The 117,500-nt window shown below is 38.4% G+C and overlaps 7 protein-coding genes and 1 long non-coding RNA gene across 9 annotated transcripts in view; 2 read left to right on the plus strand and 6 right to left on the minus strand.

The window, feature by feature from the left end:
• slc2a6 (solute carrier family 2 member 6) overlaps positions 1 to 11,923 on the plus strand; it is a 21,230-nt gene extending 9,307 nt beyond the window's left edge. Inside the window, exons 7-9 of the mRNA XM_062049350.1 lie at positions 5,994 to 6,169; positions 6,239 to 6,495; positions 11,285 to 11,923. Of these exons, the coding sequence (XP_061905334.1) occupies positions 5,994 to 6,169; positions 6,239 to 6,495; positions 11,285 to 11,589 (738 nt within the window). The 3' untranslated portion in view covers positions 11,590 to 11,923. The remainder of the gene's footprint in view (positions 1 to 5,993; positions 6,170 to 6,238; positions 6,496 to 11,284) is intronic.
• Positions 11,924 to 28,094: 16,171 nt separating this feature from the next.
• On the minus strand, positions 28,095 to 49,266 carry crb3a (crumbs homolog 3a). Its single transcript, XM_062049853.1, has 5 exons — positions 48,753 to 49,266; positions 48,603 to 48,671; positions 48,368 to 48,522; positions 36,071 to 36,117; positions 28,095 to 29,594 (listed from the first exon to the last, which is right to left on the minus strand). Exons 3-5 carry the CDS (start codon positions 48,450 to 48,452, stop codon positions 29,385 to 29,387), a joined length of 342 nt encoding a protein of 113 aa, XP_061905837.1. The 5' UTR covers positions 48,453 to 48,522; positions 48,603 to 48,671; positions 48,753 to 49,266; the 3' UTR covers positions 28,095 to 29,384.
• Positions 49,267 to 51,354: 2,088 nt separating this feature from the next.
• Positions 51,355 to 55,718, minus strand: LOC133652361 (uncharacterized). The gene is made up of 3 exons (XM_062051030.1): positions 55,711 to 55,718; positions 53,941 to 55,492; positions 51,355 to 51,832 (listed from the first exon to the last, which is right to left on the minus strand). The coding sequence occupies exons 1-2, from the start codon at positions 55,716 to 55,718 to the stop codon at positions 54,481 to 54,483; spliced, it is 1,020 nt and encodes a 339-aa protein (XP_061907014.1). The 3' UTR covers positions 51,355 to 51,832; positions 53,941 to 54,480.
• Positions 55,492 to 67,245, minus strand: trim35-12 (tripartite motif containing 35-12). 2 transcript variants are annotated; one of them, XM_062049855.1, is made up of 7 exons: positions 66,156 to 67,245; positions 65,941 to 66,036; positions 60,685 to 60,915; positions 60,587 to 60,609; positions 60,400 to 60,518; positions 57,301 to 57,684; positions 55,492 to 57,204 (listed from the first exon to the last, which is right to left on the minus strand). In XM_062049855.1, exons 1-7 carry the CDS (start codon positions 66,681 to 66,683, stop codon positions 57,125 to 57,127), a joined length of 1,461 nt encoding a protein of 486 aa, XP_061905839.1. In that variant the 5' UTR covers positions 66,684 to 67,245; the 3' UTR covers positions 55,492 to 57,124. The 2 variants fall into 2 exon arrangements, with proteins under 2 accessions (XP_061905839.1, XP_061905838.1); XM_062049854.1 differs by having other exon boundaries at positions 55,492 to 57,684.
• LOC133651755 (uncharacterized) lies at positions 60,945 to 64,902 on the plus strand. The gene is made up of 3 exons (XR_009826488.1): positions 60,945 to 60,985; positions 64,727 to 64,779; positions 64,838 to 64,902. It is a non-coding gene; the product is annotated as an uncharacterized LOC133651755 (long non-coding RNA).
• Positions 67,246 to 68,996: 1,751 nt separating the features above from the next.
• gipc1 (GIPC PDZ domain containing family, member 1) lies at positions 68,997 to 87,574 on the minus strand. Its single transcript, XM_062049856.1, has 7 exons — positions 87,175 to 87,574; positions 84,208 to 84,728; positions 83,956 to 84,141; positions 79,087 to 79,267; positions 78,900 to 79,012; positions 78,740 to 78,821; positions 68,997 to 71,568 (listed from the first exon to the last, which is right to left on the minus strand). The coding sequence occupies exons 2-7, from the start codon at positions 84,511 to 84,513 to the stop codon at positions 71,417 to 71,419; spliced, it is 1,020 nt and encodes a 339-aa protein (XP_061905840.1). The 5' UTR covers positions 84,514 to 84,728; positions 87,175 to 87,574; the 3' UTR covers positions 68,997 to 71,416.
• Positions 87,575 to 93,276: 5,702 nt separating this feature from the next.
• On the minus strand, positions 93,277 to 109,431 carry LOC133651407 (serine/threonine-protein kinase pim-2-like). The gene is made up of 8 exons (XM_062049352.1): positions 109,287 to 109,431; positions 104,364 to 105,119; positions 99,138 to 99,232; positions 99,001 to 99,048; positions 98,697 to 98,921; positions 93,720 to 93,897; positions 93,485 to 93,658; positions 93,277 to 93,417 (listed from the first exon to the last, which is right to left on the minus strand). Exons 1-8 carry the CDS (start codon positions 109,339 to 109,341, stop codon positions 93,326 to 93,328), a joined length of 1,623 nt encoding a protein of 540 aa, XP_061905336.1. The 5' UTR covers positions 109,342 to 109,431; the 3' UTR covers positions 93,277 to 93,325.
• A 6,214-nt stretch (positions 109,432 to 115,645) lies between these two features.
• LOC133651757 (serine/threonine-protein kinase pim-2-like) overlaps positions 115,646 to 117,500 on the minus strand; it is a 14,988-nt gene continuing 13,133 nt past the window's right edge. The window contains exons 8-9 of the mRNA XM_062049857.1: positions 116,461 to 116,634; positions 115,646 to 116,400 (exon numbers count right to left, since the gene is read on the minus strand). Coding sequence (XP_061905841.1) covers positions 116,309 to 116,400; positions 116,461 to 116,634 — 266 coding nt within the window. The 3' untranslated portion in view covers positions 115,646 to 116,308. The remainder of the gene's footprint in view (positions 116,401 to 116,460; positions 116,635 to 117,500) is intronic.

Genomic DNA, 117,500 nt, shown 5'->3' on the forward strand with positions numbered 1-117,500 from the left:
TTAAAATTCAAAATTCAACCGAAAAAAAGAAGAGAAAAACTAGCTAATTCGAATCTTTTTTGAAAAAAATAAAAAAAATAATTTATGGAACATCATTAGTAATTTTTCCTGATCAAGATTAATTTTAGAATTTTGATGACATGTTTTAAATAGGTTAAAATCCAATCTACACTTTGTTAGAATATATAACAAATTGGACCAAGCTATATTTGTAACAAAGACAAATCATTATTTCTTCTACATTTTCCAGAACAAAATTTTTAAAAGAAATTCAAAAGACTTTGAAATAAGATTTAAATTTGATTCTACAGATTTTCCAGAATAATTTTTTTGAATTTTAATCATAATAAGTTTGAAGAAATATTACACAAATATTCTTCGTCGAAAAAACAGAAGCTAAAAGGAAGAATTAAATTAAAATGTAATTATTATTCTTTACAATAAAAACAATAAATTTACCTGAACATTGATTTAAATTGTCAGGAAAGAAGAGGAAGGAATTTAAAAGGTAAAAAGGTATACGTGTTTAAAAATCCTAAAATAATTTTTAAGGTTGTATTTTTTCTCCAAAATTGTCTTTCTGAAAGTTATAAGAAGCAAAGTAAAACATTAATGAATTTATTTAAACAAGTGAAGACCAAGTCTTTAAAATATTTTCTTGGATTTTCAAATTCTATTTGAGTTTTGTCTCTCTTAGAATTAAAAATGTCAGGCAAAGCGAGACCAGCTTGCTAGTAAATAAATACAATTTAAAAAATAGAGGCAGCTCACTGGTAAGTGCTGCTATTTGAGCTATTTTTAGAACAGGCCAGTGGGCTACTCATCTGGTCCTTACGGGCTACCTGGTGCCCGCGGGCACCGCGTTGGTGACCCCTGATCTAAACGGTATTTGCCATCATGATGTGCAGTGCTGTTTTTAAATGACCGTAAGTCTTGAACTAAACAAAGTATTTCAATGGTTATGTAAATGGTAAATGGGTTATACTTGTATAACACTTTTCTACCTTCAAGGTACTCAAAGCACTTTGACACTATTTCCACATTCACACACACATACACAATGAAGACATCTATAGTTATATTTTGATAAACAATCAAATTAATATTTCAGCACATACAGAATATTGACATTAGGGATGTCTGATAATGGCTTTTTGCCGATATCCGATATTCCGATATTGTCCAACTCTTAATTACCGATATCAACCGATACCGATATATACAGTCGTGGAATTAACACATTATTTTGCCTAATTTGGACAACCAGGTATGGTGAAGATAAGGTCCTTTTAAAAAAATAAATAAAATAAGATAAATAAATTAAAAACATTTTCTGGAATAAAAAAGAAAGTACAACAATATAAAAACAGTTACATAGAAACTAGTAATTAATGAAAATGAGTAAAATTAACTGTTAAAGGTTAGTACTATTAGTGTGCTTACGGACTGTATCCCTTGCAGACTGTATTGATATATATTGATATATAATGTAGGAAGCAGAATATTAATAACAGAAAGAAACAACCCTTTTGTGTGAATGAGTGTAAATGGGGGAGGGAGGTTTTTTGGCTTGGTGCACTAATTGTAAGTGTATCTTGTGTTTTTTATGTTGATTTAATTAAAAAAATAAAAAAAAAATAAAAAAAACGATACCGATGATAAAAAAAACTATACCGATAATTTCCGATATTACATTTTAAAGCATTTATCGGCCGATAATATCGGCAGACCGATATTATCGGACATCTCTAGTTGACATCTATAGTTGTATTTTGATAAACAGTCATAAATGAATCTTTCAGCACATACACAATGTTGACATCTATAGTTATATTTTGATAAACAATCAAATTAATCTTTCAGCACATACACAATGTTGACATTTATAGTTAATTTTTTACAAATTAATCTTTTAGCACATACACAATGTTGACATCTATAGTTATATTTTGATAAACAATCATAAATGAATCTTTAGGCACATACACAATGTTGACATCTATAGTTATATTTTGATTAACATTCAAATGAATATTTCAGCAATACACAACATCTATAGTTATTATTTGGTAAACAATCGTAAATTAATCTTTCAGCACATACACAATGTTGACATCTATAGTTATATTTTAATTAAAAATCTAATGAATATTTCAGCACATACACAATGTTGACATCTATAGTTATATTTTGATAAACAATCATAAATTAATCTTTCGGCACATACACAATGTTGACATCTATAGTTATATTTTGATTAACAATCAAATGAATATTTCAGCACATACACAATGTTGACATCTACAGTTATATTTTGATTAAAAATCAAATTAATATTTCAGCACATACACAATGTTGACATTTATAGTTATATTTTGATTAACAATCAAATTAATATTTCAGCACGTACACAATGTTGACATCTATAGTTATATTTTGATAAACAGTCATAAATGAATATTTCAGCACGTACACAATGTTTACATCTATAGTTATATTTTGATAAAGACGCGACTAGTAAACGGCACGTGCTAAAGCAACAAACATGGCATCTTAGACGCAAAGTTAAATCATGAAATACAACCTTACCTGAGCAAAAACGATACATATTTATCCAGGAGAGTCTTGATACCAATGACCTTGACCCAGTCACACATCAAGAAGTTGTAGACCTCCGTGCTTTTCCATCTGGAGCACAATAGTTCCATATGTCTGGGAACGCGACCAACAGATAATCCTTGATATCAAATCTTTTTTTGATAACGTTTAGGGATAAAATGTCGTTTTTTTTGCTGGTACCTGCTTTTTGAAGGAAGATTCAAGTCTTTTTTTGTACTCCGATAGTTCGCCATCTTAGCTTGGTCGACCACCACTGGTTTTCACTTCCTGGAAGAAGTCCCGTGTGGGAATACCAACAATTCACGTTTGTCCCCCGCAGCTCAGTATCAGCCTGCAGAGACATCTCCCATGTTTTGTCCCCCGCAGCTCAGTATCAGCCTGCAGAGACATCTCGCATGTTTTGTCCCCCGCAGCTCAGTATCAGCCTGCAGAGACATCTCGCATGTTTTGTCCCCCGCAGCTCAGTATCAGCCTGCAGAGACATCTCCCATGTTTTGTCCCCCGCAGCTCAGTATCAGCCTGCAGAGACATCTCGCATGTTTTGTCCCCCGCAGCTCAGTATCAGCCTGCAGAGACATCTCGCATGTTTTGTCCCCCGCAGCTCAGTATCAGCCTGCAGAGACATCTCGCATGTTTTGTCCCCCGCAGCTCAGTATCAGCCTGCAGAGACATCTCCCATGTTTTGTCCCCCGTAGCTCAGTATCAGCCTGCAGAGACATCTCGCATGTTTTGTCCCCCGCAGCTCAGTATCAGCCTGCAGAGACATCTCGCATGTTTTGTCCCCCGCAGCTCAGTATCAGCCTGCAGAGACATCTCCCATGTTTTGTCCCCCGCAGCTCAGTATCAGCCTGCAGAGACATCTCGCATGTTTTGTCCCCCGCAGCTCAGTATCAGCCTGCAGAGACATCTCGCATGTTTTGTCCCCCGCAGCTCAGTATCAGCCTGCAGAGACATCTCGCATGTTTTGTCCCCCGCAGCTCAGTATCAGCCTGCAGAGACATCTCCCATGTTTTGTCCCCCGCAGCTCAGTATCAGCCTGCAGAGACATCTCGCATGTTTTGTCCCCCGCAGCTCAGTATCAGCCTGCAGAGACATCTCGCATGTTTTGTCCCCCGCAGCTCAGTATCAGCCTGCAGAGACATCTCCCATGTTTTGTCCCCCGCAGCTCAGTATCAGCCTGCAGAGACATCTCGCATGTTTTGTCCCCCGCAGCTCAGTATCAGCCTGCAGAGACATCTCGCATGTTTTGTCCCCCGCAGCTCAGTATCAGCCTGCAGAGACATCTCGCATGTTTTGTCCCCCGCAGCTCAGTATCAGCCTGCAGAGACATCTCGCATGTTTTGTCCCCCGCAGCTCAGTATCAGCCTGCAGAGACATCTCCCATGTTTTGTCCCCCGCAGCTCAGTATCAGCCTGCAGAGACATCTCGCATGTTTTGTCCCCCGCAGCTCAGTATCAGCCTGCAGAGACATCTCCCATGTTTTGTCCCCCGCAGCTCAGTATCAGCCTGCAGAGACATCTCGCATGTTTTGTCCCCCGCAGCTCAGTATCAGCCTGCAGAGACATCTCGCATGTTTTGTCCCCCGCAGCTCAGTATCAGCCTGCAGAGACATCTCGCATGTTTTGTCCCCCGCAGCTCAGTATCAGCCTGCAGAGACATCTCCCATGTTTTGTCCCCCGCAGCTCAGTATCAGCCTGCAGAGACATCTCGCATGTTTTGTCCCCCGCAGCTCAGTATCAGCCTGCAGAGACATCTCGCATGTTTTGTCCCCCGCAGCTCAGTATCAGCCTGCAGAGACATCTCGCATGTTTTGTCCCCCGCAGCTCAGTATCAGCCTGCAGAGACATCTCGCATGTTTTGTCCCCCGCAGCTCAGTATCAGCCTGCAGAGACATCTCGCATGTTTTGTCCCCCGCAGCTCAGTATCAGCCTGCAGAGACATCTCCCATGTTTTGTCCCCCGTAGCTCAGTATCAGCCTGCAGAGACATCTCGCATGTTTTGTCCCCCGCAGCTCAGTATCAGCCTGCAGAGACATCTCGCATGTTTTGTCCCCCGCAGCTCAGTATCAGCCTGCAGAGACATCTCCCATGTTTTGTCCCCCGCAGCTCAGTATCAGCCTGCAGAGACATCTCGCATGTTTTGTCCCCCGCAGCTCAGTATCAGCCTGCAGAGACATCTCGCATGTTTTGTCCCCCGCAGCTCAGTATCAGCCTGCAGAGACATCTCGCATGTTTTGTCCCCCGCAGCTCAGTATCAGCCTGCAGAGACATCTCCCATGTTTTGTCCCCCGCAGCTCAGTATCAGCCTGCAGAGACATCTCGCATGTTTTGTCCCCCGCAGCTCAGTATCAGCCTGCAGAGACATCTCGCATGTTTTGTCCCCCGCAGCTCAGTATCAGCCTGCAGAGACATCTCCCATGTTTTGTCCCCCGCAGCTCAGTATCAGCCTGCAGAGACATCTCGCATGTTTTGTCCCCCGCAGCTCAGTATCAGCCTGCAGAGACATCTCGCATGTTTTGTCCCCCGCAGCTCAGTATCAGCCTGCAGAGACATCTCGCATGTTTTGTCCCCCGCAGCTCAGTATCAGCCTGCAGAGACATCTCGCATGTTTTGTCCCCCGCAGCTCAGTATCAGCCTGCAGAGACATCTCCCATGTTTTGTCCCCCGCAGCTCAGTATCAGCCTGCAGAGACATCTCGCATGTTTTGTCCCCCGCAGCTCAGTATCAGCCTGCAGAGACATCTCCCATGTTTTGTCCCCCGCAGCTCAGTATCAGCCTGCAGAGACATCTCGCATGTTTTGTCCCCCGCAGCTCAGTATCAGCCTGCAGAGACATCTCGCATGTTTTGTCCCCCGCAGCTCAGTATCAGCCTGCAGAGACATCTCGCATGTTTTGTCCCCCGCAGCTCAGTATCAGCCTGCAGAGACATCTCCCATGTTTTGTCCCCCGCAGCTCAGTATCAGCCTGCAGAGACATCTCGCATGTTTTGTCCCCCGCAGCTCAGTATCAGCCTGCAGAGACATCTCGCATGTTTTGTCCCCCGCAGCTCAGTATCAGCCTGCAGAGACATCTCGCATGTTTTGTCCCCCGCAGCTCAGTATCAGCCTGCAGAGACATCTCGCATGTTTTGTCCCCCGCAGCTCAGTATCAGCCTGCAGAGACATCTCCCATGTTTTGTCCCCCGCAGCTCAGTATCAGCCTGCAGAGACATCTCGCATGTTTTGTCCCCCGCAGCTCAGTATCAGCCTGCAGAGACATCTCCCATGTTTTGTCCCCCGCAGCTCAGTATCAGCCTGCAGAGACATCTCGCATGTTTTGTCCCCCGCAGCTCAGTATCAGCCTGCAGAGACATCTCGCATGTTTTGTCCCCCGCAGCTCAGTATCAGCCTGCAGAGACATCTCGCATGGTCCCAGCTGGCCAAGCCCGTCTACTACTGGCCAATCATCATCTCCGTGGTGATGCGTTTGCTGCAGCAGCTCACCGGCATCAGTCCCATTCTGGTCTACTTGCAGCCCATCTTTGCTCAGAGCAACGTCTCGCTGGATCCTGGGTACGAAATGCTGGTACGCACCTTTAAGGATCATCTGTGAGAGTATTTCAAAGCATCTGCGTCTCTCAGGTTTGACGCTGTAATCGTGGGCTTGGTTCGCCTCCTTTCCGTTACCGTGGCGGCGGTTTTGATGGACAAGGCCGGGCGTAAAGTTCTCCTGTACACCTCAAGCTTCCTGATGTTCTTGTCCAGCCTGACCCTCACCATGATTTCCTTCAACGCGCCTCACCTACCTGACCCCGGACCCTCCAACCTCTCTCTGAGTGCTTTACACACCACAGCTGCAGGCCCCATTCCACTTATCAGCGTTATGGTATTCATTTTTGGTGAGTCATAAAAGCTGGCTGAAATCATTCACATCAATGAAAAAATTCTAAATTTTAAAAAACAAAGTAAAAAAAGAAATCACCAGACTAAATAGTCCAAATATAACGAGAGTAAAGTTGTAAAGTTCAGTCGTCACCCGCTTCAAATCTCGCAGCTTCACCCCATTGCAGGTTTTTCTTTCAATTTAAAGCATATACATGTTTTTTTTATTCATTTATTACTGTAACAAACAAAGTTAGTTATAAAATGTAACTATTATATCCAAATGATTATTGTGTGAAGGCTGCAAACATTCACACGTTTTCTACATCAAAATTCATCTATTTATTCTTCTTCTTCAGATTTTGGCGCCCTCTACCTTCCACATTTTTCACCCCATTCAAAGCGTTCCAACTTCAAACTGTTCAGCCTATCCAGGAATCGCAGGATTTCCCTTGAAAAATTCCAAAAATTCCCAGATTTCCCAGAATTCCCGGTTCTCCGGGACATTTTTCCCATTCGAAATGAATTGGCCATTTTTCAAACTTCCACCATTTGCACATTTTTCAACCTATTCAAACCATTCAACACATTTCACCATCCTGGAAATTCAAACTACCCTTTTTCCAAGTTCAAAAAAATTCCAGTTATCCTGAAATTCCAGGAATTCCGTAATACCATTTCTCAATTCAACATGTCAACATTTCTTGACCGATTTAAACAATTATAATACCAACCAATTCAGCTCATTCAGGACATTCATGCTCTTAATCTTTTTTTTAAAAAAAAGCCCGCTTTTCCCAAAATTCCCAAATTTCCAGGAAATTCTCATTGAAATGAATGGGACATTTTTCCAAATTGCACAATTCCCACATTTTTTCAACCGATTCAAAGCGTTCCAACTTCAAACTGTTCAGCCTATTCAGGAATCTTAGGATTTCCCTTGACAAATTCCAAAAATTCCCAGATTTCCCAGGTTTCCCAGAATTCCCGGTTCTCCGGGACATTTTTCCCATTTCCATTCCACCAGCCTGGAACTACCATTTTTCCAAGTTAAAAAAAATTCCAGGATTTTCCAGAATTCCTGGTTTTCCAGAGCCCTATTTCCACCCTTTTTTCTGGCGACTACTTCTTCCACATTTTTCAATTATTCCACCATTAAATCATTCCTCTTAATTAGGACAAAAAAACAAAGTTGTTTTTCGAACTGGAAAAATTCCCAGTTATCCTGAAATTCCAGGAATTCCGTAATACCATCTCTCAATTCAACATGTTACTACGTCAACATTTCTTGACCGATTTAAACAATTGTAATACCAACCAATTCAGCTCATTCAGGACATTCATGCTCTTAATCTTTTTCCAAAAAAAGCCCGCTTTTCCCAAAATTCCCAAATTTCCAGGAAATTACCATTAAAATGAATGGGACATTTTTCCAAGTTAAACAATTCCCACATTTTTTCAACCAATTCAAAGCGTTCCAACTTCAAACTGTTCAGCCTATTCAGGAATCACAGGATTTCCCTTGACAAATCCCAAAAATTCCCAGATTTCCCAGAATTCCCGGTTCTCCGGGACATTTTTCCCATTCAAAATGAATTGGCCATTTTTCAAACTTCCACCATTTGCACATTTGTCAACCTATTCAAACCATTCAACACATTCCACCTTCCTGGAACTACACTTTTTCCAAGTTCAAAAAAATTCCAGGATTTTCCAGAATTCCTGGTTGTCCAAAGCCCTATTTCCACCCTTTTTTCTGGCGACTACTCCTTCCACATTTTTCAACCGTTCCACTATTAAATCATTCCTCTTAATTAGGACAAAAGAAACTAAGTTGTTTTTTGAACTGGAAAAATTCCCAGTTATCCCGAAATTCCAGGAATTCCGTATTACCATTTCTCAATTCAACATGTTACTACGTCAACATTTCTTGACCGATTTAAACAATTCTAATAACAACCAATTCAGCTCATTCAGGACATTCATGCTCTTAATCTTTTTCCAAAAAAAGCCCGCTTTTCCCAAAATTCCCAAATTTCCAGGAAATTCCCATTGAAATGAATGGGACATTTTTCCAAGTTGCACAATTCCCACATTTTTTCAACCAATTCAAAGCGTTCCAACTTCAAACTGTTCATCCTATTCAGGAACCGTAGGATTTCCCTTGACAAATTCCAAAAATTCCCAGATTTCCCAGAATTCCCGGTTCTCCGGGACATTTTTCCCATTCAAAATGAATTGGCCATTTTTCAAACTTCCACCATTTCCACATTTTTCAACCTATTCAAACCATTCCACCAGCCTGGAACTACCATTTTTCCAAGTTCCAAAAAATTCCAGGATTTTTTCAGAATTCCTGGTTTTCCAAAGCCCTATTTCCACCCTTTTTTCTGGCGACTACTTCTTCCACATTTTCAATTATTCCACCATTAAATCATTCCTCTTAATTAGGACAAAAAAACAAAGTTGTTTTTCGAACTGGAAAAATTCCCAGTTATCCTGAAATTCCAGGAATTCCGTAATACCATCTCTCAATTCAACATGTTACTACGTCAACATTTCTTGACCGATTTAAACAATTCTAATACCAACCAATTCAGCTCATTCAGGACATTCATGCTCTTAATCTTTTTCCAAAAAAAGCCCGCTTTTCCCAAAATTCCCAAATTTCCAGGAAATTACCATTGAAATGAATGGGACATTTTTCCAAGTTGCACAATTCCCACATTTTTTCAACCAATTCAAAGCGTTCCAACTTCAAACTGTTCAGCCTATTCAGGAATCACAGGATTTCCCTTGACAAATTCCAAAAATTCCCAGATTTCCCAGAATTCCCGGTTCTCCGGGACATTTTTCCCATTCAAAATGAATTGGCCATTTTTCAAACTTCCACCATTTCCGCATTTTTCAACCTATTCAAACCATTCCACCATCCTGTAACTACAATTTTTCCAAGTTCAAAAAAATTCCAGGATTTTCTAGAATTCCTGGTTTTCCAGAGCCCTATTTCCACCCTTTTTTCTGGCGACTACTTCTTCCACATTTTTCAATTATTCCACCATTAAATCATTCCTCTTAATTAGGACAAAAAAACAAAGTTGTTTTTCGAACTGGAAACAATCCCAGTTATCCTGAAATTCCAGGAATTCCGTAATACCATCTCTCAATTCAACATGTTACTACGTCAACATTTCTTGACCGATTTAAACAATTCTAATAACAACCAATTCAGCTCATTCAGGACATTCATGCTCTTAATCTTTTTCCAAAAAAAGCCCGCTTTTCCCAAAATTCCCAAATTTCCAGGAAATTACCATTAAAATGAATGGGACATTTTTCCAAGTTAAACAATTCCCACATTTTTTCAACCAATTCAAAGCGTTCCAACTTCAAACTGTTCAGCCTATTCAGGAATCACAGGATTTCCCTTGACAAATCCCAAAAATTCCCAGATTTCCCAGAATTCCCGGTTCTCCGGGACATTTTTCCCATTCAAAATGAATTGGCCATTTTTCAAACTTCCACCATTTGCACATTTGTCAACCTATTCAAACCATTCAACACATTCCACCTTCCTGGAACTACACTTTTTCCAAGTTCAAAAAAATTCCAGGATTTTCCAGAATTCCTGGTTGTCCAAAGCCCTATTTTCACCCTGTTTTCTGGCGACTACTCCTTCCACATTTTTCAACCATTCCACTGTTAAATAATTTCTCTTAATTAGGACAAAAAAACAAAGTGGTTTTTTGAACTGGAAAAATTCCCAGTTATCCTGAAATTCCAGGAATTCCATATTACCATTTCTCAATTCAACGTGTTACTACGTCAACATTTCTTGACTGATTTAAACAATTCTAATACCAACCAATTCAGCTCATTCAGGACATTCATCCTCATAATTTTTTTCAAAAAAAGCCCACTATTCCCAAATTTCCAGGAAATTCCCATTGAAATGAATGGGACATTTTTCCAAGTTGCACAATTCCCAAATTTCTTCAACCGATTCAAAGCGTTCCAACTTCAAACTGTTCAGCCTATTCAGGAATCGTAGGATTTCCCTTGACAAATTCCAAAAATTCCCAGATTTCCCGGTTCTCTGGGACGTTTTTCCCATTCAAAATGAATTGGCCATTTTTCAAACTTCCACCATTTCCACATTTTTCAACCTATTCAAACCATTCCACACATTCCACCTTCCTGGAACTACACTTTTTCCAAGTTCAAAAAAATTCCAGGATGTTCCAGAATTCCTGGTTTTCCAAAGCCCTTTTAATCGACGTTGTTCTATACCAAATCCTTTCAGCAAAAATATGGCAATATCGCAAAATGATCAAGTATGACACATAGAATGGATCTGCTATCCCCGTTTAAATAAAAAAAATCATTTCAGTAGGCCTTTAAAAGAAATGATGAGATTGAAGTTGTGTGGCCAAAAGAAAGAAGTACAATATAGAGTGACAGTGAAAGAAATGATCTTAAAAAGGAATGAAAATGTGGTAACTTTATGAGTTACAACAAGAAAAAGACTTAGTAAAATGAATGGTAATAATAAGTAATGAACAATAAATTATAGTGAATAATATACATAATGATTTACTTGATAGTATTATGCTGCATATTATACATTGTAAGAAAAAGTCATAATAAAATCCTATTATATTTTTACAAAAACACATTTTTAAAATTCTGAGAATATTGTCAAACATTGTTAGAAAAAAAGTGGAAATAGTGTGTATCTTTAATACATGCAAAAACATTTAATTTGATGTGTTGTATACTAAATGTTTCATTGTCTTTGTCTCCTAGGATACGCCATGGGTTGGGGGCCCATCACCTGGCTGCTGATGTCAGAGGTGTTACCTCTCGTGGTCAGGGGCGTGGCCTCGGGCCTGTGCGTGGCGGTCAGCTGGTTGACGGCCTTTGCCCTCACCGAGGCCTTCACACACCTGGTGGACAGGTACGGCCTGTACGTGCCATACCTTTTCTTCACCGTGGTGTGCGTCCTGTGCCTGCTCTTCACCGCCGTCTGCGTCCCGGAGACTCGCGGCCGCTCACTGGAGGAAATAGAGAACTATTTCAGGACACGGAGGTTTACTATTGAGTGTGAATAATCCAATGGGGGGCAACATCCGTTTCCTACCGCTTGTCCCTCTCGGGGACAAGAAGAATAAATATGCAACTGCGTGTCCGTGTGTCGGTCCTGTGATTGACAGCTGATCTGTCCAAGGTGTCAGCTGTCCCTGTGGCCATCAACAGCTTGAATTGAAATGTACGACTCCATAATGCAAATATGATTCATACGTGGGGATGATGTTTGATAAGAAATTATCGAATCCTCTTATCGAACCGATTCCTTATCGATTCTCTTATCGAATCCAGATAGGTTGTTGTAAATGGAAAAAAACACAATATTTGGTTTAACAAAAGCTCACTTTTATTTTATAAGAAAAATTAAAAATTAAATAAATAAATAAATATTGACTGTTACCCCCCTAAAAAAAAAAAAAAATATTGAATGTTGTTACCCAAAGTATATTAAGTGGGATTTTTCAGAAAAACAAATATATACAGTAACACAAAAACAACCTGTCTCTGTGATCACTATAGGTGTATAAATAATAATATAGTGTGAAATAAAATCAGTCCCTTGGGCACAAAACTGAAAATAATACAGCTCTCCAAAAAGTGCACTTCTACTGCTATTGGAACATACCAACTACACACACTATGACACTAAGAACACCACAGTCATCAATCAACAATTCTTCTTCCAAAAAATTATTTCGATGGTGGAAATACACGACTGGCAGCCATTTTAAGTCCTCAAAACATCAGTGCACAAAAATCGTTTTTCAATAAACATCTTAGTACCAAATGTAACCACTTTCCACCTTATATTGAGTTACATAAACAAGTTAAACAGTTTACTTACAGACTTATCTTGTCCAAGGCTTGTAAGAGCTAACACAACTTTTCTACTTCTCAATTGTCTCATGAACTGAACTGACGTCGCCAACCCGGAAGTGCCCAAACTGATGACGCGTAGTATTTTCATATCGCCACAAGGTGTCAGTAAGAGTCTACAATCAAATGGGCATAACATTGCCGTCCCACAGGAAATGCCCCTGTGGGACGGCAATGGAAAGAACCAACTCGATAACGGGAACCGGTTCTCAAAAAGGGATTTGAGTCCATGGAATCGGTTCTTTTCTTATCGAACAACCGGGAGAACCAGTTTCGAACATCATCCCTATTCATACGTGTGGAAAATATTTTGAAAAGATGCACACTCGGTCTCAAACCATGTTCAATGGAATTCAGTGTACTGGACATTAAAAAAAAAAAAACCTGATAGAAATGGGTTATTAGAAGTAAAATACATGAATGTTGAAATGTGCAAACTTAACTGCAAAGAAATTGGCTGAAAATGTTAGCATGCTATTGTGAGCATGGAACATTAGCATTAGTGGCCTGCAAAATGTGTAAAAAAAATAAAAGTTAGCATCTTAACAGTTAGCATGTGTCAAGAACCAAGTTATATGACTCTGAGGTGTACGCCTGCAAAATTAGCAAAACAAAGTTAGCATCTTAACAGTTAGCATGTGTCAAGAACCACGTTATATGACTCTGAGGTGTACGCCTGCAAAATTTGCACACAAAAAAGTTAGCATCTTAACAGTTAGCATGTGTCAAGAACCAAGTTATATGACTCTGAGGTGTACGCCTGCAAAATTTGCACACAAAAAAGTTAGCATCTTAACAGTTAGCATGTGCCAAGAACCAAGTTATATGACTCTGAGGTGTACACCTGCAAAATTTGCAAAAAAATAAAAGTTAGCATCTTAACAGTTAGCATGTGTCAAGAACCAAGTTATATGACTCTGAGGTGTACGCCTGCAAAATTTGCAAAAAAAAAAGTTAGCATCTTAACAGTTAGCATGTGTCAAGAACCACGTTATATGACTCTGAGGTGTACGCCTGCAAAATTTGCACACAAAAAAGTTAGCATCTTAACAGTTAGCATGTGCCAAGAACCAAGTTATAGGACTCTGAGGTGTACGCCTGCAAAATTAGCAAAACAAAGTTAGCATCTTAACAGTTAGCATGTGTCAAGAACCACGTTATATGACTCTGAGGTGTACGCCTGCAAAATTTGCAAAAAAATAAAAGTTAGCATCCCAACAGTTAGCATGTGTCAAGAACCACGTTATATGACTGAGGTGTACGCCTGCAAAATTTGCAAAAAAATAAAAGTTAGCATCTTAACAGTTAGCATGTGTCAAGAACCAAGTTATATGACTGAGGTGTACGCCTGCAAAATTTGCAAAAAAAAAGTTAGCATATTAACAGTTAGCATGTGTCAAGAACCAAGTTATATGACTCTGAGGTGTACGCCTGCAAGATTTGCAAAAAATAAGTTAGCATCTTAACAGTTAGCATGTGTCAAGAACCACGTTATATGACTCTGAGGTGTACGCCTGCAAAATTTCCAAAAAAAAAGTTAGCATCTTAACAGTTAGCATGTGTCAAGAACCAAGTTATATGACTGAGGTGTACGCCTGCAAAATTTGCAAAAAAAAAGTTAGCATCTTAACAGTTAGCATGTGCCAAGAACCAAGTTATATGACTCTGAGGTGTACACCTGCAAAATTAGCAAAACAAAGTTAGCATCTTAACAGTTAGCATGTGTCAAGAACCACGTTATATGACTCTGAGGTGTACGCCTGCAAAATTTGCACACAAAAAAGTTAGCATCTTAACAGTTAGCATGTGCCAAGAACCAAGTTATATGACTCTGAGGTGTACGCCTGCAAAATTAGCAAAACAAAGTTAGCATCTTAACAGTTAGCATGTGTCAAGAACCACGTTATATGACTCTGAGGTGTACGCCTGCAAAATTTGCACACAAAAAAGTTAGCATCTTAACAGTTAGTATGTGCCAAGAACCACGTTATATGACTCTGAGGTGTACGCCTGCAAAATTTGCAAAAAAATAAAAGTTAGCATCTTAACAGTTAGCATGTGTCAAGAACCACGTTATATGACTCTGAGGTGTACGCCTGCAAAATTTGCAAAAAAAAGTTAGCATCTTAACAGTTAGCATGTGTCAAGAACCACGTTATATGACTGAGGTGTACGCCTGCAAAATTTGCAAAAAAAAGATAGCATCTTAACAGTTAGCATGTGTCAAGAACCAAGTTATATGACTCTGAGGTGTACGCCTGCAAAATTTGCAAAAAAAAGTTAGCACCTTAACAGTTAGCAAGTGTCAAGAACCACGTTATATGACTCTGAGGTGTACACCTGCAAAAATTAGCAAAACAAAGTTAGCATCTTAACAGTTAGCATGTGTCAAGAACCACGTTATATGACTCTGAGGTGTACGCCTGCAAAATTTGCACACAAAAAAGTTAGCATCTTAACAGTTAGCATGTGCCAAGAACCAAGTTATATGACTCTGAAGTGTACGCCTGCAAAATTAGCCAAACAAAGTTAGCATCTTAACAGTTAGCATGTGTCAAGAACCACGTTATATGACTCCGAGGTGTACGCCTGCAAAATTTGCACACAAAAAAGTTAGCATCTTAACAGTTAGCATGTGCCAAGAACCACGTTATATGACTCTGAGGTGTACGCCTGCAAAATTTGCACACAAAAAAGTTAGCATCTTAACAGTTAGCATGTGCCAAGAACCAAGTTATATGACTCTGAGGTGTACGCCTGCAAAATTAGCAAAACAAAGTTAGCATCTTAACAGTTAGCATGTGTCAAGAACCACGTTATATGACTCTGAGGTGTACGCCTGCAAAATTTGCACACAAAAAAGTTAGCATCTTAACAGTTAGCATGTGTCAAGAACCAAGTTATATGACTCTGAGGTGTACGCCTGCAAAATTTGCACACAAAAAAGTTAGCATCTTAACAGTTAGCATGTGCCAAGAACCAAGTTATATGACTCTGAGGTGTACACCTGCAAAATTTGCAAAAAAATAAAAGTTAGCATCTTAACAGTTAGCATGTGTCAAGAACCAAGTTATATGACTCTGAGGTGTACGCCTGCAAAATTTGCAAAAAAAAAAGTTAGCATCTTAACAGTTAGCATGTGTCAAGAACCACGTTATATGACTCTGAGGTGTACGCCTGCAAAATTTGCACACAAAAAAGTTAGCATCTTAACAGTTAGCATGTGCCAAGAACCAAGTTATAGGACTCTGAGGTGTACGCCTGCAAAATTAGCAAAACAAAGTTAGCATCTTAACAGTTAGCATGTGTCAAGAACCACGTTATATGACTCTGAGGTGTACGCCTGCAAAATTTGCAAAAAAATAAAAGTTAGCATCCCAACAGTTAGCATGTGTCAAGAACCACGTTATATGACTGAGGTGTACGCCTGCAAAATTTGCAAAAAAATAAAAGTTAGCATCTTAACAGTTAGCATGTGTCAAGAACCAAGTTATATGACTGAGGTGTACGCCTGCAAAATTTGCAAAAAAAAAGTTAGCATATTAACAGTTAGCATGTGTCAAGAACCAAGTTATATGACTCTGAGGTGTACGCCTGCAAGATTTGCAAAAAATAAGTTAGCATCTTAACAGTTAGCATGTGTCAAGAACCACGTTATATGACTCTGAGGTGTACGCCTGCAAAATTTCCAAAAAAAAAGTTAGCATCTTAACAGTTAGCATGTGTCAAGAACCAAGTTATATGACTGAGGTGTACGCCTGCAAAATTTGCAAAAAAAAAGTTAGCATCTTAACAGTTAGCATGTGCCAAGAACCAAGTTATATGACTCTGAGGTGTACACCTGCAAAATTAGCAAAACAAAGTTAGCATCTTAACAGTTAGCATGTGTCAAGAACCACGTTATATGACTCTGAGGTGTACGCCTGCAAAATTTGCACACAAAAAAGTTAGCATCTTAACAGTTAGCATGTGCCAAGAACCAAGTTATATGACTCTGAGGTGTACGCCTGCAAAATTAGCAAAACAAAGTTAGCATCTTAACAGTTAGCATGTGTCAAGAACCACGTTATATGACTCTGAGGTGTACGCCTGCAAAATTTGCACACAAAAAAGTTAGCATCTTAACAGTTAGTATGTGCCAAGAACCACGTTATATGACTCTGAGGTGTACGCCTGCAAAATTTGCAAAAAAATAAAAGTTAGCATCTTAACAGTTAGCATGTGTCAAGAACCACGTTATATGACTCTGAGGTGTACGCCTGCAAAATTTGCAAAAAAAAGTTAGCATCTTAACAGTTAGCATGTGTCAAGAACCACGTTATATGACTGAGGTGTACGCCTGCAAAATTTGCAAAAAAAAAGATAGCATCTTAACAGTTAGCATGTGTCAAGAACCAAGTTATATGACTCTGAGGTGTACGCCTGCAAAATTTGCAAAAAAAAGTTAGCACCTTAACAGTTAGCAAGTGTCAAGAACCACGTTATATGACTCTGAGGTGTACACCTGCAAAAATTAGCAAAACAAAGTTAGCATCTTAACAGTTAGCATGTGTCAAGAACCACGTTATATGACTCTGAGGTGTACGCCTGCAAAATTTGCACACAAAAAAGTTAGCATCTTAACAGTTAGCATGTGCCAAGAACCAAGTTATATGACTCTGAAGTGTACGCCTGCAAAATTAGCCAAACAAAGTTAGCATCTTAACAGTTAGCATGTGTCAAGAACCACGTTATATGACTCTGAGGTGTACGCCTGCAAAATTTGCACACAAAAAAGTTAGCATCTTAACAGTTAGCATGTGTCAAGAACCACGTTATATGACTCTGAGGTGTACGCCTGCAAAATTTGCAAAAAAAAGTTAGCATCTTAACAGTTAGCATGTGTCAAGAACCAAGTTATATGACTCAGGTGTACGCCTGCAAAATTTGCACAAAAAAAAGTTAGCATCTTAACAGTTAGCATGTGTCAAGAACCAAGTTATATGACTCTGAGGTATACGCCTGCAAAATTTGCACCAAAAAAAAGTTAGCATCTTAACAGTTAGCATGTGTCAAGAACCACGTTATATGACTCTGAGGTGTACGCCTGCAAAATTTGCACACAAAAAAGTTAGCATCTTAACAGTTAGCATGTGCCAAGAACCAAGTTATATGACTCTGAGGTGTACGCCTGCAAAATTAGCAAAACAAAGTTAGCATCTTAACAGTTAGCATGTGTCAAGAACCACGTTATATGACTCTGAGGTGTACGCCTGCAAAATTTGCACACAAAAAAGTTAGCATCTTAACAGTTAGTATGTGCCAAGAACCACGTTATATGACTCTGAGGTGTACGCCTGCAAAATTTGCAAAAAAATAAAAGTTAGCATCTTAACAGTTAGCATGTGTCAAGAACCACGTTATATGACTCTGAGGTGTACGCCTGCAAAATTTGCAAAAAAAAGTTAGCATCTTAACAGTTAGCATGTGTCAAGAACCACGTTATATGACTGAGGTGTACGCCTGCAAAATTTGCAAAAAAAAAGATAGCATCTTAACAGTTAGCATGTGTCAAGAACCAAGTTATATGACTCTGAGGTGTACGCCTGCAAAATTTGCAAAAAAAAGTTAGCACCTTAACAGTTAGCAAGTGTCAAGAACCACGTTATATGACTCTGAGGTGTACACCTGCAAAAATTAGCAAAACAAAGTTAGCATCTTAACAGTTAGCATGTGTCAAGAACCACGTTATATGACTCTGAGGTGTACGCCTGCAAAATTTGCACACAAAAAAGTTAGCATCTTAACAGTTAGCATGTGCCAAGAACCAAGTTATATGACTCTGAAGTGTACGCCTGCAAAATTAGCCAAACAAAGTTAGCATCTTAACAGTTAGCATGTGTCAAGAACCACGTTATATGACTCTGAGGTGTACGCCTGCAAAATTTGCACACAAAAAAGTTAGCATCTTAACAGTTAGCATGTGCCAAGAACCAAGTTATATGACTCTGAGGTGTACACCTGCAAAATTTGCAAAAAAATAAAAGTTAGCATCTTAACAGTTAGCATGTGTCAAGAACCAAGTTATATGACTCTGAGGTGTACGCCTGCAAAATTTGCAAAAAAAAGTTAGCATCTTAACAGTTAGCATGTGTCAAGAACCACGTTATATGACTGAGGTGTACGCCTGCAAAATTTGCAAAAAAAAAGTTAGCATCTTAACAGTTAGCATGTGTCAAGAACCAAGTTATATGACTCAGGTGTACGCCTGCAAAATTTGCACAAAAAAAAGTTAGCATCTTAACAGTTAGCATGTGTCAAGAACCAAGTTATATGACTCTGAGGTGTACGCCTGCAAAATTTGCAAAAAAAAGTTAGCATCTTAACAGTTAGCATGTGTCAAGAACCAAGTTATATGACTCAGGTGTACGCCTGCAAAATTTGCACAAAAAAAAGTTAGCATCTTAACAGTTAGCATGTGTCAAGAACCAAGTTATATGACTCTGAGGTATACGCCTGCAAAATTTGCACCAAAAAAAAGTTAGCATCTTAACAGTTAGCATGTGTCAAGAACCACGTTATATGACTCTGAGGTATACGCCTGCAAAATTTGCACCAAAAAAAAGTTAGCATCTTAAGAGTTAGCATGTGTCAAGAACCACGTTATATGACTCTGAGGTGTACGCCTGCAAAATTTGCACCAAAAAAAAGTTAGCATCTTAAGAGTTAGCATGTGTCAAGAACCACGTTATATGACTCTGAGGTGTACGCCTGCAAAATTTGCACACAAAAAAGTTAGCATCTTAACAGTTAGCATGTGCCAAGAACCACGTTATATGACTCTGAGGTGTACGCCTGCAAAATTTGCACACAAAAAAGTTAGCATCTTAACAGTTAGTATGTGCCAAGAACCACGTTATATGACTCTGAGGTGTACGCCTGCAAAATTTGCAAAAAAATAAAAGTTAGCATCTTAACAGTTAGCATGTGTCAAGAACCACGTTATATGACTCTGAGGTGTACGCCTGCAAAATTTGCAAAAAAAAGTTAGCATCTTAACAGTTAGCATGTGTCAAGAACCACGTTATATGACTGAGGTGTACGCCTGCAAAATTTGCAAAAAAAAAGATAGCATCTTAACAGTTAGCATGTGTCAAGAACCAAGTTATATGACTCTGAGGTGTACGCCTGCAAAATTTGCAAAAAAAAGTTAGCACCTTAACAGTTAGCAAGTGTCAAGAACCACGTTATATGACTCTGAGGTGTACACCTGCAAAAATTAGCAAAACAAAGTTAGCATCTTAACAGTTAGCATGTGTCAAGAACCACGTTATATGACTCTGAGGTGTACGCCTGCAAAATTTGCACACAAAAAAGTTAGCATCTTAACAGTTAGCATGTGCCAAGAACCAAGTTATATGACTCTGAAGTGTACGCCTGCAAAATTAGCCAAACAAAGTTAGCATCTTAACAGTTAGCATGTGTCAAGAACCACGTTATATGACTCTGAGGTGTACGCCTGCAAAATTTGCACACAAAAAAGTTAGCATCTTAACAGTTAGCATGTGCCAAGAACCAAGTTATATGACTCTGAGGTGTACACCTGCAAAATTTGCAAAAAAATAAAAGTTAGCATCTTAACAGTTAGCATGTGTCAAGAACCAAGTTATATGACTCTGAGGTGTACGCCTGCAAAATTTGCAAAAAAAAGTTAGCATCTTAACAGTTAGCATGTGTCAAGAACCACGTTATATGACTGAGGTGTACGCCTGCAAAATTTGCAAAAAAAAAGTTAGCATCTTAACAGTTAGCATGTGTCAAGAACCAAGTTATATGACTCAGGTGTACGCCTGCAAAATTTGCACAAAAAAAAGTTAGCATCTTAACAGTTAGCATGTGTCAAGAACCAAGTTATATGACTCTGAGGTGTACGCCTGCAAAATTTGCAAAAAAAAGTTAGCATCTTAACAGTTAGCATGTGTCAAGAACCAAGTTATATGACTCAGGTGTACGCCTGCAAAATTTGCACAAAAAAAAGTTAGCATCTTAACAGTTAGCATGTGTCAAGAACCAAGTTATATGACTCTGAGGTATACGCCTGCAAAATTTGCACCAAAAAAAAGTTAGCATCTTAACAGTTAGCATGTGTCAAGAACCACGTTATATGACTCTGAGGTATACGCCTGCAAAATTTGCACCAAAAAAAAGTTAGCATCTTAAGAGTTAGCATGTGTCAAGAACCACGTTATATGACTCTGAGGTGTACGCCTGCAAAATTTGCACCAAAAAAAAGTTAGCATCTTAAGAGTTAGCATGTGTCAAGAACCACGTTATATGACTCTGAGGTGTACGCCTGCAAAATTTGCACACAAAAAAGTTAGCATCTTAACAGTTAGCATGTGCCAAGAACCACGTTATATGACTCTGAGGTGTACGCCTGCAAAATTTGCACACAAAAAAGTTAGCATCTTAACAGTTAGCATGTGCCAAGAACCAAGTTATATGACTCTGAGGTGTACGCCTGCAAAATTAGCAAAACAAAGTTAGCATCTTAACAGTTAGCATGTGTCAAGAACCACGTTATATGACTCTGAGGTGTACGCCTGCAAAATTTGCACACAAAAAAGTTAGCATCTTAACAGTTAGCATGTGCCAAGAACCAAGTTATATGACTCTGAGGTGTACGCCTGCAAAATTAGCAAAACAAAGTTAGCATCTTAACAGTTAGCATGTGTCAAGAACCACGTTATATGACTCTGAGGTGTACGCCTGCAAAATTTGCACACAAAAAAGTTAGCATCTTAACAGTTAGTATGTGCCAAGAACCACGTTATATGACTCTGAGGTGTACGCCTGCAAAATTTGCAAAAAAATAAAAGTTAGCATCTTAACAGTTAGCATGTGTCAAGAACCACGTTATATGACTCTGAGGTGTACGCCTGCAAAATTTGCAAAAAAAAGTTAGCATCTTAACAGTTAGCATGTGTCAAGAACCACGTTATATGACTGAGGTGTACGCCTGCAAAATTTGCAAAAAAAAGATAGCATCTTAACAGTTAGCATGTGTCAAGAACCAAGTTATATGACTCTGAGGTGTACGCCTGCAAAATTTGCAAAAAAAAGTTAGCACCTTAACAGTTAGCAAGTGTCAAGAACCACGTTATATGACTCTGAGGTGTACACCTGCAAAAATTAGCAAAACAAAGTTAGCATCTTAACAGTTAGCATGTGTCAAGAACCACGTTATATGACTCTGAGGTGTACGCCTGCAAAATTTGCACACAAAAAAGTTAGCATCTTAACAGTTAGCATGTGCCAAGAACCAAGTTATATGACTCTGAAGTGTACGCCTGCAAAATTAGCCAAACAAAGTTAGCATCTTAACAGTTAGCATGTGTCAAGAACCACGTTATATGACTCCGAGGTGTACGCCTGCAAAATTTGCACACAAAAAAGTTAGCATCTTAACAGTTAGCATGTGCCAAGAACCACGTTATATGACTCTGAGGTGTACGCCTGCAAAATTTGCACACAAAAAAGTTAGCATCTTAACAGTTAGCATGTGCCAAGAACCAAGTTATATGACTCTGAGGTGTACGCCTGCAAAATTAGCAAAACAAAGTTAGCATCTTAACAGTTAGCATGTGTCAAGAACCACGTTATATGACTCTGAGGTGTACGCCTGCAAAATTTGCACACAAAAAAGTTAGCATCTTAACAGTTAGCATGTGTCAAGAACCAAGTTATATGACTCTGAGGTGTACGCCTGCAAAATTTGCACACAAAAAAGTTAGCATCTTAACAGTTAGCATGTGCCAAGAACCAAGTTATATGACTCTGAGGTGTACACCTGCAAAATTTGCAAAAAAATAAAAGTTAGCATCTTAACAGTTAGCATGTGTCAAGAACCAAGTTATATGACTCTGAGGTGTACGCCTGCAAAATTTGCAAAAAAAAAAGTTAGCATCTTAACAGTTAGCATGTGTCAAGAACCACGTTATATGACTCTGAGGTGTACGCCTGCAAAATTTGCACACAAAAAAGTTAGCATCTTAACAGTTAGCATGTGCCAAGAACCAAGTTATAGGACTCTGAGGTGTACGCCTGCAAAATTAGCAAAACAAAGTTAGCATCTTAACAGTTAGCATGTGTCAAGAACCACGTTATATGACTCTGAGGTGTACGCCTGCAAAATTTGCAAAAAAATAAAAGTTAGCATCCCAACAGTTAGCATGTGTCAAGAACCACGTTATATGACTGAGGTGTACGCCTGCAAAATTTGCAAAAAAATAAAAGTTAGCATCTTAACAGTTAGCATGTGTCAAGAACCAAGTTATATGACTGAGGTGTACGCCTGCAAAATTTGCAAAAAAAAAGTTAGCATATTAACAGTTAGCATGTGTCAAGAACCAAGTTATATGACTCTGAGGTGTACGCCTGCAAGATTTGCAAAAAATAAGTTAGCATCTTAACAGTTAGCATGTGTCAAGAACCACGTTATATGACTCTGAGGTGTACGCCTGCAAAATTTCCAAAAAAAAAGTTAGCATCTTAACAGTTAGCATGTGTCAAGAACCAAGTTATATGACTGAGGTGTACGCCTGCAAAATTTGCAAAAAAAAAGTTAGCATCTTAACAGTTAGCATGTGCCAAGAACCAAGTTATATGACTCTGAGGTGTACACCTGCAAAATTAGCAAAACAAAGTTAGCATCTTAACAGTTAGCATGTGTCAAGAACCACGTTATATGACTCTGAGGTGTACGCCTGCAAAATTTGCACACAAAAAAGTTAGCATCTTAACAGTTAGCATGTGCCAAGAACCAAGTTATATGACTCTGAGGTGTACGCCTGCAAAATTAGCAAAACAAAGTTAGCATCTTAACAGTTAGCATGTGTCAAGAACCACGTTATATGACTCTGAGGTGTACGCCTGCAAAATTTGCACACAAAAAAGTTAGCATCTTAACAGTTAGTATGTGCCAAGAACCACGTTATATGACTCTGAGGTGTACGCCTGCAAAATTTGCAAAAAAATAAAAGTTAGCATCTTAACAGTTAGCATGTGTCAAGAACCACGTTATATGACTCTGAGGTGTACGCCTGCAAAATTTGCAAAAAAAAGTTAGCATCTTAACAGTTAGCATGTGTCAAGAACCACGTTATATGACTGAGGTGTACGCCTGCAAAATTTGCAAAAAAAAAGATAGCATCTTAACAGTTAGCATGTGTCAAGAACCAAGTTATATGACTCTGAGGTGTACGCCTGCAAAATTTGCAAAAAAAAGTTAGCACCTTAACAGTTAGCAAGTGTCAAGAACCACGTTATATGACTCTGAGGTGTACACCTGCAAAAATTAGCAAAACAAAGTTAGCATCTTAACAGTTAGCATGTGTCAAGAACCACGTTATATGACTCTGAGGTGTACGCCTGCAAAATTTGCACACAAAAAAGTTAGCATCTTAACAGTTAGCATGTGCCAAGAACCAAGTTATATGACTCTGAAGTGTACGCCTGCAAAATTAGCCAAACAAAGTTAGCATCTTAACAGTTAGCATGTGTCAAGAACCACGTTATATGACTCTGAGGTGTACGCCTGCAAAATTTGCACACAAAAAAGTTAGCATCTTAACAGTTAGCATGTGTCAAGAACCACGTTATATGACTCTGAGGTGTACGCCTGCAAAATTTGCAAAAAAAAGTTAGCATCTTAACAGTTAGCATGTGTCAAGAACCAAGTTATATGACTCAGGTGTACGCCTGCAAAATTTGCACAAAAAAAAGTTAGCATCTTAACAGTTAGCATGTGTCAAGAACCAAGTTATATGACTCTGAGGTATACGCCTGCAAAATTTGCACCAAAAAAAAGTTAGCATCTTAACAGTTAGCATGTGTCAAGAACCACGTTATATGACTCTGAGGTGTACGCCTGCAAAATTTGCACACAAAAAAGTTAGCATCTTAACAGTTAGCATGTGCCAAGAACCAAGTTATATGACTCTGAGGTGTACGCCTGCAAAATTAGCAAAACAAAGTTAGCATCTTAACAGTTAGCATGTGTCAAGAACCACGTTATATGACTCTGAGGTGTACGCCTGCAAAATTTGCACACAAAAAAGTTAGCATCTTAACAGTTAGTATGTGCCAAGAACCACGTTATATGACTCTGAGGTGTACGCCTGCAAAATTTGCAAAAAAATAAAAGTTAGCATCTTAACAGTTAGCATGTGTCAAGAACCACGTTATATGACTCTGAGGTGTACGCCTGCAAAATTTGCAAAAAAAAGTTAGCATCTTAACAGTTAGCATGTGTCAAGAACCACGTTATATGACTGAGGTGTACGCCTGCAAAATTTGCAAAAAAAAAGATAGCATCTTAACAGTTAGCATGTGTCAAGAACCAAGTTATATGACTCTGAGGTGTACGCCTGCAAAATTTGCAAAAAAAAGTTAGCACCTTAACAGTTAGCAAGTGTCAAGAACCACGTTATATGACTCTGAGGTGTACACCTGCAAAAATTAGCAAAACAAAGTTAGCATCTTAACAGTTAGCATGTGTCAAGAACCACGTTATATGACTCTGAGGTGTACGCCTGCAAAATTTGCACACAAAAAAGTTAGCATCTTAACAGTTAGCATGTGCCAAGAACCAAGTTATATGACTCTGAAGTGTACGCCTGCAAAATTAGCCAAACAAAGTTAGCATCTTAACAGTTAGCATGTGTCAAGAACCACGTTATATGACTCTGAGGTGTACGCCTGCAAAATTTGCACACAAAAAAGTTAGCATCTTAACAGTTAGCATGTGCCAAGAACCAAGTTATATGACTCTGAGGTGTACACCTGCAAAATTTGCAAAAAAATAAAAGTTAGCATCTTAACAGTTAGCATGTGTCAAGAACCAAGTTATATGACTCTGAGGTGTACGCCTGCAAAATTTGCAAAAAAAAGTTAGCATCTTAACAGTTAGCATGTGTCAAGAACCACGTTATATGACTGAGGTGTACGCCTGCAAAATTTGCAAAAAAAAAGTTAGCATCTTAACAGTTAGCATGTGTCAAGAACCAAGTTATATGACTCAGGTGTACGCCTGCAAAATTTGCACAAAAAAAAGTTAGCATCTTAACAGTTAGCATGTGTCAAGAACCAAGTTATATGACTCTGAGGTGTACGCCTGCAAAATTTGCAAAAAAAAGTTAGCATCTTAACAGTTAGCATGTGTCAAGAACCAAGTTATATGACTCAGGTGTACGCCTGCAAAATTTGCACAAAAAAAAGTTAGCATCTTAACAGTTAGCATGTGTCAAGAACCAAGTTATATGACTCTGAGGTATACGCCTGCAAAATTTGCACCAAAAAAAAGTTAGCATCTTAACAGTTAGCATGTGTCAAGAACCACGTTATATGACTCTGAGGTATACGCCTGCAAAATTTGCACCAAAAAAAAGTTAGCATCTTAAGAGTTAGCATGTGTCAAGAACCACGTTATATGACTCTGAGGTGTACGCCTGCAAAATTTGCACCAAAAAAAAGTTAGCATCTTAAGAGTTAGCATGTGTCAAGAACCACGTTATATGACTCTGAGGTGTACGCCTGCAAAATTTGCACACAAAAAAGTTAGCATCTTAACAGTTAGCATGTGCCAAGAACCACGTTATATGACTCTGAGGTGTACGCCTGCAAAATTTGCACACAAAAAAGTTAGCATCTTAACAGTTAGTATGTGCCAAGAACCACGTTATATGACTCTGAGGTGTACGCCTGCAAAATTTGCAAAAAAATAAAAGTTAGCATCTTAACAGTTAGCATGTGTCAAGAACCACGTTATATGACTCTGAGGTGTACGCCTGCAAAATTTGCAAAAAAAAGTTAGCATCTTAACAGTTAGCATGTGTCAAGAACCACGTTATATGACTGAGGTGTACGCCTGCAAAATTTGCAAAAAAAAAGATAGCATCTTAACAGTTAGCATGTGTCAAGAACCAAGTTATATGACTCTGAGGTGTACGCCTGCAAAATTTGCAAAAAAAAGTTAGCACCTTAACAGTTAGCAAGTGTCAAGAACCACGTTATATGACTCTGAGGTGTACACCTGCAAAAATTAGCAAAACAAAGTTAGCATCTTAACAGTTAGCATGTGTCAAGAACCACGTTATATGACTCTGAGGTGTACGCCTGCAAAATTTGCACACAAAAAAGTTAGCATCTTAACAGTTAGCATGTGCCAAGAACCAAGTTATATGACTCTGAAGTGTACGCCTGCAAAATTAGCCAAACAAAGTTAGCATCTTAACAGTTAGCATGTGTCAAGAACCACGTTATATGACTCTGAGGTGTACGCCTGCAAAATTTGCACACAAAAAAGTTAGCATCTTAACAGTTAGCATGTGCCAAGAACCAAGTTATATGACTCTGAGGTGTACACCTGCAAAATTTGCAAAAAAATAAAAGTTAGCATCTTAACAGTTAGCATGTGTCAAGAACCAAGTTATATGACTCTGAGGTGTACGCCTGCAAAATTTGCAAAAAAAAGTTAGCATCTTAACAGTTAGCATGTGTCAAGAACCACGTTATATGACTGAGGTGTACGCCTGCAAAATTTGCAAAAAAAAAGTTAGCATCTTAACAGTTAGCATGTGTCAAGAACCAAGTTATATGACTCAGGTGTACGCCTGCAAAATTTGCACAAAAAAAAGTTAGCATCTTAACAGTTAGCATGTGTCAAGAACCAAGTTATATGACTCTGAGGTGTACGCCTGCAAAATTTGCAAAAAAAAGTTAGCATCTTAACAGTTAGCATGTGTCAAGAACCAAGTTATATGACTCAGGTGTACGCCTGCAAAATTTGCACAAAAAAAAGTTAGCATCTTAACAGTTAGCATGTGTCAAGAACCAAGTTATATGACTCTGAGGTATACGCCTGCAAAATTTGCACCAAAAAAAAGTTAGCATCTTAACAGTTAGCATGTGTCAAGAACCACGTTATATGACTCTGAGGTATACGCCTGCAAAATTTGCACCAAAAAAAAGTTAGCATCTTAAGAGTTAGCATGTGTCAAGAACCACGTTATATGACTCTGAGGTGTACGCCTGCAAAATTTGCACCAAAAAAAAGTTAGCATCTTAAGAGTTAGCATGTGTCAAGAACCACGTTATATGACTCTGAGGTGTACGCCTGCAAAATTTGCACACAAAAAAGTTAGCATCTTAACAGTTAGCATGTGCCAAGAACCACGTTATATGACTCTGAGGTGTACGCCTGCAAAATTTGCACACAAAAAAGTTAGCATCTTAACAGTTAGCATGTGCCAAGAACCAAGTTATATGACTCTGAGGTGTACGCCTGCAAAATTAGCAAAACAAAGTTAGCATCTTAACAGTTAGCATGTGTCAAGAACCACGTTATATGACTCTGAGGTGTACGCCTGCAAAATTTGCACACAAAAAAGTTAGCATCTTAACAGTTAGCATGTGCCAAGAACCAAGTTATATGACTCTGAGGTGTACGCCTGCAAAATTTGCACAAAAAAAAGTTAGCATCTTAACAGTTAGCATGTGTCAAGAACCATGTTATATGACTCTGAGGTGTACGCCTGCAAAATTAGCAAAACAAATAAAAGTTAGCATCTTAAAAGTTAGCATGTGTTTGACTTCAATTATCAATCAGTTCCTGTAGAAATAAAGCAGGTTTATTGCATAAATTAACATACAAAAAAACATTCTGATTTGATGTAACTTGTTCAATTGTTGAGATGAAAAGTGTCAATTAAATCACAAAAAGGTGTGAGAGTAAATGTAGACCTTTCAGGTCAAATAGTGGGATTGAAGTATAAAATTAGTGAAGTTGTGTAAATGGTCAATAAAAAGAGAATACAACAATTTCATATTTTAACCTTCACACATTTTCAATGTCTGGACTACAGGCAGGCCAGTCTAGTACCTGCACTCTTTTACTATGAAGCCACGCTGTCGTAACACCTGGCTTGGCATCGTCTTGCTGAAATAAGCAGGGGCGTCCATGATAACAACATATGTTGCTCCAAAAGCTGTATGTACCTTTCAGCATTAATGGTGCCTTCACAGATGTGTAAGTTACCCATGTCTTGACCACTAATACACCCCCATACCATCACACATGCTGCCTTTTACACTTTCACCCTAGAACAATCCGGATGGTTCTTTTCCTCTTTGGTCCACAGTTTCCAAAGACAATTTGAAATGTGACCACAGAACACTTTTCCACTTTGCATGAGTCCATCTTAGATGAGCTCGGGCCCAGCGAAGCCGGCGGTGTTTCTGGGTGTTGTTGATAAATGGCTTCGGCTTTGCATAGTAGAGTTTTAACTTGCACTTACAGATGTAGCGACCGACTGCAGTTACTGACAGTGGGTTTATGAAGTGTTCCTGAGCCCATGTGGTGATATCCTTTACACACTGATGTGGCTTTTTGATGTAGTAGCGCCTGAGGGATCCAAGGTCACGGGCATTCAATGTTGGTTTTTGGCCTTGCCGCTTACGTGCGGTGATTTCTCCAGATTCTTGATGATATTACGGAGCGTAGATGGTGAAATCCCTAAATTCCTTGTGTTTGATGAGCATTCCTCAACGTTCTCAGTCTTTTTTGCCACTTGTGCCAGCTTTTTTGAAACATGTTGCAGGCATCAAATTCCAAATGAGCTAATATTTGCAAAAAATAACAAAGTTTTCCAGTTTGAACATGAAATATTTTGTCTTTGCAGTCTATTCAATTGTATATAAGTTTGTTGTAGTCTCTTTTTATGTAGCATTTCCACAAGGTGACAACTTTGCTAGTTTTGTGCGACATAACTTCCAACACAACCCGACCAAAGCAGGTGAAATTGATATAAAATACTGAAAGTGTTCACAGAATGTGCTGGAGGATGCCAGTAAACGCGTCTCCTTTTTGATGCCGTTCTCGGGGGTGGGGGGTCAAAGGTCAATGTCAAATGAGTCTCTCCTCTTTGGGCAACTTCAGCACGTCCGTGGCGGCCGAGCTTCGAGTGCCGCTTTGTTCCTCGGCGCTGGGTCTGTACGTGCCCTCCGTCTGGCGCTTCTTCTTCACCACGCACAGCAGCCACGCCACCACCGCCATGACCACGGCCAGCAGGCCCAGCGTGACCGTGGGGGCCACGATGGCGGCCATGTCGGGGCCCTGAAGTCAGACAATCAGTTTCAATTGTAAATTATGGATGGAATTTTTAAAAAAACGTCGTACCTTGTCTAAGCAGCAGGTGGTGCTATAAACACGTAAACACACTCAACCAATCCCAATCCTCAACAGTCAAAGGTGGAAAGTGACTTTATACATAAAAAATGTTTTATAATTATTTTTCACACTGGTAATACTTTTGAATATAGCATTTATTACATGTTTTTTACTTTCAAATATATTAGTATTTGAACTTTTGTCAGATTCAAATACTATTGTTACACATCTTTCTTTTGCAGATTTAAGTCGTTTTTTTACAGATTCAGACTACCGTATTTCCTTGAATAGCCGCAGGGGCGCCAATTAATTTAAAACCTCTTCTCACTCCTGCGCTTACCAAAAGCATGCGGGATGGGCAAGCATGCGCTAATTATTTTAAAACCTCTTCTCACTCTGGCGCTTACCTTATCTTGAAAAGCACATTTAATAAAAAAAAAACGTTTTTATGGTCTTACCTTTACTTATAAATGATGTCCATGTGCAGCTGCTTCTGATCAAAGGCAGTCTTCCTTATCTTTCTTCAGTTCTAAAAGTCTCTGGAGATATTCCTTTAATTATTACCTCCTGCTTCGATTGAAAGTCCAGTTTAGAAAACTGTTTTATTTTAGATATGTAATCCTCCATGGTAAAAGTGCAAGCAAACGATGGCGGCTCATGCATGCTGCTTGTTGTCTTCTTCTGCAGCACCGGTCTTCTGCAGTACTGGTAGTCGCAAGAAGGATCACTAGCGCCCTCTACCACCAAGAGGCGGGAGTCATTTAATGACTCATATTTGACCCGGCGGAAGTGCCAAGCATGCGCTAATTATTTTGGGAAACGAGTTTGACCCGGCTGTAATTCTAGGCAGGCGAATACTATATTCCCGGCGGCAATTCAAGGAAATACGGTATATATATATATATATATATATATATATATATATATATATATATATATATATATATATATATATATATATATATATATATATATATATATATATATATATATATATATATATATATAAAATTCCCAAAGTGATTCACTAAATTTAGGCCACAAGTCTGAATCTGAAAAAAATGATGTGTATTTTGAAAAAAATTTTAAAAAAAATAAAATGAAACTGTAAAAAAAAAATAAAAAAAATTTAAATTAAAAACAGGCTCTAATCTCAAACAAAAGTGAAAAAAAAGTAACAAACTTGACTTTTCACTTTCAAAGATTTTGTTTTTATAGTACAAAACTTAAGACCCTAATTGAGCGTTAAATTATTATAGTAGTAGCACCAAATATGACAAACTGAAAAAAATTCCAGAGTGAATCACAAAATTTAGGCCAGAAGTCTAAATCTGAAAAAAATATCATGTGTATTTTGAAAAAAAAAAGTGCAACTGAACAAATAATAAAATTTGAATCTGGAAAAAAAACAAAAAAAATAAAAAACAGGCTCAAATCTCAAACAAAAGTTTTTAAAAAAGTAACAAACATGTATTCAAATACTTCCCAGAGTGAAATTATAAATATATTTAACCTGTAAAAATGATGTTTACATTTATTTTTATTTATGTATTTTTCAAAATTAAACATCAAAACTTGGCTTTTCACTTTCAAAGTTTTTGTTTTTATAGTACAAAACTTTAGGCCCTAATTGAGCGTTAAATTATAATAGCAGTAGCACCAAATATGACAAACTGAAAAAATTCCCAGAGAGAATTGCAAAATTTAGGCCAGAAGTCTAAACCTGAAATAAATTATGTGTATTTAAAAAAAAAAAAATTAAACTGTAAAAAAAAAAAAAATTTGAATCTAAAAAAAACAAAAGAGGCTCAAATCTCAAACAAAAGTTATTAAAAAAGTAACAAACATGTATTCAAATACTTCCCAGAGTGAAATTATAAATATATTTAACCTGTAAAAAAAAATGTTTACACTTATTTTTATTTATAATGGTGTATTTTTCAAAATTAAATATCAAAACTTAACTTTTCACTTTCAAAGTTTTAGTTTTTATATTACAAAACTTTCGGCCCTAATTGAGCGTTAAATTATAATAGCAGTAGCACCAAATATGACAAACTGAAAAAAATAAGCTGTAAAAAAATTCCCAGAGTGAATCGCAAAATTTAGGCCAGAAGTCTGAATCTGACAAAAATGATGTGTATTTAAAAAAAAAAGAAAAAAAAAGTGTAAATGTAAAAAAAATAAGATTTGAATCTGAGAGGAAAAAAACAAAAACAGGCTCAAATCTCAAACAAAAGTTAAAAAAAAGTAACAATTATGTATTCAAATACTTCCCAGAGTGAAAATATAAATATATTTAACCTGTAAAAAAATGTTTACACATTTCATTTTTATTTATAATACACTGATGTATTTTTCAAAATTAAATATCAAAACTTAACTTTTCACTTTCAAAGTTTTAGTTTTTATAGTACAGAACTTTAGGCCCTAATTGAGCGTTAAATTATAATAGCAGTAGCACCAAATATGACAAACTGAAAAAAATTTACTGTAAAAAATTCCCAGAGTGAATCGCAAAATTTAGGCCAGAAGTCTGAATCTGACAAAAATGATGTGTATTTTGAAAAAACAAAAAGTAAAACTGTAAAAAAAAATAAGATTTGAATCTGGAAAAAAAACAAAACAGGCTCAAATCTCTAACAAAAGTTTTTAAAAAAGTAACAAACATGTATTCAAATACTTCCCAGAGTGAAATTATAAATATATTTAACCTGTAAAAATTATGTTTACACTTAATATTACTGATGTATTTCTCAAAATTTGACTTTGCACTTTCAAACATTTGGTTTTTAATAGTACAAAACTTTAGGCCCTAATTGAGCGTTAAATTATAATAGCAGTAGCACCAAATATGACAAACTGAAAAAAATAAACTGAAAAAAATTCCCAGAGTAAATCGCTAAATTTAGGCCAGAAGTCTAAATCTGAAAAAAATTGTGTATTTAAAAAAAAAAAAAAAAAAAAAGTGAATCTGTAAAAGAAATAAGATTTGAATCTGAGGGGGGAAAAAACAGGCTCAAATCTCAAACAAAAGTAAAAAAAAGTAACAATTATGTATTCAAATCATTCCCAGAGTGAAAATATAAATATATTTAAACTGTAAAAAAAATGTTTACACATTTATTGTTATTTATAATACACTGGTGTATTTTTCAAAATTAAATATCAAAACTTAACTTTTCACTTTCAAAGTTTTAGTTTTTATAGTACAAAACTTTCGGCCCTAATTGAGCGTTAAATTATAATAGCAGTAGCACCAAATATGACAAACTGAAAAAAATAAGCTGTAAAAAAATTCCCAGAGTGAATCGCAAAATTTAGGCCATAAGTCTGAATCTGACAAAAATGATGTGTATTTTGAAAAAAAAAAAGTAAAACTGTAAAAAAAAAAAAAGATTTGAATCTAGAAAAAAACAAAACAGGCTCAAATCTCAAACAAAAGTTTTTTAAAAACTAACAAACATGTATTCAAATACTTTCCAGAGTGAAATTATAAATATATTTAACCTGTAAAAATTATGTTTACACTTAATATTACTGATGTATTTTTCAAAATTTGACTTTTCACTTTCAAACATTTGGTTTTTTATAGTACAAAACTTTAGGCCCTAATTGAGCGTTAAATTATAATAGCAGTAGCACCAAATATGACAAACTGAAAAAAATAAACTGTAAAAAATTCCCAGTGAATCGCAAAATTTAGGCCAGAAGTCTGAATCCGAAAAAAATTATGTGTATTTAAAAAAAAAATAAAAAAAAGTGAAACTGTAAAAAAAATAAGATTTGAATCTGAGGGGAAAAAAACAAAAAACAGGCTCAAATCTCAAACAAAAGTAAAAAAAAAGTAACAATTATGTATTCAAATCATTCCCAGAGTGAAAATATAAATATATTTAACCTGTAAAAAAATGTTTACACTTATTTCTATTTATAATACACTGGTGTATTTTTCAAAATTAAACATCAAAACTTGACTTTTCACTTTCAAAGTTTTAGTTTTTATAGTACAAAACTTTAGGCCCTAATTGAGCGTTAAATTATAATAGCAGTAGCACCAAATATGACAAACTGAAAAAAATAAGCTGTAAAAAAATTCCCAGAGTGAATCGCTAAATTTAGGCCAGAAGTCTGAATCTGACAAAAATGATGTGAATTTTGAAAAAAGAAAAAGAAAAACTGTAAAAAAAAATAAGATTTGAATCTAGAAAAAAAAAAAAACAGGCTCAAATCTCAAACAAAAGTTTTTAAAAAAGTAACAAACATGTATTCAAATACTTCCCAGAGTGAAATTATAAATATATTTAACCTGTAAAAATTATGTTTACACTTAATATTACTGATGTATTTTTCAAAATTTGACTTTGCACTTTCAAACATTTGGTTTTTTATAGTACAAAACTTTAGGCCCTAATTGAGCGTTAAATTATAATAGCAGTAGCACCAAATATGACAAACTGAAAAAAATAAACTGTAAAAAATTCCCAGAGTGAATCGCAAAATTTAGGCCAGAAGTCTAAATCTGACAAAAATTATGTGTATTTAAAAAAATAAAAAAAAGTGAATCTGTAACAGAAATAAGATTTGAATCTGAGGGGGGAAAAAACAGGCTCAAATCTCAAACAAAAGTTAAAAAAAAGTAACAATTATGTATTCAAATCATTCCCAGAGTGAAAATATAAATATATTTAAACTGTAAAAATGTTTACACATTTATTGTTATTTATAATACACTGGTGTATTTTTCAAAATTAAATATCAAAACTTGACTTTTCACTTTCAAAGTTTTTGTTTTTATAGTACAAAACTTTAGGCCCTAATTGAGCGTTAAATTATAATAGCAGTAGCACCAAATATGACAAACTGAAAAAAATAAGCTGTAAAAAAATTCCTAGATTGAATCGCAAAATTTAGGCCAGAAGTCTGAATCTGACAAAAATGATGTGTATTTTGAAAAAAGAAAAAGTAAAACTGTAAAAAAAATAAGATTTGAATCTGGAAAAAAAACAAAACAGGCTCAAATCTCAAACAAAAGTTTTTTAAAAAGTAACAAACATGTATTCAAATACTTCCCAGAGTGAAATTATAAATATATTTAACCTGTAAAAAATAATGTTTACACTTAATATTACTGATGTATTTTTGAAAATTTGACTTTGCACTTTCAAACATTTGGTTTTTAATAGCACAAAACTTTAGGCCCTAATTGAGCGTTAAATTATAATAGCAGTAGCACCAAATATGACAAACTGAAAAAAATAAACTGTAAAAAATTCCCAGAGTAAATCGCAAAATTTAGGCCAGAAGTCTAAATTTGAAAAAAAAATTATGTGTATTTAAAAAAAAAAAAAAAAAAAGTGAATCTGTAAAAGAAATACGATTTGAATCTGAGGGGGAAAAAAACAGGCTCAAATCTCAAACAAATGTAAAAAAAAGTAACAATTATGTATTCAAATCATTCCCAGAGTGAAAATATAAATATATTTAAACTATAAAAAAAATGTTTACACATTTATTGTTATTTATAATACACTGGTGTATTTTTCAAAATTAAATATCAAAACTTGACTTTTCACTTTCAAAGTTTTAGTTTTGAATCGCAAAATTTAGACCAGAAGTCTGAATCTGACAAAAATGATGTGTATTTTGAAAAAAGAAAAAGTAAAACTGTAAAAAAATAAAATAAGATTTGAATCTGGAAAAAAAACAAAAGAGGCTCAAATATCAAACAAAAGTTTTTAAAAAAGTAACAAACATGTATTCAAATACTTCCCAGAGTGAAATTATAAATATATTTTACCTGTAAAAATGTTTTACACTGATGTATTTTTCAAAATTAAACATCAAAACTTAACTTTTCACTTTCAAAGTTTTAGTTTTTATAGTACAAAACTTTAGGCCCTAATTGAGCGTTAAATTATAATAGCGGTAGCACCAAATATGAATACATTTAATAAATACATATAAAGGGATTTTAATTTTGTATAATAAATATTTAAAATATAATGAAATGTTAATTATGTATTATTATTATTATTATTATTATTATTATCTGTTAACAGTATAATTGTGTACATTTTAATACATAATAAAACAATAAAAATAAATAATATAATTAATGTATTTAACATGTTGTGTTTGGCATTAACCTTGCATGTACCGTGTGTATATATATATATATATATATATATATATATATATATATATATATATATATATATATATATATATATATATGTATATATATATATATATATAAATGTTGTAGTTGTTTATTGTGCAAACAAAGAAAGCAGTTTTATTATTATTATTTTGACCTTGGCCAGTGTTTTCCCAATAAGTTAAATGATATTAAAAAAAAGTTATTAAAGTTGTTGGTGAGTGTTGAGTGCAGAAGAAGTGAAAGTGAAAGCTGGACTCACAGTAGCATTGTAGGACCTGAAGTCTCTGGACACAATGTCAGAAGTTCCTGTGGAGGACAAAGAAGCAGTGAAGTGAAGATAGAAGTCATCTTGATCCTTCACAGGTGGACCAACTTCATGACTAATAAACACAAACAACATCTTTGACTTCCTGACTAATAAACACAAATAACATCTTTGACATCTTGACCATGTCCCTTGTTACCTGTCTGCTACACCTTGACCATGTCCCTTGTTACCTGTCTGCTACACCTTGACCATGTCCCTTGTTGCCTGTCTGCTACACCTTGACCATGTCCCTTGTTACCTGTCTGCTACACCTTGACCATGTCCCTTGTTACCTGTCTGCTACACCTTGACCATGTCCCTTGTTACCTGTCTGCTACACCTTGACCATGTCCCTTGTTACCTGTCTACTACACCTTGACCATGTCCCTTGTTACCTGTCTGCTACACCTTGACCATGTCCCTTGTTACCTGTCTGCTACACCTTGACCATGTCCCTTGTTACCTGTCTACTACACCTTGACCATGTCCCTTGTTACCTGTCTGCTACACCTTGACCATGTCCCTTGTTACCTGTCTGCTACACCTTGACCATGTCCCTTGTTACCTGTCTGCTACACCTTGACCATGTCCCTTGTTACCTGTCTACTACACCTTGACCATGTCCCTTGTTGCCTGTCTGCTACACCTTGACCATGTCCCTTGTTACCTGTCTGCTACACCTTGACCATGTCCCTTGTTACCTGTCTGCTACACCTTGACCATGTCCCTTGTTGCCTGTCTGCTACACCTTGACCATGTCCCTTGTTACCTGTCTACTACACATTGACCATGTCCCTTGTTACCTGTCTGCTACACCTTGACCATGTCCCTTGTTACCTGTCTGCTACACCTTGACCATGTCCCTTGTTACCTGTCTGCTACACCTTCACCATGTCCCTTGTTGCCTGTCTGCTACACCTTGACCATGTCCCTTGTTACCTGTCTGCTACACCTTGACCATGTCCCTTGTTGCCTGTCTGCTACACCTTGACCATGTCCCTTGTTGCCTGTCTGCTACACCTTGACCATGTCCCTTGTTGCCTGTCTGCTACACCTTGACCATGTCCCTTGTTGCCTGTCTGCTACACCTTGACCATGTCCCTTGTTACCTGTCTGCTACACCTTGACCATGTCCCTTGTTGCCTGTCTGCTACACCTTGACCATGTCCCTTGTTACCTGTCTACTACACATTGACCATGTCCCTTGTTACCTGTCTGCTACACCTTGACCATGTCCCTTGTTACCTGTCTGCTACACCTTGACCATGTCCCTTGTTACCTGTCTGCTACACCTTCACCATGTCCCTTGTTGCCTGTCTGCTACACCTTGACCATGTCCCTTGTTACCTGTCTGCTACACCTTGACCATGTCCCTTGTTACCTGTCTGCTACACCTTGACCATGTCCCTTGTTGCCTGTCTGCTACACCTTGACCATGTCCCTTGTTGCCTGTCTGCTACACTTGACCATGTCCCTTGTTGCCTGTCTGCTACACCTTGACCATGTCCCTTGTTGCCTGTCTGCTACACCTTGACCATGTCCCTTGTTACCTGTCTGCTACACCTTGACCATGTCCCTTATTACCTGTCCTGCTACACCTTGACCATGTCCCTTGTTACCTGTCTGCTACACCTTGACCATGTCCCTTGTTACCTGTCTGCTACACCTTGACCATGTCCCTTGTTGCCTGTCTGCTACACCTTGACCATGTCCCTTGTTACCTGTCTACTACACATTGACCATGTCCCTTGTTACCTGTCTGCTACACCTTGACCATGTCCCTTGTTACCTGTCTGCTACACCTTGACCATGTCCCTTGTTACCTGTCTGCTACACCTTGACCATGTCCCTTGTTGCCTGTTCTGCTACACCTTGACCATGTCCCTTGTTACCTGTCTGCTACACCTTGACCATGTCCCTTATTACCTGTCTGCTACACCTTGACCATGTCCCTTGTTACCTGTCTGCTACACCTTGACCATGTCCCTTGTTACCTGTCTGCTACACCTTGACCATGTCCCTTGTTACCTGTCTGCTACACCTTGACCATGTCCCTTGTTGCCTGTCTGCTACACCTTGACCATGTCCCTTGTTACCTGTCTGCTACACCTTGACCATGTCCCTTGTTGCCTGTCTGCTACACCTTGGACCATGTCCCTTGTTACCTGTCTGCTACACCTTGACCATGTCCCTTGTTGCCTGTCTGCTACACCTTGACCATGTCCCTTGTTGCCTGTCTGCTACACCTTGACCATGTCCCTTGTTACCTGTCTGCTACACCTTGACCATGTCCCTTGTTACCTGTCTGCTACACCTTGACCATGTCCCTTGTTACCTGTCTGCTACACCTTGACCATGTCCCTTGTTACCTGTCTGCTACACCTTGACCATGTCTCATGTTTTTTTTTTTTTTTTTTTTTGGCATCATTATCGTTTTCAACCATATAATTTTCTAAAGTTAAAAAATACTGAATAAATGTTTTAAAGAAAGTAATACTAATTGAATATCTGTTTTTTGCCTTAAAAATAAACCTTTTACAGAGTACTATAATAAAATTGACTAAATCATGATTGTCAATGAACTCTCCTAAAATAACAGAAACCACATTAAGCTTCATAAACAAACCAATCTTTAAACACATTTTTTCAACTTCCACCCAAAATGAAGACACAATATGACAATACCAAAACAAATGTAGGGTGGATTCAGGCTCCTGACAACAAAATCGGCAATCATCTGACTCTGTCATATTCCATATTTTTAACATTTTTCCCAATAAAAATATTGAAGGGTTTAGTAATAATAATATTGAAAGTAAAATAATGTATGCAGACGATACAAGCTTCTTTATAAGCCCCAATCCTCATTGTCTGCAAAACCTTCTTGATCTTTTGGACATATTTTCACAGCAATCTGGCCTTAAGCTTAATTATGATAAATGTAAAATATTAAGGATCGGAAATCTAAAGGGAACGTCCTTTCGAATGGAATGTAAAGTGCCTGTTTTGTGGACAGATGGACCAGTTAACATACTTGGTGTTGTTGTCCCAGAGAACCTGGAAGATCTAGGCTCAGTAAATTATGATAATCGACTAAGAAAGCTGGATAAAATTATGCAATTATGGAAAGGGAAATCCTTAACCTTGTATGTAAAATATCTATTGTCAACTCGTTAATTATTCCTCAATTTATTTATTTGTTTTTGTCATTACCAGCTCATCACAAAACTTTTTTAAGATTTATGAGCGGAGGGTCTTCGATTTTGTCTGGGACGGCAAACCAGAAAGGATTAAAAGAAAGGTTTTGTACAAAGAGTATGAATATGGGGGCTTGAAACTTCTCAACCTTGAAGCTATGTGTCTGTCTTTAAAAGCATCAATTGTTCCAAAGATGTATTTAAACATTGAGTGGTACACAAATGTCCTGTTGGACAAAAAACATGTACTGTATCAAAAGAAATTGTATCCTTTTTTACAAGTGATCCCCTCCCAGAGAGTCTGCTGGGAAACATGGCGGGGTTCATAAAGGAAACAATCCACTCATAGTGGTGTTTTCAATTTATGTGCCAGAAAAAAGAGACGATATTTTGCAGCAGATAATATGGATGAACTCTAATATTGTAATAGATGGAAAGCCTTTCTTTTGGAAAAATATTTTTGAAAGAGGAATCATTTTTGTCAATGATATTATCAATGAGAATGGTAAAATTATGAAGTATGATGAATTTACAAATATGTATTGTGATGCTTGCTCAAGCTTTTCATTTTATCAACTAACTGGAGTCATTGGGAAAAGATGGGAACAAATTAATTATGGAACTACTAAATTATTAGTTTGTAAACCCTTAATAAGAAATTCTAGTTGGCAAAAAGGAACTAAAATAAATTGAAAAATATATAAGTTTTATTTAACAAAGAAATCTTTGAAGGCTGCCTCATACAACACAAATGGAAAATGGGAGGACTTTTTTGACTGCCCGTTGCCGTGGGATACAATATTCAAATTAATCTATAAAACCATGTCTGCCTTGTTAGCAGACAGGTAACAAGGCAGACATGGTCAAGGTGTAGCAGACAGGTAACAAGGGACATGGTCAAGGTGTCTGTCTGCTACACCTTGACCATGTCTCTTATTACCTGTTTGCTACACCTTGACCATGTCCCTTGTTACCTGTCTACTACACCTTGACCATGTCCCTTGTTACCTGTCTGCTACACCTTGACCATGTCCCTTGTTACCTGTCTGCTACACCTTGACCATGTCCCTTGTTACCTGTCTACTACACCTTGACCATGTCCCTTGTTACCTGTCTGCTACACCTTGACCATGTCCCTTGTTACCTGTCTACTACACCTTGACCATGTCCCTTGTTACCTGTCTACTACACCTTGACCATGTCCCTTGTTACCTGTCTGCTACACCTTGACCATGTCCCTTGTTACCTGTCTGCTACACCTTGACCATGTCCCTTGTTACCTGTCTGCTACACCTTGACCATGTCCCTTGTTACCTGTCTGCTACACCTTGACCATGTCCTTTGTTACCTGTCTACTACACCTTGACCATGTCCCTTGTTACCTGTCTACTACACCTTGACCATGTCCCTTGTTACCTGTCTGCTACACCTTGACCATGTCCCTTGTTACCTGTCTGCTACACCTTGACCATGTCCCTTGTTACCTGTCTACTACACCTTGACCATGTCCCTTGTTACCTGTCTGCTACACCTTGACCATGTCCCTTGTTACCTGTCTGCTACACCTTGACCATGTCCCTTGTTACCTGTCTACTACACCTTGACCATGTCCTTGTTACCTGTCTGCTACACCTTGACCATGTCCCTTGTTACCTGTCTGCTACACCTTGACCATGTCCCTTGTTACCTGTCTACTACACCTTGACCATGTCCCTTGTTACCTGTCTGCTACACCTTGACCATGTCCCTTGTTACCTGTCTGCTACACCTTGACCATGTCCCTTGTTACCTGTCTACTACACCTTGACCATGTCCCTTGTTACCTGTCTGCTACACCTTGACCATGTCCCTTGTTACCTGTCTGCTACACCTTGACCATGTCCCTTGTTACCTGTCTGCTACACCTTGACCATGTCCCTTGTTACCTGTCTGCTACACCTTGACCATGTCCCTTGTTACCTGTCTGCTACACCTTGACCATGTCCCTTGTTACCTGTCTACTACACCTTGACCATGTCCCTTGTTACCTGTCTGCTACACCTTGACCATGTCCCTTGTTACCTGTCTACTACACCTTGACCATGTCCCTTGTTACCTGTCTGCTACACCTTGACCATGTCCCTTGTTACCTGTCTGCTACACCTTGACCATGTCCCTTGTTACCTGGTCTGCTACACCTTGACCATGTCCCTTGTTACCTGTCTACTACACCTTGACCATGTCCCTTGTTACCTGTCTACTACACCTTGACCATGTCCCTTGTTACCTGTCTGCTACACCTTGACCATGTCCCTTGTTACCTGTCTGCTACACTTGACCATGTCCCTTGTTACCTGTCTGCTACACCTTGACCATGTCCCTTGTTACCTGTCTGCTACACCTTGACCATGTCCCTTGTTACCTGTCTGCTACACCTTGACCATGTCCCTTGTTACCTGTCTGCTACACCTTGACCATGTCCCTTGTTACCTGTCTGCTACACCTTGACCATGTCCCTTGTTACCTGTCTGCTACACCTTGACCATGTCCCTTGTTACCTGTCTGCTACACCTTGACCATGTCCCTTGTTACCTGTATGCACAACATGTGTGGTAAACAGCACACAAAATGTCTTCCACCCAAACAGTGAAGTGTAGGACTTGAGCAAAAGAAGGCTTCACGTGTTCACCCTCACCCTCACCCGGCACAGCACGGTACGGCACGGTAAGGTACGGCTAATCTGGCCTCACCGTGGCCACTTTTTCATGTTAAAAAATGTTGAAGTGCTCCGTCAGCACACCCTCTGACTATCCCGTCACATTTAGCATGCTTTTATCTGCCAGAAGGACGCGGTGTGCAGCACACTGTGGTGACTTACAAGTGGTGTGCAGCACATTGTGGTGACTTACAAGTGGTGTGCAGCACATTGTGGTGACTTACAAGTGGTGTGCAGCACGTTGTGGTGACTTACAAGCCGTGCAGCGCATGAGCGGCCATGTGATGACTGGGTGACATCACTAAGTAACACGCCGAGGAGGAGGAGGAGGAGGAGGAGAAGCCAAGGAATGTGGAGGGTTGGCCACGTACTCACTAATATGCTGAGATATGCCGGGGAGAAAAGCGAACAATCATCTAAAGTGTATCTCTTACTCGTGTGTCATCTTTCAAAGCTTTCACTGAGACACTTTTACAGGAACTGAAAACCACCCTATCTTCCCCCCCCCCCCCCCCTCCCTCGGTCAAATATTCACCAGGGCAAACTTTGTGAGGACAAAAGTACAACCTGATAAGTCCACAAGCTCCCACACAGGAAGGCCCTGTGAAAATAATTATTATAATGTAAAAATAATAATAACAATAATATCTAATAATAATAATAATGCAATAATATATATAATATACAATATAATATCATATAAAATGAAATGTAGGTCTAAGTGAGACCTACATAGAGGTTTTTGTTTCATGTCTCTAAGACGTTCCTACCGGAAGTTACAAGCAGTTTTGTCTTGAGTTTTCCTCCGAGGAGCAGTTTTGTCTGTGTTTTATTCCTAGGGGGCGCTAGAGCGCAATTTTGAGTTTTGGGGTTCGTTTTTTTTTATTAGATCGCAATTTCTGCCAGTCCTGATGTGTGTAAAAAGTTTGGTGAGTTTTGAAGTATTTTAAGGGGGTCAAATTACAGCTCAAAGAGGCAAAAATGTATGTTTTAGTAAACTTTTGTCTTGAAGGGGGAATTGCCAACTTCCTGTTGATTTTTGCCCGAGGAAATTGATTAATGAAATGTAGGTCTAAGTGAGACCTACATTGAGAATTTAGTTTCATGTCTCTACGACATTCGTACTGGGAGTTAGAGGAAGTTTTGTCTGGTTTTTTTCCTAGGGGGCGCTAGAGCGCAATTTTGAGTTTTGGGGTTCGGTTTTTTATTAGATCGCAATTTCCGCCAGTCCTGATGTGTGCAAAAAGTTTGGTGAGTTTTGAAGTATTTTAAGAGGGTCAAATTACAGCTCAAAGAGGCAAAAATGTATGTTTTTAGTAAACTTTTGTCTTGAAGGGGGAATTGCCAACTTCCTGTTGATTTTTGCCCGAGGAAATTAATTAATGAAATGTAGGTCTAAGTGAGACCTACATTGAGAATTTAGTTTCATGTCTCTACGACATTCGTACGGGGAGTTAGAGGAAGTTTTGTCTGTGTTTTTTTCCTAGGGGACGCTAGAGCGCAATTTTGAGTTTTGGGGTTCGGTTTTTTTTCATTAGATCGCAATTTCCGCCAGTCCTGATGTGTGTAAAAAGTTTGGTGAGTTTTGAAGTATTTTAAGGGGGTCAAATTACAGCTCAAAGAGGCAAAAATGTATGTTTTTAGTAAACTTTTGTCTTGAAGGGGGAATTGCCAACTTCCTGTTGATTTTTGCCCGAGGAAATTGATTAATGAAATGTAGGTCTAAGTGAGACCTACATTGAGAATTTAGTTTCATGTCTCTACGACATTTGTACTGGGAGTTAGAGGAAGTTTTGTCTGTGTTTTTTTTCTTAGGGGGCGCTAGAGCGCAATTTTGAGTTTTGGGTTTCGTTTTTTTTTTTTTATTAGATCGCAATTTCCGCCAGTCCTGATGTGTGTAAAAAGTTTGGTGAGTTTTGAAGTATTTTAAGGGGGTCAAATTACAGCTCAAAGAGGCAAAAATGTATGTTTTTAGTAAACTTTTGTCTTGAAGGGGGAATTGCCAACTTCCTGTTGATTTTTCGCCGAGGAAATTGATTAATGAAATGTAGGTCTAAGTGAGACCTACATTGAGAATTTAGTTTCATGTCTCTACGACATTTGTACGGGGAGTTAGAGGAAGTTTTGTCTGTGTTTTTTTTCCTAGGGGGCGCTAGAGCGCAATTTTGAGTTTTGGGGTTCGGTTTGGTTTTTTTCATTAGATCACAATTCCCGCCAGTCCTGATGTGTGTAAAAAGTTTGGTGAGTTTTGAAGTATTTTAACGGGGTCAAATTACAGCAGTTAAAAGAGGCAATTATGTATGTTTTTAGTAAACTTTTGTCTTGAAGGGGGAATTGCCAACTTCCTGTTGATTTTTGCCCGAGGAAATTAATTAATGAAATGTAGGTCTAAGTGAGACCTACATTGAGAATTTATTTCATGTCTCTACGACATTCGTACTGGGTGTTAGAGGAAGTTTTGTCTGTGTTTTTTTTCCTAGGGGGCGCTAGAGCGCAATTTTGAGTTTTGGGGTTCGGTTTTTTCATTAGATCGCAATTTCCGCCAGTCCTGATGTGTGTAAAAAGTTTGGTGAGTTTTGAAGTATTTTAAGCGGGTCAAATTACAGCTCAAAGAGGCAAAAATGTATGTTTTTAGTAAACTTTTGTCTTGAAGGGGGAATTGCCAACAGACTGTTGATTTTTGCCCGAGGAAATTGATTAATGAAATGTAGATCTAAGTGAGACCTACATTGAGAATTTAGTTTCATGTCTCTACGACATTCGTACGGGGAGTTAGAGGAAGTTTTGTCTGTGTTTTTTTTCCTAGGGGGCGCTAGAGCGCAATTTTGAGTTTTGGGGTTCTGTTTTTTATATTAGATCGCAATTTCCGCCAGTCCTGATGTGTGTAAAAAGTTTGGTGAGTTTTGAAGTATTTTAAGGGGGTCAAATTACAGCTCAAAGAGGCAAAAATGTATGTTTTTAGTAAACTTTTGTCTTGAAGGGGGAATTGCCAACTTCCTGTTGATTTTTGCCTGAGGAAATTAATTAATGAAATGTAGGTCTAAGTGAGACCTACATTGAGAATTTAGTTTCATGTCTCTACGACATTCGTACGGGGAGTTTGAGGAAGTTTTGTCTGTGTTTTTTTTCCTAGGGGGCGCTAGAGCGCAATTTTGAGTTTTGGGGTTCGTTTTTTTTATTAGATCGCAATTTCCGCCAGTCCTGATGTGTGTAAAAAGTTTGGTGAGTTTTGAAGTATTTTAAGATTACAGCTCAAAGAGGCAAAAATTAATGTTTTTAGTAAACTTTTGTCTTGAAGGGGGAATTGCCAACTTCCTGTTGATTTTTGCCCGAGGAAATTGATTAATGAAATGTAGGTCTAAGTGAGACCTACATTGAGAATTTAGTTTCATGTCTCTACGACATTCGTACTGGGTGTTAGAGGAAGTTTTGTCTGTGTTTTTTTTTTCTAGGGGGCGCTAGAGCGCAATTTTGAGTTTTGGGGTTTGGTTTTTTATTAGATCGCAATTTCCGTCAGTCCTGATGTGTGTAAAAAAGTTTGGTGAGTTTTGAAGTATTTTAAGGGGGTCAAATTACAGCTCAAAGAGGCAAAAATTAATGTTTTTAGTAAACTTTTGTCTTGAAGGGGGAATTGCCAACTTCCTGTTGATTTTTGCCCGAGGAAATTAATTAATGAAATGTAGGTCTAAGTGAGACCTACATTGAGAATTTAGTTTCATGTCTCTACGACATTCGTACTGGGTGTTAGAGGACGTTTTGTCTGTGTTTTTTTTCCTAGGGGGCGCTAGAGCGCAATTTTGAGTTTTGGGGTTCGGTTTTTTTATTAGATCGCAATTTCCGCCAGTCCTGATGTGTGTAAAAAGTTTGGTGAGTTTTGAAGTATTTTAAGGGGGTCAAATTACAGCTCAAAGAGGCAAAAATGTATGTTTTTAGTAAACTTTTGTCTTGAAGGGGGAATTGCCAACTTCCTGTTGATTTTTGCCCGAGGAAATTAATTTTTATTTTTACACTATATGCCAATAAAGAACATATGTTCTTACGTTTTACTATGAACTTATTTTTACACTTTTTACGTAACAATTAAGTATCTTTTATTTCTATAGCGCTCCTCATAGAGAGCTCCAAAAGTGCCTCACATGGTTGAAATACAAAGAGTAGAATCACATATTAGCATACAGCTTGATGAAACATAGCAAATACATCAATACATATATCAAATAATACAATTAGTATTTGGAATATTACTTGAAGAAGATTAGAAAATAAGAATATATGTTTTTATTTTTTACTGTTTACACTATAACTTATTTTTACACTTAAACAGTTAAAAGTTATGTTTTAATAATCAGCGGTTAACCTATTTTATACATGTATGCCAATTAGGAACATATGTTTTGAATTTTTACTATTAACAGTGTATAACTTATTTTCCACTTGTTTAACAATTCAAAATATTGCATATTTAAATTCTTTCCACATAGTATAGTATTATATTGTTTTATACTATAGTATGGTACTATATTGTATCTTACACTTGTATGCCAATAAAGAACGTATATTTTACATTTTTTTATTTGGACTTTTTTTACTTTTTTTTTTTACTCTTGTCTGCCAATCAGAATTATTCTAATCAGGAATATTACATTATTTTATAGTATAGTATTATATTATTTTATATTATAGTATGGTACTATATCGTATCTTACACTTGTATGCCAATTAAGAACGTATTTTTTACTTTTTTTATTTTTTACTTTTTACTTCTAGTTACTCTTGTCTGCCAATCAGGAATATTATAATCAGGAATATTACATCATTTTATAGTATAGTATTATATTATTTTATATTATAGTATGGTACTATATTGTATCTTACACTTGTATGCCAATTAAGAATGTTTTTTTTACTTTTTTAAATTTTTTTACTTTTTACTTCTGGTTACTCTTGCCTGCCAATCAGGAATATTACATAGTTGTATTGTATAGTATTATATTATTTTATATTATAGTATGGTACTATATCGTATCTTACACTTGTATGACAATTAAGAACATATTTTTTTACTTCTTTTATTTTTTACTTTTAGTTACTCTTGTCTGCTAATCAGGAATATTACATTATTTTATAGTATAGCATTATATTATTTTATATTATAGTATGGTACTATATCATATCTTACATTTGTATGCCAATTAAGAACGTATTTTTTACTTTTTTTTTTTTTTTTTACTTTTTACTTCTTTTTACTCTTGTCTGCCAATCAGGAATATTACATCATTTTATAGTATAGTATTATACTATTTTATATTATAGCATGGTACTATATCGTATCTTACACTTGTATGCCAATTAAGAACTTTTTTTTTTAACGTTTTACTTCTTTTTTCTCTTGTCTGCCAATGATGTTATTTTATAGTAAATCCATTTTACACTTGTTTGCCAATAAAGAACATATGTTTTATTCCTGCTACTAACAGTGGTTAAAGGAGCTGTTTGCAACTCCTCACAGTTACATTTTACAAAGCAAAAATGCTAACAAGAACACTAGCAGCTAGCTGATGCTAGCATTAGTGATTTAACACAACATTTGAATATTAATATTTTATATCATATCTTGTGTGACAACTTTATTTTGTTTCATGTTTGACTAGTAGCAGGGGTTCACTTCTTTTTACACCAGAACATATTATTTGTACTTTTCACTATTAACAGTATCTAACTTAATTTACTACTTGCCCAATAATTACAAATATTATATATTTTTTATGTTTTGGTAGCAACAGTGGTGAACTGTTGCTACCAAAACAACAAACACTTGCATACCAATTAGGATTTTTTTTTTTTACTAACAACAGTGGTTAAGTTCTTGTCTAACAGTAAAAATATGATATAGTTTTGGTGTTTTACTTTAACTTCTTTTCACAGGTGTCTGCTAATGAAGAATATGATATCAAATCTACTATTTTGCACTTGCATGATAATGATGAACATCATGTTTTATATTAACAGCAGTTAACTTATTGTTGCACTTGTCTAACAATGTCAAATTTTATAAAAAAGACGGATATATTTTTTCATATTTTACTATTAACAGTGGTTAACTTTTTTTTTTTTTACACTTGTATGCCCTTTTTTATTCTGCATAACTTCTTTCTACACTTGAAAATGAAAATATATATATTTTTTACTTTTTACTGTCAACAGTAGTTATCTTATTTTTGTCCGACAATTACAATTCTTATGTTTTAGTATTAACACGGCTTAACTTCTTTTTACACTTTTGTCCCAATGAGGTTTTTTTTAATCCTTGGCACTTTGGTTGTTTGGTAAGTGCTATGATCTTCTTTGGCAACTCACCCCACACAGGATCGGTGGTCACCAGCAGCAGAAGTAAAAGACTTGCCGGCATGACGACGCCAGGTGTGCTTGCACTCACGGCCATGCCTAGAACCAGGTCAGGTCCTAGACCGGGTCTGGTGCGCAGCAAATTGTGTCCATTTCCCGGAAGCCACCTGATGCCGTTCAGAAGAAACATGTCATGCGTGATAAAGGAAAGATACAATAATAATAATAATAATAATAATACACTCACCTCAAACGGGGCCGCTCTCAGGTAGGCAGCAAAAAGGAGGAAATTACTCCATGTTACTTCCGCCCTGACCTTCCCATGCAGATAACATCGTTAGAATAAACTCTCTATGTAAAGCACCTGGTCACGTGACCCAGCCCGGTGTTACATTACCTGCACAGATGCTCCTTTGTGCCTAAATAAAAGTCAGTGCGGCGACACAGAAGAGAGTGAAGTTACAAACAGTCCAGTGCCGACAACAATATGCTAACAAATAATACTTCTCCCTGTCGAGGGTGCACTTTGCCCTCCTGGATTGTTCTCAGGCTGCACTGTTTGCTTGCCCTCGCCGCTGCGACTCTTACCTAGCAACCTGGCTCGAAGGGAGGGAAACAGCGCCCCCCTGTGGCGGTTAAAGCCTCACAACTCCTGGACAAAATGAGCATTCCTGGAATATTTCTCGGGATGAAAGCAGTTTTCTCACCTAATCCCGACCTCTCAGTCTGGGAAAGGGGGTCAAAGTGAAGGGATCCTAATTAGCAGCGTGATAGCCATTAAGCTCTTAAATGATGTATTTGTATGATTGTTTTTGCATGTTTACGACGAATAAAATGTACTAAAATAAAGTGTGTTGTAATAATCCAGGAATGTAACTCCAATGTGTCTCCCTCGAACCTTTTACTTCCTATCAATAACGTCACTTCCCTATCTCTCCCCGGAAGTCCCGCCCCCTACCATGTCTGCTCCTGGCTGGGAGAAGGTGTCTCTGGGTAATAATCTAATTAGCATATTTAAAACTAATACAATATATAGATATTTTTTTATCCTTTAGTGCTCCCCTCAAGTTTGGTCCTGGGAGTGTCAGTCATAAAAAGGTTAAAAGTAAGTCATGTATTAATAAAAAATAAAACAACTAAGTGGTTGATTTGAAGTAATTGGAGCCTTAAATATGTCAATAATTCATAACATTAATAACATTGGTCCATTGTAGTTATCTAATTTTTTCATATATATATATATATATATATATATATATATATATATATATATATATATATATATATATATATATATATATTAGGGATGTCCGATAATGGCTTTTTGCCGATATCCGATATTGTCCAACTCTTTAATTACCGATACCGATATCAACCGATATATACAGTGGTGGAATTAACACATTAATATGTCTAACTTGGACAACCAGGTATGGTGAAGATAAGGTAATTAAAAACATTTTCTTGAATAAAAAAGAAAGTAAAACAATATAAAAACAGTTACATAGAAACTAGTAATTAATGAAAATTAGTAACATTAACTGTTAAAGGTTAGTACTATTAGTGGAGCAGCAGCACGCACAATCATGTGTGCTTACGGACTGTATCCCTTGCAGACTGTATTGATATATATTGATATATAATGTAGGAAGCAGAATATTAATAACAGAAAGAAACAACCCTTTTGTGTGAATGAGGAGGGAGGTTTTTTGGGTTGATGCATTAATTGTAAGTGTATCTTGTGTTTTTTATGTTGATTTAATTAAAAAAAAAACAAAAAAAAAACGATACCGGTAATAAAAAAAAACGATACCGATAATTTCCGATATTACATTTTAACGCATTTATCGGCCAATAATATCGGCAGGCCGATATTATCGGACATCCCTAATATATATATATATATATATATATATATATATATATATATATATATATATATATATATATATATGAGAGAGCAATATTGCCCCCTTGTGGTTCTGTGCCGTCACAACTCCCTCCTCCAACCATAACACTTTCACTTAACACACAAAGTTGACCTTTAGTTTTGTCTTTAAAGTATAATTAATGTCCTCTTTTTGTGTGGTTTTTTTTGTTTACAAAATAACAAATGAAAATGGCCCCTACATAATTTGACTTTTCAGTATGCAACCCTTAGTGGAAGACGTTTGGACACACCTGAGCTGTATTCACTGTTTAGAGTTTTTCGCATTACATTACAAATGTTTTTTGTTTTTGTTTACAATTTTACTCTTGTTTAATCCAACAATAAGCCAACACAACTGGATCTGCCGGCCGCACTATGGACACCCCCGTGTGAAGACAATATTTTATTGCATGTTCAGATTGTTCTCAAATTTAAAAGACATGCATCGCATGCAATTTAACCCGTCAAAATTGAAAGAGCGAATACATTTAGTTAGAAAAGATGAAGTGCTATAAGAGTGCACTTTACTTCCAGGCTTTTGCGGGCCGCATAAAACAATGTGGCGGGCCAGAACTGGCCCCCGGGCCTTGAGTTTGACACCTGTGTTCCAGAACTAAAACTGGTTCGGAACTAATAAATGTTCAGATTGTAATAATCCAAATATGATAAGCAGCAAAGTGGACAGCCGTCAACATTGTGGCTCTGAGAGTGAACAGAGGCGACAAGAAGTAAGCCAGCTAGTCGCTAACTAAACAGCTAGTCGCTAACTAAACAGCTAGTCGCTAACTAAACAGCTAGTCGCTAACTAAAGCTTGTTTTGGTGCTCCTGATCGTCTCCCATTCCTGCAACTCAGTGCCGCGTTTAGGCAAGAAAAACCGCCAATACCTGCGGCTGAGGCAAGCATTCTACAAACTGTGTTTAGATTGTATTTTTTAAATATTCCAATAAAAACGCGAAAGTGATATATTGAAAATGCTTATTTTCGGGTTTTCGTGGAATATATTCCCTTTTTGATCATGGAAAATGAAACATGATTTAATCGTGATTAATCCACAGCAACACCACCACTAAAATGTTTTATCGTTTATAATTTTTTCCATTATTACAACAGAAAATAATGGTAACGTCCAGGTTAATATATGTGAAATGAAGTGGGAACAGCAGGTTACACACAAACACTGGTGGAAACTAAATGGCAGTGGTATCAAAATCCTCCATCCCTTAACTTTACTGGAGTTCCTGGCGAGGAAATACCTCTCAGAGTCCTTCCGCCTTACGTTTGGCTTTAAACTCTGTACGCTACCAAACACAAGCCAGAGTTTTTCCTGGAGTCCCCCGGCCAAGGACCCTGCCCAGTACTTGCACAGGAGAGAACCTCCAGGCCGCACAATCTCCTCGGCCAAGTCCAGGAAAGAAAAGCACAGCCTGACGACTCTCTGGTGGTCCAGGGCCCGGAAGCCGCTGGCATTGGGGGGGGGGGGCACGTCACTGAGGAGGAGATGAGTCCGGCCCCCGGGGAGCAGGTGGAAAAGCTTGGCGTGCGTGGCTGGATGGGAAGTGTATGTTTTGGAGGTCAATGCCAAGGACTGTACCACAGGGTAACTTTCAATACCTGTACATTTAATATTCTTGTATTTAACTCAATAATGGAATGATGTTGTATTTGTAGTCATGTACGCTTAAAAGTCATATATTGTAAATGAAGGTAATAATACAATAAGTTGTTTAGTGTTCCCGTGAGACGTGTAGAAACGCCGACTCAACACCAAGCCAAACCCGAGTCAATGAAGAGAACGTCGTAAGCTTGACCATTTACTTTTGACATTTCTTCATAGACAAGATGGTGAAAAAGTGAAAAGAACAAAGTCACAATTATTGCCTCTGTACATATTTGTCATAGAAAATGTAACTGTAATGTCCCAAAATGTCCAGCAGAGGGAGACTCCCGTCTGCCTAAATGACTTGAACACATTGTATCTAATTCGACAATTCTATTCAACATATCGGCACTATTCCCCTTGTTAACGTGTCTGACATGTTAACTTGTTAAAGACAACTTACAGAATTGCTTCTTCGCCACTTTGTGTAGGATGGCAACAGAAATGACGACAGAAGACCGCAACATGTACGACTTGCTTTCGAACGAATACCGGAAGTCAACCAACAGGAAGTACTTTAGCGGAAGTGACATCATCTAACTGCTGTTTACCGATTATAGCGTATAATAAATAAAAACAACTTTAGCTCCAAATTAAAGTAATGCAGTCACTAATACAAAAGTATTATCAAGTAATTATGTAAATAATATCAGCGATTGACTTCAGGACAACACAAGTTGCATTGAGAAAAACTGAGATGTTTTGTGCAAGAAATTTAATTTGATTGATTGAGACTTTTATTAGTAGATTGCACAGTACAGTACATATTCCGTACAATTGACCACTAAATGGTAACACCCCAATAAGTTGTTCAACTTGTTTAAGTCGGGGTCCACGTTAATCAATTCATGGTTATGTAACCTATTTTTATGGGCTTGCCTCTTTGTGATGTTAAGTTCCTGTTATACAGTAAATGCCTTGAGCTCTTATTTTGAAGGCGCTAAGAGCGGAAGTGGTGACACGTTGTAGTGGAGCGGAGGTTTTGAAAGAAAGGTAATAAAGTTGGCTTTGCACTGTGTTTATTGTTTATTATATATATATTTTTTTGTATTCTATTTTAGTTACTTTGAATTTACAACCCCTTGGCGCTGTTTTGTACTGTTTTAGTTTATCGTCTGTTTGTAATTGAAATTTATAAATAAAGGTTTAAAAAAATTAAAATTAAATAAAAAAATTAACAAAACACGTGCAAGGGATAACACTATAATAAAACAAAAGCAAATAAAAGTATCAGGCGTTTACATTTTTTTTTAATGGCGTTCGTTTTTAGAATGTGGGAGATTATCCCAGCCTTTTTGTTTTCCTTTGTCATTATTAGTGAGTGGCACATTATTTTTTAAAATTCAGAATAAAACAAAAAACATATTTGGTTTGCATGCTACTACTCTGGATTTATAAATACCAAATTTACCTAAAAGACACTCTCTATTTTATGCTGCCATTTTTTTTTTTTGCTGCAGCTGTTACATACACTGTAATATTGTACATGGTCATTGGGATTTGTTATATATTGTGTATATTATATAATATATTTTAACAAATCAGTATATATTATATACTGTATATATATAATTTGTAAATATTACATGTTATATTTTATATTGCTACTATGGTACATTTTTAGTCTACTTTATACCTGCATTATCCTTTCCATCCTTTGTAAGTGAGCTACTGTGTGGAACAATTTCGCTTGTGGATCATTAAAGTTAGTCTAAATCTAAAAAAAAGAAGAAAAAAAAGAAAGGTAATAAAGTGTTCCTCGTGTAAAACTGGAGGACCACTTCAAAACCTCCGCTCCACTACAACGTGTCACCACTTCCGCTCTTAGCGCCTTCAAAATAAGAGCTCAAGGCATTTACTGTATAACAGGAACTTAACATCACAAAGAGGCAAGCCCATAAAAATAGGTTACAGTCATTTGTATTTATGTGCAGTTTGGATCATCATGTCGCTTATCCTTTTCTATAAATAACCCCAAGCGTTCATATTTACACACCTGTACCTATGAGCCGCCACCTGGCTCCAGGCACCGCAGTCCACCACGCTGCATCCCGGCTGAACTTGTCGTCAACCTCCAGCAATTTGAAGGCGCTCCTGCAGCGAAAGTTCCGGCCGTGCAAAGCTTTGACGACGGACGAGCCATCCTTTTTTTCCGGGGGAACTTTTCATTCTTCGGTTGACGTCATGTCAGCTGGATCAGTCTTCGCTGTATGGAAGTTTGTAAACATGCTTTCCGGAGGACGAGAAACCGGAAGTGGGATGTACTGCGCATGCGCCGAAATAGACCTCCCAATTGGCTGCAGCATAAATAAGGCGGTCCGTGCGTCACTTGTATTCCTCCCATCACAACACACCTACGCATATTTGTTTCTCACCTGAGCTCTACTATTCATTTTCTTCACACCACAATTTGTTTATTCCATTACTTTTTGTATTCATGTAAAAATAGTATCAATATATTGCACGAGTCCATGTTCATCTGTTCTGAATCTGTATAAGGATAGTAAAACTGTTTTTAACACTTGTTTCTAGTGGGTCATATTTCAGAGTGGCACGTCACAAACCAGAATGCGGAAACACGTGTGACTAGATGTGACCAATCTAAGTCTAAGACTAGATGTGACCAATCTAAGTCTAAGACGAGATGTGACCAATCTAAGACGAGATGTGACCAATCTAAGTCTAAGACTAGATGTGACCAATCTAAGTCTAAGACGAGATGTGACCAATCTAAGTCTAAGACGAGATGTGAGCAATCTAAGTCTAAGACTAGATGTGAGCAATCTAAGTCTAAGACTAGATGTGAGCAATCTAAGTCTAAGACGAGATGTGACCAATCTAAGTCTAAGACAAGATGTGACCAATCTAAGACTAGATGTGACCAACCTAAGTCTAACACTAGATGTGACCAGTCTAAGACTAGATGTGACCAATCTAAGTCTAAGACGAGATGTGACCAATCTAAGAATAGATGTGACCAATCTAAGTCTAAGACTAGCTGTGACCAATCTAGACGAGATGTGACCAATCTAAGTCTAAAACTAGATGTGACCAATCTAAGTCTAAGACAAGATGTGACCAATCTAAGTCTAAGACTAGATGTGACCAATCTAAGTCTAAGACTAGATGTGACCAATCTAAGTCTACGACGAGATGTGACCAATCTAAGAGTAGATGTGACCAATCTAAGTCTACGACGAGTTGTGACCAATCTAAGAGTAGATGTGAGCAATCTAAGTCTAAGACGAGATGTGACCAATCTAAGAGTAGATGTGACCAATGTAAATCTAAGACTAGATGTGACCAATCTAAGACTAGATGTGACCAACCTAAGTCTAAGACTAAATGTGACCAATCTAAGTCTAAAACAAGATGTGACCAATCTAAGACAAGATGTGACCAATCTAAGACTAGATGTGACCAATCTAAGACTAGATGTGACCAATCTAAGACTAAAACAAGATGTGACCAATCTAAGACTGGATCTGACCAATCTAAGTCTATGACAAGATGTGACCAGTCTAAGACTAGATCTGACCAATCTAAGTCTATGACTAGATGTGACTAGTCTAATACTAGATGTGACCAGTCTAAGTCTATGAGCATGAACCTACTTGGAGGAGAGACCAAACGTCTCCTAAGACCAACCAAACAGTCCAGTTGAGATCCATTGAACATCTCAGGTGTGTTCTCATTTATGTCCTTCTTGTCTAAACACAAGTAATAATCAATATTGGATTAGATTTACATGGTGAGCAATGCACACATGCACATGTTGATGGTGGTAAGCTACGTGTGTAGCCACAGAAGTACATGTTGATGGTGGTAAGCTACGTGTGTAGCCACAGAAGTACATGTTGATGGTGGTAAGCTACGTGTGTAGCCACAGAAGTACATGTTGATGGTGGTAAGCTACGTGTGTAGCCACAGAAGTACATGTTGATGGTGGTAAGCTACGTGTGTAGCCACAGAAGCACATGTTGATGGTGGTAAGCTACGTGTGTAGCCACAGAAGCACATGTTGATGGTGGTAAGCTACGTGTGTAGCCACAGAAGCACATGTTGATGGTGGTAAGCTACGTGTGTAGCCACAGAAGCACATGTTGATGGTGGTAAGCTACGTGTGTAGCCACAGAAGCACATGTTGATGGTGGTAAGCTACGTGTGTAGCCACAGAAGCACATGTTGATGGTGGTAAGCTACGTGTATAGCCACAGAAGTACATGTTGATGGTGGTAAGCTACGTGTGTAGCCACAGAAGTACATGTTGATGGTGGTAAGTTACGTGTGTAGCCACAGAAGTACATGTTGATGGTGGTAAGCTACGTGTGTAGCCACAGAAGTACATGTTGATGGTGGTAAGCTACGTGTGTAGCCACAGAAGTACATGTTGATGGTGGTAAGCTACGTGTGTAGCCACAGAAGTACATGTTGATGGTGGTAAGCTACGTGTGTAGCCACAGAAGCACATGTTGATGGTGGTAAGCTACGTGTGTAGCCACAGAAGTACATGTTGATGGTGGTAAGCTACGTGTGTAGCCACAGAAGCACATGTTGCTGGTGGTAAGCTACGTGTGTAGCCACAGAAGCACATGTTGATGGTGGTAAGTAGCCACAGAAGCACATGTTGATGGTGGTAAGCTACGTGTGTAGCCACAGAAGTACAAGTTGATGGTGGTAAGCTACGTGTGTAGCCACAGAAGTACATGTTGATGGTGGTAAGCTACGTGTGTAGCCACAGGAGTACATTTTGATGGTGGTAAGCTACGTGTGTAGCCACAGGAGTACATGTTGATGGTGGTAAGCTACGTGTGTAGCCACAGGAGTACATGTTGATGGTGGTAAGCTACGTGTGTAGCCACAGAAGTACATGTTGATGGTGGTAAGCTACGTGTGTAGCCACAGAAGTACATGTTGATGGTGGTAAGCTACGTGTGTAGCCACAGAAGTACATGTTGATGGTGGTAAGCTACATGTGTAGCCACAGAAGTACATGTTGATGTTTTCAAAATGTTTCTTAGGGGGAACTTGATGCCAAAATCAGCGTGAAGGTAATGCTGAAGGTCATGTCCACCATGAAAGACAAGCACAACGGTGCCTTCCTGGACTACCAAGACAGCATGTTGCACCAACATGAAGCCAAATGTGATTCTGCAAGATTGATTGGTGTTGCTTACATGTCACCAGGTGGCGCTGTTCCACACGGCCACTGTAGCAGGGCAGATCTTGAGGGGGTCGGGGTTATTCCCGTTGATGTTTGCTCCAGGGCAGAAGAAGGGGTACATGATGTCGGTAAAGAAGTCCTTAAAGGTGTAGATGGGCATCATGCTGATAGGGTTGGAGAAGGTCACCTCACCGGCGTCGTAGTCCAGCTGGACCCGGACTCTGGTCAGCTCCCCCTCCAGCTGCAAGCGAGTGCTGGGTCTGGTCATGGCCGAGTATTCCCCCTCGTAGTGCGATATCATCCAGAAGCCGCCCTCGGGGCAGCCGGAGATGCGGCCTTTTCTGTCCACGGACCCTCTGACCACGCCCAGCATCCAGTCCACCTTGGCGCCCACCTCCACCTCCCAGGCATGGCGGCCCGAGGAGAAGCCCTCGGAGCCCAGGGCGAAGACGAAGTGGCCGAAGCGTTCGGGGTTGGCCGGGAGCTGCTGCAGAGAGCCGCTGTTGGCCACGCTGGTGAGGTCCTTGGAGATGGACAACCAGGAGTACGCCGTGTTGGGGTCCAGGGTGATGGGCGCTACAACACAAGGAAATGTCATTTGTCACAAAGTCAAAACCAGCTGCAAAGTATAACATGTGAATAATGCTGTATAATAGACTGTATTTATATTATTCACATGTGAATAATGCTGTATAATAGACTGTATTTAAGTTATTCACATGTGAATAATACTGTATAATAGACTGTATTTATGTTATTCACATGTGAATAATGCTGTATAATAGACTGTATTTATATTATTCACATGTGAATAATGCTGTATAATAGACTGTATTTATATTATTCACATGTGAATAATGCTGTATAATAGACTGTATTTATGTTATTCACATGTGAATAATACTGTATAATAGACTGTATTTATGTTATTCACATGTGAATAATGCTGTATAATAGACTGTATTTATATTATTCACATGTGAATAATGCTGTATAATAGACTGTATTTATATTATTCACATGTGAATAATGCTGTATAATAGACTGTATTTATGTTATTCACATGTGAATAATACTGTATAATAGACTGTATTTATGTTATTCACATGTGAATAATGCTGTATAATAGACTGTATTTATATTATTCACATGTGAATAATGCTGTATAATAGACTGTATTTATATTATTCACATGTGAATAATGCTGTATAATAGACTGTATTTATGTTATTCGCATGTGAATAATGCTGTATAATAGACTGTATTTATATTATTCACATGTGAATAATGCTGTATAATAGACTGTATTTATATTATTCACATGTGAATAATGCTGTATAATAGACTGTATTTATGTTATTCACATGTGAATAATGCTGTATAATAGACTGTATTTATGTTATTCACATGTGAATAATGCTGTATAATAGACTGTATTTATATTATTCACATGTGAATAATGCTGTATAATAGACGGTATTTATATTATTCACATGTGAATAATGCTGTATAATAGACTGTATCTATATTATTCACATGTGAATAATGCTGTATAATAGACTGTATTTATATTATTCACATGTGAATAATGCTGTATAATAGACTGTATTTATATTATTCACATGTGAATAATGCTGTATAATAGACTGTATTTATGTTATTCACATGTGAATAATGCTGTATAATAGACTGTATTTATGTTATTCACATGTGAATAATGCTGTATAATAGACTGTATTTATATTATTCACATGTGAATAATGCTGTATAATAGACGGTATTTATATTATTCACATGTGAATAATGCTGTATAATAGACTGTATCTATATTATTCACATGTGAATAATGCTGTATAATAGACTGTATTTATATTATTCACATGTGAATAATGCTGTATAATAGACTGTATTTATATTATTCACATGTGAATAATGCTGTATAATAGACTGTATTTATATTATTCACATGTGAATAATGCTGTATAATAGACTGTATCTATATTATTCACATGTGAATAATGCTGTATAATAGACTGTATTTATATTATTCACATGTGAATAATGCTGTATAATAGACGGTATTTATATTATTCACATGTGAATAATGCTGTATAATAGACGGTATTTATATTATTCACATGTGAATAATGCTGTATAATAGACTGTATCTATATTATTCACATGTGAATAATGCTGTATAATAGACGGTATTTATATTATTCACATGTGAATAATGCTGTATAATAGACTGTATCTATATTATTCACATGTGAATAATGCTGTATAATAGACTGTATTTATATTATTCACATGTGAATAATGCTGTATAATAGACTGTATCTATATTATTCACATGTGAAAAATAAGGACATTTCAATGTGACCCCAAACTTTTGAACGGTAGTATATATATATATATATATATATATATAAATATATATAAATATAAGAGAGAGAGAGAGAGAGAGAGAGAGAGAGAGAGAGAGAGAGAGAGAGAGAGAGAGAGAGAGAGAGAGAGAGAGAGAGAGAGAGAGAGAGAGAGAGAGATCAGAAGGCATAAGAAAAAGTATCTACATTTGATTGTTTACATTTGTTAGTTTAGGGTTGAAGTTGCCTGGAGTTTTTTTTTGTGCGGTTTAGGAGGATAGAGATGCCCTTTCTTTTCCACCTGTTGGGAGTGCATTCCACATTGATGTGGCATAGAAGGAGAATGAGTTAAGACCTTTGTTAGATGGGAATCTGGGTTTAACGTGGATAGTGGAGCTCCCCCTGGTGTTGTGGTTATGGCGGTCATTTATGTTAAGGAAGTAGTTTGACAAGTACTTCGGTATCAGGGAGGTGTAGCAGATTTTATAGACTAGGCTCAGTGCAAGTTGTTTTACTCTGGAGGCGAGGATTAGTGATTTAAAAGTAGCTAAAACACTGCAGACTGCGGATGGCCTTTATCTTTACTTTTCACACCAAAACGCGTCCATTCTCCCTTTTCTGTCTACACACTGTGTCTGCTTGTAAGTACTCAGTGTGTGTGTGCTGCCTAACATGCTCCTCTGCTCGTAAAACCAGCAATGTCATGACGTGACGACGCACCGTCATGCCCGCTAACAATAATAATACTTGGGAACCGGTACTTTTCAAACAGAGTATAGTACCGTTTTTGATTCGTTAGTACCGCGATACTACTGTATACTAGTACCGCTATACCGTACAACCCTCCTCCTGACTGTTGATATTTGCAAGCATCAAGTAGGACACTGACAGCACAATTAGAGTCAACATGTCAGATGATGCTTACTGTACTGAACCATTTCCACCATCTTCTCCCAAACATGGTACTTGAGGGAGCTGACATGTTTGGCCACGTCAATAAGAGCGCCGGACACCTTCTCCGGCTCCTTCTGCGGCAGCTGTGCCCTTTAACGACAAAGTGTCAGCTCAAGGTGGAGTTGTAGAAAGTGTTGTCACGAAGAAGGAATTCTTACCTCTTCTTGGTGTTTGGGTAATTCTACAGCGAGAAGACACGTGTTGTTATTATCACCGATAAGCGCGTTTCGATGGCGGCGGAGACGAGGCCTCGTACCTGCAGGAAGAGGGCGTCGCCGGATGCGATCTCGTTCTCCACGGCGATGACGGCGTGCGAGAAGGTCAAGATGTCTCTGGTGATGCTCTCCGACTTCTTCCTCACCAGCTCCCGCTTCTCCTCCTCCTCCTGCTGCAGGGCGGCCAGCCGAGCCACTTCCTCCTTTTGCAGGAAGTCCCGCAGATGCTCAAACTCCTCCCTGACCTGCTTCTCCGAGGCCTCCGCCTGGTTCTGTGCGGGCGTGGAAATGGGCGGGTCACACGTCTTCCATGCAAGCGCAGCGTGGAACATACAGTATTAAGTACGGTAACAGTGGGTACTAACCCTTGTGGCTGTAGGCAACTTCCTTGATGTAGTTTTCATTAACACTTCAGCAAACATCTAGCTCTTTTTTGTTGTTGTTATGATACCACAGAAAAGTGTGATGACGACCATAGAACAAGAAATGGAATCTATCAAATAGATCTGCTTACTCCGTACAAAATGTATTAAGCACACTTTGAAAGCTAAATGTGACCAGTCTAAGACTAGATGTGACCAGTCTAAGACTGGATGTGACCAGTCTAAGACTGAATGTGACCAGTCTAAGACTGAATGTGACCAGTCTAAGACTGGATGTGACCAGTCTAAGACTGAATGTGACCAGTCTAAGACTGAATGTGACCAGTCTAAGACTGAATGTGACCAGTCTAAGACTGGATGTGACCAGGCTAAGACTGGATGTGACCAGGCTAAGACTGGATGTGACCAGTCTAAGACTGGATGTGACCAGTCTAAGACTGAATGTGACCAGTCTAAGACTGGATGTGACCAGTCTAAGACTGGATGTGGCCAGACTAACAATAGATATGACCAGTCTAAGACTGGATGTGACCAGTCTAAGACTGGATGTGGCCAGGCTAACAATAGATGTGACCAGTCTAAGACTGGATGTGACCAGTCTAAGACTGGATGTGACCAGTCTAAGACTGAATGTGACCAGTCTAAGACTGAATGTGACCAGTCTAAGACTGGATGTGACCAGGCTAACAATAGATGTGACCAGTCTAAGACTGGATGTGACCAGTCTAAGACTGGATGTGACCAGTCTAAGACTGAATGTGACCAGTCTAAGACTAGATGTGACCAATCTAAGACTGGATGTGACCAATCTAAGACTGGATGTGACCAGTCTAATTCTAAGACTGGATGTGACCAATCTAATTCTAAGACTGGATGTGACCAGTCTAATTCTAAGACTGGATGTGACCATTTTAAGACTGGATGTGACCAGTCTAAGACTGAATGTGACCAGTCTAAGACTGGATGTGACCAGTCTAAGACTGGATGTGACCAGTCTAAGACTAGATGTGACCAGTCTAAGACTAGATGTGACCAATCTAAGACTGGATGTGACCAGTCTAATTCTAAGACTGGATGTGACCAGTCTAATTCTAAGACTGGATGTGACCAGTCTAATTCTAAGACTGGATGTGACCAGTCTAATTCTAAGACTGGATGTGACCAGTCTAATTCTAAGACTGGATGTGACCAATCTAATTCTAAGACTGGATGTGACCAGTCTAATTCTAAGACTGGATGTGACCAGTCTAATTCTAAGACTGGATGTGACCAGTCTAATTCTAAGACTGGATGTGACCAATCTAATTCTAAGACTGGATGTGACCAGTCTAATTCTAAGACTGGATGTGACCAGTCTAATTCTAAGACTGCATGTGACCAATCTAATTCTAAGACTACATGTGACCAGTCTAATTCTAAGACTGGATGTGACCAGTCTAAGACTGGATGTGACCAGTCTAAGACTGGATGTGACCAGTCTAAGACTGGATGTGACCAGTCTAAGACTGGATGTGACCAGTCTAAGACTAGATGTGACCAGTCTAAGACTGGATGTGACCAGTCTAAGACTGGATGTGACCAGTCTAAGACTGGATGTGACCAGTCTAAGACTAGATGTGACCAGTCTAAGACTAGATGTGACCAGTCTAAGACTGGATGTGACCAGTCTAAGACTGGAAGTGACCAGTCTAATTCTAAGACTAAATGTGACCAATCTAAGACTAGATGTGACCGATCTAAGACTAAGACTAGATGTGACCAATCTAAGACTAGATGTGACCGATCTAATTATAAGACTAGATGTGACCAGTCTAATTCTAAGAATAGATGTGACCAGTCTAAGACTAGATGTGACCAGTCTAATTCTAAGACTAGATGTGACGAGTCTAAGACTAGATGTGACCAGTCTAATTCCAAGACTAAATGTGACCAATCTAAGACTAGATGTGACCGAGCTAAGACTAAGACTAGATGTGACCAGTCTAAGTCTAAGACTAGATGTGACCAGTCTAAGTCTAAGACTAGATGTGACCAGTCTAAGACTAGATGTGACCGATCTAAGACTAAGACTAGATGTGACCAATCTAAGACTAAGACTAAATGTGACCAATCTAAGACTAAGACTAGATGTGACCAGTCTAAGTCTAAGACTAGATGTGACCAGTCTAAGACTAGATGTGACCAATCTAAGTTAAAGACTAGATGTGACCAATCTAAGACTAAATTTGACCGATCTAAGACTAAGACTAGATGTGACCAATCTAAGACTAAGACTAGATGTGACCAGTCTAAGTCTAAGACTACATGTGACCAGTCTAAGACTAGATGTGACCAATCTAAGTTAAAGACTAGATGTGACCAATCTAAGACTAAATTTGACCGATCTAAGACTAAAACTAGATGTGACCGATCTAGGACTAGATGTGACCGATCTAAATCCAAGACTAGATGTAACCGATCTAAGACTAAACTAGATGTGACCGATCTAAGACTAAATGTGACCAATCTAAGACTAAATGTGACCAATCTAAGGGGTTAACCTCTTAAGGCCCAAGCTGTTTGTTTACATGCTTTTTTTATTTCTTTTTGCTATTTGGTCTTATTGGACCCTAATTAGAATAAAAACTATGAGTCATCTTTTGATATGATGTACTTAGTCCATAACTACACAAACGTGTACTTCATGTTTAGTGACATGCTAATTCTTATTTTTACACTGTTTTTTCCAAATTCCATTGTATGTTATACTCTTCTGACACCACCAGATGGCAGCATAAGTGTCCACATAAGCGGCCATAAGACCCCAATTCAGTAGTGTACACAATTGTGGAAATAAGAGCTAAAAGGTGCTGTCCATGCATGTGGCCACTAAGCCTTTAGAGGTTTTAAAAGGATTGTACTTACTCCGCACATACACTAGCGTTCAAAAGTTTGGGGTCACATTGAAATGTCCTTATTTTGGAAGGAAAAGCACTGTACTTTTCAATGAAGATCACTTTAAACTAGTCTTAACTTGAAAGAAATACACTCTAATGTGGTAAATGACTATTGTAGCTGCAAATGTCTGGTTTTTGGTGCAATATCTACATAGGTGTATAGAGGCCCATTTCCAGCAACTATCACTCCAGTGTTCTAATGGTACAATGTGTTTGCTCATTGGCTCAGAAGGCTAATTGATGATTAGAAAACCCTTGTGCAATCATGTTCACACATCTGAAAACACTTTAGCTCGTTACAGAAGCTACAAAACTGACCTTCCTTTGAGCAGATTGAGTTTCTGGAGCATCACATTTGTGGGCTCAATTAAACACTCAAAATGGCCAGAAAAAGAGAACTTTCATCTGAAACTCGACAGTCTATTCTTGTTCTTAGAAATGAAGGCTCAAACACAAAATTGTTTGGGTGACCCCAAACTTTTGAACGGTAGTGTAGCGCCACCGAGGATTCTGCCATGAAAAAAATGTTGCAGCCCTCTCCTCTAAAACAATGACTACTATCAAATCACTTAGATTAGTTAAGACACAGAGAATTAGATGATCTGATCAGAGAAATGTAATCCACATTCATTTGAAGAACCCAATGACAACTCGAGCTAGTGTCAAACACTCAGTACTCAATGTGAGATATTTAAGTAACAAATCATTTTTAATGATTGATTGTATTCTCTCTTACAATCTGTATGTTATGTTTGAACTGAAAGATGGCTCCACAAATGCAGTTCTGATTGAAACTAGCCCACCTCACTTCAACCCTGTAAGATCCCACCAAACATTTGATCACACCTAGCATCAGCTTACAGTGTTTTTTCAAGCACGGGAAAGAAGAAAGGAAGGAAAGAAAATACGGGAAAGCTGCTGATGGTGTGTTTGACAGAGCAGCGGCTGGAAGAAGATACCGTAGCAGTCCACTCTCCAAGGTAAATACTGTACATTAGTACTTCAAAAAACTACTGTAGATGCTGTACATTGTACTGTATGAGCTTTTACATTTATTTTGAAAAGGCAAACTACGTGTTAAATGTTTGCTGTTTAGGGGGGCATGTTAGAATAATTGTTTCTAAATTATCACAAAAACTCTGTGTTACATTTGAGGGCCCGGTGAGAAGACAAAAGCTGTCTTTGAAACCTACCAAGAAGAAGGCTCGTAAAACTCCACTGTGTAAGGGGGAGAGCCACGTTAAGGGTTTTCTGTTTTCTCTCATGTATGGTAATCAACAGAAAGATATTGTTCTAACCCAAGGACTTCCAAGCGGAGAGATGGCAGGATATGCCCAATTTCCAGACGACCTCTTTTTGAAGTATTTTACGAACTCTTTTTTCACTATTTTACGGAACTCTTTTTGAACTATTTTACGGACCTTTGTCCTTTGGAAACAGCGGTGGCCATGTGGTCGGGGAGGTTCCAAAGTAAAAGGAGGCGGCGTGCAACCTTTTGGCAGAGCGTGCTGAGATACCGTGCAAGGGTACAGCGTACAGACGACTCTCGTCAATATTGAGTCCAAATTGAATTCTGTCTCGGTTTAATTCTTTGCCTCTTGTCTTGTTTAATAGATGTCATCAGTGTTTGAACCTGACAGGGCCGAGCACCAACGGGAGACGTTGATTTGAGATGCACGTGTTTTGAGTGAAGAGCTAATTTTTGATTGATTGAGACTTTTATTAGTAGATTGAACAGTACAGCACATATTCCGTACAATTGACAACTAAATGGTAACACCCCAATAAGTTTTAACTTGTTTAAGTCGAGGTCCACGTTATTTATGATCATAAGTTGAGGTAATTGTTTCCAAAACAATTCGTATTGTTTGTAATTCCTCGTTTTTTTTTTACCCCTCCAACCCCCGACATGAAAACGCGACCCCTGTGTGACCCTGGCAGCCCCATGCGGGTCCCCACAGGCGGTGTTTGTTGATACCTTGATGTGCACAGTTGTGTCATCACACTCCTGCTTGGCCTCATACAGGCGACGCAGGTTCTTCTTCACGGGAATCAGTTCTTTCTTCAGCTCCTCCTGCCCAGGGGACACATGCCAAATAAATTGTCACATTCAGAACTTAACTCTATTTATTTTCCTGCAAGATGGTTGAATTGACTAAAAAAAACCAAAACACTGTTTAAATAGAAATGTACCTTGAGGTCGTGCGCTCCTTCTTCCAAAGGACACACTCCATGGCCCTGGTGCTTCTTGGAGGTGTGACAGACGCAGCACAGAACTTGCAGATCATCCAGACAGAAGAGCTTGAGGACCTCGCCGTGGACGCCGCACCTCACCTCCTCCGCCTTTGCCTCCGTCGTCCCGAGGGCGAGGCCGCCCTCCTGCCTCTGCTGCTCCCTCAGGAAGGTGTCCGCCACGTTCTTCAGCGCCAGGCTGACGGTGGGCTCGGTCAGGGAGCACTTCCGGCGGCAGATGGGGCACTCGCGCTGGGCCTTCTTCTTGTTCCAGAACTGCTGCAGGCACGCCCTGCAGAAGCTGTGGCTGCACTTCAGCACCACGGGCTCCCGGAAGATCTCGCAGCAGACGGGGCACGACAGCTCGTCTTCCAGCACGGAGCCCGAGCGCGAGGACACGGCCCTCGGGCGAAGAGACGAGGTGGCTTTGGAAGTCTGCAGGAAGGAGAGTTTCCCGGGTTGGGAGGACGCACGTGGGCGCGACGCCATGGCGGAAGGTTCTAGCGGAGAATGTGCTTCTCCTGCGAGGACACTGCAACAAGCTTTGACGTCAACAATGACTTGAAGAACAGGTTAGGACGGTCCCCTTCTAGGAAAGCCCTCATCCGACACCTTCTGCTCCACTTTGAAGGTAGAACACCAACACACGCCCCTTCTTCCCAAGACAACATCATCATTCCACTAAGTCACTGGTGTCAAACTCAAGGCCCGAGTGTGGAAATATGTGGAAATAAAGTACCTTTTTTTTAAAAATAAATGTATTACAAAAACAAATGTACTGTGCACAATGACATATATTTACACTGTAATCCTCTCTAATAATAAAACATAGTATTATATCATCATACATTTCAAAACAATATTATTGTTCAAATAAAGATAATTACTTAAATATCTGCTTGACTTATGATTTCAAAGTGAGTAATCCAACAAACTGTTCATGTAAAAATGTTAAGACAAGGTTGTGAAGTGGCCAACATGACTCCAGATGTAAATCCTATAGAACAGTGGTCCCCAACCACCGGGAGCACTTTCGGCGGCAGATGGGGCACTCGAGAATTTAAAAAAAAAAAAAAAAAAAAAAAAAAAAAAAAAAGATTTTTTTTTTTTTTTTTTAAATTAAATCAACATAAAAAACACAATATATACATTCTATATCAATATAGATCAATACAGTCTGCAGGGATACAGTCCGTAAGCACACATGATTGTATTTATTTATGTAAAAAAAAAAAAAAAAAAAAAAAAAAAAATTGTTTAAAATACACCCCCCCCCCCCACCACCACCACCACCACCACCGGTCCGTGGGACAAATTTTCAAGCGTTGACCGGTCCCCAGCTACAAAAAGGTTGGGGACCACTGCTATAGAACATATGTGGACAGATCTAAAAACTGCAGTTGGGAGAATTTCAAATCTGAGAGACCTGAAGCAGTTGGCAAAAGAAGAGTGGTCCAAAATTCCAGTAGCAAGGTGTAAGAAACTCATTGATGGTTACATTGATTTCACTTCTTTTTTCCCCAAAGGGTGTGCTACCAAATATTAAGTTGAGGGTACCAATCATTTTGTCCAGTCCATTTTTGGAGTTCTGTGTAAAATAATATCAGATTTGGCTTTTTCGGGGGGGGTTTTGTGTTGGTCCAATGCAAACAAAATAAATAAACATGTGAACACCAAAGCATTTGTCATTTCAACAATTTTCTGGGAGAAGTGCTGCCTTTTCTGACACAAATGCACACATTTTGGCTCCCAAAAGCAAACTTTAGCACACGTTTTGGCTCCAAGATGACACTTTAGCACACGTTTTGGCTCCCAAGACGACACTTTAGCACACGTTTTGGCTCCCAAGACGACACTTTAGCACACGTTTTGGCTCCCAAGAGCAAACTTTAGCACACGTTTTGGCTCCCAAGACGACACTTTAGCACACGTTTTGGCTCCCAAGAGCAAACTTTAGCACACGTTTTGGCTCCCAAGATGACACTTTAGCACACGTTTTGGCTCCCAAGAGCAAACTTTAGCACACGTTTTGGCTCCCAAGATGACACTTTAGCACACGTTTTGGCTCCCAAGAGCAAACTTTAGCACACGTTTTGGCTCCCAAGATGACACTTTAGCACACGTTTTGGCTCCCAAGAGCAAACTTTAGCACACGTTTTGGCTCCCAAGATGACACTTTAGCACAAGTTTTGGCTTCTAAGAAGGCACTTAGCATCATAATATGGGTCATTAGGAAGCGATTTGGCTCCCAAGAGGGCATGTTAGCACACGTTTTGGCTCCCAAAGAGGACACTTTACCACACACTTTTTAAAATTGTGCCACTGTGAGGTGGGGAGTGGGGATGTTATTGTAGGAATGACTACTGAAAGATGTTTTGATGAGTAATTCACACCAGAGCAATGCATCAATTCTTCTAAAAAGCTTATCTTCTGTCGGTGTACTTAATAGATCTCAACTTGTTTGTCCCATACAGACACCTGTGACATTGCTGTTACCAGAAGTAAAACTGCAGTTATTAACAGCCATTAAATCTTGTAGAGGGAGTGTGACCCCAGGGCCGGCCCGTGGCATAGGCCGTATAGGCAAATGCTAAGGGCGCCGTCCATCAGGGGGCGCCACGCCAGTGCCACAAATGTTGGAGAAAAAACAAAAAAAAAGTTGGTACTATTATTTCTAAATACAAAAAATAATCCCACGTTATTTAAAATGCAAAGTAAAGCCTATTTAATAGAAATATTATTTGTTACAACATTACGCTCCCCCCACACCCCGCACGGTGCGCCCCCTCCCTTCCCGTGTCATGAGTCTTTTTGGACGTCACATCAAAAAATCAACACAAGATGTCAAAACGGCCAAAACTGTCAGGTGCCCAGGGAAGAAAAATAGAAAAGAAGAGGAGGAGAAACGAGAAAAAGACAGAGGTAGCAGGGAGGTAACGTTAGCCTACATGAAATTATTTGTCTGTTACAGAATGTGATAGTAACCTGGCTTTTTAGCATTAAGCTAATGTTACATGATTCGGCAATTGCTAATCAATAAATAGCTAGTTCTGTTTTAACGTCGGGTTAATATTGTGGAGGGGGCTAAATTGTTATGGAAAATAATAATATAACGTTAGGTAATTACAGTACTCCCACCTTACATTCCTCAGGGACATTTGTATTAGATCTTTTAAGCAGGTGTTTTTTGTTTACATTGTTATTGCCTTCTGGTTAGCTAATGTTTGCCCTGCAGGTAATAGTCACTTTTCCACCCCTTTATATATTAGGTATAGTTGTAAGCCTAGTTGTTAAAGTGCATATCATTAATGTTAATTAAGCAATATCACATGAGAGGGAATGCTGTTTTTTAATTTGAGCACTGCTGTGATTCGGTTAAAGATAATCATAACATAACATTCTCATATAATATGTTAATTTGCTTTCTTTAAGTAAAAAAAAAGGTCAAAGACAAAGCTATTCGGTTTCTTGTGAGTATACACACTTCACTGCCGATGTGGGGGGGGCGCCACCTAAAATCTTGCCTAGGGTGCCAGATTGGTTAGGGCCAGGCCTGTGTGTCCCAATACTTTAGTGCACACCACGACAACAATAGTGTTCAGGAACACACAGCACATGAAAAGAGAGTGGTTATTATTAGAAGGGCATTGTTATTGAACAGGAACAGCGTCACACAAAGTCACGTCGACACTCCTTTAAGTGTGAATGAAGACATTTGAAGACAAAATAGCCAAATATGACACTTGAATTTGGAAAAGATATATCCCGCCCACACTAAAAAGTGACAGTAGTAGTTGTGTCATGCACCACAATCCTCTTGTAACACTTCTCTTAGCTTCCACAAAGCTCGGTAATGGTTACAAAACACACAATCTCCTTTCAAATGGAGGTCACATCACTTTATATAAAAACACTAGCCATTAATAACAATAATAAAAAAAAAAAAACTCAGCACAAGCATTGGCATAAACTGCATCTCCATCCATGACAGCCACGCCAACAAAAAAGTGACTTTTTATATATATATATATATATATATATATGTATAACACTGTTTTTCAAAGTAACACTGCAGTCATTACAGCGTGGAATGTGCGGACAAAAACACCAGTGATGTGCTTTTTTTTTTTAGCGAGCTACACTTAACTACCACCTTTTTTGACACCCCACTTGTTTTTCTTTAGAAAGAAAAGACAGCAAAAAAAAACAACGGCATGGTAAGAATGAATATAAAAAAATGGAACTGCACATGCATTGTAAAAAGACTGAGTCGGGGGTCAAGACAGTAGTTGTCGGGGGGGAAGGCAGTGTTACATCTATGCAACTTTGGGTTAGCATTAGGGATGTCCGATAATGTCTTTTTGCCGATATCCGATATGCCGATATTGTCCAACTCTTTAATTACCGATACCGATATCAACCGATATATACAGTCGTGGAATTAACACATTATTATGCCTAATTTGGACAACCAGGTATGGTGAAGATAAGGTACTTTTAAAAAAAAATGAATCAAATAAAATAAGATAAATAAATTAAAAACATTTTCTTGAATAAAAAAGAAAGTAAAACAATATAAAAACAGTTACATAGAAACTAGTAATTAATGAAAATTTGTAAAATTAACTGTTAAAGGTTAGTATTATTAGTGGACCAGCAGCACGCACAATCATGTGTGCTTACGGACTGTATCCCTTGCAGACTGTATTGATATATAATGTAGGAAGCAGAATATTAATAACAGAAAGAAACAACCCTTTTGTGTGAATGAGTGTGAATTAGTGTAAATGGGGGAGGGAGGTTTTTGGGGTTGGTGCACTAATTGTAAGTGTATCTTGTGTTTTTTATGTGGATTTAATTTAAAAAAAAAAAAAAAAAAAAAACAACGATACTGATAATAAAAAAAACGATACCGATAATTTCCGATATTACATTTTAACGCATTTATCGGCCGATAATATCGGCAGACCGATATTATCGGACATCTCTAGTTAGCATCCCATAATTATAACAACATGCAGGGGAGGCTCGGGCTTGCAGTTGAACCACGGGAAGACGAGATAAAAAAAAAAAGAAAAAAAAAAGCAGCTTGCTTTCCGGCACTGAGAGAAAATATTAGTCAGTGAAGTCTTGAACAGCAGAAGTACACAGTATATAGAATCTAAATGTGCAGCAAGTAGTGGACACACGCACAGCTTTGTTGGCCTCCGTTAATCCTCCGCTCACACCCGTCCCACCTTTGCATCGCCGATGGCGCCCCACACGTCGAACACAAACTCGTCCGGGAAGGCGAAGTCTCCGAGGGTCTCGTCTAATGCTTCGGCAAACTCATCAGGGTTCTTCTTGTCCTTGCCCAGCTCTACCATGGTGGCCGCTGATGGGGCACATGAGAAAGCCGTCAATTCGACACTAAATAAGTCCAACACAGACACATTGTCATGCAAGTGCAAAAAGAAAAATGGTCACTGGTAAAATCACGGCAGGATAACTTAAGAACAAAGACAACTTCAGATTGTTTTCTTTGTTTAAAAAAACCCCGCCCGGACATGTCCGGGGAAAAGAGGACGTATGGTCAGCCTAGTCACTGGTGTGTATTAGTCAATGATTTCAACGTGGGACTAAAAATATCTACAATCGGTCTTCTTCAGTCCAGTACTGCATTACCGAGGCGAAGACAACACAAAGATGGCCTTCAAGTTCCGACAGCCATCAGACTTGCTGGCTGTCCAGAGTTGAGACGCGGGGTGGACCGCTCGCCTGTGCATCGGTTGGGGACGTCTCTGCGCTACTGACCTGTCTCCGCTCGGGATGGTCTTCTGCTGGCCCCACTATGGACTGGACTCTCACTGTTATGTGGATCCACTAGGGACTGTACTTAGAGGGGGGGTTACCCACATATACGATCCTCCCCAAGGTTTCTCATAGTCCTTCACATCGACGTCCCTTGTGTGGGCTCTGTGCCGAGGATGTCCTTGTGGCTTGTGCAGCCCTTTGAGACTTTTGTGATTTAGGACTATATAAATAAACATTGATTGGTTGATTGATTGATTTGTTTAAAAATAGAACTAGCACATTCAGAAAATGTACAAATCACAATGTTGTTTTTTTACACTTACATGTTGCGGTTAATAGTATTCTACCTTTATTTGTCTGAATAAATGATGTGATAATGTTCATCAGTCAACTCATTGGTGTTCATTTTCAATCTATAAAGATAAAAAAATAATATCAAAATCAAATTACAGGATGATATTTATGTAGTTTGCTCATTTTCCTCGACTGGTTCACTAACTTGTGTTTTTTTTACATATGTAGCATAATCTATAAAGATACAAAGAATTGATATTGTGACATCTAGTGGACACATTTAGAACAGCAGTTTCTTTCATTCAAAAATTTCGGCTCATTTCTATACTTAGCAAACTCATCCCGCTGACCGGATAAAACCTGCTCGCGGGCTTGATCCGGCACGCGGGCCGTACGTTTGACACCCTTGGTCTACACTAATAACCCCTTAAACCATGGGTGTCAAACTCTGGCCCGCCGTGTAATTTCATTTGGCCCTTGAGGCAATATCAAATTAACACCGGCCGGTATTCGCATTACCTGCTAATACTCATACTTGCCAACCCTCACGATTTTCCTGGGAGACTCCCGAATTTCAGTGCCTCTCCCGGGGCAACCATTCTCCAGAATTTCTCCCGATTTCCACCCGGACAACATTATTGGGGGCGTGCCTTAAAGGCACTGCCTTCAAGGTCCTCTACAAACTGTCGTCACGTCCGCTTTTCCTCCATACAAACAGTGTATGTATTCTATATACGGCTTTGACACACACACACACAAGTGAATGCAATGCATACTTGGTCAACAGCCATACAGGTCACACTGAGGGTGGCCTTATAAACAAGTTTAACACTGTTACAAATATGCGCCACACTGTGAAACCACACCAAACAAGAATGACAAAACACATTTCGGGAGAACATCCGCACCGTAACACAACATAAACACAACCGAACAAATACCCAGAACCCCTTGCAGCACTAACTCTTCCGCGACGCTACAATATACACCCCACGCCCCCCCTACCCCGCCTCCGCCCACCAAGTTAATGTTGATATTTACCTCAGAAGGCTGCAAATAGAAAAGAGGCATTCAATTTTTTATTTACATTTTATTTAATATACCATTGACGTTTTTTCGTTTGTTTTTTGAAAGTTGATTTTGCACTTTTAAGTTATATAAGCGTTGCTTGTTCCATATTCAGTGTTAAAGCAAACTGAGCAATAATTAACATTTTATTCATGCACTTTCTCTTGCTACTTCAAGGCTTGAATGTTTGATTCATTCATTATTGTTATTTTATTTTCAAATGTATTATTAGCCTGTGGAAAAAGTTTATTTTGATATTTACCTCAGAAGGCTGCAAATAGAAAAGAGGCATTCAATTTTTATTTAAATTTTATTTGATATGCCATTGATATTTTTGAATTATTATTATTTGAAACTGGATTTTGCATGTCACTATAAAGTTCTATAAGCCTTGCTTGTTCAATATTCAATGCAAAACTTGTTTGGGTCCCTATTAAAAGGTTAATTTGTTCAACCTTGGCCCGCGGCTTTGTTCAGTTAATTTTTGTCCCACTCTGTATTTGAGTTTGACACCCCTGCCTTAAACGAATAATTATTTAGCCTAAGCCCCGTGTCAGCCACACCAAACCAGTCTTGTGAAATCACAATATCCCATTTTGACTAGTTAGCCACTAACATTTTTTTAACAAAACATGAATTACTTTGCACCATATTTGTACAAATAATAACTCATGTAAAATTTAAAGAAATTTAAAAATAATTTATGGAACATCATTAGTAATTTTTCCTGATTAAGATTAATTTTAGAATTTTGATGACATGTTTTAAATAGGTTAAAATCCAATCTGCACTTTGTTAGAATATATAACAAATTGGACCAAGCTATATTTCTAACAAAGACAAATCATTATTTCTTCTAGATTTTCCAGAACAAACATTTTAAAAGAAATTCAAAAGACTTTGAAATAAGATTTAAATTTGATTCTACAGATTTTCTAGATTTGCCAGAATATTTATTTTGAATTTTAATCATAATAAGTTTGAAGAAATAGTTCACAAATATTCTTCGTCGAAAAAACAAAAGCTAAAATGAAGAATTAAATTAAATTAAATTAAAATGTATTTATTCTTCTTTACAATAAAAAAAATAAATTTACTTGAACATTGATTTAAAATGTCAGGAAAGAAGAGGAAGGAATTTAAAAGGTAAAAAGGTATATGTGTTTGAAAATCCTAAAATCATTTTTAAGGTTGTATTTTTTCTCTAAAATTGTCTTTCTGAAAGTTATAAGAAGCAAAGTAAAAAAATTAATGAATTTATTCAAACAAGTGAAGACCAAGTCTTTAAAATATTTTCTTGAATTTTCAAATTCTATTTGAGTTTTGTCTCTCAGAAATAAAAATGTCGAGCAAAGCGAGACCAGCTTGCTACTTGTGGGGAGGCGGGGCCGGCGGCGCCCGCTCCAAGACGGCGGCGAGGAAGCGGATGAGCGAGCGGCAAGGCGGGGCGCGCTGGGAGCAAGGCCGCCATCAGCATAAGGTGCGTGGAGCGCGCAGCTGTGGACAGTGCAATCACCCTCTCGGACCCGTATAAAAGGGTGAGGGACGTGAACATCAAGGGAGGAGACGGAGAAAGACGGCGGACGGGAGGAAACCATCCTCTGCTGCCACGCAAACGACGGCGACGTGCTGCTGAAAAGCAGACGGCGGACGGGAGGAAACCATTCGTGTGCTCACGTGAGAAAAAAGGCAGCTGCTGAAAAGCACGCAAAAGACTCTGTGATTGAAATAATGAAGTCTAAACCGTCTCACGACAATGTGTTCCCTGGATGGTCCTGAGAACCCGCACGACAGTTAGGACTGTCACTCTAGTAAATAAATAAAATTTAAAAAATAGAGGCAGCTCACTGGTAAGTGCTGCTATTTGAGCTATTTTTAGAACAGGCCGGCGGGCTACTCATCTGGTCCTTACGGGCGACCTTGTGCCCGCGGGCACTGCGTTGGTGACCCCTGCTTTAATACTATTGTCATATCGTGATAACTTTTCAATACCTGGTTTTGCCGCTGACACAAATTTGACAGCGGCAAGTGGAGACTGCGTCCTCAACGCAATGTAGCTTCCTCGCTAGCAAACACTAGCTAAACACGCTACATTGCACATCATAAGACCTAGGGTGTGTAGGGTGTGGCGTAGGGGGATATAATAAGCCAGGCTAACACTACAGCTAGTATGTAAACAACGGTGGGCTGATCAATAAAAATAGCAACGCTAACGATGCCAAGTGTAGCATCAGTATGTGGTCCATGCTAGTGATTACGCCAATATTACATTTTTCCCCCACCAAATAATTTTTCTATTGTTTACAAACTATGGAAATAGGTTCCTAGACCACGAGGGCTTAAAGGGCAAAAAGGATTTTTAACCGGAGTTGCAGTTTTTATTTATTTTGCACCATTGAATTTATTTAGCTAAAAATATTGTATGTTATTGTTTTGTCTGGTTATAATTCCATTCATCCATTTTCTACCGTGTGTCCCTTTCGGAGTGGGGGGGGGGCCTGAAAATGTTAAAGTATCAGTATCAGCATTGGTACAACCAATACTGCCCTTGCAACTTGGATTGATAGCCAAATTTGTAGTACTAATATCAAGCATACAAACAAACATTTTAACAGGAGTGTAGCTAGAACCATGTTACAACAGAAAGTAACAGTAAAGTAGCAAGTAGATTAATAGTAGTTTTGAGAACATTTTATAACCTGTAATTCAGTGTTTTTCAACCTTTTTTGAGCCAAGACACATTTTTTGCGTTGAAAAAACACGGAGGCACACCACCAGCAGAAATCATTAAAAAACTAAACTCAGTTGACAGTAAAAAGTGGTTGTCACAATTGTTGGATATGACTTTAAAGCATAACCAAGCATGCATCACTATAGCTCTTGTCTCAAAGTAGGTGTACTGTCACCACCTGTCACATCACACCCTGACTTATTTGGACTTTTTTGCTGTTTTCCTGTGTGTAGTGTTTTACTTCTTGTCTTGCGCTCCTATTTTGGTGGCTTTTTCTCTTTTTTTGGTATTTTCCTGTAGCAGTTTCATGTCTTCCTTTGAGCGATATTTCCCGCATCTACTTTGTTTTAGCAATCAAGACTATTTCAGTTGTGTGGATATTGTTGATTGTCATGTCATGTTCGGATGTACTTTGTGGACGCCGTCTTTGCTCCACAGTAAGTCTTTGCTGTCGTCCAGCATTCTGTTTTTGTTTACTTTGTAGCCAGTTCAGTTTTAGTTTCGTTCTGCATAGTCTTCCCTAAGCTTCAATGCCTTTTCTTAGGGGCACTCACCTTTTGTTTATTTTTGGTATAAGCATTCGATACCTTTTTTCTTAGAGGCACTTACCTTTTGTTTATTTTTGGTTTAAGCATTATATACCTTTTTTCGTAGGGGCACTCACCTTTTGTTTATTTTTGGTTTAAGCATTAGATACCTTTTTACCTTCACGCTGCCTCCTGCTGTTTCCGACATCTACAAATCAATTAGCTACCTGCTGCCACCTACTGATATGGAAGAGTATTACACGGTTACTCTGCCGAACTCTAGACAGCACCGACACTCAACAACAACACATCATTTGCAGACTATAATTACTGCTTTGCAAAAAAAATGTTTTAACCCAAAAAGGTGAATTTAGATAATCTCCACGGCACACCAGACTGTATCTCACGCAGTGTTGTTTTCGTCAACGATGACGAAATCATTTCGTTGACGCCACTTTTTTTCATGACGATAACGAGACGGTGATGAGATAAACATGTCTCTCTGATGACGAAAACATGACGAGACGTGTGTGAGTTTTCGTTGACGAGACGAGAACGGACGAAAATGTTAGTGGGTAATCTGTCAGACGTTTAAAATGCATGACATTTCTGTTTATTGTGTGTGTCAATTAAAACCACGCCCACCAACTGGCGTGCAGCGCACAACGTGCTCAACACGTCAGACTGTTGTTACTCGTCAGGCAATGGAGCGTGATGGCGGCGGCAGTTTCAACACCGGGGCTCGGTGGTCGCAAACGTAGAGACGGCATATGGGTGTATTTTAAATATAACCCAGCAGATAATAAAACAGAGTGTATTGTGAAGGAAGACGGTGACAAATGCGGCCACAAAATATGCGGAAAAAATACGACCAACCTTAAGGCTCGCCACAAGGATATTTTTTCGAAGGTAAGTTACAAATGCTGTTAACATAATCGATAAATGTCATAGTAAGCTAATACATTAGTACATTTTCCACATACTCCTGGCGCAAATGGGCTGCTAACTTCAGGCTAAAGTTAGCTTTTGTTACGCTAACGTCAATTCATCATGTGTGTGTTACTTTAGCAGCATGTTTAGCCATGTTTACCTTCAGTGACGGTGTGGTTATCTCTTTGTGAGTATGTTCTGTCATGATGTATGATATCTGTTGTAATTGCACTGGCAGACAGGGCCAAGTTGAGCACATGTGTTCCTCATCCATCACTCATATTTTGGGCATGTTTATGTTCATTGTACTTTAACAAATTCTGAGAAATAAAGCCACAATTGCTGAAGTAGAATGTTTTTGTTTTTTGGCTTTTTTGGAGAAATGAACTTTGATTCCACTGTTACCACTTTATCTGTGTGTAATACACAATCCTTGGATCAGAAATTTGCTGTTGGGTGGAAACCTTATATGTCTAAAACCATTCCTTTATTGTTATTATTTGTGAAAATAGCAGATCTGCAAGCTCACAATGGGTTGAACTTATAGATCTGCTGCTATTTTCACAACTTATGTGTGACACTGCCCAACAGCAATCTCCAATACTTATTGACCTAAATTCATTTGTTAAAAGACTATACTTATATTATACTTTTTATTCTTTTTTTTTTGGACTAAAACTAGACTAAAACCTTTTTGACTTTTCGTCGACTAAAACTGGACTAAAACTATCACATTTAAAAGTGACTAAAATGTGACTAAAACTAATAAGCATTTTAGTCCAAAAGACTAAGACTAAATGTAAGATGGTTGTCAAAAACAACATTGATCTCACGGCACATTGGTTGAAAAACACTGCAGTAATTAATCACGCAATGTTTTACCGCATAGGACAGGAGCTAAATTAGGAGCCTTGCAACCCATTTTTTAAAAAAATGGTTCTATTATCGTTTACATACCAAGTAATATATTGTCATATAAACATTGCATTGCACATCTCTAGTTAGCATGTTTAAATGTTTCTTTCTAGCAATATGAAAAGGATGCACATTGAGAGCAGCAAGGACAAAGTGGAGACTATAAGTGTGAGTAAATACTGCAGCATCCACAGCAAAGAACAGGGGAAGATTGTGTGATAATTTTTCCATTTTAGTCTGCACAAAAAAGGAAACTATTTCCTAGAGCGTCAGTTCAAGTAACATACCCAGCTCGCTGTCCCTGATGCCCATGTAGCTCTCCAGCAGGTCGTCCACCTTCTCAATGGCTTTCTCCTCGAAGGCAGAGGGCTGACAAAACAATACAGGCGTCATATACAGTCATTGAAATAGGCGTTGCATGTTTTCCGTGAGCCCACACAAACTCACCAATTCCTCTACAGTTGCGGGACCCTTGGAGCGCAGCCGCAAAGTCCCCCTGCCGGTGCCTAGCTGGACCCCTGATGATGACCTGGACCCTCCGGACCGCTGGCTAATCATATCTGCACACAAGTGTCAAAACTCCTTTATTGACATCTCACATATAATAGCTATTGCATGACTTGTTAACGCCCACCGAAGGCTTTGAGAGGTTCCGTTAGCTTGATGGTGAAGTCCTTTCCCTTGGGCAACTCTTTCAGCATCTTGGCCACCTCGTAGTGCCGGCAGCCAATCAGGCGATGGCCGTTGATGGACTCAATCATGTCGCCCACATTGATGACCTGAATCTGGTGAATGATGCTGCCCTCGCGGATCCGCTAGAAGAAGAACCCCAAACATGTTTTTTTAAGTACAAAACATGACAATTTACCACGTTGCAGTAAAGTCATTTCATTTAGGTACAAGCTAATGCTAGAGCAAATGTACTTAAAACCATTGTTAGAATAATTATGTATAAATTATCACACAACTCTTATGCTTAAAGGCCGTTGCTATAGTTATTATCAATTGTGCTGAAGTTGTACTGTTCTATCTGTGCAAAGGGACAACTTGCAATCTTGGATTGCGAGTCGTCTCGTATCAGTGTTTGTGTCCAGATCCGGCCTGCTGACTGCCAAGGGCGAACATCGAGTACCTTGACGCAGACAAAGCAGAGACAGGGCGATATCACGAGTGTCAGCACATTTCCATTTCATGAATAATCATATATTGTGTCTAACTGGGGCTGCTGAAATGACCCCCCTTCCTTCAGAAGCAGCCTCAGTGATGCAACCAGGGACCTCCCAAATAAATAGAGTACTTGGGCTGTACCTTAGAGCGTAGGTTGGAACTGTAACTGAGTGTCTCTCCTCATTGAGCCAAATTGAACTCTGTCTTTGCATGATTCCTTGCTTATTGTCTGTTTAATAGATGTCATCAGTGTTTGAACCTGACACAAATACTGCCTCAGTTTGCACTTGGACAACTTAACCGCGAGGGGCTGTCAAACAAAAGACTTGATGGTAAACACTAAGGTGAGTGTAAAGTCAACCTTTTTAACATCATCCTGTGCCATGTCTCCAGTAAATGACTTGTTTGTGAGTCCATGGAAACGTCACTTTTATCTCCTGCTGGAGCGACATCGTTCGAGGATGGAGACAGGCTAGCTGTTAGCTACAAGCTAACCAGCACCCGACCAGACCAAAAACATACTTTGCAGGTCAACAAATATGTGGCTTTTGAAGTGTTAATGTGCGAGGAGTGTTTAAAAGGAGTCTCTTGGAGAAGTGGCTGACAAGTTAGCAAGTGACATCATCACCGTCATTGTTTACTGAAGCAGAGATGCGTTATGATAAACACTCTGCTTTTTAATCCATAGACTTCTCAGATTAAATTTTTTATTATCTATAGCAGGGGTGTGCCCCGGAGGCCATTTGCGGCCCGCAGCTAATGTTTAAAGACCCACGGCACATTCTAAAAATATTATTAAAATAAACAAAAACATAACAAAAGTGGAATAAAACAAGCTTACAGGTGAAAAGTCATTTAGAAAAAGATGCAATGTTGACTAATAAAACAAAAGCTGTTTTTTTCCTTTAAAACGGTCATTACTCAAAATATAATATTGAACCAATATCAATGTTTTTTATGAATTATTGACCTATCCAAGGCTCCGATTACTTCACGTCAAATATTACACTTTGAAAAATATTTTCTGTGAAAGATTTTGCATATTTCGTGTGTTTTCCATAAAAAAACAGTTTTCTTTGACAAAAAGTGCAGAAAACAAACAACGAGGGCTGCAACAACTAATCGATTAAATTTGATTATTAAAATAGTTGCCGATTAATTTAGTCATCGATTCGTTGGATCTATGCTATGCGCATGCGCAGAGGCTTTTAAAAAAAAAAAAAAAAAAAAAAAATTTTTTTTTTTTTAAAAAATAAACCTTTATTTATAAACTGCAACATGTACAAACAGCTGAGAAACAATAATCAAAATAAGTATGGTGCCAGTATGCTGTTTTTTTTCTCAATAAAATACTGGAAAGGATAGAAATGTAGTTTGTCTCTTTTATCCGACTATTAATCGATTATTCAAAGTAATAATCGACAGATTAATCGATTATCAAATTAATCGTTAGTTGCAGCCCTACAAACAACATATAAAAACAAAAAAACTTAGAATTGAGGGATGGATGTGACGTTGATGTAGACTCTAGAGATTTAAATAAATAATGCATGTATGCCCTGGCACACCATTATCATCATTTCATGACCCAAGCAAAACATTTTTTACACTTTTATACTGAAATAAATACACCTTCCCTATATTGTAGGGAAAAGTTAGTACCGCAAGGGATTCTGGGTATTTGTTCTCTTGTGTTTATGTTGTGTTACGGTGCGGATGTTCTCCCGAAATGTGTTTGTCATTCTTGTTTGGTGTGGGTTCACAGTGTGGCGCAGATTTGTAACAGTGTTAAACTTGTTTATATGGCCACCCTCAGTGTGACCTGTATGGCTGTTGATCAAGTATGCCTTGCATTAATTTGTGATGAGAACAGCCGGTAGATATTATGTGACTGGGACGGCGCGCACGCAAAGGAAATGCCTTTAAGGTTTATTGGCGCTCTGTACTTCTCCCTACGTCCGTGTACACAGCGGCCTTTTAAAACGTCACACATTTTACTTTTAGAAACCGATACCGATAATTAATAAACCGATACTGATAATTTCCGATATTACATTTTAAAGCATTTATCGTCCGATAATATCAGCAGCCCGATATTATCGGACATCCCTAAATACAAATGTAGAAAAGACTACCGGCAGCGGTAAAGTTTAGATCCATGAAGGAAAGAATGAAGGTTTATAAGTGAATACATTTACACGTGCATAAAAATGTGTTTTCTTTTGTATTATCTTTTTAATGAATGAAGTAACGTTTATGACAACCGCTTTCCAAAACACAATATAGAATGTGAGGTATAACAGGACAATGCATACATTTATCGTGTTTTCTAAACGCTTACAAAAAAGTGGGACCCCAAAAATTTACCGTGGGACCCCATTTTTATGACTTGATGGAGGACAACATTTTGAAAATACCTAGCACTGCTTACTACAATTGTATAACGTTTTTAATGCCTCTGGACATCGAATTTAATGCTTATTAATGCCATATAAGGCCTTCATTTTTGCTAAATCCATTAAATGACTTTTAATTAGAGATGTCCGATAATGGCTTTTTTGCCGATATTCCGATATTGTCCAACTCTTAATTATCGATATCAACCGATACCGATATACATACAGTGGTGGAATTAACACATTATTATGCCTAATTTTGTTGTGATGCCCCGCTGGATGCATTAAACAATGTAACAAGGTTTTCCAAAATAAATCAACTCAACTTATGGAAAAAAATGCCAACATGGCACTGCCATATTTATTATTGAAGTCACAAAGTGCAGTGTTTCCCACACATTCATTTATTTGTGGCGGCCCGCCACGAAAGAATTACGTCCGCCACAAATAAAATAAAAATATATATATATATATATTTTTTTTTTTTTGTCCTGTCTAGCTTCTCAGGTAAATCATATAGTTGATGTAGATGCCCATATAGGCTGTTCAGATTTACTTTACAAAAGAGAAGTGTAGGATACTTCTCTTGTTGCCTTATTTGTATTTGACCACTACTGTTTTCTGTTTATTTGTTACTGACTGTGGCAGGACACCTCTGCCTCTGTTTCACTTTATGTTGCTGGTAAATAATATGCTTGTAGTAGTAGGCTAAAGTTAAATTATTTAGTATGCACTAATTAAAGGGGCAGAGCTTTAAGAGACATTTTAGCTTTTATATTTTATAAGATATATTTTTTGTAAGAACCACAATTATTAAATATATTTCAGTGAATAACTTATTGTTCAAATCTGTATATAAATATGTACATAAAGTGTTGTAATTATATTGTTAAATGGATGGATGGATGGACGTTTAAAACAAAACTGTTATTATTAATTAGTAAGTATACATTTTTTGAGCCTTTTTAGAGAAAATCATATCATTGTAGTAAATTATGCAAATGACTCGATGATGTCATGGTGACCACGCCCCCGCCGCCACAGGTATCTTGGCAGTTTATGGGAAACACTGAAGTGCATTATTTTTTTGAACATGCCTCAAAACATCCATCCACTTTCTACCGCTTGTCCCTTCCGGGGTCGCTGGAGCCTATCTCAGCTGCATTCGGGCGGTAGGCGGGGTACACCCTGGACAAGTCGCCACCTCATCGCAGGGCCAACACAGATAAGACAGCGTGAATGTTGTCTGCCTCAAAACAGCAGCTCGGAATTTGGGACACGCTCTCCCTGAGAGAGCACGAGGGGGTTGAGGTGGGGCAGGGGTGTATATTGTAGCGTCCCAGAAGAGTTAGTGCCGCAAGGGGTTCTGGGTATTTGTTCTGTTGTGTTACGGTGCGGATGTTCTCCCGAAATGTGTTTGTCATTCTTGTTTGGTGTGGGTTCACAGTGTGGCGCATATTTGTAACAGTGTTAAAGTTGTTTATACGGTCACCCTCAGTGTGGCCTGTATGGCTGTTGACCAAGTATGCCTTGCATTCACTTGTGTGTGTGAAAAGCCGTAGATATTATGTGACGCAAAGGCAGTGCCTTTAAGGTTTTTTGGCGCTCTGTACTTCTCCCTATGTCCGTGTACACAGCGGCCTTTTAAAAAGTCATACATTTTACTTTTTGAAACAGATACCGATAATTTCCAATATTACATTTTAAAGCATTTATCGGCCGATAATATCGGATTGCCGATATTATCGGACATCTCTACTTTTAATTATTTTAAACCCTGTCCCAGTGGTGCTGGATTAATTGGCAAGTGCGAGGAGTCGGCAAGCGAGCTTGACGTCACGCGCAACCACGGCACCGTAACATAGCACCGCTGGATCAGCGGGATTCGGTCGGCACTAAAAAAGTGCCAGATTTGGTACCCATCCCTCAGTGTAACCCACCTTAATGAAAGCATAGCCAGCTCCGTTGTCTGTGATGGTTAAGCCGAGCGCGTCCTCCCCTTTGAACACTTCAATTTCTTTCCGCTGTCCTTTAATGTGTGCAAAGATAAAGTCCTCTAAGCCAATCTGGCCTCCAAGTAGCTTGTCCATGTCCACCTTGTGCGTGTTCAATGTGCAAAACATCACCTGTGGAGGGGGAAAGCGAAGTTTACTCTCCCGCAAGCACCAGAATCCATCCAAAGGGCTACTCACCTCAGCTGGCGGGATTCCGAAAGCTTCTCCGATCTTGGAGTAGAGCTCCCGTACGTTGCTGAAGCCCTCGATGCGTCCGGTGGGGCTGCCGTGAGCCAGCTGCGTGTGGAAGATGAGACGCGGTCGCATGCCGCTGGGCGGCGGAGGCAGCCCCTCTGAGGCGGCGCCTTCTCCCAGACCGACCACGCCCACTCCGTCCGCCAAGCCCTCCATCCCTGGAATGTTGAGACCGGCGCGGATGGGCTCCGCTTCTTCATTCTCCACCAAGGGGGACGCCTTCTTCCTTCTACCCAAACCCAGAGGCATAGTAGTCTCACAGGAGGTGGGAGAGAAGAGGCACGGGTGTTGTCCAGAAGGTGTTAGGGGCAGCAGCTACAGGTGTGTTATCGGGTGTCACAGTGAGAGTGAGGTCCTTCAGACGAGCTCAAGAGCCGTCTTACACAGCCAGGTTGTGGAGCTACAAAAGCACACATCCGAGAAGAAGTAGAGAAGTCCAGTAGGGTGCCTTGGGGGGTCGTCAGCTACAGCAACACAAGGAGATAGACGGGAATATTTTCACACTAGCGCATAAACACAACACAGGCAAGGACGGCATTGGTGTGACAAACGAGCACCCCAAAATTTGGTAACTATTTGGTAACAGTAGAAGAGAAAGTCTAACACAAATAGACGGAATAGAAATTGAAAGAGTAAATGAAACCACATTTCTAGGTATAATAATTGATGATATTGAACTGGAAATCTCATGTAAAAAATATACAACATAAAGTAGCAAGAAACACGTCAATAATGAATAAAGCAAAACATGTTCTAGACCAAAAATCACTTCATATTCTCTACTGCTCACTAGTGTTACATATCTGACTTATTGTGTAGAAATATGGGAAATAAGTACAAAAGTACACTTCATTCATTAACGGTGTTACAAAAAAGATCAGTTATAATAAATACATCATGTTGGATATAGAGAACATACAAACACTTTATTTATTGAATCGAAAATACTGAAATTCCACCACATAGTGAATTTGAAAACAGCTAAAATTATACACAAAGCAAACTATAATCTGCTACCCAAGAATATACAACAATTATTCTCAATAAAAGAGGAGACATATAATATTAGAGAAAAATGTCATTTAAAACATTTGTACGCACGTACAACACTTAAGACCTTCAGTATGTGGAATTAAATGATGGAAGCAAAGAAATCAAACAATGTACTAATATGATCCACTTCAAGAAACTCTTCACACTTAAAAGTGTTTACAAAGTACAAAGAAGAAGATAAACATTCTGAATGTATTTCATCCATCCATTCATTTTCTACATAATCTTATTTATCGCACCACATGAAATATAACTTATTTATTTTTAATTTTATTAATTATGGAGTATATTGTGAATAAATTGAGAACAGGAAGTGAACAAAAGTGTTAGCGACTGCTATGTAAAGAAAAAGGGGTAGGACTAAATAAGCTCTGCTTCTTCCTACTCCTTTTCCAACATGTTGAATAGAGGAACTGGAAATTGGGATGTATCATGTTGTATGCATGCATGTATCATGTTGTATGCATGCATGTGTCATGTTGTATGCATGCATGTGTCATGTTGTATGCATGCATGTATCATGTTGTATGCGTGCATGTGTCATGTTGTATGCATGCATGTATCATGCTGTATGCATGCATGTATCATGTTGTATGCATGCATGTTTCATGTTGTATGCATGCATGCATCATGTTGTATGCATGCATGTATCATGTTGTATGCATGCATGTTTCATGTTGTATGCATGCATGTATCATGTTGTATGCATGCAGGTGTCATGTTGTATGCATGCATGTATCATGTTGTATGCATGCATGTATCACGTTGTATGCATGCATGTGTCATGTTGTATGCATGCATGTATCATGTTGTATGCATGCATGTATCATGTTGTATGCATGCATGTATCATGTTGTATGCATGCATGTGTCATGTTGTATGCATGCATGTGTCATGTTGTATGCATGCATGCATCATGTTGTATGCATGCATCTATCATGTTGTATGCATGCATGTATCATGTTGTATGCATGCATGTATCATGTTGTATGCATGCATGTATCATGTTGTATGCATGTATGTATCATGTTGTATGCATGCATCTATCATGTTGTATGCATGCATCTATCATGTTGTATGCATGCATGTATCATGTTGTGTACATTCATGTATCATGTTGTATACATGCATGTATCATATTGTATGCATGCATGTATCATGTTGTATGCATGCATGTATCATGTTGTATGCATGCATGTATCATGTTGTATGCATGCATGTATCATGTTGTATGCATGCATGTATCATGTTGTATACATGCAAGTATCATGTTGTGTACATGCATGTATAATGTTGTGTACATGCATGTATCATGTTGTGTACATGCATGTATCACGTTGTGTACATGCATGTATCATGTTGTGTACATGCATGTGTCATGTTGTGTACATGCATGTATCATGTTGTGTACATGCATGTGTCATGTTGTGTACATGCATGTGTCATGTTGTGTACATCCATGTGTCATGTTGTATGCATGCATGTGTCATGTTGTGTACATCCATGTGTCATGTTGTATGCATGCATGTGTCATGTTGTATGCATGCATGTGTCATGTTGTATGCATGCATGTATGTATCATGTTGTATGCATGCATGTTCGAAATAAACTCAATTCAACTAAAAAAAAGCTAATTAGCGGGTATTTATTTTAGTAAATGAAAAGTAATTAACAGTAGTTGTTAGCTGCTGTGTCTCACACTGCTAGCAGGCTAGCTAACAGTAGCACAGAACCCGTTATTACAACCAAACTGTGCGGTAGTGAAAGCCAACATTTATTCACAACTTTCACTCTTAATTAAAGGTGACTCGTCGCTATTTAATTATGAAAAGAGCAAAGAAGAGAAGCTAATCTTACCCGAGCAGGAGTTTATAGCCAAGTGTCGTTAGCTAGCTGGCTAGCCCCGCTAGCCCACTGCGGCTAGCCTCGCAAACAAGTCCTGCTGTCAAGTTGGTGGAAAGAAAATACTGGTTATAAACTACAAATGTTGTTTTTGGAGGAGTTTAAGGCCAACAAAGCAGCGGCATGGTGTACAGTTAGTTAGTGTGCTGGTATGCCGCTGTTGGTAATGACTGCCGTTAGGTTAGGGGTGGAGTGGTGATGCCTTCAGGTCCACGCGGAAATGTTATCATTCCCACACTGCTTGAAGAGTGCGCCTCAAAATATGAACTAAAACCATCTGGAAAATCATCTTAATTGACAATAATGAATGTTGAAATCTGCTGATTCATACATTCTGGATGGATCACAACACTTAGGGTGTTAATAATAGTTGCAGCATGAACAAGTGAACGCACCAAAGCATTTCACTGCCGTTCGCCGGGGTAGGGGTGGAGTGGTGATGCCTTCAGGTCCACGCGGAAAAGTTACCATTCCCACACTGCTTGAAGAGTGCGCCTCAAAATATGAACTAAAATCATCTGGAAAATAATCTTAATTAACAACCGTGGATGTTTAAATTTGCTGATTCACACATTCTGGATGGATCACAACACTTAGGATATTAATTAATAGTTGCAGCATGAACAAGTGAACGCACCAAAGCATTTCACTGCCGTTCGCCCGGCTAGGGGTGGAGTGATGATGCCTTCAAGTCCACGCGGAAGTTACCATTCCCACACTGCTTGAAGAGTGCGCCTCAAAATATGAACTAAAATCTACTGGAAAATCATCTTAACTGACAATCATGAATGTTTAAATCTGCTGATTCATACATTCTGGATGGATCACAACACTTAGGGTGTTAATATTAGTTGCAGCATGAACAACTGAACGCACCAACGTATTTGACTGCCGTTAGCCCGGTTAGGGGTGGAGTGGTGATGCCTTCAGGTGATTGAAACTTTTATTAGTAGATTCATTGAGACTTTTATTAGTAGATTGCACAGTACAGTACATATTCCGTACAATTGACCACTAAATGGTAACACCCCAATAAGTTTTCAACTTGTTTTAAGTCGGGGTCCACGTTAATCAATTCATGGTACAAATATATACTATCATCATAATACAGTCATCACACAAGTTTCATCAGAGTATATACATTGAATTATTTACATTTGTGGCAGCGCGTGCACGTGGTGGTTGTCGGTGCTGGCGAACTTGCCGGCTTCACATTCGTTTATTGTCGTGTCGGTTGGCTTGTCGGGTGTGGACCTGGGATGCCCTTGCGCCCTGCAGTGCCGCCCTTCGCGTGCGGTCTCACGCCGTCGTCTGGGGCGGGCTTGTCGGGGGTTGTCAGGCTACTGCATCCGGGCTGCGTGTCTGGAGCTCCTGGGTACCACCGTCCATCCCTTCCGGGTGCCCGACTTGGTTGGGGACTGCTGGGTTTAGTCCCCGCGTCTATTGCGGTAGCTTGGTGCTGCAAGTCGGCCAGCTGCAGGGGTAGTAAACATTGGGTGTCAGCATGTCTGTGATCTTATTTTAATTCTCTTTTTTATATATATTTATTTTAAAAATATATTTTATTATTTTTATTTTTTCCCCTCTCTCAGGGGGGGTTTCGACAGGGCGGTTGCTGGTTGTTCCAGATCCATTGTTGGGGTCCCTGCGGTAAGGTGGGTGGTTCCCGTGGCCCTGTGCTGGGCGGTTTTGCGGCGGCCGACTTGGGTGGGGTGGCCTGGGGGGGGCCGCGCCATGCTCTCCGGGGGTGGGTTCGTGGGGGCCCGGTTGGGCGGTCTTCCCGTCCAGTTGCGGGGAGTCTCTGGGCCCCTCGGGCGGAGCATCCCGCCTTTCTGCCCGTGTGGGGTGTGGTCTCTTTCTGGCTTGAGGGCTGGCTGTCCCCTGCTTCTCCCGTGCCTTGTCCTCTGTCTGCGGCCTGATGCTGGCTCTTCCGGGCGGCATGGTGGGCCTCTGGGGTTCCTGTCGCTGGCCGGCCTGGCTGTGTGGGGCCGGTGGTCCCTGGTTCCCTGGGCGCCACACCTGCTGTTTGGGGGTTGGGCTCTCTGGGTGGCTGGTGCCGTACTGTGGCTCCCACACACACTGGGAGTCAAATATATTGTACATACAAATACACATACTGTATACTCACATACACACTGTTATTCATACATACATACATAGGTACCTACGCTACATTTTCCCATTCAAAGCAGGCAACAACATTTTGGAATGGTATACTGTAAAATCAATAAAGTTTTTCTTTATATAAAAAAGATGGCGTTATATAGGCACTGGTTTTAAAGGGTTAAAATTCCCAAAACATAAATAATACTTGATTTGTATATTTCTGGCAAAAGTTCCTTTAAAGGATTGACTTGATGAAAGTGATCAATACACAGGTGGAAGTCAAAAGTGCAAAAGCATTTCAGCAATTCAACTTCAAATGTGAAACTAATGTGTGATGTAAACATGTAACCCTTTACATCACATATGTCAGAGTCAAGGCCCGCGGGCCATATCCGGCCCGCGAGAAGGTTTTTTACGGCCCTTGGGATGATCTTGATTTATTATTAGAACCGGCCCGCAGACCGCAGATCTTTTACACGCACCAAGCGGATGCCGGTCCAAGGTTCTGAAAGGGGGCGAGCGGCCCGCCGGGACGCGCCTGCCGGCCGAAGGGCTGCAGCCCGGCCGTCAGTCGCGGAGCCCGCCGTGCCACGCGCGCCAAGGGGGCGGGCCGAAACCCGGCCCCGAGGCCCTGAGACTTCTGCTTTGTTTCCCCAAACCGCGCGTCACCGCCGGGCCCGCACCACCGTCGGGCCCGCACCACCGTCGGGCTGCAGCCCGAGCGTCGGTGGCGGAACCCGTCATGTGCCGCGCGCGCCAAGCGGAGCGGGGGGGTCAAGCGGGCCGAAACCCGCAGGCCACCCCCTCACCACAAGGCCCTGAGACTTCTGCGTTTGACCCCTACGCGCGGCCCGTCGGGACGCGCCCGCCGTCAAGCCACGAGGGCCAGCCGTCGGGTCGCGGAGCCCGCCGTGCCACGCGCGCCAAGGGGCGGGCCGAAACCAGCGGGGGGTTTCGGGCACCCAACTCGCCTCCCTCCCACGGAGGGAGGAGGGGGGTTTAATGTGAACATTACTGTGCAATCACATATTTAGAGTTTTTACTCAATTCAAGTTTAAAAGTTAAAGTTTAATATTTGTTTTCACTGCATGTTACTTCTCCTTAAACAAAGTGTTGTTTTTGATTTATAGATTTTTGCACTTTATTTTATTGTATTTCAATTTAATTATATTTTAAAAATATTTCAGTTGAGTGGATGATAGAAAATTGCTATTATTATTTTTTTCTTTGAAGTAAATTTAGCCCACTTTTGCTAAAATAGAAAATATAGGCTACTGATGGTGCCTTGAATACCGTTTTCTTTCATTTAATGTTCATGTTATGGGGATTTTTATATAAAGGAAATTTGTCTTTTGTGTCTGTTGAAAATTAAAGATTACTGACAGAGCCATAAGAAAATATTGCTTTATTTATCTGATCATATTGGAATATATTTGTTAGGTTTTCAGTAGGTTCAATTAGGTTCACTAGACTATATGCGTCATTTAAAAATTTTTCAATGAACATTCGAACAGTCCGGCCCTCGGCTTGTAGCTAAATTTTTTATTTGGCCCTCCGTCCATTTGACTTTGACACCCCTGCTTTACATGATATGTCAAGCTTTTAATTGTTATCATTTTCATGGCTTACAATTATTAAAAAACACTTTTTTTTTTTTAGATTTTCTATTTAAGTTTTTCATAAGCTATAAGCCATAATCATCACAATTATATCAAAAGGCTAGAAATATCTTTTTTTTTTTTTGTCCTGTCCAGACCAATCATATTGTTGATGTAGACCAGGGGTGTCCAAACTTTTTCCACTGAGGGCCGTACACCGAAAAATTTAAGCATGTGGGGGCCATTTTGATATTTTTCATTTTCAAACCTTAACAAAATATATGCATTTTTTTTAACCTTTAGGGCTCCCGGAGACCATAAAGGGTCTCAGTCATTAAAATGTAAAAAATAAGTCAAATTATTATTTTTTTTAATTTAACGCTTACAGTAAATCTCTATATCAACTTCAGGTTGATATAAAGTATAAAAAAAAATTATTATGTATTATGCCTTTTCTGTCAAAGACAACTTTGTTTTTTATAGTAAAACTGAAATATGCAGTATTTAGTAATTAGAGCCCTAAAAGATCAATAATGCAGGACACCATTGATTTTAATTATTTAATATTTTTGAGTAATCACAGTGAAATGTTAAATAAAATCCTACTAAATATATTTAGGATCCAAAAGGTCCCCCACTCATAAAGTGATACATTTTTATTAGGTTTTTTTTACTTTTAACACTTAAATTACGAGATCGACTTCAGATATATCTGTCGATTTTACATTTGAACTATTATTTTAGTTTGTATTATGCTATTTTGTCAAATAAAACTTTCATGTATTTTTATGGCAACCACACAATATATGCAATATTTTTTCCACATAAAACATTTTAAAGTGATATTTTTTAAGTAATAATTCATTATAACATAGATTTTTAGTCTTTTTTTTTTTTTTTTAGCAATAGCAAAAAAAGACAAATAAACAAAGACAAAAGAAAAAAAAACAGCCTGCATGGCAGCTTTGTGTCAACATTGCAACTTTTTCTTGTTAGATTTCACCTCATTCCACTTTTTTAAAATGTTTTTTTTAATTTTTGCAATATTATCAATTTTGCAATTTTTGCAGAATGTGTGGCGGGCCGCTAAACAATTAGCTGCGGGCCGCAAATGGCCCCCGGGCCGCACTTTGGACACCCCTGATGTAGACGATCTATATCTGCTGTACACATTGACTTTACAAAAAATATATTTGGGTTACTTCTCTTGTTGCCTTATTTGTATTTATTTGACTTTATTAGATATATCTGAAAATATCTTGAGTTGCATGTTATGTCATACATTAGTTTCACCTTGCAAATCTGAATTGCTGGAATAAATTAAACCCTCTGACAATATTCTATTTTTCTTTTGTTGTTGTTTTATCTGCATTTCTACTTTTCAGCAGTTTTGAGGAACCTAGCAGTTTTTAGCCCAAGGACTGTGGAAAAAAAAAAAAAAAAAAATTGCCGATTTTAGGGCCTGATAAGACAATTCAAAAGATTGGTCTAGTACAGGGGTCGGCAACCCAAAATGTTGAAAGAGCCATATTGGACCAAAAATACAAAAACAAATCTGTCTGGAGCCGCAAAAAATTAAAAGCCATATTACATACAGATAGTGTCATGAGATATAAATTGAATTAAGATGACTTAAAGGAAACTAAATGAGCTCAAATATAGCTACAAATGAGGCATAATGCTGCAATATGTACATATAGCTAGCCTAAATAGCATGTTAGCATCGATTAGCTTGCAGTCATGCAGTGACCAAATATGTCTGACTAGCACTCCACACAAGTCAATAACATCAACAAAACTCACCTTTGTGCCTTCACGCACAACGTTAAAAGTTTGGTGGACAGAATGAGACAGAAAAAGAAGTGGCATAAAACACGTCCTAGAAAGTCGGAGAAAGTTATACTTGTAAACAAACTACGGTGAGTTCAAGGACCGCCAAAATTAGTAGGACAAAAAGGCCGCTCGCCAAATACTCGAATCAGTGAAGCATGTTTAATACAAACAGTGTGATTTGTAACAATTAGGGAGGTTTGCGTCATGTTTGTCCTCCTACGGAAACCATATTAAAACAATTTTTTTTTTTTTCCCTCATATTTTTCCATTTTTCATACATTTTTTAAAAAGCTCCTGAGAGCCACTAGGGCGGCGCTAAAGAGCCGCATGCGGCTCTAGAGCCGCGGGTTGCCGACCCCTGGTCTAGTAATAATTAAAATTATTCATAGATTACATTTTTACAGTGGTTCTTTGTTAATTAAATGTGTGAACTGTTCAAGGAACTTTTGAGGATTCAATGTAAAAAAAAAAAAAGTGCATTTAATTAATGCTATCAACACAATATTTACACATTATTTACACATTAACACTGGCTGGTAGTTTGGGGGTGTGTGTGTGTGTGTGCAGAGTCAGAGGAGCCAGGAATGACACTGTAGCTGCTCCAAGGTGGCTCGCTGCTCCATGTCCGAGGTCAAGCAGATCCACAAAAAGTCCTTGCAATCTGCACGGAGATAAAGATGAAGTTACTAAACCGCGCCGGTACGAGGCTGCGTGTGCGGCTTTTTCACCTTGGGACAGTACCCGGTTCAACCTCAGACCCTTAATGAGGAACATGAGCGTGTCGAAACGTTCGGTTCCATCCAGCAGCTCAAATAAAAGCGCGCCTAATTGCCAGACGGTGGCCGGACCGGCCTTGTAAGGCCTCTTGAAGACGTACTCCGGAGGAGCGTAACGTAAGGTTCCTGCGAGACACACAAAACCAATTGGGCTCGTCGTTTTTGAAGGGGAAATGGAACATCTTACCAGCATATTCTTGATAGGGTTCGTCGCTGACGAAGCAGCTGCAGCCAAAATCTATGACGCGCACTAGAGGGAGACTAAAGGTTGCCTGCAGTAGAATATTCCGTTGCTTCAGGTCCCGATGGAAAACGTTCACGGCATGCATTTTGATAGCGGTGTCCACCAACTGCTTCAAGATGTTCTAAAATTGACAAAAAAATGTAAAGTGGATGATTATGAAACATACTTGCCTCCATGGGGCCCTAAGCAAAATTTGATTTTGGGGCCCTCTATTTCTGCCAATAATATTGATTGTTGATCATTCACACACCTACTATAAACTCATTGCGGCTCTGGCAGTGTTGTTTACATGATCCTATTGTCAGCCTGACATGTCTTTACAAATGACAATTGTTGCGTTTGACCAGATGTTCCTCCAAGTGGGATGTAAAACGCTGGTCAGTCCCAAGTTCCTTAGATGACATATAACTGAACTCAAAGGTACCACCAAGCACAGAATAGGTATTTTGTAATTTATTGTCAAATATTTGAGAATAGAGACCAGCCTCGAACAACACATACAAATGCGTAGCCCAAGTTGATCTGGCATTCCAAAGGAAAAAGCAACTCTTTTCCCACAAAGAAAGCCCCCATCTCCCCCTCCCCCCCTCCTCTCAACACTGATAAGAAGAGAGACTTGGGGGTTGTGTTCACATTCCTGATGGTTTACGACCCTGTCTAAACAGGCAATCTGAAGACAAAGAGAAACTGGTATACAGAGTATACATGGAAAAATATGAGCTGATTCAAACATGATTATGAATAAAGAAATAACTCTTAAACATATGCATTATCCACACATGTCATTTCTAAAGATATGGGGGTGGCCCAGTTAAGAACATAAATAATACCAATGAATGAACGAATGATGTCCAGAGTGCCACATATGGTTCCTAATCTTAAAATGTAGAAAACATTCAGCTACAAGCGTGGCCTGGGGTTGAACAGTCCAAGTGATAAAGCTTTGTATTTACAGTAAAAGTGTCACCTTGTCTCATCAGTCTTGTACATATTAGTCTTTAATTACTAGTTTATATTTTTAGTTAATTGTTCATATTTAATGTTTACTTTGTACAAAGAGAGCGCAGTCTACTGAAGTTAAATTCCATGTGTGTTAAACATAACTGGACAATAAAGCTGATTCTGATTCACTTTATTTTTGGTAACAAAAACCTGAAACAGCAATGTGCAAAAATTATTCGTAGTGCAAGAAAAACAAAGTGCAACAATAAAATCACTTCAATATATATAAAAAAGGAACAAATTCAATTGTACAAAGAACAACATAATTAAATGAAATATCAAGCAAATACTTAAATAACATTAATGAACAGAGTTACCAGAAACAAGGTAACATAACGGTTTATAAACAAATATAAAGTTACTACATATTAAAACTATGTAAATGTACATAACGATGTGCAAAAAATTTTTGGGGAAAAAATCAAAATAAACTACCTTAAATTAAGGTCCTTAATTCACACATTTGACCATCACATCATCGTTCCTCTGTTCTTCACCACCCACACCACTCCACCCACTCCTTAAAACCTGTGCTTCCTGGCTTTTCTGGAGGCAAAGTCATTTATGACATCACTGTAAGAAATCTGATGGCCGACTTTGTTATATTAATACTAATCACTGCCTCGTACTTGCAAAAAATAAAAAATAAGAATTTTTTGTTAATTGCTTTTGGGGGCCCCCTGGTGGCCGCAGGGCCCTAAGGAAGCGCTTAGTATGCTTATGCCTTGGGCCGGCTCTGCCCTAACCCTAACCCTAACCCTAAAAAACTCTCGTACAAATTCCAATCTGGCTTCAGAACTAACCACTCCACTGACACATGCCTTCTCTATCCGAGCGACCACATCAAACATGAGGTGGACGCGGGCAAATACTGCGGCATGGTCATGCTGGACCTTCACAAGGCCTTTGACACCGCTAACCACGCTATACTGTTGGATAAGCTCAGAGCAATCTGATTTAACAAGAACTCATGGAGCTGGATGCAATCTTACTTGGAGGGGAGGGAGCAGGTGGTAGAGGTAAACGGCACCGTGTCCCACCCCCCTCTCGGTGAGCTGTGGAGTCCCCCAAGGCAGTATATTGGGACCTTTACTGTTCCTAATATACATAAACGACTTGTCATCGGCATGCGACTGTGAATTGTTTTTGTTTGCGGATGACTCTGCCTTGCTGGTATCCGACAAGTACAAGTCACAGGTGGAGAATATCCTCAGTGCTGAGCTGTGTAGAACTTGCACCTGGCTCGCTGACAACAAGCTATCCATACACTTGGGTAAAACTGAATCCATCCTGTTTGGGTCCCACATCAACCTTAAGAAAGTCAATGACTTCACCATAAAAGTGGGTGACATTGTTATCACCAGGAAAGATGAGGTCACCTACCTAGGTTCCATTCTAGAGGCTAACCTTTCCTGTGATGAAATGGCAACCAAGGTCATCAAAAAGGTCAACCAACGAACGAGATTTCTCTACAGAATCTCCTCTCTGGTCAACAAAAGCACTTTGAATATTCTAGCGGGAACTCTCGTTCAACCCTTTTTCCATTACGCATGCACCTCCTGGTACCCTAGCAGCAAAACCCTCAAATCTAAACTCCAAACATCCCAGAACAAGCTAGTCAGATTACTTCTAGACCTCCACCCCAGATCCCACCTCACTCCTACCCACTTCTCCAAAGTGGGCTGGCTCAAGGTGGAGGACAGAGTTAAACAACTTGCACTGAGCCTAGTCTATAAAATCCGCTACACCTCCCTGATACCGAAGTACATGTCAAACTACTTCCTTAACGTAAATGACCGCCATAACCACAACACCAGGGGGAGCTCCACTAACCACGTTAAACCCAGATTCCCATCTAACAAAGGTCTTAACTCATTCTCTTTCTATGCCACATCAATATGGAATGCACTCCCAACAGGTGTAAAAGAAAGGGCATCTCTATCCTCCTTCAAAACCGCACTAAAACAACACCTCCAGGCAACTTCAACCCTAGACTAACACCCTCCCTTCCACATCATACCTCCCCAGATTGTAAATAATCAAATGTAAATAATCAAACGTATATACTTGTTCTTATGCATTCTGATCTGTCTATGTCCACTACTTGCTGTACATATCCTACCAAGTCAGACCTACACTGTCCATTTCTCTGATGATGCAATTGTTGATGACCGAAGTGCTGATATCAACCAAGCCCTCCACATCCCACACCCCGGATTGTAAATAATGTAAATAATTCAATGTATATACTCTGATGATTAACTTGTGTGATAACTGTATTATGATGATAGTATATATTTGTACCATGAATTGATTTAAGTGGACCCCGATTTAAAGGTCTACTGAAAGCCACTACTAGCGACCACGCAGTCTGATAGTTTATATATCAATGATGAAATCTTAACATTGCAACACATGCCAATACGGCCGGGTTAACTTATAAAGTGACATTTTAAATTTCCCGGGAAACTTCCGGCTGAAAACGTCTAGATATGATGACGTAAGCGCGTGACGTCAAGGGTTGAAGGAGACATTTTGGAATAGCACGGTCGCCAGCTTAAATCGTCTGTTTTCATCGCTAAATTCCACAGTATTCTGGACATCTGTGTTGGTGAATCTTTTGCAATTTGTTCAATGAACAATGGAGACTGCAAAGAAGAAAGCTGTAGGTGGGATCGGTGTATTAGCGGCTGGCTGCAGCAACACAACCAGGAGGACTTTGAGTTGGATAGCAGACGCGCTACCGTGAGTACAGCTTTGGCTTCCAAACATTTGATCGCTTGCCCGTACGTGCGTGTCGCTATGTGCATGTCACGTACGTAACTTTGGGGAAATATATGTTTCTTGCCGACTCTGATGGCGGCCGGGGTGTCGTCAAAAGCTACAACGCCCGCCGCCGCGCCGCTGTCCTCACCTTGACTTCCTCCGTCTCCGGGCCGCCGACCGCATCGATGATCGGGTGAAGTCCTTCGTCGCGCCGTCGATTGCTGGAACGCAGGTGAGCACGGGTCGTGATGAGCAGATGAGGGCTGGCTGGCGTTGGTGAAGAGCTAATGTTTTTAGCATAGCTCTGTCGAGGTCCCGTAGCTAAGTTAGCTTCAATGGCGTCGTTAGCAACAGCATTGCTAGGCTTCGCCAGGCGGTACAGCATTAACCGTGTGGTTACAGGTCCATGGTTTAATACTAATAGTAGTATTGTTGATCTTCTGTCTATCCTTCCAGTCAGGGACTTATTTATTTTGTTTCTATCTGCAGTTAAGCACGATGCTATCACGTTAGCGCCGTAGCTAAAGTGCTTCACCGATGTATTGTCGTGGAGATAAAAGTCACTGTGAATGTCCATTTGGCGTTCTCGACTCTCATTTTCAAGAGGATATAGTATCCCAGGTGGTTTAAAATACAAATCCATGATTCACAATAGAAAAAGGAGAGAGTGTGGAATCCAATGAGCCAGCTTGTACCTAAGTTACGGTCAGAGCGAAAAAAGATATGTCCTGCACTGCACTCTAGTCCTTCACTCTCACGTTCCTCATCCACGAATCTTTCATCCTGACTCAAATTAATGGGGTAATCGTCGCTTTGTCGGTCCGAATCGCTCTCGCTGCTGGTGTAAACAACGGGGAAATGTGAGGAGCCTTTCAACCTGTGACGTCACGCTACTTCCGGTACAGGCAAGGCTTTTTTATCAGCGACCAAAACTTTATCGTCGATGTTCTCTACTAAATCCTTTCAGCAAAAATATGGCAATATCGCAAAATGATCAAGTATGACACATAGAATGGATCTGCTATCCCCGTTTAAATAAAAAAATCTCATTTCAGTAGGCCTTTAAACAAGTTGAAAAACTTATTGGGGTGTTACCATTTAGTGGTCAATTGTGGCAAGTGTGTTCTAAAATGATGAGCAGAGTTGCCTTACCTTGGTCTCGTACTCCTCCAGTGGACCCAGCTTGTACTTGGTCCTGTAGGTGAACAGGTCCACAGACGGCGCCGGCCTCTCCATGACCAGGACCAGCTCCTGCTGCAGATCATACGTGTCCAACAGTAGGACCACCGAGGACGTCCCGTCTCGGTTCCTTAAAGAGGACGCTTGCAGCATTAGCAAAGCCTCTAAGGGCACCTTCTGGACTTTCCCGTTGATGTACTACGGGATCATGGACAGACGGAAATTGACCAACTGATGAAAAAATGGCCTGAATAGAAATGTGCATGCAAGCACTTACCAAAGAGACGCTTTCGACTTTTTCTATGGGGATGTATTTAATGGCCACCTGACAGACATAATGAAATAGTTGGTGATGGTGATGGTGATGGTGATGGCGATGGTGATTGGGGGGGTTGTGCATACAAAAACTCCTACCGGAAACCCGTCGCTTTTCCTGTAACCGGCATAAACGGATCCAAAACCTCCTTCTCCGAGCTTCTCCAACTGTAGGTACTTCAGCACAAATGTTGCTACGGAGATGAAAGGCACATTTGCAACATAAAACTTGTGCTTGACACAAAGAAGATGAGATGAATGGCTGAGTTAAAAGCTATGGGATGAGAAATGCTCACAATGGACCTTACAAAAAGTGTCTTTTATCCAATGAATTGGAAATGTTTGCACACTGAAGATGACTTACTTGAAAATGTGCCACTTGGGTATATGACTCTCAGAGGATGACTGACCCAATTGATGTTTTTCAATGAAGATATTGAATGAGAATGTTTGCATGATGAGGATAATTGACTAATAAGATGCGTCCGTTTTCCATTGCACACAGGATCATTTCCAAAAACGCATCCTTTTTCAATAGAAGTATTCAATGAACTATTTTTAGCATTTACTAAAATGTGTTTTCTAGGGAATTGTTGAATGAGAAATACATAAGCAATGGATGACTGACCAAAAAGGTGGTTTTTCAATGAAGGAATTGAATGAGAAATGTTGATGATTTACTAAAATGTGTCCTTTTTTACTTAATAAGTCTTTGGCCCGTTTACACTGGACATCAAATCTGATTTTTTTGCCCGCAAGTGACACAGATTGGGTATTTTTTGCCAATCTAAACGCTCTCAAGTGCTTAAAATCTGGGGCCGTACTTATCAAGCTTCTTAGAGTGCCATTTTACACTTAAGTCCTGAGAATTTGCGAAATTTAGTCCTACTCTCAAACTTAAGAATAAAAGCTTTTTATCAACGTTCTTAAGTCTAAGAATCACTCCTACTCTCCACGATATTTAAGAGACCTTCAGAGGTGTCTTAAGTGGTTAGGAGTTGCCAGCAGGGGATGGCACTGAGGCGAGAGAGACGTGCGCCAACGTTCAGGGAACGGAACAATGTTTTGTTTTTTTGATGACGAGCAGCTGATCAAACGGTATCGTTTAGACAGAGCGGATATTATTTTTGTCACAGATTTAATACTTTTCGATTCCTTGTTGATTTCTGCATGTGTCTGCAGTGGGCTAGTATATATAGAGCCACCCACACCAGTTTCAAATGAGTTGCCTAATTAATGAATTGGAAAGAAAATGTTATGACAGTAGCGTATGTGTGTGGCCGTGAGGTGAGTGACGTCAGTGAGTGTGTGGGCGAGAGAAGAGAGGGAGCGGTAGCGTGAGTGCCGGCGGGGACTAGTTTGTTTTGTATTATTTTGTAGTTTATTGTCAAAATATACACTCCCATTGTCCACTTAAATATTTCCAAGATATTTCTTTATTCTTAGACAACGGATTCCCTTCCGTGATTGGTCATTTCTATGGACACAGAAATGACGTCACCTAAAATTCCATTTAAGGCACATAGTAATGTCGTAATTCAGCTCTGAGTGTGACACTTAAGATTCAGTCCTACACTTCGCTGAAAGTGTGAGTAAGACGCTTGATAACTAACTTTTAAGTGCAGCTTTCAGCGAAGAATTTATTTAGTCTTAAGTCAACTCTTAGCAGACTTCTTAGGAGTAATTCTAAGAAGCTTGATAAGTACGGCCCCAGATCTATTGGTATCCGATTTGGACCACACAAGAACTGTTCCACACTAAGGATTACTAAATTAAATATGTGCCTTTTTACTTAAGGTATCGACTCAGAAATGTCTGCACACTACAGATAAATGATTCAAATGTATCTTCATCAAATGGCGATATTGAAGAGAAGCTTACACAAAAAATGACAAACGTTGTTTTTCAATGGAAGTATTGAATGATAAAAGACTGACTTAAATGTGTCTTTTTTCGATGGATGTATTGAATGATAAAAGACTGACTTAAATGTGTCTTTTTTCAATGGAAGTATTGAATGATAAAAGACTGACTTAAATGTGTCTTTTTTCAATGGAAGTATTGAATGATAAAAGACTGACTTAAATGTGTCTTTTTTCAATGGAAGTATTGAATGATAAAAGACTGACTTAAATGTGTCTTTTTTCAATGGAAGTATTGAATGATAAAAGACTGACTTAAATGTGTCTTTTTGAAATGGAAGTATTGAATGATAAAATAACTTAAATGTGTCTTTTTTCAATGGAAGTATTGAATGATAAAAGACTGACTTAATTAAATGTGTCTTTTTTCAATGGAAGTATTGAATGATAAAAGACTGACTTAATTAAATGTGTCTTTTTTCGATGGATGTATTGAATGATAAATAACTTAAATGTGTCTTTTTGCAATGGAAGTATTGAATGATAAAAGACTGACTTAAATGTGTCTTTTTGAAATGGAAGTATTGAATGATAAAATAACTTAAATGTGTCTTTTTTCAATGGAAGTATTGAATGATAAAAGACTGACTTAAATGTGTCTTTTTTCAATGGAAGTATTGAATGATAAGACTTAAATGTGTCTTTTTTCAATGGAAGTATTGAATGATAAAAGACTGACTTAAATGTGTCTTTTTGAAATGGAAGTATTGAATGATAAAATAACTTAAATGTGTCTTTTTTCAATGGAAGTATTGAATGATAAAAGACTGACTTAATTAAATGTGTCTTTTTTCGATGGATGTATTGAATGATAAATAACTTAAATGTGTCTTTTTGCAATGGAAGTATTGAATGATAAAAGACTGACTTAAATGTGTCTTTTTGAAATGGAAGTATTGAATGATAAAATAACTTAAATGTGTCTTTTTTCAATGGAAGTATTGAATGATAAAAGACTGACTTAATTAAATGTGTCTTTTTTCGATGGATGTATTGAATGATAAATAACTTAAATGTGTCTTTTTGCAATGGAAGTATTGAATGATAAAAGACTGACTTAAATGTGTCTTTTTGAAATGGAAGTATTGAATGATAAAATAACTTAAATGTGTCTTTTTTCAATGGAAGTATTGAATGATAAAAGACTGACTTAATTAAATGTGTCATTTTTCCATGGAAGTATTGAATGATAAAAGACTGACTTAATTAAATGTGTCATTTTTCCATGGAAGTATTGAATGATAAAAGACTGACTTAATTAAATGTGTCATTTTTCCATGGAAGTATTGAATGATAAAAGACTGACTTAATTAAATGTGTCATTTTTCCATGGAAGTATTGAATGATAAAAGACTTAAATGTGTCTTTTTGCAATGGAAGTATTGAATGATAAAATAACTTAAATGTTTCTTTTTTCAATGGAAGTATTGAATGATAAAAGACTGACTTAAATGTATTTGTCTTTTTTCAATGGAAGTATTGAATGATAAAAGACTGACTTAATTAAATGTGTCATTTTTCAATGGAAGTATTGAATGATAAAAGACTGACTTAATTAAATGTGTCATTTTTCAATGGAAGTATTGAATGGTAAAAGACTGACTTAATTAAATGTGTCATTTTTCCATGGAAGTATTGAATGATAAAAGACTGACTTAATTAAATGTGTCATTTTTCAATGGAAGTATTGAATGATAAAAGACTGACTTAATTAAATGTGTCTTTTTTCCATGGAAGTATTGAATAATAAAAGACTGACTTAATTAAATGTGTCATTTTTCAATGGAAGTATTGAATGATAAAAGACTGACTTAATTAAAAGTGTCATTTTTCAATGGAAGTATTGAATGATAAAAGACTGACTTAATTAAATGTGTCATTTTTCAATGGAAGTATTGAATGATAAAAGACTGACTTAATTAAATGTGTCATTTTTCCATGGAAGTATTGAATGATAAAAGACTGACTTAATTAAATGTGTCATTTTTCCATGGAAGTATTGAATGATAAAAGACTGACTTAATTAAATGTGTCATTTTTCCATGGAAGTATTGAATGATAAAAGACTGACTTAATTAAATGTGTCATTTTTCCATGGAAGTATTGAATGATAAAAGACTTAAATGTGTCTTTTTGCAATGGAAGTATTGAATGATAAAATAACTTAAATGTTTCTTTTTTCAATGGAAGTATTGAATGATAAAAGACTGACTTAAATGTATTTGTCTTTTTTCAATGGAAGTATTGAATGATAAAAGACTGACTTAATTAAATGTGTCATTTTTCAATGGAAGTATTGAATGGTAAAAGACTGACTTAATTAAATGTGTCATTTTTCCATGGAAGTATTGAATGATAAAAGACTGACTTAATTAAATGTGTCATTTTTCAATGGAAGTATTGAATGATAAAAGACTGACTTAATTAAATGTGTCATTTTTCCATGGAAGTATTGAATAATAAAAGACTGACTTAATTAAATGTGTCATTTTTCCATGGAAGTATTGAATAATAAAAGACTGACTTAATTAAATGTGTCATTTTTCAATGGAAGTATTGAATGATAAAAGACTGACTTAATTAAAAGTGTCATTTTTCAATGGAAGTATTGAATGATAAAAGACTGACTTAATTAAATGTGTCATTTTTCAATGGAAGTATTGAATGATAAAAGACTGACTTAATTAAATGTGTCATTTTTCCATGGAAGTATTGAATGATAAAAGACTGACTTAATTAAATGTGTCATTTTTCCATGGAAGTATTGAATGATAAAAGACTGACTTAATTAAATGTGTCATTTTTCCATGGAAGTATTGAATGATAAAAGACTTAAATGTGTCTTTTTGCAATGGAAGTATTGAATGATAAAATAACTTAAATGTTTCTTTTTTCAATGGAAGTATTGAATGATAAAAGACTGACTTAAATGTATTTGTCTTTTTTCAATGGAAGTATTGAATGATAAAAGACTGACTTAATTAAATGTGTCATTTTTCCATGGAAGTATTGAATAATAAAAGACTGACTTAATTAAATGTGTCATTTTTCCATGGAAGTATTGAATAATAAAAGACTGACTTAATTAAATGTGTCATTTTTCAATGGAAGTATTGAATGATAAAAGACTGACTTAATTAAATGTGTCATTTTTTAATGGAAGTATTGAATGATAAAAGACTGACTTAATTAAATGTGTCATTTTTCCATGGAAGTATTGAATAATAAAAGACTGACTTAATTAAATGTGTCATTTTTCCATGGAAGTATTGAATAATAAAAGACTGACTTAATTAAACGTGTCATTTTTCCATGGAAGTATTGAATGATAAAAGACTGACTTAATTAAATGTGTCATTTTTCCATGGAAGTATTAAATGAGATAAGCGGCATGGATTCTTACTTCTTGTGTTGTCGGCCTGTTGCAAAGTTGCAGGGCAGCAGGAACAAGGTGTGAGGGTCACAGTCTCCCGGACTACTTTCCTCGGAGTCTTTCTGGTTTGTGCGGGCTTTTTGGCTTCTAGCTTGGCGCTGGACTTCCTGGTGTTGGTCAGTTTGGCCAGCACGGCTTTTAAGGACGCCTCTGAGACTTCCACCTGCGGCTTCTTCGGGGCGACCTCCGGTTTGGCGCTGTACTTGCTGTGCAGGACTTCAGCTAGCAGAGCCTTGGCGTACAGCTCGGAGGTTTCAATCTTCGGGTCTTTGGCCAGAGCCTCTGGTTTTGTGTTGTTTGTGTTGCGTTTGGCTCTTTTAGCGGGCACGGTCTTCACTGAGAACTCAGTGACTCCCTGCTCCTTCATGAGGGATCCCGGTTTAGTGCTGGCCTTTCGTTTACTTCTTTTCGACAATGACACTTTCACTGACGACTCCACGGCTTCGGCTTTCTGCTCCTCTTGTTTGATGGTGACCTTTCTTCTGCTCCTTTTGACGGGGGGAACCGCCAGGGTCATCTGGGCCACTTTATATTCTTGGGGTTTGGTATGGACCCCCTCTTTAGGGGGCACAGTCTGTGTTGCTGGCTGTTTGACTTCAGCAACATTTGGGATGGCGCCATAAAGCCTCTTTGTGAGGAGCGCTCCATTTCTATAGGCCTTACTACTTTCAGCCTTTCTCAGACCACAGCTCTCCATGAAGGTGGCCACGTCTATGTTGTCCGTACCTACAAGAAGAAACATGTTTAGTCCATATTTTGTAATACACCTTTCATTACCACCCACTTCACCACTGCTTGAATAATCGCACAATTTTACGCTGTTTTTTACACCCAATTACTGTAAATTGAAAAGCGCTACCACTTTTTTTTTTACAGTAAAATTCTGGCGACTGAGCTGCCAGTATTGAACTGTAAAATCCACTGAATATTTTACAGTAAAAATGCAACTTTTTGGAGCAAATAAATGACGAACCTTCTTTAAAAAATATTTCTGCAAATCATTCTGACAATAAAATTGCACTTGTGTCAAAGTATTGTGGTCTTTTTCAAAGTTTTTTTTACATTTTGCACACAAGTACTTTAGAATAGAATAGAATAGAATAGAAAGTACTTTATTGATCCCTGGGGGAAAATCAGCACCACAGTTCGCTCACAATAAACAATAAACACTTAGGTATTTTTTACATGTGAATAATATAAATACAGTCTATTATACAGCATTATTCACATGTGAATAATATAAATACAGTCTATTATACAGCATTATTCACATGTGAATAATATAAATACAGTCTATTATACAGCATTATTCACATGTGAATAATATAAATACAGTCTATTATACAGCATTATTCACATGTGAATAATATAAATACAGTCTATTATACAGCATTATTCACATGTGAATAATATAAATACAGTCTATTATACAGCATTATTCACATGTGAATAATATAAATACAGTCTATTATACAGCATTATTCACATGTGAATAATATAAATACAGTCTATTATACAGCATTATTCACATGTGAATAATATAAATACAGTCTATTATACAGCATTATTCACATGTGAATAATATAAATACAGTCTATTATACAGCATTATTCACATGTGAATAACATAAATACAGTCTATTATACAGCATTATTCACGTGTGAATAATATAAATACAGTCTATTATACAGCATTATTCACATGTGAATAATATAAATACAGTCTATTATACAGCTTAATTCACATGTAATAACATAAATACAGTATACTCTGATTCATTGGGATTCATCAAAGTGTGATGTGTAATATTTGCTTAACATTGATTTATTGCAATGGTTTCACAAATTTAGAAAATATTTTGTCCTTTGATTCCACAGTTTTTGCAAAATTGTCTTTTGTCGATATTTACCTTTTTTTAAAGAAATAAACAATATTTTGTTAATGCCATATATTAAAAAAAAATCAGTACAGATTTGTTGCAATGGTTTCAGAATTTTTTACGATGTCATGTCTTTTAACATTGCCTTTTTTTCCAAAGAATAAAACAATAACTACAATGAATGTTGTGTATGAAAAAAATAAATACAGACAAAAAAAGTATTAAATAAATAATGAGAGAATAACAAAAAAAATACCCACAGTATATATTTGTCATATTTTTTTTTAGAAGTTTTTACATAATTAACAAATGGAATCAATTACAAAAGTGTAACACTTAGCATTCTCAAACTGTGGTACAAGTACCAATGCCAAAGACTCACTTGATTAAAGTACAGTGTTTTATTTTCCTATATTCAAACAGTGTTACTGTTCAAACTGTGTATAATGTTACAGTGGCATTGGCATACTTTTGAAATAAATCTCTGTCTTGTCCTTAATGAATACTTAGGCCTACTAAGCTAATGTATTTTAATGTTGTCATCATGGTGGTACTTAATGAATACTTAGGTCTACTACACTACTGTATTTTAATGTTGTCATTATGGTGGTACTTAATGAATACTTAGGCCTACTAAGCTAATGTATTTTAATGTTGTCATTATAATGTTTTTTAATGAATACTTAGGTCTACTAAGCTAATGTATTTTAATGTTGTCATTATGGTGGTACTTAATGAATACTTAGGCCTACTAAGCTAATGTATTTTAATGTTGTCATTATGGTGTTTTTTAATGAATACTTAGGGCATAAGTATTCATTAAAAACCACCATAATGACAACATTAAAATACATTAGCTTAGTTGGCCTAAGTCTTAGGCCAACTAAGCTAATGTATTTTAATGTTGTCATTATAATGTTTTTTAATGAATACTTAGGCCTACTAAGTTAATGTTGTCATTATGGTGGTACTTAATGAATACTTAGGCCTACTAAGTTAATGTTGTCATTATGGTGGTACTTAATGAATACTTAGACCTTTTACCTAAGTTACGGTCAGAGCGAAAAAAGATACGTCCTGCACTGCACTCTAGTCCTTCACTCTCACGTTCCTCATCCACAAATCTTTCATCCTGGCTCAAATTAATGGGGTAATCGTCGCTTTCTCGGTCCGAATCTCTCTCGCTGCTGGTGTAAACAATGGGGAAATGTGAGGAGCCTTTCAACCTGTGACGTCACGCTACTTCCGGTACAGGCACGGATTTTTTTTTATCAGCGAGCAAAAGTTGCGAACTTTATCGTCGATGTTTTCTACTAAATCCTTTCAGCAAAAATATGGCAGTATCGCAAAATGAGGATACTTAGGCTTACTAAGTTAATGTTGTCATTATGGTGGTACTTAATGAATACTTAGACCTTTTACCTAAGTTACGGTCAGAGCGAAAAAAGATACGTCCTGCACTGCACTCTAGTCCTTCACTCTCACGTTCCTCATCCACAAATCTTTCATCCTGGCTCAAATTAATGGGGTAATCGTCGCTTTCTCGGTCCGAATCTCTCTCGCTGCTGGTGTAAACAATGGGGAAATGTGAGGAGCCTTTCAACCTGTGACGTCACGCTACTTCCGGTACAGGCACGGATTTTTTTTATCAGCGAGCAAAAGTTGCGAACTTTATCGTCGATGTTTTCTACTAAATCCTTTCAGCAAAAATATGGCAGTATCGCAAAATGAGGATACTTAGGCTTACTAAGTTAATGTTGTCATTATGGTGGTACTTAATGAATACTTAGACCTTTTACCTAAGTTACGGTCAGAGCGAAAAAAGATACGTCCTGCACTGCACTCTAGTCCTTCACTCTCACGTTCCTCATCCACGAATCTTTCATCCTGGCTCAAATTAATGGGGTAATCGTCGCTTTCTCGGTCCGAATCTCTCTCGCTCCATTGTAAACAACGGGGAATTGTGACGAATACTAGCTCCTGTGACGTCACGCTACTTCCGGTACAGGCAAGGCTTTTTTTTTATCAGCGACCAAAAGTTGCGAACTTTATCGTCGATGTTCTCTACTAAATCCTTTCAGCAAAAATATGGCAATATTGCGAAATGATGATACTTAGGCCTACTAAGTTAATGTTGTCATTATGGTGGTACTTAATGAATACTTAGGCCTACTAAGTTAATGTTGTCATTATGGTGGTACTTAATGAATACTTAGGCCTACTAAGTTAATGTTGTCATTATGGTGGTACTTAATGAATACTTAGGCCTACTAAGTTAATGTTGTCATTATGGTGGTACTTAATGAATACTTAGACCTTTTACCTAAGTTACGGTCAGAGCGGAAAAAGGTACGTCCAGCACTGCACTCTAGTCCTTCACTCTCACGTTCCTCATCCACAAATCTTTCATCCTGGCTCAAATTAATGGGGTAATCGTCGCTTTCTCGGTCCGAATCTCTCTCGCTGCTGGTGTAAACAATGTGGAAATGTGGGGAGCCTTTCAACCTGTGACGTCACGCTACTTCCGGTACAGGCAAGGCTTTTTTTTTATCAGCGAGCAAAAGTTGCGAACTTTATCGTCGATTTTCTCTACTAAATCCTTTCAGCAAAAATATGGCAATATCGCGAAATGATCAAGTATGACACACAGAATGGATCTGCTATCCCCGTTTAAATAACAAAATGTCATTTCAGTAGGCCTTTAAGTGTAACTCAGGTATTGGGTTTCACTATGTAAAAGTGCTTTGAGTCACTAGAGAAAAGTGCTATATAAATATAATTCACTTCACTAATCAGCAAATAAATTTCAGTTGGCTTCACTTCTGCAGGATGTTGTAGTTGGAGATGTGTTTGGAACATCTTAGTTGAGTATAATTATTATTATGTTAAAAGTTGACACATCATGTTAGGCTGATGAAACAACTTTGTGGTATTTCCCACATTTTCAACTTTAAAGCATATAACTTTGAAGACGAGCATTTTTTTTGTTGTAATTGAGAGTTGCCACTACTCACCTGGGTGGATGTTGGGGGCCAGAAAAGGTAAAGTGTGAAAGCTGTCCACGTTCATAACTGCCCGTGTTAATTCCACAGAGTGTAGACTTGCACAAATAACATAATAATAATAGAAAAAGGCGAGCCGGCTAGGGGATGGTGTGAAGTGGAGTGTCGGAGTCATAAAGGGCTGCCGTCCTTTGGCAGTCACAAACACGTCAAAGGCGCTATGCCGCCCCGCGGGACTCGAACAAGGGGACACGGCCGTGACACTTGCCTGCGACTTAAACCACGCGGCCTCCGCCGCAAAGCAGGCTTGTAAGGAAGCCGCGACTTTGGACAAAGACATGAGTCACCGTCACGACAGCCGCCATGCCGGCCCCGTCGTTAATTGATTTACAGTAATGAGGTTTCGCGGGAGAGGCGCTGACGTCACGGCTGCTGAATCAAAGCGGAAGTGTTGATTGTTTACTTTATGGCACATTTGAATCAAACTCTGGAATGTTGCTACGAGGAGCACTTATCATGAAGTCATTATTTCGCAAAAAAGGATACATTTCCTGTAACTTAATGTGAGCAAAGAACCCGCCATTACAAAATATATTTTAAAAAATTTAACAACGTGATTCCTGCTTTTTTATATTACCATAACAATCCATCCATCCAGGCCCGGCCCTAACCAATCTGGCGCCCTAGGCAAGATTTTAGGTGGCGCCCCCCCACATCGGCAGTGAAGTGTATATACTCACAAGAAACCGAATAGCTTCGTCTTTGACCTTTTTTTTTTTTACTTAAAGAAAGCAAATTAACAATCAGAATAGTTAACAAGATTTAAAAAAAATATGGATAAATAAATGAATGCAAAAAATAAAAAATGAATATATGAAATACAATGTTTTTTACATCCATAAACACAAAATAAAACGTGTCAACAAGTTGCATAACATAAATTAGAAATACAATATAAATAAGGCACTGCACAAAACAAGATATCAAACCAGTATGACTTTAACAACTATATTACAAAAAAAGGGGATCCTACAGAGTTCTCTAATTGTGCTTTTTAATATTGCATTAACTAGAATGACTTACAAATGACTGTACACCAGGGAGTACTGTAATTACCTAACGTTACATTATTTTACATAACAATTTAGCTCCCTCCACAATATTAACCCGACGTTAAAACAGGATTAGCAATTGCCGAATCATGTAACATTAGCTTAATGCTAAAAAGCCAGGTTACTATCACATTCTGTAACAGACAAATCATTTCATGTAGGCTAACGTTACCTACCTGCTACCTCTGTCTTTTTCTCGTTTCTCCTCTTCTTTTCTCTTCCCTGGGCACCTGACAGTTTTGGCCGTTTTGACATCTTATGTTGATTTTTTGATGTGGTGACGTCCAAAAAGAGTCATGATACGGGAAGCGAGGGGGCGCACCGTGCCGGGGGAGGGGCATCGTAATGTTGTAACAAATAATATTTCTATTAAATAGGCTTTACTTTGCATTTCAATTAACGTGGGATTATTTTATGTATTTAGAAATAATAGTACCAATTTTTTTTAATTATTTTTTTTCCCCTCCAACATTTGTGGCACTGGCGTGGCGCCCCCTGATGGACGGCGCCCTTAGCATTTGCCTATACGGCCTATGCCACGGGCCGGGCCTGCATCCATCCATCCATTTTCTACAGCTTGTCCCTTTCGGGGTTGCGGGGGGTGCTGGAGCCTATCTCAGCTGCATTCGGGCGGAAGGCGGGGTACACCCTGGACAAGTCGCCACCTCATCACAGGGCCAATTAACACAGATAGACAGACAAGTTAAAGTTAAAGTAGCAATATTGTCACACACACACTTTGATTGATTGATTGATTGATTGATTGATTGATTGATTGATTGATTGATTGATAGGTGTGGCGAAATGATTCTCTGCATAATAATAATAATGCATTTTATTTGTAAAAGCACTTTACATTGAGCAAACCTAAAAGTGCTACAGTGTATTAAAAAATAAAAAGACAATAAAAAAATAAAAAAAATTAATAAAAACTAGAACAGCCTAATAGCTAGAACTAGCATGCATATATCTAAAAAAAAAAAAAAAAAAGGCTTTTTTAAAAAGAAGGGTTTTTAAGCCATTTTTAAAAGCATCCACAGTCTGTGGTGCCCTCAGGTGGTCAGGGAGAGCGTTCGCGCCCGGGAATCATTTTTTGGTGATTTAACCCCCAATTCCAACCCTTGATGCTGAGTGCCAAGCAGGGAGGTAATGGCTCCCATTTTTTATAGTCTTTGGTATGACTCGGCCGGGGTTTGAACTCACGACCTACCCATCTCAGGGCGGACACTCTAACCCAGTGGTTCTTAACCTTGTTGGAGGTACCGAACCCCACCAGTTTCATATGCGCATTCTCTGAACCCTTTTTTGGTGAAAAATAAAATGTTTTTTTCTTTCAAATTCAAGACAAAGTTATATGTTTTTGGTAACACTTTAGTATGGGGAACATATTCTAAGTAACAAAGACTTAATTTAGAGGTATTTGGTTAGGGTTAGGGTTAGGGCCAGGGTTAGATGATTAGAGTTATAATAAGGCCATGCCGAATAAGGCATTAATAAGTACTTAATGACTAGTTAAGAGCCAATATGTTACTAATTTGCATGTTAATAAGCAACTAATTAATGGTGAATATGTTCCCCATACTAAAGTGTTACCATGTTTTTTTACTGGTGCATAACATGAAGCGTGCATGAACATCACCTTGTTCAAAGAACAAAACCAACACAGTGCATGAACTCACAACAAATTACGCAAATATTTTTTGCAAAGCAGTAATTATAGTCTGCAAATGATGTGTTGTTGTTGAGTGTCGATGCGGTCTAGAGCTCGGCAGAGTAACCGTGTAATACTCTTCCATATCCGTATCTATGGTTGATTGGGTGGAATCACACACCCTTGTGGGTAGTGTTATTAGTTGAGTGAGACCACGTAGATTACAAAACTTGCTGTAAGATTTGGAGGAAGGTGCATCCCTGCATTGAATATCTGTGGTCAGATCTCCAGTTATAATTTTCTCCACGTTGTCTACCTCAACTAAGCACTCCTCGAGAGCCCCGTAGAAATCACTCTGATTAGAGGATCTGTACACAGTCCCTATCAGTACCGGCTTAGCGTTTTTAAATTTGATTCCTGCCCACACAGATTCAAGGGCATTGTGGTTAAGATCAGTGCGAGTTATGTATTTTATATCCTGGTGAATATACATAAATAGTAATAAATAATAAAACTGGACTCACTGGTGACGGTGGCAGTGAAGAGGACTGTGGAAAAACTAGTGAGCATCCTGGATGATGCCAGTCACCCTCTGCATACCGTTGTCAGTAGCCAGAGGAGCCTGTTCAGTGCTAGACTGCTTCATCCCAAGTGCAGGACTAATAGACTCAAAAACTCTTTTGTCCCACACGCCATTAGACTGTACAACTCCTCTCTGGGGGGGAAGGGGGGGGGGACTAGGATGACAGGGGATGCAAAACAATAACAGTGAAATACTTTTTCATAACATGGTCACTACTGCCTAGTTTCTCTTGTTATATTCTTATTTTACTGTTATATTTTTATTCTCATCGTTGCTTTTTATTTTTATTCTATTGTAATATTTTTCTATTTTGTCTCCATTTATACCCCCATTATTTACTTTTTTTTACAATTTTGTACACTGCTGCTGGAATTTAAATTTTCCTCAGGGAACTCTCCTGAAGGAATCAATAAAGTACTATCTATCTATCTATTTATCTATCTATCTATCTATCTATCTAAACACCCCCACCATGTTCATTCCTGTCCTTTCTGAAAACCGAGAAGTTTTCTATCTCTATCTCTGAGTCAGAAACACTTTGATCTAATTTAGTTTCAGAGAAACACAGGATTTTCACCTTGTTGTTGTGGAACATTTCTCGGATTTGGTCAAGTTTGGTTCCAGTGAGGCTGTTCACATTTAGGTGGGTGATGTCATCGCATCGTAACTTTCTCAATAATTAACCCATTTTCACACGGCCTTTTTTAATGCAAACTTCATACGCGCAGCTATGATACAGTGCAAATTAATTGTCGTATTTTAATATTAACAGAGGGATTAACATTAATACAATATTCAGACTAGACTGTAGACAGGTATTTTGCAAATAATATATACCTTTATACATATAACCAATGCTCTTTATAACACACACATATATATATACATATATATATACACATTGCAGTTGTTGCTGAAAGTTGACATGCTTTAAATGTGTCATAAATAAATAAATATTAATAAATAAGTTGATGAGGCAGAGTTATAAAATATTATTGTAAAGTCTCCTGAGGAGAATGGAGATGTATTGTGTTAATTGTGTTGCAAGGCGGAACAATTGTTGTGATGTTGCGCCCCTACGGACTGTAAACAAGGAGGAACATGCAAGAGGGGAGGGGCCTGGAGCATGTGATATTCAGCTCCTCGAAGGATTTCAAGTTTATTCATTGATTTGTGCAAAACTTCAAGCACGTCTTTGTTAGAACGAGGTATTGTATTTTTTGTCATTTAATTTATTTCTGAGTCTTTATTGATGTGAAATCAAAGTCTGATGTACTGTATTTTCTAAGTTTTTACTGTATTGTAATGTCTTTTCTAAGTTGCCAGGGCGTGGATGGTGTGTACAGCAAGAAGGAGTCGTCAATAAAAGCCGTTTACAAAAAAGAACTTTCCTGTGTTGCCGTGTATCGAAAAGAGCTACACACATTAAATGACATACATATATACAGTCGTGCTCATAAGTTGACATACCCTAGGAGAATTTATGATTTCTTGGCCGTTCTTCAGAGAATATGAATGATAACACAAAAACCTTTCTTCCACTCATGCTTAATGGTTGTGTGAAGCTATTTATTGGCAAACAACTGTGTTTACTCTTTTAAATCAAAATGACAGAAGAAAGTACCCAAATGACCCTGATCAAAAGTTGACATACCCCAGTGAGTTTGATCTGATAACATGCACAAAAGTTGACACAAACAGGTTTGAATGGCTAATCAAGGTTCCAATCCTCACCTGTGACATGTTTGTTTGTAATGAATGTGTGTGTATGAAAGCTCAGTGAGTTTCTGGGCTTCTGACAGACCGTAGCATCTTTCATCCAGTGCTGCACACATGCTTCTGGATTCTGAGTCATGGGGAAGGCAAAATAATTGTCAAAAGATCTGTGAGAAAAGGTAATTAAACTGCATAAAACAGGAAAGGGGTATAAAAAGATATCCAAAGAATTGAGAATGCCAATCCAAAGAATTGAGAATGCCAATCAGCAGTGTTCAAACGCTGATTAAGAAGTGGAAAATGAGGGATTCAGGTAGACCAGCAAAGATTTCAGCCACAACTCCCAGGAAAATTGTTCGAGATGCAAAGAAAAATCCACAAATAACTTCAGCTGAAATACAGGACTCTCTGAAAAATGGTGGTGTGGCTGTTTCAAGATGCACAATAAGGAGGCACTTGAAGAAAAATGGGCTGCAGGGTCGAGTGGCCAAAAAGTTCAATTTTGGTCTCATCACTCCAAATGACTTTGTTCCAGAAGTTTTGAGGCTTGTCTCTGTGCTGTTTGGCGTAATGTAAGCGGGATACTTTGTGACTATTGCGCAGAAATGGCTTTCTTCTGGTGACTCGACCATGCAGCCCATTTTTCTTCAAGTGCCTCCTTATTGTGCATCTTGAAACAGCCACACCACCATTTTTCAGAGAGTCCTGTATTTCAGCTGAAGTTATTTGTGGATTTTTCTTTAATATAATTGAGATATAATAAATATATATTTTTTAAATATAATTTGGGATAAAATACAGTGTCATTCATTTCATTCATGTAAAATTACATTTGATTATTTAATAATTGAATTATTTCATGATTAAATTATTTGTAATGAATTAAATGACTAAATAAAGCTTTAAATACTTAAATGTGTCATTTAGTTAATTAAAAAAAAGAGATATTTAATTAATGAAACAATTAAATAAATCATGAAATAATCAAATGATTAAATGTAATTTTACATTAGATTGATGACACATAGAATAACACATTTATGTCTTTAAATCAAATTCTAATTAAATATTGGCAAAATGAGGAATTATTTAAAGACTGGCTTTGATGGCTGAGTTTGACAGGGCCAAAATTGTATTAATAAATGAAATTACTTAATTGTGTAATAAATTAATTAGATCAATAAATACTAATAATTAGAAAAAAATACAAAATAATCATATCATGAAACAATTAAATCATTAAATAATCAAAATATCAAATATAATTTTACCTTATATAAATGAATGACACATCTAAGCAGACTTATTTAGTTCAAATTATGATTAATCAATGAATCTTTGAGTGATTATTTAAATATGTATTTATTTAATTTTGGCCCATGTCAAAAGATTTATCTGTTAAAGTCAGCCGTCAACACCTGACTGGTTAAGTACTTTTATTTACTTTTGGTCCCATTTTGGAAATTCAGGGTGGGGGGAAATGTCACAAAAGTCATGAAAAGAAAAAGAAGTCCTCTTAATAAAAGTGAAATAAACACATTTGTTCTGCTAGCGACAGATAACTTTCTAACTCAAAATATTAGACAAACAAGATGAACATTTATTCTAGCGTGGGCGAGAGTTCCACAGTGACTCAAAGGAAAAAAAACAGTTTTTGTCCAATTGTATTCATTAGCAAGCTATTTCCTGCTTAATTAAAAGTAACTGGAGAGTAACAAGAGTTGAGTTTTTCCTTGGTAAACATGCCACTAGTCAGTTCATATCGTTTTTAAATTCAAACTGATAAAAATAACCAAATAAGAGCTACAAAAAGGAGTGGAAACACTGTAGCTTGCATGCCAGGCCAGTAGGGGGCACTGTCACTTTTACACCTACTGTTTTCCTAAGATTGCACTTTGACAACTTTTTTTTTGTGTGTGTACATATTCAGCTTCCAAAATGCAGTTCCAATACGCTGCCAAGTTCAGGTTATTTAGAGGAGCCACGGGTGCTGGTGTATCTGCACCAGGGTGGCGCGCTGATCCGGATCGGAATTGAGGCACAGCTGCAGGAAGTCTCTGCAATCTGGAAAATGAAAATGGCGGTTAGGCTGCGGTTTGTACGACCGGTCGGTCCCAGCCATACCTTGGGATAGAACACGGTTCAGTCCGAGCATCTGCGAGATGAAGAGGAGCGTGTCAAACTGTTTGGTGCCAGCCAGTAGCTCAAAGAGCATGGCGCCCAGGTGCCACACCGTGGTGGGTCCGGCCCTGTACGCCCCCCTCAGGACAAACTCTGGGGGCGCGTAAGAGAGAGTCCCTAAAGAACCACGTCAAAGTCAAGTATGAGAGGGTGGAGTGAGAAGGTGATGGAGGTAGGGATGATGTTCGAAATCGGTTCTCCCGGTTGCTTGATAAGAAAAGAACCGATTCCATGGACTCGAATCTCTTTTTGAGAACCGGTTCCCGTTATCGAGGCCACTATAGTAAAGAAAAAGAGTTGGTTCTTTATTCGAATCCCTGGGAATGAATCCCGTCCCACAGGAAATGCCCTGTGGGACGGCAATGTTATGCCCATTTGATTGTAGACTCTTACTGACACCTTGTGGCGATATGGAAATACTACGCGTCATTAGTTTGGGCACTTCCGGGTTGAGACAATTGAGAAGTAGACAAGTTGTGTTAGCTCTTACAAGCCTTGGAAAAGATAAGTCTGTAAGTAAACTGTTTAACTTGTTTATATAACTCAATATACGGTGAAAAGTGTTTAAGTTTGATACTAAGATGTTTATTGAAAAACGATTTTTGTGCACTGTTTCGATGGATGTTTTGAGGACTTAAAATGGCTGCCAGTCGTGTATTTCCACCATCGAAGTAGTTTCAACACTCAGACGTATTTGTTTGATGATAGTACTGTATATTTGTGTGAAGCTAATATTTACATATTGTGTATTACATTTCAGCATGTTAATAGTATGTTCCAATAGCAGCAGAAGTGCACTTTTTGGAGAGCTGTATTATTTTCAGTTTTGTGCCTGAGGGGCTGATTTTATTTAACACTATATTATTATTTATACACCTATAGTGATCACAGAGACAGCTTGTTTTTGTGTTACTGTATATATTTGTTTTTCTGAAAAATCCCACTTAATATACTTTGGGTAACAACAGTCAATATTTTTTGAG

The sequence above is a fragment of the Entelurus aequoreus genome, linkage group LG06 (genome assembly GCF_033978785.1).
Source record: "Entelurus aequoreus isolate RoL-2023_Sb linkage group LG06, RoL_Eaeq_v1.1, whole genome shotgun sequence".
Classification (NCBI taxonomy): Eukaryota; Metazoa; Chordata; class Actinopteri; order Syngnathiformes; family Syngnathidae; genus Entelurus; species Entelurus aequoreus.

What these genes read in the sequence shown, in the direction of transcription:
- gipc1 (XM_062049856.1), bottom strand. Translation starts at nt 84,513, where the DNA reads ATGCCTCTGGGTTTGGGTAGAAGGAAGAAGGCGTCCCCCTTGGTGGAG. An exon ending in CTGGCTATGCTTTCATTAAG is followed by an intron (nt 79,268 to 83,955) that starts GTGGGTTACACT and finishes TTCTTCTTCTAG; the next exon opens with CGGATCCGCGAGGGCAGCAT. An exon ending in GGAACCTCTCAAAGCCTTCG is followed by an intron (nt 79,013 to 79,086) that starts GTGGGCGTTAAC and finishes ACTTGTGTGCAG; the next exon opens with ATATGATTAGCCAGCGGTCC.
- LOC133651407 (XM_062049352.1), bottom strand. Translation starts at nt 109,341, where the DNA reads ATGAACGTGGACAGCTTTCACACTTTACCTTTTCTGGCCCCCAACATC. An exon ending in AAGTCGAAAGCGTCTCTTTG is followed by an intron (nt 98,922 to 99,000) that starts GTAAGTGCTTGC and finishes ATGATCCCGTAG; the next exon opens with TACATCAACGGGAAAGTCCA. An exon ending in GAACCGGGTACTGTCCCAAG is followed by an intron (nt 93,418 to 93,484) that starts GTGAAAAAGCCG and finishes ATCTCCGTGCAG; the next exon opens with ATTGCAAGGACTTTTTGTGG.
- trim35-12 (XM_062049854.1), bottom strand. Translation starts at nt 66,683, where the DNA reads ATGGCGTCGCGCCCACGTGCGTCCTCCCAACCCGGGAAACTCTCCTTC. An exon ending in ACACAACTGTGCACATCAAG is followed by an intron (nt 60,916 to 65,940) that starts GTATCAACAAAC and finishes ACGCCCGCACAG; the next exon opens with AACCAGGCGGAGGCCTCGGA. An exon ending in GGTGGAAATGGTTCAGTACA is followed by an intron (nt 57,685 to 60,399) that starts GTAAGCATCATC and finishes CTTGTGTTGTAG; the next exon opens with CGCCCATCACCCTGGACCCC.
- crb3a (XM_062049853.1), bottom strand. Translation starts at nt 48,452, where the DNA reads ATGGCCGTGAGTGCAAGCACACCTGGCGTCGTCATGCCGGCAAGTCTT. An exon ending in GACCACCGATCCTGTGTGGG is followed by an intron (nt 36,118 to 48,367) that starts GTGAGTTGCCAA and finishes TGTCCTCCACAG; the next exon opens with GAACTTCTGACATTGTGTCC. An exon ending in TCAGGTCCTACAATGCTACT is followed by an intron (nt 29,595 to 36,070) that starts GTGAGTCCAGCT and finishes GTCTGACTTCAG; the next exon opens with GGCCCCGACATGGCCGCCAT.